The sequence below is a fragment of the Tetrao urogallus genome, assembly GCF_951394365.1.
Source record: "Tetrao urogallus genome assembly, chromosome: 26".
NCBI lineage: Eukaryota > Metazoa > Chordata > Aves > Galliformes > Phasianidae > Tetrao > Tetrao urogallus.
This window is the reverse complement of record NC_136839.1, coordinates 2,938,566-3,078,667: the sequence shown is the minus strand read 5'-3', so window position 1 is coordinate 3,078,667 and position 140,102 is coordinate 2,938,566. Positions and strand designations below refer to the sequence as shown.

The 140,102-nt window shown below is 47.6% G+C and overlaps 4 protein-coding genes across 8 annotated transcripts; 3 read left to right on the top strand and 1 right to left on the bottom strand.

The window, feature by feature from the left end:
• Positions 1-41,288: 41,288 nt before the first annotated feature.
• RPRML (reprimo like) lies at positions 41,289-41,624 on the bottom strand (the record flags this gene model as incomplete). Its single annotated transcript, XM_079546959.1, has 1 exon — positions 41,289-41,624. The coding sequence occupies one exon, from the start codon at positions 41,622-41,624 to the stop codon at positions 41,289-41,291; it is 336 nt and encodes a 111-aa protein (XP_079403085.1).
• Positions 41,625-45,530: 3,906 nt separating this feature from the next.
• Positions 45,531-61,366, top strand: ITGB3 (integrin subunit beta 3; the record flags this gene model as incomplete). The annotated part of the gene is made up of 15 exons (XM_079547332.1): positions 45,531-45,592; positions 48,850-48,931; positions 52,460-52,652; positions 54,358-54,610; positions 54,973-55,135; positions 55,617-55,778; positions 55,914-56,009; positions 56,194-56,283; positions 56,739-56,873; positions 57,309-57,738; positions 59,164-59,386; positions 59,554-59,654; positions 59,767-59,886; positions 60,482-60,648; positions 61,298-61,366. The coding sequence occupies 15 exons, from the start codon at positions 45,531-45,533 to the stop codon at positions 61,364-61,366; spliced, it is 2,346 nt and encodes a 781-aa protein (XP_079403458.1).
• A 13,221-nt stretch (positions 61,367-74,587) lies between these two features.
• Positions 74,588-86,647, top strand: METTL2A (methyltransferase 2A, tRNA N3-cytidine; the record flags this gene model as incomplete). The annotated part of the gene is made up of 9 exons (XM_079547225.1): positions 74,588-74,679; positions 76,337-76,428; positions 79,641-79,993; positions 81,338-81,387; positions 81,840-81,900; positions 82,709-82,848; positions 84,679-84,785; positions 84,992-85,057; positions 86,496-86,647. The coding sequence occupies 9 exons, from the start codon at positions 74,588-74,590 to the stop codon at positions 86,645-86,647; spliced, it is 1,113 nt and encodes a 370-aa protein (XP_079403351.1).
• Positions 86,648-99,606: 12,959 nt separating this feature from the next.
• On the top strand, positions 99,607-138,775 carry TLK2 (tousled like kinase 2; the record flags this gene model as incomplete). 5 transcript variants are annotated; one of them, XM_079547298.1, is made up of 22 exons in its annotated part: positions 99,607-99,687; positions 101,426-101,491; positions 108,504-108,575; positions 110,783-110,852; positions 111,963-112,006; positions 113,042-113,137; positions 115,849-116,016; positions 116,565-116,660; positions 119,536-119,628; positions 120,996-121,106; positions 122,452-122,588; positions 124,034-124,186; positions 127,742-127,808; positions 130,641-130,738; positions 131,051-131,132; positions 132,766-132,857; positions 133,757-133,846; positions 134,324-134,493; positions 135,965-136,103; positions 136,971-137,082; positions 138,101-138,208; positions 138,602-138,775. In XM_079547298.1, the coding sequence occupies 22 exons, from the start codon at positions 99,607-99,609 to the stop codon at positions 138,773-138,775; spliced, it is 2,319 nt and encodes a 772-aa protein (XP_079403424.1). The 5 variants fall into 5 exon arrangements, with proteins under 5 accessions (XP_079403424.1, XP_079403426.1, XP_079403425.1 ...); XM_079547300.1 differs by lacking the exon at positions 101,426-101,491; XM_079547299.1 differs by lacking the exon at positions 101,426-101,491 and having other exon boundaries at positions 127,718-127,808.
• Positions 138,776-140,102: the final 1,327 nt, after the last annotated feature.

Sequence of the window (140,102 nt, the reverse complement as noted above, 5' to 3'; positions counted from 1 at the left end):
GAGCTTTTATTAATGGGAATTTTGGAGCTGGGCTGATGTTCTCCATGTCTGTCCCTAATACTCACAGCTCTGTGTGCTCTTCCCCCCTCCAGTCAATAGCCATCCCTGTTTCTGAAGAGATGCACTTTAAAAACCTCTGTAATGCTCACTTCACCCAGAGGAGTGGGTTTTTTTTCCAGCAGCTCGATAATATTCATGTACAATATAAATGCACACAATATCCTTTGATGCCCTGACCAGGCTTTCTGTCTTTTTTCCACCATTTCCTTCCTACAGCAAAGGCTCATAAAATCCTCAGTCCAAAACGTTGTTGTTTTTTGTTTTCTGTTTTTTTTTTTCTTGAGAAGCATTTGGGGATTTATGGCTGCTTTCTTCCTTAATAAAGTACCTATTTCTTTCTTGTTTTTCTCTCCCACTGGAAGATAAAAACCCCAAATGTTGTTTTATTGGCAAAGCTTTCTGCTTGCTGTTGCCGAAAACCTAAGATACTTTGGCCTGGAACCAAAATCATGGAAGCCTTTCCAAGAAACATTTTAAAAACCTCAGAACCGTTCATGGTTGTGTAGGTTTTCAGCTGAAATTTTCCAAGTGGAAGAGTCCTATTTTTAACAACCACTGGGACAGATGTGATCTGGGATGTGTCACACATCTGCCACCTCTGTGTTCAGGTTGAATCCTCCTCCGTGCTCCTGGTCACAGCAGGATTGGGGCTGAGGACCCCCAGCAGTGCCTTCCTGACCCTGATTCCTTCTGCACAATCCCTTCTGGGGGCAATTTATTGCTCCTACACGCAAGCAGAGAGCACAGGGTGGCACATACTGGCATGGCACCGTGTTGGGTAGCAGCAATGCCTCAGAGGAAGTGGCTTTCAACTTGGCATCTCTCTGCAACACCAGTGAAAAATAATCCCCAAAGAATAAAATGGGAAGAGAGAAATGCAGAGAGCTGAGGGTCTTCTGCCTTTCCCCCCATTCCTGAGGATGCTTCAAAGTCTTGGACCTCGTGGTCACATCTGGATCCTCTTTCTTTCTTCACCTCATTCATTCCTTCCTGAGAATGAATGCTACCTGCAGAGCTGCCCATTTCTCTTTGAAGAAAGATTCAATTCAAACAGTTTCTCCCCCAGACCCCCATCCCTGCAATTCTCCTCCTGCAACAAGAAGGCAATGATTGGAAACCAGATCTGTGGCACTGCCAGCACCTCAACACACACAGCACCTCCATGCACAGCACTGAGAGCTTGAATGCATCCAAATTGAAAACTAGTGACACCATCAATGTGCCTTTGCTGGAGATTTTCTGCTCATTTTGTGAAAATGAAAGGAGAGGAGAGGCGAGCTTTTCTTGCACATTCCTTGTTGAACTTGGAGTGCAAGGAACTTCTAAGAGCATTGCTTTCCATAAAGGAGTTCTCTCCTGTGCAGATGTGACCCCATTCCATTTTTTTGTTGTTGTTGTTTCTTTGTTTCTCTATTAAATTCCAATAAAATGTTTTCTTCTCATTCCATCTCCCCTTCCTACATGCTTGCTACAAACTCCCTTGGAGGTCTCCCTCCCTCTCCTTTTCATGCAGACACAAAGCCAGGTGCCCTCTGGGTGTCAGAACCCCACAGAGGGCTCAAAGTGACAGCAGAGAGACCGAGTGGCCGCACATGGACAGCTGGGCTCCTGCCAGCACAGTGAGACTGGCTCAATTCCTCCGAGCACTGCACAGATCGTCACATCTCAGCAAGCTCAGGCAGCTCCCAGAGCTTCTCCCCGTGGTTTGGAGTGAGAAGAGCAGCAGTACAGTGGGCTGATGGCTTTCCCTGCACTGCAATCCCATCCCACTGCAGGGATGGAGGAGACAGAAAGGAAATCTGCAGAGAGCTGGAGGTGGCATCAGATGGAAATCCCCACCAGGATTACAACCAGCCATGTTTTTATCCTGGTAGCTCATTAACTCCATGTGGAATAATCAGGTTTTCTAACCTGATTTCATTAACATGCAAAGTCAATCTCTATGAACTCTCTCCTGCTCTGCAGCAGGCTCCTGGGGGATCTGTGCTTGTACACCTGCAAGATTAAAGGCATGGTGTTAATTTAGCATCCCGAGTGCTGGGGGATGTGGATGCTTCCATCTGTGAGCAGCTTAGCACAGTGTAAAATCCTCCACGCAGCACAGCAGCATCAGAGCAGGCAATGGGGTGTGCTCCCACTGCTGGCCCTTGGAGGGCACCAATGACTCCAGGGATCCTGGTATGACCCTATGAAGGATGGGATGGGGACACAATTGGGACCCCACCACCCCAGGAATGGTTGTCACATGCGAATATGTCGAGGTTACACCAGCCTATCTTTTTCAACAGGAATAGCAGGGCTTTGGCAAGGAGGATTCTACACCCTGCAGGCTGAAGCTGCTGCATCACATCCCCAAGCTGTTGGACAAGCCCTGCAATGTTCCCTCGCAGTTTGGATTATCCACGAGTGCTGGATTCCAAGCACTGAGTGTGAATTGCACCTTTCTGCCAAGCCAGGGAACTGCTACATATTGCAATACCAAAACCAGAATCGTGTGCAGAGCCGTCCGTATCCCCCTGCACTGCCAGGGTGCTGGGGATTCTCTGGGATGCAGGGATGCAAGCAGTGAGAAGGAGAGAGAGATTGCCTTGTCACTCCATCAGTGATGGGTGCAGCAGGGGAACGGTGACAACTTTGCTGACAGCCTGGAGACATCACTGCTGCAGTCAGCTGTCCTGTTGTTTGCAGAGGGACAGCGTGATGTTGATTGTCAGGATTGTTCCTGTTGGCCTCTCCTCTTCCTAGCAGAAGGTTAAATGTGACAAAAGTGCAAAGATCTGCAAACCCAAACATGCCATTGCTCAGAATCTGTGAAATTCCCCTTAGAAATGTATGGTGTATAGGTATGTGGATACACAGGTGAACATGGCAGGGCACTAAAACACCTCCTGGACAGGTGATAAATAGGAGATGGAGTGGAAAGCCAGACTCTGCACCTGCAGCATCATCTTAAGGACATATTACTAGTAACTCTACCTTCCTTTGTAATTACTGAATATATTAGCTTATGACCCCTTCTCATTTTCAATTCCCCATTCTCCATTTCTTCCAGATTTAATTTACCTTTAAAACATTTCACACTGAGCTGTGCGGGCAGACTTTAACAAGGAAGGAGAAGCAGACACAGAGGCCATTGCAGTGCACCTCCCCATCACAAGAAATTGTTTAGACCCAACCAAGGCCTTTGTGTGACGTCCTTTTTATGGGTGTTTTGTCATCCTGGGTCCTTTGTTCACAGTCATTCATTTGTGAAGGGGGGGAAACCAAAATATGCTGAATGCAGTACATTTTTCTGCAGGTGATCAGCAGCAGCGCGTTGCAGAGATTCAATTTACCTTTACTATCAGTGTGCTTCACTGGACATGGTTAATTACTCTATAGCAATAATGGCTTCTACCTAATTTTTCCACTATTATCCATTTTTTTTTTCACTGGGACTAAAAAGAGCCCATCAGCTGCTAACAAATTGCATTAAATTGGAATCGATTCCAGAAGTGTAATCAGAGCTATGAGAAACTCCCAAGGGTTTTAAGAGGGATCCTGCAGCAGTATATACCCACCAGTTCGCAGTGTGTGGTTACACATACGAGCTATTGCCCTGCAAGTCCTGCAGTGCTTCTTAGGTGAAGCTCTCCAGTGCTGTCCCACTTGAATCACTACAGAGGCAGCTGCTGCTTCCCATTCTCATCACTCAAAATTGGTGTCATATTAGGGGTTTTTTGGACCTCAGGTCAAAGCTGATGCTTGCAGAGAGGTTAAGCCCAGGCTTATCTAGCAATAGCTGTGCCCCAGCAGTTTCTTGGTGTTAGGAAGGCCAGGAATGACCTGATGTCCACCAGGGCTTATGACAAGGAGCTTCACCTACATCTGCAGTGGTGGAACCCAGTGACCATGTGGAAGGGAAATTCGGAGAGTTATTACATAGAGAAAGCTACCTCTGTACACAGCGAGCTGGAAACCAAGAACACACCTTTATGTGTTCATCCTGCTCTTTCTCTAGCTCTCATTTTCGGTCTCCATCAACATGCAACATGGTGAGGAGCCCAAGTGTGACCCATTGGGGTGCTCTCAGGCCAGGCAGGAGCACAGCTGCTACATGGGGACCAGAGCTCATGGCTCAGTGTGAGCAGTAGCATGAGCTTGTTGGAGGAATGCCGTGCAGAAGGATCTCCAGCAGCCGTGTTTAGACTTGCAGATGATAGCAGCATCCTTCTCCTGGTCTTAACAGGCCTTCGGGCATCAGGGTGATAACTCTGGCAGACAGGATCAATCTTCTGTGGCTGGAAACGGTGGGGAGCAGGGACAGGAAGATCCCCAGCCTGTGTTTGGCATCAATCAAATATGTGTGAGAATAGTTCAGTGATGGTAACAAAGCCGCGGGGAGGAGGAGATGCTCATGAATCACAAGCCAAGCAATTCAGCTGTGTGATTAAGAAAAGCAGCCCAAAACCACTGCCCACTCCTCTCTGGAGGTGAGGGATACTGGTGACCCATGGAGTCAGTGCATTCTGCCCAGTGCTGCTCTGCCAGCCCAAACCTGAGTGCTGCTTGAGATGCCCAGAGGGAGGTACCATGCTAATGAGCAATAATTAGCTTCTCCTTCCGGCTGCCTAATGAGCTGTGTCTGAGCCACGCTGGACACCCTGAGAGAGCAAGCAGACACTGGGGATGAAGTGAATAAATGCAGCTGGCTCAACCCTGGAGCTCTCTGAGGATGCTCTGTATGAGGAGAACTCAGCAGAACCACCTTCAGCCCAGTTCTGCAGTTCTGGGACACAAGGGTGACTTCAGGAACTGCCCGAGGTGACACTGGAAACAAAGGCAGAAAAATGTTTTGTTTTGTTTTGTTTTTTTAATGAAAAGACAAGAAGAAATTGATATGCTCCAAATCCTCCTGCAATTGCCTGCTGGGTATGTTGCACTCAAAATAATGGTCTCTAAAAATGACTTGTCTGGCAAACGCATTATCACAGCCAGGAGGAGATGCACAGTTTGGCTAGAGAGATGTTTCCTGAAAGGTGTCAACAAATCCTGGCAGATGTTTGTCCAGAGCTTTCCCAGGCTTGTGTTGTGTGTGTCCTGGGGTGAGCGAGGCACTGAGGAGCCCACTGGTGACATAGGAGGGATTGCAGCTGTTTTCTCTCTAAACTGTGTTTTGTCCTTCCCTTGCAGGGAGCCAAGAGGTGAAGAGGCTCCAAACAAAGCCTGTATTGGAAGAAGGGAGAGGGTTTCCCCTTCAGCATGGAATCAGCCTCCATCTCACACCCCACTGCTGACTCTGCACCCATAGCCCCAAAACCAACCCCACTTCATTTCAGCTGCCCCCCTACTTCTTCCAACGAACACATCCCCTCTGATTCAGCAAAAGCTGCAAGACTTCTCCGAAATCTTGCTGCTGCAGGATCTTCAATCTCCATTTAAGAGTCATTCAGATGTAAACACCCTCCTGCGGACCCAGAGCTGCTTACAACAGACGGATGGATGATCGGCATTGAGCTCTTTATGCCATAAGGCTGTGTTTTATTTGCCTGCCTTGGCAATAAAGTCTGGAGGTTGTTCAGCAGCAGCAGTTCAGCAGCAGTTTCTCGTTAGAAGTGCAGCATTTGCCTTTCTTTCTTTTTTTTGCCTGTGCATTCCTCTTTGCAATCCTCTACCTTCACCGGGTTGCAGGCAATAAATCAGTGTTTCCCAGGATCTGTCAGTGGTGCGAGGCTGATTCTCATCAGCAATGGATCTGTCCTGTCCCGTGCATTTGGCCCCACTGCACAAAATACAAAAATATACCTCTGCTGAAGGACACAATTATCCAATCAAGGCGGAATTCGCTGGGAAAAGAGATTTTTGTGGTGTGCATCAAGAATAACTTCTCCAACTTCTCAGTGCAAGGGCACGCTGAAGGTGATCAAAAGAAAATTACAGCAGGGAGCTCTCCTATACATTTGATTGCAGAGATCTCTGCAGCCAGTTGCAGCAAAGGAGGGTACATCTAACAGGCATATTTCACTTCATTACAAAAAACCCACACGCTCAGAGTCAAAGTACCTCTTCACTACCAAACATGCTGATGCAATCAGCTCCTGAGCAATGCTGTGATTGTAAACCCTCATCTAGATTTCAGTGCTTCTGCACTGTCAGACAATAACCAGGATGAGTGGCCGGGGGGATCGCAGCCATTGCTGGCAGCATGGTGATGCCCAGCATCTGCAGAGCAGTGTTTGTTGGTAGTGCTGCAGCACAAGGGAAACGTTGGATGGGATCCTATGCAGTCACAGACAGGAGAAATGGGAAAGAGATGGGAAATTGCCCCTATTGCTTGTTTTTGGGGACAGGAGTACAAACTTTATTGAAGTTGGGGAACCTCCATAAATGTGTAGGCATAAAGGTGGATCACTGTATGTATGATGATGGTTTTGCACCAAGGCTGGGTACAGCAGAAATGCTAAGCCATGGCTTGAACCAGGGATTGAGCACCTGGTGAGAAGGCAGGGCCAACCCAGGGGAGCTCAGCTGCATGCAATACAATGCAATTCACCTGAGTGACTGGAAGGGCTGGAGCCAGGACCCACCCCTTGCCAAACCTCATTTAAGGGTTGGCAGTGGAGGCAAGGGATTTTAGTGGAGATCCCTGTGTGTCTGAGGGCTTCTGAAGGTAAGGAGCTTATTTCCTTTGTTTCTGTGCCTGTAGATGTTGCCTCTGAGCAAGTCTGCACTTGCTGCAGCCTAGGACTTTGATGGGCTGCTGTCGTTGCTGTGCTTTCCTTTGTGTTATAGTGTTAAACTTGGAAACAAATCTCTGTGTATGTCTAGGCACAAGGATGGGCAACTGTATGTACGGTGATGGCTTTTTGAAACCTCTGAGACTGGGAAACCTCCATAAAGGTGTAGGCACAAGGATGGATCACTGTATGTATAGGGATAGTTTTAGGTAACCGTGGAGACTAGGAAACCTTTGTAAGTGTACAGGCACAAGGATGGATCACGGTATGTGCAATTATGGTTTTAGGCTCTCTGTGTCTTCCAGTTTTCAGTTTTTCTCTTTTGGTGCCTGTGGGTCTCTTTCTGTCACTGGTGGATTGTTGGACCGTTTCCTGTTGTTGTAGAGGAGATCAGTGCACACAAACCCTTTCCCCACTCCACAGCTCAAACTTAAAGGCAGAAGTTGCTCCCAACAAGAAGGGTGAGGATCCCATGTCCACCTATTGCAACGAGTGGACTCCAGCCCCAACCACGCACTCCCATCGCTCTTCACATCCCTGCTTTCACACCAGGCTTTAAGGCAATCCCCAGTCCTGTTTCCATGCTGTGAAACAAGTGTCCTTTTAGATTCAGGGCCTTATACAACAGTGGAGCACAAATGCATATCTCTCCTTACTCTAGCTGATATCACCTAAGGTGTAGTCAGGATCTTAGTAGCACAAGCAAGCTGTGTGGGGGTAAGCCTTTAATGCCTCCTGAACCAAAGCTTATTCAATTATTTACAGGAAGGGGTTATAAAAACATACTGAAAACAACCAGAGATTAGGCAAGGCTTTCTTCAATCCTAAAGCCCCTCTTTCTCTGCCCCTATTGATTCCACAGTTGAAATACATGAGTGCAGAGTTTAAGAATGAAGTTTTTTTCCTCATCCTACCAGCTGTGCCATCCTGTGTCTGCAAGCCAGAAATATCCCACTCACAACCAGCCTGCTTCGCACTGGGACTGAGAAGTTCTCACTACCTGTGGCAGATTAACCAAGAGTGTGCTGCTGGATGCGTGGTGCTTTGCTCCCCTCCAGTGCACAGCTTTGATTTATTGGTGCTTCCTGACCCTGACAGCTGGTTCTGTTTTGTGCACAGCAGTCCTTGGATCATCACGGTGAGCTAAAAGCGTTGTGTGAAGCTCTGCCTGGAGCCAAAGGAAAGGTGATATGAGCAAGCAGCATGCCTCTGATCCTCAAAGTTTCAGTGCAGTGTCATTTTCCTCCCCTCCACCCACCCCCCCCATCCTATCACAGTAGATCTGTAGTGCTTTGTGCTGGGAGAGATTTCTCCGACACTCTTTAGAGAGGAGAAAAAATCCTGGGGAATGAGAGTACTTCACTAACTGGAAGTGCCCCACCTGCAGAGGGCCTGTGGGCACCTGGTTGCATATAGGGATGCCAGCAGGAGCAAGACGAATCCATCCCATGCAGAGCATTGGTAGCCACCCACCAGGAGTTTCCCTGAAAAATAGGGGTCTTTATGAAATCCATGCTGCCAGACAGGAGCTGTCTGCAGGCATCTAGAATAGCAGAATTACTCACTGTAATGATGGTCTGGCACAAGTTTCCTTGTTATGGTCAGACACTTAATACAGTAACAACGAGAAAATGCTCAGAGTTCAGGAAATACTGTATTTTGCTTGACTTTATTAGCAGCTGAGCAAAGTAAATTGCCCAGAGGGTCCCTCTGCCCCCAGTCCAGGCCAGCTCTGCTTGGGCTGAGTGACCTCCCACACCCCAGGAAGACCACAAGCTCAGGGCTGTGGGTTAAGGTACAGACCCAGCACATAACAAAGCTGTTATTGTACACTTGTCCCTGGGAGAGCTCGTCAGGTTCAGAGAGTGATGGCTCCATAAGCAGTGTTGTGTACAGAAGTGCTTTGGTTCCAGGCATTGTCATTTAGACAATTTAGTTGTCACTGAAGACAAAGAGGTGACTTGCATGCAGTGGATGAGCATCTGCAAAGGTGAAAATAGCAGAATATAGCACAATCTGAGAAGCTTTTCTCATCCTGTAGGGAGAAGGCATAGTGAGAAGCCAAATGCCTGGAAGTCATGCCTTGTAGCAGAGCTCGAAGGCATTATCACCAGAGGCTCACTGTGGCAATATAGAGACCTGCTGACCCCATGTTGCCCCAGGAGCTGTGCAAGAGTGAGTGAGGACCTGCTGTCACATCCTATTTTGCTGTTGTCCAGTGGAATTTAGTTGTAGCCCTGGCCATAGGTGAATGCCTTGTCCTAGGGACAAGCTCTGCTCCTTGCTCTGTGCTCATCACTGCATCAATAAGAAGAGCTGATGATCCCTTGTAAATGTGTAACAGCTGGGAGTACCTCGGTGGGATGAACGTTTTGCCAACCTTGAGGTTAGTTATCCGAAAACTCTTGCCAGAAGCAACAAACCTGGCACCTGCTGTGAGCACACCTGGTCCCAAACATCACAGCAGGGCACGGTGAGAAGAATCCCAAGATCCAGTCTGCCACTGCCACCCGTGTCCAGTCATCAGCCCAGCCCCTGAGATGGTGGATGTTGGTGTTTGAAATGGGTGGACGTGCCTTGGAATTTGAATAGGGAAGGCTGGAAACTGAAATGTGTGAGATTGAGTGCCTTGGCTTGTTTTTCTTCCCTGCTTTGCTTTGGCTTGCTGAACAACCCCATCTGGCTTTTCCGAACAGCAGTGTTACTCACCTTGCACTTTATGCTTTCCTGGGGATCAGTAATAAACATCCCTTCAGTCGATAATGAAACAGGAAGGAAAATTAGCGGCGCTTCTACCGCAAGCTCAAAGCCAATCAATCCCAGAGAAATGCCATGGCTCTCACATAGGGGTCAGATACCTGCTGGGATTGATGCCCGCCTCTCCCTTCTTCAGCTTTAAATACCTCCCTGTTTTTCCAACAAATGATATTTCTCTCCCTAAATTCAAACCTTTCCCAGGAGCAGACGGCTCTTCCATCTATTTCTGCCTTTAAGGTGACATTTGGCGAAGCTTTAAAATCATCCATATATTTGTTTTGAGGGTGAAACTTTCATTTAGAGCAGGAAAAAGCTTGGAGGGAGGTGAATGGAGCTGAGGAAAGGCAGACCCAGCTGGCTTTGGGGTGACTGCTTCAGGGAGACAATTGCAACCCATAAATATTGAACAATATTGGTGCCATGGAAGGAAATCTTTTGGTGGAGTAGGTGGGGCAGGGGGGAGGTGAAAACAGAGATGGGGTGATCCTGGCTGAGCACTAAAGAAAAATATCTGCCTGTGAATGTGGCTTTCTGAGTGCAGGCAAGGTGGAAGCTCCATCATTTGGGGATGCTTGGAATTGCACCAAACAAGGTCTGAACGAATTTCCTCCAGGGAGCAATCATGCACCAGCTGAGACAGATCTCTCCTTTTCTCACTATATTTTCTTGTATAACTGTGGGTATCACTAAGGAAATTATTAGACCCATTTCCCCAGTGGCTGTGTGCTGCCTCCATTCCGCTAGAGCTGCAGCGGCCCTGCCAGATTGGTTTTCCCAGGGCTGTTTGAACTCTGTGTGTAGGGAAGAGGGGTGCTCAGCCCCTGCATTGCAGTGGATTCCACAGCCATCATGCTGCCTTTAATGGCAACCAACCACAACCTCAGGATTCTGAGGACAACAAGCAAAGCAGTTTGGCATCACCCTTCCTGTGGCACTGCAGATGTTATCAGGGGGATGGATGATAGAAGAGAAAGAGCCAGAGTTCCTGGAGCAAGATGCCTGTTGGAAGCTGGAAAATAATCCAAAGCCTTTCTCAGAACACTCAAGGATTAAAGCATTCATCCTGAGGTGGGCAGCTTGCTGGCAGTGGTTGGACAGCACCAGATGTGAAAAAGCTTTGTGGAAGGAAAGCCTCAGTGCCCAGAGAGAGCTGAGCTCTTGACTGATGCGTCTGCAGCAAGCAGCAGAGGAGAAGGTGCCTTTGCTTTCACTGCCTTTCACTGCCAAGCTTTCCTTCATGAAGAGCAGCAGAAGGGAAGAAAGCATCGCTGCAATGCTGCTGAGATGGGCAGAGGTCACACTGCTCCCACGTTGCCCTGGGGTCAAAGTCTCCCTGTTCCCATGCTCCCTGGGGGTTGCTACAGGGCGTACTGTTGTGCGGGACAACATCTGGTGTGTGGCTTTGGGAGAGGTCACTGTCCTTATCCCCGTCATTTAGAGGAGGGATGGACATGCAGGAGAAGGGGCTAGCCTGGATTCACCCAGCTCTTCTCAAACAGAAACACAAAATCAGGCTTTCCAGCCCTGAGGAACAAACTGCAGATCCAATGGCTCGCTCTGTCTGCCAGCTCTCATGGTTTTTGTTTGCTCTTGTTTTCAGAGAGGCCAAATTATCCCTGCTTAGATTAGAGGTAGTATCATTTCTTCAGCCTTCACCATGGGGAAAATCAGCTGGAAAGGGCAAAGTGCCATCAGTTATCTCCAGGGCTTCGGACTGATTTGCTCTCCATGTTCTGGAATAGTTGGACTTCAGGGTGAGACCAAGTGGAGAGAAATCTTCATCCCAGAAATGGTTGTTATCTTTATAAAGGTATAAAGTTGTTGGAAATGAGATTTAAATTTGAAGTGACCATTTGCCATAACTGCAACTTTGCCAGAAATTTGCTGTAATGTGGAATGATTCAGAAATATAAAACTAAGGGAAAATCCTCTTCCTTTGTTCAAGGGAGAAAAAGAGATGTATCCTTCTCTAAAATAGAACTGAAAGCTCTGCAGCATTGGATCGTATTCAGAATAAAAACTGCAGAGGAAATAATCCTGAGGATCTGGTTCCAGTCCTAGCACTGCCACCCTATGAACTGGTCCTCTTATTCAGAACAGAGGGGTGTAAAATGCAGTGTGTAAATCAATAGGTCAGACAAATCTTCAGACAAATCAGGTCTGAAGATCACCTGCAGTGCTGTTATTTTCCTGCATTGATGGATGTTTCTAGCTGCCCCTTTTCCAGCCAGGCAGATGGGATGCCTGTGACAAGAGGAGTATATACATGGCTTGTTGTGTCCTGTGCAAGGAGGGCAGAGAGGTAAACCTCCAGTCTAAATGGGTCCTATGGAGCCAGCGGGATGCTGTCGGCCCAAACTGCTCCCAGCTGCTTTCCTATCCTTCTCCTTGAGCTAAACATGCCAGATGCTGTGACTATGTCCCCTCCTAGCAGCCAGGGCTGTGTACCCTTCTCCGTCACCTAAACATCATCCTCCAGCTCCAAGCTAAAGCTTGGGAATGGCCTGGCACACATGGCCCTCTCAGCCCAGCTCTCTCATGAAGATAAATGATCCCATTTGATGTGATGACAGAGAACAGCAGCTGGGGCAGCCTCCCAGCTGCTATAAGGGCAAATCAAAGCCCTGAGTTTGGTATGGAGAATAAGACATCATCAGCATCTGTAGGCAAGGAAGGAGACAGTTTGCCCAGCTAATTAGCTTTGGGTGCTAATGACACCTAGAGCAGAAGATCCCAACTCAATGAAGTGATGTCTCTGTGCTGATCTGAAGGAGCGTGAGCAGGATCGAGGCACAGGGAATTGCTTCCAAAAGGATGTCTGTGCTTTTGATTTGCACTTGGCTTGATGTGTATGAGCACAAAGGAGAGCCTGCTGTCCCTCTGAACCAGTGAGAGCAGAGGTGGCCTTTGGAGGACACCCAGAACTGGGAGTTGGACCTTATGACTGTGATATGATGCCAAGGCAGAGATGGGCAAAGCTCAGAGCTGAAAAGCAAGAAAGAATCTACCCAAAGAGCAACCCAAGATACCGGGATGCTTCTGCTCCTGGCGAGTGAAATCCTCACACAGAGAAGATTCGTTTCATTTGGCCAGAGCCTTCCATTCTGATTATAATCACAGCAGCTCATTCTGCCTCACCTTCTCCCTAGCAGTGATGGGGTCACCCTGCATACCTCAGCAGGAAATTTCTAAAGGAAATGTCTTTTACAACAAGTCTCTGTGATAAGAACATAGGCACCTTATCAAAACGCTTTGCTGTCTGTCATATTTTTTTAAAATAAAACCTGTGCCAAGCTTCTCCACCCAGCGTGCCTATGGCTCACCCCAACCTCATGAGGCCAGGAGACAAAGCTAGGAGATGAAGCCAGGTATTTGCTACCCTCTGCTGTTTTCTTCCTGCTATATCACCTTCCTCTAGTAGAACTCAGCACTACTTTCTGCTTTCCTTTATGACTCTGTGCTATCCGGCAGAGAGAAACCATTATCCTTCCCATCAGGAGATGCTGAGCCTGCTGCCCACTCCATCTCTCTGCTCCCCCAGCCTCCCCACCCCCTTCTCCCAAATATCATCAGCTCCACACACACAGCAGCTGAACTTCCCTCTGTCTCCCAGCCTGCTTTCCACCCTGCCCTTTCTTCTTCTCCCCCTGTCATTATGTTTGGGCCTTTCCTCCCTCTGCATTGCTCACAAATTAGGAAGAGCTCTGAGAAGAGCTGGGCTCTGACCTGCCAAAGCGCCAAAGCCCTTCTGCAAGTCTCAGGGAACAGTCTGGCATCACTGGGGTTAATTCAGAGGTAGCATCAGAGCAGCTCCTGCCTTTATTATCAACCCTTGACCCTTCACAGAACAAAACAAGCTAAGAGATAAATGCCAGCTGTGTTGCTTTGGTGCCCATGCTGAATATTTATCACCACAAACGCTATTAATCACAAGGAGAGGTATGGGCATAATTCCTTCCTAATGAGCCATGTTGAACTGATTCTAGATAGGGTCCAAAGTGCAGAGTTCCTTTCTCTCGTCACAGCTGCAGAGCTTTCCTCTGGGGAGATGTGCATTGCTGTATTTCAGAAACATCACAGGGAGATGGATGTGACCCTGCATTGCTAATGCAACTAATTGGCTACAATAATCAGGGTCACTGTATTTAGAAGACAGCATTCCTAGAGCAGAAGACTCACCAAAGCATGGGTTCTGGTCTGAAACCAAGGCACTAAATGAGCATCTATGGTGCCATGGCCAAGTGATGGTGTCATGGGGAGGTGATGGTGTCCAGGTGATGCTCTGGACCCCAAAGCATCTCTTCAGGAGGCAGCTCAAGAGATCCAGCTCTGGCTTCCATAGGCACTTAATGGCAGCTGAAAGATGCATGTTCCTTCTGAGTTCAATAGCACAGCAGAAGCTAGACAGCATCATAAAAATCTTGTTCACATCGTGGTTCCCTTGGGGAGTCCCCAAGGTACCAAGGCTTCTTCTCATGAAGGGCCACAGATGGTGGCAACTTCACCCAAAGTTAAAGCTTGTTATCTCTCTTTCTTTGTGGATCGAAGACTTAAATGTGCCCAGCCTTAGCCAGATTGGTTTGGAGAAACTTCTCCAAAAGAGTGGTGATGCATCAGCACAGGCTGCCCATGGAGGTGGAGGAGTCACCACCCCTGGAGGTGTTCAGGGAATGCGGAGATGTGGCACTAAGAAATGTGATTTGTGGGCATGGGGAGTGGGTTGGAGTTGGACCTGGGGATCTGAGAGGTCTTTTGCAACCTTCGTGATTCTATGATTATTCAGCATCAGCATTAACTCAGTTTTCTGGTAATCCAGGCCTCCCAAGCAAAGGTAATTGCAGGAGACCAGTTTGGGGACATACAGACTGTGAGGTCCTGACATCTGCCAGCAGGGTTAGAGAGGGACAGAGGAAAGGGTGGAGCATGATAGGATGCTCCTCCAGCTCTGGGCACTGCTGCAGTTCATGTAAACTAAAGGCGAATGGAATTTTGATACAAAATGCCCTCAAATCTCAGATCCTTTTCTTCCAGCCATGGAAGGATGCAGAAACTACTCAAAATGAACTTTTATTTTGGAGGGAGCAGTGGTTAATTCTAAGTCAGAACAATGCAGGGAATGGTCTTCCAAGGGCCCATGGATGCGGTTGTTGCACTCTCCACCAGATAAGTAAATGAATAACGAGTGCCACAAGACAGTGAGAATCAGTATTCATGGCATTTTTTTATGGCTGCCCAGGCTCAGCTTCATCCGCGAGCCTGAATTTTGCATTTCAAACAGAGAGAGGAGCACTGTGCTATGTAAGAAAGGTATCCCATCTCCTGATGCTGCTCTGATTGCTAAGCATGTTTCCTGAGAACTCACAAACACATCCTGCAGTGAGCTGAGGAATGCAAAAAAAAATAGGATCATTTCAGAAATGTCACACCTGCCTCAGATCAGACGTACTTTTAGCCTGGTTTCCTCAGGAAATGAGATCCATAGAGCAGTTCTGAGCCTGGCTTGGCTGCTTGCCCTCTTTCTAGCTGCTTCATAAGTGTCACTCCAGTGTGACACAGCGGAGGGCTCTCATGTGTTTGGATGAGATGTGATGGGGAGAGAAGTGCTATGCCTCAAGCCAGCCCAGTCAGGAGGGAGCAACGTGCATTGAGAAGCAGCTTCCCTCGTTTCATCTCACTGCTTGCACACGTATGTGGTTCTATCCCAAGTGATTCCATGCCAGGCTTTGTTTATTTCTGCTAAAATACTGTCAGAGAAACTGGAGCTCTAAGGCGTAGGGGGATTTCAATTTTTTTAAATTTTTGTTTAGAACCACTAAGGAGCCATTCATCTCATTACTCATCAGGGTGCAGATTTCTCCATTGGCACAGCCTGGAAATGAGCAGCTTCCATCTCTCAGCCCTGCCCTTCCCTTTGGCTCTGCTCTGGCCCCCACCCCTCAAACCACAGGGAGGGGAGGATGAGGATTTTCTCATGATTTCATCATTCAGGGAGGAAGATTGGAAGGAAGGGCTGCCTTTGCTTGTCATGTTTTTCCCCAAGAATAGTTATCAGTGCTCTCTGCTGCTTTTAAATTGAGGAGTGCTCCAAACTTCTATTGTGCCATAGCTGGAGTGGGAGGTCTGTGAAGTGGGTTTCTGATTTCTCTTATTTTTTTTAACTCGTGCTGTTTTCTCAAGCATAATATTTTTTCACACCACAGTAGGATAACTGAACATATTTCTTTCCAAAATCACTTATATATCTCCCCCACCCTTCACCCCCAGAAACCCTGGTACAAGTGAATAGGAGATTTCAGCCCTACTTTTCCCAAGTTTCCATCTGTCCATATTGTTTAACAGCTCATTTTAGTTCTCAGAGTACAATCATAGGAAATTAAATCTCATTTCCAAGACAAACAGGAACATTAAGGAAACACACCCCTTTTCAGACATTCAGTTCTGAACCAAGAGATTGCCTTGAGTTATAGCACAAATTCCGATCTAGGCTTTCTGGGTCATACTTGCTTCTTGTTCTTATAGGATTTCCACACACACACAAAAACAAACAAAAAAAAAAGCTTTGCATAGCACTCTCATCTTCTATCTCCTCTTTCTTTCCTCTGATCATCACTCTTGGCCACGTCCCTGCAAACCCACAGCCCTTCTTTTAGGATATTCCTAGCTGTACTCCTTCAGGTGTCGCCTGCCTACTGATGATCCCAAGAAGGTCCATGGTTCCCGTAGACCCCAATCACAAAGAATGGACCTAGGTGGGCAGGAGACTTGGCACTCGGCAGGAGGCCTCCTGCTGTCATACTCTGAACCATCACTAAGGTGATGGAGGATGCACTGGATTCCTCGTTGCCACGGTAACTGGATGCCCCGCACTGACAGCCAGGCAGGATGCTCTGTTCTCCATGCTTCTGGCCAGACCTTGGAGCACCTGGGCTGTTGGGGACCATGGGCATCCTGACCGTGGTCCTTTGGAGCTGCTCAGGTAAATGGATAGCACGGAGGTGGATTTATTCTGCTCTGACTCTTTGGAGAGGAGAACATAGTGAGGTGAGAACCCCCTGCACTGAGCACTGCCCCTCTGTTCACTCCTAGGACAGCCAGCATTCCTGTCTGAGGACCCGCCTGCCCACTCCAGCTGGGAGTACCACGGGGGTGAGATCCCCAAACCCTTCTGCAGAAATTCCCTGACCCATCCAGGGCTCCCCTTCCTGGGTTGAACAGCCACCCCTCCCAGCCCACGTCCAGACTTTTGATGAGAGCAGCCTCTCCCCACTGCCTACTCTGCCAACAACCCAGGTAGAGGATGTAGCAGCATCCCAAGTTGCAGTCAGCACCAGCAGAGTCATCCCAGTCTGATTCTATCTTCTCCATTAGCTCTGGCCTCACTTCTTGCCACTTATTCCTCCAGCTTCTGGTATTTAATTTGCTCTAACCCCACAAGCATCCTCAGGTCTCCCTCCAGTATGATCCTCCATGGAATTGGGTCCATTCAGATCTCCCACAGGTTCTCAAAGGATTTCAGATCCTCCTCTCTCCTCATTCCCATGTCTGTTTCTTCTCAATGCCCTGAAACATGCCCCAGTTCTCTTGCTTCTCTTTCTCTGGCTTAGGTGACGTCTTCATCCACATGGACAGCAGCCTGTATTCATTGCCCTGCAGCACAATTGAGCTGGAGGTGGCCAATCCCACCTACCAGTGGGTGCGGGACAGTCCAGGTAAGGTCCTCACTCCCCTCAGCCACAATGGGCTCTGCTACTGTGAGGCAAGAGAGGAGTATGAGGGGAAAGAGCTGTGCAAAGTTCTGTGGAGCAAATGAGAAGCAAGTAAGGGCTGGGACCTCATGAGAGTGCGTGTGTTGGGGGTCCTGACAGGTTTTGTTAGGAATATATTCAGGCTTTTGGATGGTTCTTTTGTAGACAGGGATATTTCTAGCAGAGGAGAGAGCACTGGTGAATCTTGATTTCTTCCTCCTTACTCTTCAACACCTCATCAGAGAAGGAAGGGAATGAACAGCTTTGGGAGTTCTTGTAGAGTCTTTGTTGTGGTTTGAGGAGGGCCACCCTAGGACAGCCCAGGAGAACATGGCACAGCCACCCAGGCACTGGGACAGCTCAGCACAGCTCCTGGACATCTCTCAACCCCTCAATTTCCTGCACTAGACCCCAAGCTGCTCTCAGTCACTGAAGAAGGACATCTCCTGTTCCAGAACTTCCAAGCAGCTGACAGTGGGAACTACTCCTGCACCATGTCCTACACAGAGCATGGGCTCCCTGTGTCCCAAACTTTCCACTACAGAGTGTTTGGTGAGTCCTATGCTAAAAAGCGTGAGGGCAGGAGGGGTGGAGGAGTCATGGAGGGAGAGGAGAGAGCTCAGCCCTTGTCAGCTCCCTCTAGACAAGGAGGAAGAATCAGACACATTTAGGGCTTTTTCCTATAGGCTACCATGTGCTTGGAGGCCTGGAGATTTTGCTGGTCTTCCATAGCAAGCTCTGTGAAAACGAGTGGACCAAGATGTTCCTGTGGGATTTACAGGAGAGGTTGAAGCAGCTGGAGGTTGAGCAGCGCTGCAAAATCCATCTCGAGACCACCGCCTGCTTCCCCTCCACCGACAATCCTTCAGATGAGTTTGTTGTCCAAGTACATCTAGAAGGTAAAAAATAAGCTCTTGGCTTCTGAAATTACAAATTCTTGCGAGATGGCTAAATGTTTGAGGTGTTCAGGGCTTTGCCAGCCTCCTACTGGAGCTGCAGCAGCCTGGGCTGTGTTGCTGACTCTCTGTACTCTAGCGTCCTTCTTCGGGCCCAATTGGGATGAACAGTGCAAACCCCAAGGTGTGGAGGTGGACACATACTGCTACCGCAAAACAGTCCAGCAGAGCCTCGATAAGGTGAGCCCTGGAACCACTGCAACTGCTGTAGTGTAGAGGACCTCTGCAGCAAGGGCTCAGCTCCTCTCTCGACCCCCTCCCCAGGTCCAGCAAGCCATTACCAAATTCTTCAAGGAGCACGTAACCTTCCACGTCACTGGGGATGATTTTTCCAGAATTGTCTTCACCACTGCGTTTGTTGGCTTCTTGGAGATCAAGAAGTGCAGCAAGGGCTACGGGCAGACCAAGCAGCTGCGAAGATGTCTCGAGTGTTGTAGTGAGCCAAGAGTCCACCACCCTTTTTGATTTTCCCTCTGCTTTCCAGCCCTGCTTGCCCCTTCCCCTCTCACGCAAATCTCTGTTCCTGGGTCTTTGCTGCTGTTTCTATGCACGCTGAGCCTGGGGAATGTGCTATAAGGGGTAAATCCAAGCCATAAATCACCAGGAATTGGTTTTTTTGACACTTGTTTGAGTGTATCTGTATGAAGCAGCTGGTGTTGCTGCTCAGAAATAACTTTCTTTGTGTTCTCTCCTCAGTTGTATGCCCACCAGGGACGTTCAGCCCTCCTACAAACAGACAGTGCTCACCATGCCCCATGGGAACCTACAGTATGATCTATGGGAGGGCATTTTGCACCCACTGCAAGGATGGCATGATCACCCGGGGGCTGGGTGCCAGATCCATGACTGACTGCATAAACGAGGAAAGGACCAAGCAGGGTACATCTATTTGCTGCTGGAGCAGGGCAGGGTGGGGACTGGGTGGCTCAGGGCAGGGCAGGCAATGTAGTGGGACCCCAGAGCAGATGCCCAGATATGTTGGCCATGGCAACTTCCACTGACCTTAAAGTTCCCTTTGGAAACAGGAAACTACTGTCTCTTCCATCATTATCCCTGAGGAGATCCCATCTTCCTCACTGCCCCTCTCACCAGGCACTGAGCAATCGGATCTCCCTTCACCTTGCTGTTCCCATCTTCCCTTTAAGCTCTGCTAACTTCACTGCTAGGAGTACTGTGGGTCCCATCATCTCTGGTACTTGGGGAGACTAACACCAGGGTTGTCCCCAGAGCTTGCACCAGTGGAACTTCTCCTTTTGGGGTAAATCAATCCATTTCTCTTTCTCTTCAGTTGACTCCATCATTCGCAAGATCCCGCTTCTGCTCCTCATCATCTTGCCACTAGTACTAGGCACCAACATGCTCTTCATCTTGTAAGTCTCAGCTCCTTCTCTCAATATGAGGTATTTTGTGTCATTCTGTTGGTTTTGGTCCCCCAGCTCTACATTCCTCTTTGCAACAGATGGAGCTCCTGAACCCATCGCTGTGACACCAGCAAAAGACAGCATGCTAATACAGGAGTGCAGAATACCTGTGGAGGGGATTACCATTGGCAACAGTTTACCTCATAAAATCATAGAACATTTTGGGTTGGAAGGGACTTTTAAGATCATCTAATTCCAACCCCCTGCTAAAGGAGGCTGTTGGATATGGCCCTGGGGAATCCTGGCCCTGAGAGTGGTGCTGGGTGGCTGCATGGTTCTGGTGCTGGTTCCTGGCATGGGGATCCCATTCTTCACTCTGGATCTCTGTCTTTTCGCAGTGCCTCTTGCTACTGGTACCGAGAGTACCGGCTGTCATCGCCAATGACTTCCAAGATGGCAGGAATCACCAAGGCAGTGAAGACAGTGACCGAGTTCTGTGGGATCTCCAGGCAGAGCCTCCAGGCTGGCTCTTCTGCTGCAGCTCTCAGCATCACCAGTGAAACTGACACATCTGAGGAGGGTGAAGAGGAGTCCTTGCATGGACAACTCACCCCTCCCAAGACCCCAAGCCTTGCTGCTGTGAGTGATGACACACCTGCTGTGCTGGAACTGGAGGACAAAACTTCAGTTTTTGAGATTCCCTCCACAAATGCAGGCCAGTAGTATTGAGGGAGAATATCCTTACACCTTTCTGTGTGTGCCTCCATCCCATCCACACAGGCTAACATATCCAGCAATGAAGAAGAGGGACACATTTCTCCCTGTCGAATTTGTCTTTGCAAATTGTTCTGATTACAACTATCCCCTTTGCTATAAATATTGGCTTTTATTCTTTATTCTTTTATTTTATCTCTCTTTGACACTGGATGTGCCTAACACAGAGAGACATGGAGGTTACAAGGGGGGAACCTAGCATACAGATTGAGGAACATTTTGTCTTTACTCCTATGAAGCATCCTTCCTCAGGCAGGGAGCCAGTCTTGTACCTTGCACTCAGCTTCCTTTCTTTACCCCTTGTAAAATCCAAATTATTTGCTGGGATCAAGGTTACATGGCTTAGGACAGGACAAAGCTCAGCCTCAGATCTCTTCATTTTCAAAGCCAACCTCAGCATGCAGATCCTTTGAAAGGATTCCCAACTTTGTGGCCTCAGAGAAGAGATCACTATTAGTTAAAACTTTCCTGAGCCTGGCAGCTGTTGGTACTCCAGGAGAGGGCAGCAATGCAGTGTGAGAGGCACTGCTCCAGCAATGGGTGGTTTTTAATAAAAATGAGCTCTGGATTCAAAAATCACACAAGAGAAGGGGTTGGCTCTGCTGCTTGGAGTAGAAGCAGCAGACTCAGAGCAGGAGCATTGGTTCCACTCCAGATCTTGTGTTTTGTACAGTAGTTTCAGGGCACTAAGCCATCCCAAGAAACTTCTTCAGCAGAAAATGTGCTGGGAAACTCTTGGCTGAGGTCCACAGCCAGCAGACCTGTTGGCCCAGCAGTACTTGGGATGGGATATCAGATACTGCCTTAGAGATGACAATGGGGAGAAGAGCCCAGTGGGGAAGTGGCTGAGTAGGGCTCAGGTGTGTGAGATGTCTGTGGGGCTGAGGCTGCCAGTGTTCAGCTGCGAGGTGCAGGCAGGAGGGCTGCTGGCCAGCTATAAAGCTCAGTAATATTCTCCTTTGGTCCTTTTCCAGCTCTTAGGATGCTCTATGAGACTGAATGCAGCTTGGGTGTCAGCATGCTGAAGGTAGGGAAAAAACAATGATGAGAACACTGGGTTGTGAGGCAGGGAGAGCAGCAACATGGAGTAAAGCTGGAGGAGGTGATGGGAACAGGCTGCTCTGCCAGGCTGGAGGTGCTGGGAAAGGCTGTGTGTGGCTGTCTGAGTCAAGGGATCTGGAGACCACTGAAGTTCTTAAAAGTATGGACACGTTCAGCTACCACAGTCACTCTCAGCTTCTTCTCTCTGCAAAACCCTAAAAGAATTTGCAGCCCTGTTTTGAATGAACCCGCAGGGCTGCAGTCCAAAACACAATCAAGTTAATGAGGCAACACTAATGCCCACTCACTGCTATGTACATGTCAGAGACATCCAGCAACATGAAAGGAGGCTGCTGCCTTGGCAGGGTCAGGGATGAGGAGGCAGCAGCTGTTGCTGCCCAACTTAGCTCTACAGCCCAGCTTGGAGGGAACAAATTCCTTCTGACCGATCTTGAGATGAGCACAATTAGCAGGTCTGTGTTGAGGGCTGAGGGTGGGAGTCACGGTTGTCTAAAGGCGGGGGGAGCTGCCTCTAGAGGTGAGCTGACCCCGCTATCAAGGGCAAGGAGCATGGGAGAAAAATTCCCTGTGCCAAGGTCTGGCTCCTCCAGCAAGGCTCAAAGAGTTCCCCATGGAGGGAGTTTGGGCTCAGCTGCAAGCACACGTGTATGATCTGGCCCACACACTCTGTCCTGGAGTTGGTCAAAAGCCCCTTCTGATGGATTTCTGCATTGTTTCAGTCTCATGTCCAACTAACTTCTTAGGACTGCTTCTCCATGGGAACAGTGCTGCTTCTGCACTACATTTAGGACAGAAGCGTGTTAGCACACATGGTATTCTCAAACACCTGAGGATGTTTGTGTCAGCATGTGTTTAACTGCTTCCCTGGGCTGGGAGTTAAGAGAGAGGTCATTGGGTTTCTGGAAAACCAAAGGGATTGTTGGCGTGGGGTGGTAAGGCAGTAAATGGCAGCAGTGTAATCATTTGTAATCATCAGCCTACACTGCTATTTGACCAGATTGTTATAACTAATTATGTTATGTTTGCAAGCAGTATCTTGAAAATATTCCTATTTGTAGTGGATCTCAGCTATGCAGTATCCTAAAAGGTCTTAAGTTAAATCAGGGTGATTCAGTGCATGTAAGGGAAGCTTTTCAGAAGTAAGTTGGGAATTGAAGTTTCATCTCTCAAAGTCCATCTTCAATTATTAATTTTTAAAGGAAAATATTCTGGTCAATAACTTATTTTCTGACAATCCTGAAGTTCAAGTAAAACACCAAATAGGAAATGTTGGCCAGAAAGAAAAGCAGAAAAGGTTTAAGATAAATAGAAACAGTGATTTCAAATGGGAAATCCGTATCATCTCCATGCCTCAGCTTTATGTCTGGGGAGACGTTTCTCCCTGGAAATGAGAGCCTGGTGAAGCCTGCATGTGTTGGTAACAGCTTCGGGAAGTCACAGCCCCAAAGGCAAAGCTTCAGCCTGCCTGTTGCTTTCACTTTTTGTTGATCTCACCCAACTGGAGGGGCAGGGATGAGCAGAGCAGGATCAGGCCCTTGGTTGCATATTGGTATCCATGACAACCTCTGGTTGCTGGCAGTGATTGCTGAAGTTCTTCTGCACCAGAGCACCCTCTGCTAGGATGGAGCCCTCACTGGGACCTGAGAGGACCAAGGGACCATGGTGTCCCCATGAGGACATGGGGATGATGTGGAAGCCCCACAGTGCAGCATTGATCCCTGCCATGAGCCCTCTGGGCAAGGCTGCTCTCCCAGCCCTGAGCTCTGCAGACCTAGGGGCTGGTGGGTTTTAATGAAATGAGGATATTTCCTCAGTGGCATCCTTTGAAGCCCAGCTCCCTTCTTCGGTCAGTGCCAGCAGGACCACTGCTGTGATGTCTCATTAGGTCGTTCTCCTGGATGTCTTGGAGATGCTGTTACGGCAGCTCCAGTAATGGGGCAGCTCTGAGCCAATCATTCGTGCTGGAGGAACCAATCCTGCTGAACAACATGAGAGCCCCCCAAACTGCTCACGGCCTCCACACCCTGGGATGGGATGTGTTTAAAGGCAGAAAAATGAAGCTCTGGCTTTTGGTTAGCATATGGTGCTGCTTGGAGAAGTGAAGGTGGGTGGGAGGGGAGAGCGGCACAGGTGAGGAGCTGGCTGCTCTCTTGCACTTGAGAAGGGATTTTTGCTGACCCTGCACACAGCTCCCAGTGGGCTGTGCTCTACTCATCCACCTCTGGGCAAAGTAGGAGCCCTTCCCAGCTCCTGTGGTGGAAGAGCTGTGCTGTAAGATGTGACACTATACCTTCTCCTCGTGCTTCATCCTTCTCCAGGTATCTTCCATCACATCCTCCCATCCCTCATCCACTTCCACCTCCCCTTTTCTCCTTGCTCCTCTCTCCAGGCTCTTCTCCCTTCAGCTGCTCAAGACCTGTTGTTCCTGCCTGTTCAATCATTGTTTTGGACACCTGTGTCTCGATGCTTCTCACATGTCACTTATCCACAGCAGTGTCTATTCCCTGCAGGCATCTCTGATTACATTAAGGTCGTAGCTAACTGCATTTTCACTCTTCTTCTCTCAAGTTTATTAACTAATAATCTTAAGTTACAGTTTCTTAAGACATTAAATAAGTTGGAATCATGCTGTTCTGGTTTAACTTTGTGATCTCATCTGTACTTGAGATCCACTGGCTCCTTATTTTCTTGATAACCACAAACTTGCTTTAGCTTAATCCATCTTAAGCCAGCAGTCAATTAAAATTATATTCTGATTCTGCAGACCCAGACTCCTGCTGTTATCACATATTGCTTCCAATCATGCATCACAGCATTAACTCGTGGCTTCCAGTGTTAGGTCCATCTCAATTCAATTATAGGATTATGCATTATTCTCCTCTCCAGGCTTAAAACACACATGGTTAAGCCACAAGTCTTCAAGCTTTTACCTGCTTAAGTACTGCTAGCACTTCTCTGGTCACTGTGTTTAAAGCTGGTTTATTTTATTCTCTCTGTGTATTTGTTTTGTGTGTCTGCCCACACACTTCAGATGACAGCACACTGCTGAATTGAACAGTGCTGTTATCAGGCTTGTACTGTTTATTTTGCTGTTGGCATGCTGTAAAATAAGCCATGCAGATTTACTTGACTGTTACATTGCCAAATTCTGGACTTGTATTTCCGTAATTCCAACGGGGAAGGATCAATAAAGCCAGTCCCCAAGCATATCTTATCACCCCTTGATGCTAGAGGCTTTTCTGTAGAACAAAATTCTAAGCAAATAACTGCTGTTTGTGACAGCCCCTAGTATTTGTTCTTCCTCTCTCAAGGTAAGTGCAAGTCCTTTCTAAACACCATTCCTCTCCCTGCAGGTGTAATCTCAGCCTTCAGCCAGCCCTGCTTTGGGAAGCTGGGATTTTCTTGTTAGAGCTGCCTGCTCTGATGGATGGATAGATGCCTTGGCATCAGTCTTGTGAATCCTGGTGTATCCTGGATCCAGCTGTTCACTGCACATGTGGCAAGCAGCCTACAGGCAAAGATGTAATTGGGTAATCATGCTATTTCTGCTGCTAATACGGTGCAAAATGGGCTTAATCACAACTCAAGTGAGGAGAGAGGTTTCCTATGCTTCATGCAACGTGCCCCATCCCAAAGCATGAAAGCTTAGCAAGCTGGAGCATCAATATAGAGAGAAGCCCCCAGATTCCCTATATTGAGCAACACTGGCACCTTTAGGCAGGAGCCACAGTGAGTCCTCCTTAGAGGTCAGAGTCCCCTGACAGCAGCCCCTGAGCTGGGGGGATGCAATCTTTGTAGAAATGAAGTGTAAAGCTTTCTCTCTACAGATGGTCGCTCATGGAAGTGATTCACTTTGAGCTGAGCCAGGAGCTGGATAAATATAGAGCCACTCTACCAACTCAGGTGGAGCACAGAGCAAACTAATTGTCTGAGTGCTGATGGGCAAAGGGACGTCTTGCCAGCCGCTGTCAGTGTAAGGCAATTAATTAAAAGCACTCCTGTGTAATTCTAAGTAGCATTTATTTCAAGCCCAAAATAAGACCATTGTCAACTTGGTCTGTTCCTTCTCCTCCAAACAGACATCCTTACTCTCATAGCCAAGATGCAGGAGATAATTAGAGTGCCTTGCACACTGCTGGCTGACGTGTGTCCACTTTGGAGCATCATGATTTAGAGGATAATAAATTAGAGAGGGCAGATGACAGCAGGCAGGGACATGTGGAAGGCCTGAACAGCTTCAGGAGAACAGAGTTGGAGTGTATGGAGGGAAGGGTGGGAGCAGGCTGCTGGTGTCTGGAATGGTGGTAAGAAATGGCTGTCCGTGCCCACAGAAAAACAAGTGAGCAAATCAGCATAATTTGCAGCCCAAAGGCTGTAGGCTGGATATGAAGCTCTCAAACGATGGGAATTAAGGCACTCAAAGTGATATGGTCGCTTTTGCTAGAAAGTAAACAGCCATCTGTTACTCCCAGACCCTCTTTTGGTGGGAGAAGAAACATCTGTGGGGTACAGAGCCCAGCTCTGGGGAAGGGCAGTGGTACAGCACCCACCCAAGGTTGTGATGCCCACCTGCAGGGTCAGGCAGTGGGATTATGGCTTGAAACAGATTTTCTGAGGGCTGCAGTTGTCCTGGGCACAAAAAGGCTTGGTTTCTTTGCATGCTTGCTTAAGGACTGATTGTTTTGGCACCATGCGGTTTTGCTTTGCGTTGCACAAAGCGTGGCTGGCCAGCATGGGGGTCTGCAGGGTGTGTGAACAGGCCAAAGCCATCAGCAGCCTTCCTGCTTGGCTGGTCCTTTGTGACTTCTCCAATTAGTGCTGCAAAGGCAGTTGCAATTAAAATAATACCTATTCAAGATGAAATTATAATTGCTGTGGGCTTATTATGTAAATTGTGCAAAGCATATAGGAGCTGAGCAGCAGCAGCTCCATATCTGCTGGTCTAAAGGCTGTTCTTAACTACCAGACTTCTATAGCTAAGCTCAATGCAATCTAATTCATCTTTATTTTTCTTCTTTTGTATTTTTCTCCCATTCTCTTGCCACCAGCAAATGGAAACAGCAATGGATCCAGCAAATGGATCCAATGTCTGGAGCAGGTGCTATGGACAGAAGGATGCTAGACCATCATTTCTTGTCCTGAGGGACAATCTGACTGGAGGATGCTGCTACAAACTAGGCAACTAGCTGCTTATTTGCTTATTTTGCATTGGCTTGACCACTTGCTTAGCAACATCTTCTGTGCTGAAAGGGCTGTACTGCGTTCTCCAGGTTCTGTGGTCGAGGCTCTGTGACCACAAGTGTTGATTTGTACTGGGAGAAGGGCAGCAGGTTTCTTACAGCCAGTAAGAATTAGGGAGCTCAAGCAGTGGGACAGGGTCACCCTGCCTTGCTCTGCAGGACAGATGGAGAAGGATGCAGCTGTGGGAGAGGACACTGAGGGTCACCTGAGCAGGACGCAGCTGTGCATCCTCCCTGCCCTTTCCTCTTCCTTCCAAGTGGAGAGATTTAGAGCTTGGAGGCAGGTGAGGAAATGGTGGCACTGAGAACCTGAAAGCCAATTTGCCACTCCATGCAGGAAAGCTGTGGCTCCCATCTGATGAGCAGAAAGGTGCATTCTGTAGGGGAAGGGAGCACAGATGAGGGTCTTCCAGCAGAAGGAAAGCAGCTGGAGCAGTGGGGGGCTCAGCCCTGGCTGCTGGAGACACACTCAGCTCTAGCAGAGGTTCCCAAAGTACTCCTTTAGGAACTGTTATAGCCTCTCAGTGTGGTTTGGACCCCTGGGAGGCATCAAGCTGAAACACAGCACTATAATTACCACCGACAGCTTAAACAATGTAAGGGAGCTGGAGGCTGGGAATGTGTCCTCCCTCCCACTGGGGCTGTGGGGGTGGGCAGGAAAGACAGACACTGCTGGGAATCTGTGGGACTCTTCCAACAGCTTTTGGTGTGAGCCCCAGCCCAAGGCAGGTGACCATAGGGCAGACATTGGCCGGTTCAGCACAGAGGTCTTGTTGTGGATATTTTCCCATTCCCTTGAGCAAAGCGTATTGGAATGAAGTGAGGTTTCTCTTCTTTTAATAGAGGCAAAAAGGCTTGATGGATGCAGCTTGGCTGTGCGTCCTGATGCTGGGATGAGCTTTCTGTGCTTCCCAATGCTTTTATGTTTGACTTCACTTCCCCTGTGACCTCAATGATGTTATATTTGACTTTACTTCCCCTGTGACTCCATAGCAGGCAAACAGCCGGCTAGGGCTGGGCTGCAGCTCCACCAGAAGCAAACCAACCTCATGTTGGCCATGCTCCACTTGGGCTCCTTCACACCTGGTTGATCACAGGCAACAGGAAGTCTGGTTACCACGAGCAGAGTCTTGGACTGTGAGAAAGGATTGGTTTGGCCTTGCAGATATGCAATGGTCAGGTCTACGTCCACCGCGAGGTTCTTTGTTCCTCCTCCATCCCATCACCTGACCGCTTGCAGATGCGTCTGTTTCCTTCACCCATTCCCACGAGGGAGGGGAGAATGCTGTGGCTGAGCCAACTGGTTGTATTTCACTTGGAAATAAGCAGATGGAGCAGACAGATGGGAGAGCAGAGCTATATATATATATTTTTATTGCACAGATACCTAATAACCAATAAAATGGGTCTGGGACCACAAAAATCTCTGGCATGGTTGCCATGGCAATATGCACACCATTCCAATGAGATGCAGGAAAGAAATATTTTGTGCTGTTGGAGAGCTTTCTAAAGTAAAAATAAATGAGATTTAAATGAGTGATTACAGCTGCCTCGAGGAGCACCTGCCAAAAATCCTGGGCCAGACCATCCACCAGAGCATGGTTTGTTCTGCTTACATTGCAGTGGTGGCACAGCCATCAGAGCCAAAGCTGGGAGACAAGAGGAGGGATGTGTGCGTGGGGACATCTTCTATACAAAGGGAGATGACTTGTGGAAGAATTTGTTGCAGGATGTGAGGGTGGCAGAAGTTTACATGAATCCAAAAGGAAACTGGACATTCCTGAAAGGAAAATCCAGAGAATTACTCAGTGAGATTGTATGAGTCTGGAAATGATCTGGGAAATGGGAAGCTATCAGAAGAAACTGTTGTTCTAGGCTATGCAGATATCTGCTTGTGAAAAGCAGTGCCCAGTGCTCAAATGACAGGGATTAAATGGCATCAAAAGAGATGTATGGAGATGCAGGTCACAGTGTGCCCTGCTGACACTGAGCAGGTCACTGCGAGCAGCTGAAATGCTCGGTGTTTCACAAATGGAGCCCTTAGAGGAGGCAATGGTTTGAATAATTCCACCTGAGGCTTGAGCATGGGGCTTGTAGGAATCTGTGTGCAGCTTTTTGAAATGGGACAGAATGTTCCATATCTCACCACTTGAGTCTGTCCTGGTGATGCTAATGTCTCATTGCCTCTGGGCTTGCTGAGTTTTTCATGTGTGTGCACCCCAAGTGGCCACTTCTCTCTTCCCTTTTCTCTGGGTCTTCCCATCTCATGTTATCAGTCCCCTGGAAGTGAGGGATTCATTTCCTTGAAAACCTCTTGTTCTCTATCATTACGTCTCCCTTGTAATGGAGCCCTGGCCTGAATCCTGAAAGCAGGAGGCAATCTGAACCTGCTTATGGGCTCTGTTACCTTTGAGATGTCACAGGAGAGCAGAGGTTCGCCCACTCTACCACCCCTGTGGTGTTCTGCTGACAGAGAACTTTCAGGAAACAGTTTTTCCACTGCAGGAGGGATTGGGTCACATCCCATAGGACAAAGGGCATCAGGGCACTGTTGGCTCTCTTAGCATCGAGGAGCCAGAAGGGAGTTGAGATTCTGCTCCAAAGAGCCACAGACAACCCGTGCTACTCACAACCAGCGTCTGGGTATGGCTTTGCACCAGGGTGATTCCCAGAGCAGGGCTGGGATCTGCCTGAGATCAGATCACCAGTTCAGTCATGGCCGCTGAACCCATCGGTGTTCCCACCAGGAGCATCCACCCCTTCCCACCCTGGCTGGAAGCAGAACCCAAAGGGTGAAGACAACAGTGTAGCATTTTTCCTTCCCTCAGTGGAAGGAAAAGCCATCATGACATTAATGATGTTCGTATCGCCCTGCTCCCAGATGCTGTTAACGGTTCGCCGTGCAAACTTGGTGCTACACAGGGATCCTTCCTTCCTCATCCTCCTTGGGGGACGGAGGTAACCTCTGCTGATCCTTCAGAGCAGGGCTGCCTGTGGACCCCCGGGTGCAGAGGGGCAGGCAGGGGAGCAGTGCTTATTCATGGCAAGGAAGCAAACTGCTGGCTGAGCTCTGCGTGGGAAGGGCCAGGAGCTGAGCAGTGTGACGCCTCAGGGGATGAATTCAGACAGGCTCCTAGAATAGAGCAGGCGGAGGTGATGGGAAATGGATCCCACCGGGATGTGCTGGCTGTCCCTTCTGGGCTGAGCTGCCAGGGGTTGGGACACAGCACCCACGCCAGTGCCTGGGTCTGATTTGTTTCCTCACTTGCGTGCTCTCTTATTCCTTTCATTTGCAGATGCTTGCAAAGCTACTACAGGAAGGAGCAGCCTGAGCAGCACTGAAGCTGGCTGCTGGGACCTTTGGTGTTGCTTTGATCTTCCAGTCCTTAACCAGACTTCTCCATTGTACTTGGAAGCATCATAGAATCATGGAATGGTTTGGGTTGGAAGGGACCTTTTTGGCTCTTGGTCATTGTGACATCTCTGGGGCTGGGACTTGCACATTTGCTGGCTGTAATGCTTTATCACACAATCATGTGTTACAGACTCAGAAAATCCTTTTGCAAGCTGCCATGTCCCAATGTGCACCAGCTAACAAGTTTGAATCACAGTTCCTTCATACTCTTTGTTTTCCAGAATGCGTGGGCCAGTGTTTAATGCACAACCTGGTTTATCTTTATGCAAGAAAATTTTGATTTAAAAAAAAAAAAAAACCAACAACTAAACTAAAAAACAGAGGGCTGGGGGGGAGTGCTCAGATTTTAGCTGGGTTTTGGCAGATGGGGAAAGCTATTCATGGAAACACTGTCCCAGAATAACTCAGAGCAGAGGCAGGTGGTGTCAGTCTGTCTGTCTGTCCCAGCTGTGGGGCAGAGCAGGGGATGAGACCCAAAAAGGATCACCTCAAAGGGAACGAGGCTTAGCAGCTGCAGTGCTGCTTCCTGAAGTATGCGAGCAATGGGGCAGGGGGACTCTTGATGTGACACACCTTGGTGGCACAGATGCAGCTGGGGGTGGGCAGATACCCAGCGTGTCTTGGTGTGGGAGCAGAAAGGATGCTGGCACCACAAATAGCAAGTTATTTCCATGGCAGTGCTCTGGGTGTGCGAGTGCAGACCTCTCCACCTCCTCCTTGCCTCTCCCTACCTTCTGCTTCTCCACTACAGAATTTACCTGGCATCACACCCACATTCTGCCCTACCCTGTGTCTGCCCACCACCCATCTCTTTTTGCTTTATTCTCCTGAACCATCACATCATGAGATGCGGGCTTGGAGGCAAGCTCCCCCTCCCAGGCCCTTGAATAGGGAGACTCTTCTTCCAGCCTATGGCTGAGCTGTTCTGGGTCTGTGCATCCATCGACACCTTCTTGTCTGCCTCTTTGCTGCCAAAGCAGAGGAGTGTGAGATCTCCAAGTAGAAAAACAGAGGGAGAAGGGGGAGAAGTGCCAAGCTCAACAAGGCAGGAGCAGGAGGCAGATGGGCACTGGGCCAAATGGAGATGTCAGTCACTCCTCCTGCACCAGGAGGGCTGCAAAAGGAGCTGGCGTCCCGGCTGTGTCCTCCTGCCATGGGAGCAGAGATGGTGGCATGAAGCTGCAGTCACTGCATAGGACAGAGGATACATCCATGTGTCCCCGTGTTGGACCACTCCAAGGTACAGTGAGCACAGTGTCACCAACTCCTCAGTATTCCCCTTCTCTCTCACAAATGTGCTGCATTTCCATGGTACGTGGAGAGATGTGGGGCTCCATCTCTCCCCAGCTCACTCTGTCTTGGATACTGACAACATTTGAGTCCCAAGAGGGGAGCTCAGAGCTCCCCTGCCTGGAGATGCAAAGTGACAGCACAAAGACAGTGGCAGATCAAGGAGCATCAGGAGTTGGCTTTTTTCAAAGCCTTGGCCAGTCTGGAGCCCTCTATGTGCAGTTAGTGACAGGTTTGTGAGAAGGAGAGCCAGGAGAAGGCACCAGCTGGCAGAGGGAGACCCTGGCCCACTTCCCATGGCATTTCAAGGCAAAACCCAACAGCCTGGGCCAGCAGGAAGACAGTGGGACCTGCGAAAGCAACTACCCCAAGCTCCAGTCCTATCCAAGCTCTGTCTTTGGCACAGATTCCTGCAGGAGGATGCCTTGCTGGAGGTCACAAAGCTGCGTTCTCAGTGCTGGTGCCAGCCGTGAGCCAGCAGCTCCCACCAGCCCCAAACACCACCTCCAGCACAGGAGACAGCAGAGGAGGAAACACGGAGGTGACATAAAAAACAGTGTTTGCTTGCTTGGCCATCTGCTGTGGTGTTACAGACGCCTTCCCAAACAGCTCAGCACTGGCTGGGGAAAACAGGGAGTTATTTTGGTTTTTCAGCATCCAGCACCCAGCGGAAGGATGCATCCTGTGGAGCAAGCAGGAGGGCGATGCTCAGCATCAGGACCACAGAGACAGGAAATCACACCCTCTGTGCCATGAGCCACCGGTGGTACAGGCATTGCAGGAGCTCCAGCAGCACCTTGACTGCGTCTCCTGTAAAACTGGTCAGCTCAGGACCTGATGTGTGCAAAGGGCTGTGCATGCTCAGAGCATCTCAGTTGGTTTCTGGTGGTTTGCAGGCAAAGCAGCAATGTGCAATCCCAGCTGCATGGACTCCCTGAATTTGCTTTTGGTGTAGCAGCCACTGTCTGCCCTTTGGGAGATGCTCTCCTCACTCCTTCTCTGCCTTTGCATTTCCCCAGTCACGAATCAGAGTCCCCAGAGCGGACCCAGAGCAAAGGCTGGCTGAGATTTGACAAGTTTTATAAGGTGCATTAATAGCACAAAACTGGAGGCTGTTCTGCTGGAGGGCTTTGGCAATTCATGACCCAGCTGAAATTATTCAAAAAAGTGCAGGAGATTCTCTTGTATTCAGCTTGAGATTTCAGAAGGAAATAGCTTGCAGGAGACCCACACAAAGCAAATCATGGCAGGGTGACTTAGAACTGTTTGCCTTTTGGATTATATTGAAGTGGAAGCATTTCCTTGGAACAGCCTGAGTTCATGGGGAGATTTTCCCAACTGGGCAGAGGGAGCACATGTAAAGGAAAGGGGGAAAAAATGGGGGAGGGACATGAAGAAAAGGTTGGGTGTTTTGACACAGCCAAGGTGACAACGTCTGCTTTGTAAGAAGCCCTTTTGATGTCGTGTTGCAGTAAATGGAGGCTGAAAGAAAGAAAAAAAAAAAAAAACAACTGTGAAATGGCAGTGACATGAGGCAGCTGGACTATGGCAAAGCAAGCTGAGCTTTATCACAGGATTTTAGTGTTTTGTCTCTGTGCTTATTTCCCAAGCTTCAAAACTACCCATCAGTGTGGGACCAAATGGAACTGAACCAGGAGACACCGGCGCACATGAAAACACTGCTGGCTTTAACCAAGGGCAATGGGGCAGGAGGCCAACCTGCCAGCACCCATCTAACCCCACTTTTTGGGGAGCTTGAGGAACACCTTTAACAATGCAACAGCTTTTCCCCCTTCCTCCTTGCAGTGGGGAGGATATATGCTGTGCTTTGGTGAAGCAAAGAACGAACTGACCAATGTGTAAATCTGTTTCTGTGGTTAATTGATGGTGTTTTCTCCAGGTTGCCTGCTGTGTTTCACAGCATGACTCCTCTGTGTCTGAAGTGGGGAAGCATGAATAGACAGCAAGGGGATGGGAGATGGGGATGCTCTGTGCTGCAGCTGCCATGAGCCTTACAGCTTTTGCTGAGCAGTGGCCACAGCTGGAGGGCTCAGAGGGGTGTCTGCCCTCTAACAAAGAGGGAGGCAGTGATGCTGAGCCTCATCATTGCTGTTCTTTGATTTCTCCATCCCAGCAGCCTTGGTGGATGAGTAGGGAGCTACAGCTGGGTGCATCCAGCTGCACCCCTTTGTGCTTTTGTGCCAGGTGTTCTCAGCTGTCTGTTAGAGGATCAGCAGGTACATTGCTGCAGTGGACAACAGAGCAGTTCTCCATCTGAAAGCCCTCCTGTAGGACACCTGTGGGCAGCAGGGCTGTGACAAATTCCTGAGCAGCACAGATTACTCCCAGGTTCTCAGCTGGTGCACCTAATGCCAACAAACCCTGGGATGGTTGTGGAGTGCTGGCACTCCAAGCACAGTCACTGTTTCCATTCAGTTGTGAAGCACGTAAGGGAGAAATTGGTTCTGTCCCCAAAGCAAAGAAAAACCCCCAGTGCTTCAACCTGGGCAGATGGAAGCATGGAAAATAAAAGCTGTGAACTGCAGGAATGGTGCAAATGTGATTAGTATCTCCCTCCTCCCCAGTGATTATTACACTGCTGCACAAGGAGATGACGAGCAGTCATTGCTGAGTGAAATGTGTGCATAATTCCTCACCCCCCCCCATGTCTCGTTTCCCAAGGCACTTTATAAACTCCATAATGAAATGCAGCCACCTGGCACGCAGCATGCTGCTAGCAGAGGGTGAGGAGTGGAACTTGAGCCAAGGCTGCAGAACGAGTCCAGCACTTTTCTAGGCATGATCCATCACATGCTGTGATGGAGGGAGTAGCTGTGCCTTTGTTTCGAGCTGTTCAGCTTCCCCAAGCCATCCCTGGATGCTGAGAAGACTCTGGCTGCACAGAATAGAATCATGAAGGTTGGAAAAGACCTCTAAGATCATCGAGGCCAACTCCAACCCTCCCCGCTATGCCCATAACCACGTCCCTCAGTGCTACATCTCCACTTGAACACCTCCAGGGATGGGAACTTCCCCACTGCCTGGGCAGCCTGTGCCAATGTATCACCCCATTGCAGCAGGGCAGTGAGTGGTTGTAGTCGTGTTCAGCTGCCAGGCTGGTGCTTGTGTGGGGACAGGAGTGTTGTGGCAGCTGGCAGAGCACACACCAAGCTGGCTGGCTAGCTGTCCCGGGAATTCATTGCAACCAATTAGTCCAATTTTCAATTATCTGAAAGAACGGAGTTAGCTAATTAAAGCCTAATTACATTTTGCTCGCTTCTTCTGCTGTCTTGTCCCATTAAACCTGCATTTTGGAACTGAGTGAGGCAAGAGGGGAGTGCTCACAGCTGCACAGAAACCTGTGATGTGAACACTTGTGGGTCCTGCCAGCAAGGATGGCTCTGGATTAAACCCTGTGTGCACGAAACCTGAGCTGTGCCAGGGCAGGAATCCAGCACCCAGCACAGCCAGGCAGCTGTCGTGGAAAGGGAAGCATGCTCTGAGCTTGAGTTCCTGGAAGGTGCCGTTCACCAACACCTGTATCCATCCCCACAGCTCCTCACCGGGATGGAAATCCCACCTGCAGTGATGGTGCCTTCAAAGCTCATCCCTGGGGACAGGAAGAACTCGTTCACAGAATCACAGAATGGCCAGAGTTGGAAGGGACCTCAAGGATCACGAAGCTCCAGCCCCCTGCCACACACAGGGCCACCAACCTCCACATTTCGTAGCAGCCCAGGCTGCCCAGGGCCTCATCCAACCTGGCCTTGAACACCTCCAGGGATGGATGGGGCATCCACAGCCTCTCTGGGCAGCTGTTCCAGCACCTCACCACTCTCATAGCAAAGAACTTCCCCCTGACATCCAACATCCATCTTCCCTCCCTCAACTTCAAACCATTTCCCCTTGTCCTGCTGTTGTCTCCCCTTTCAAAGATTTGATTCCCCTCCTGTTTGTAGGCTCCCTTTAGGTACTGATTCACCTGAGCAGCACTGTTCCCATTAGCTCAAGATGAGGAAACTCAATTTAATAGCTTCACCCCAACAGAGAACACTTTGCCATGGCCAGGGATTGTGGTCCTGAGTAGGTGGATGAGATTGCCTTGGACCCACAGCCAAACAGCCATGCAGCCTCACCTCTCTGCTTCTCGCCCTGCTGTGCTAAAATCTTTGTCATTACAAAAAAGCCCATGTTTTTGCTTTGTTGTTGATTAAGCCGCCATAAATTAACGATGCAAAAACGCCTTCCACGCTAACGAGCTTCTGGGAAGGATGAGAGCTGTAAAGGCATCTCTGAAGCAGGACTTCTGTTACACTTACAACCCGAACCACATGCAGAGCAGTGTTCTTCAGATCAGAGGCAGCCACTTTACATTTCCTCATGTCTTTGAGCACTGTCAGTGCCCCTTCTTCCTTCCAGCACTTTGATGGTGATATATCTTCGGGGATGTGCCAAACCGTACTGACTGTTGGCAGTATTCTGATCTTCTCTGAACTTCATTTTCTATCACTGTGTCCCTATGGAATAAACAAGTCCAAGAAGACGTCTGGTTGTAAAATCAGAGGAACACAAACTTGGCCACACTGCTGGGGAATGGCCTGGCTAAGCCACCTTAATGGGGGAACTGGTGGGAACCCAAAGGTTCATCCCACACCATGAAACAGGCAATTGTCAGAGATGCTGAGGCTGTTTTGTGCTTCTCTGGCTTCAGTGTTTGTCCAAACCCTGGAGTTTCCAACCCCTCATCCATACTTGGATTCAGAAAGCCAAAAAACTGCTTTGGAGATGCCTGCATTGGCATGTGGCCCCTGCAGACCCATCAAACCTAATGAGATCCTCACTCCTCGCAGGCAGCACTGTCCAAAGCAATATCCCTGAGAGCTCTGTGCTCTGTAACTGTTCTTTTGCCACTGCCCAGGGACTGTGTGGGTCAGAGCTGCTGATGTGGATCTGAACCACCCTCACAAGTTAATAGCATCATCAGCCAAGCCCCAGTGACCAGCAGTGAGCTGTAAGGTCCATGCTTTGCACTGAGGATTCTGAATGCTTGTGCAGTCCCAGAAGGGCTCGGCTTCAGCAAAGGGCAAGAGGGAGAAACCCCTTCCAAAGCCTTCACTGCAGTGAGGCTCCTCAATTTTATCATCATTTGATCTCAGTTCTCCCTTGGGCACAGATTGCTGTGGCATCAACTTGTCCCTTCATCAGAGCTAATGAACCACGGAGGCTTTGTCTGGGGGCTGATGGCTCTCTCATAGACATTGCAAAAGAACCACGCTGGGCAGCAGTGGGGATGCAGGGACAAATGTTCCTGAGTCATTACACTGTGTATTTCAGGCCATCTCCCTGCTAAGTAAACCCTGCACACTCTGCTTCAGCCTCTTTCATAAGAACAAGGCTCCCACAGCTGCTGGTTTGCCCAGGCTACGTTGAAATTCAATGCAAAGGGGCAGGACAAACCTGGAATACATTCCATGGAGTGGCAGCTTGGGGAGAGGAGGTGGAGGTGGCATTTGTTTGCTCACTGATAGGAGGGATGAGCACACAGATTTCCATTCCAGCTTGAAGGGTGCCTCTTCAGAGAGCCCACAGCACCTTGCCAGAGCTCAGGGAACACGTGCTTTCCTCTTAGATGTGCCTTTGGGAGGATGCTCTGCCACCTGTTGCCAGCCCCCATGTCCCATCTTGGAGATCTTCAGTGCAAGGATGCAGGCACCAGTACTTGAAGGGAAAGTATAAACAGGAGGGGGATTGGCTGTTTATGAGGGTGGATGGTGATAGGACAAGGGGGAATGGTTTTAAACTGAGACAGGGGAGGTTTAGGTTGGATATTAGGAGGAAGTTTTTCCCCCAGAGGGTGGTGAGGCACTGGAACAGGTTGCCCAAGGAGGCTGTGGATGCCCCATCCCTGCAGGCATTCAAGGCCAGGCTGGATGTGGCTCTGGGCAGCCTGGGCTGCTGGTTGGTGACCTGCACACAGCAGGGTGATGGAACCAGATGAGCACTGTGGTCCTTTTCAACCCAGACCATTCTGTGATGCTATGATTCTCCTGCAGGGAGATGGGACCACAGCATCCTTCTCTGGGCTTGGCTGGGATGGGGGCTTGTCACCTGGAGAGATGCTCGTGGACCTTCCATGTCTCTATGGGGAGACTCCTGAAGCCATGCCAGGGGCTGGGATGGAAACCAGGGGGTATCAAAGTATCCCAGACCCCCAGGGGAATGTCCCAGCCCAGCACCCAGCAGCATTCTGTTGGTGGAAATGCTCCAAGGCTTTTTTGGAAGCTGTGTAGCATCCTGGTTCCCTCCACCTACCTACAGAACAAGCCCAGAACTGTCAGACAAGAGACAGGAAACTGCTACTTATCCGATTTGATTTTATTTCACTTCTTTCTTTTGTTTTTTACTTTTTTGGGGGGGGCTGGGGGGGTCCTCTCAGAAAAGTGCTCCATCTGGATTGAGGCTACAACTTGAGTAATGCCTCCCTGCCTTAAAAAAAAAAAAAGAAAAAAAAAAAAGGTGGTTGCCATGCCAACCTGACTCTGCACTTCATTACCATGGCAATTGGCAGGAATTATTAAATACTGTGTATGTTTGGTGCACGCGCTCTGGTACATCTGGTGCCAGGTAGGGATCCTCCCTCCCCTTAATCTGTTTGTCTGTCTCATCTCGCTTAACTCTTTCGCTGCCCCCAAGCTGAGCTGCTGGGGCAGGGGCTGGGAGCTGCTTTGGGTTTCTTGCACCTGCAGGCAGGATGGGATGGCCAGGGCTGCTGGTTGTCACCAGTGGGTCAAGGCATCTCTTCATTTCTCCAATGGTGCAAACAGGTGGAGGCTTGCTGTTTGCAGGAGGAAATTCTCTCACACCTGCCTTCTTCTGATGGTTGTGTAGAAATAAGAAATTCCAGCTGGAACAGAGTCCCCAAGGTGGGGATTGATCCTGGAGGACCACGAAGGTCCAGAGCAGATTGCTTGAGGATGGTGCCATTAGCAGGACTGCTTAATCGCCCATGCACTGCCATTGTGGCTTTCCAGTACTTGAAGGGAGCATATAAACAGGAGAGGGAACAGCTATTTATGTGAGTGGATGGTGACAGGACAAGGGAGAATGGTTTTAAAGTGAGACAAGGGGGGTTTAGGTTGGATATTTGGAGGAAGTTTTTCCCCCAGAGGGTGGTGAGGCACTGGAACAGGTTGCCCAAGGAGGCTGTGGATGCCCCATCCCTGCAGGCATTCAAGGCCAGGCTGGATGTGGCTCTGGGCAGCCTGGGCTGCTGGTTGGTGACCTGCACACAGCAGGGGGTTGGAACCAGATGAGCATTGTGGTCCATTTCAACCCAGGCCATTCTGTGATTCTATGATAAAACCCAGACTGTTCTCATCGAAAAGATGGCAACCAGGAGAGCATGCGGCTCAGCTCTCCACTCCCACCGGTCAGTGTGGCTGTGGATTGTGTGGTAGCTTTATCACCACGAGATGAGCTTAAATGATTCCCAATGTCTGATCCTCACTCTGCCCCCAATGTGCTGGTCCCCTCTCTCTGCTCTCCCCTGCACAGTACAGCCAGCACTGTCTTTCAGTCCTACTTGCACAGCTCCTGGCAAACCAGTGACGTTCTGGCAGCTAATGAACTGTTAAAGAAAAAATAGCAAAATAATGTTAAAATGTTCCTCTCTCAAGCAGATATAAAAATAATTTAAAAAAAAAAAACTTGCTTAAAAATTTCGTGGGAGTCAATACCCACTCACAAGCTTCAGCTAAATGGGTGGGCAGGGGGTGGGATGAGGAAGAAGGGCTATTTGTGGGCTGCAGGAGCCACTGTGGGCTGCCATCCTTATGCAAGCCCTGGAGCAAGCACCTCACTGTCTGGGTGTCTCCTACCTTCTTGTTTTCTCAGTGCTGACAACAGTCTTCCAGAATCCCCAAATATTTCTTCCTCTTGATGGAGTGATCATCTCTGTATTGGGAATCTCAAGGAAGGGGATTTGCTCACAGATGCTTTCAACTCACCGTAAGCAAGACAGAACCTCAGCCACACTGTGGGGACACGTGCTGTGGGGTATGGCTGGACTTGGTGACCTCAGTGGTCTCTTCCAATCTTTCTGATTCTATGAGGATGGTAATGAGGATGGTGCCCAGCAGTGCTCCACTCTGCAGACCCTCTTCTGTTGGTTCCCACCACCTGGTTGTGTAGACATAGCCCTTATGGTCAAGAAAGAGCCATGAGGATGAATAAACCAACATAGATTTGGGCTCATCCCCTGGGATTCAAAGGGAAGGTCTCCCCTCTTGGTGGGGCTTTGCTCCTCCACCTCCTGCTCCTGTGACCCTACAAAATCTGGTCCTGCTGCCACATTGCCTCTGCACATTGAGAGCAATCAGCGACAGCACTGCGTTCATCTCGCTCTGTGCCCCACCAATACCCCATGGGAACCTTGAGGAAGGTGCTCAGCAAACACTGATTAATTACAAACCCTGCCATAATCCTGCTCCTGCAACTGGGAAAGGCAGAGAGTTGTCCTTCTGGATTCACATCCACGTCCATCAAATCAGCAGCTCCTGCTGGACCCAGGAGTGCTTTCCCACTACAGCTGCAGACCCAGCAGGGATCTTGTTGGCACAACAAAACTCACATTATTTCCATCTCACACCCACAGACAGGGCTGTAATTCCATCACAGAACAAAGGCTGGGAGTCTTCCTCCTCTCACACAATTTAGCTCTGGCAGCTCATCAGGATCAGAGGAGAAGGAGATTTCAATCAGAGTCAGAAATGATGCTTTGCAAGATGTGTTCGGCGCGTCCTTACGCATCTCTGTGTTTTGATGCCGTGCAGGTATTTGACAAACACACACAGAGCACATCGTTCCTGCCAAATTTATTTGCTCAGGAAAAGGATATTTGCCTTTGGAAAACAAAAAGCATGTTAGTTTCTGCTTGAAATAACAGCCTTTAATTGGAGTTCAGCTGGAAGGTGGGACAGCTATATTTAACCTCTGGAACTGGGGTTGAAATACCTGAGCTCTGCACACAGAAGGAAAGAAAATGAAGACAACACCAAATTCTTTTGAAACAGGTTCTTATTTTTTTTTTCTTTTTTTTTCCCTTTTTCTCCCTGGCTGTTCACCAGTTCTCAAAAAAAAAGCTACAAAAACCTCAAAGACCGTAACAACGCAGCACTTGGGGAGGAAAAAATAGCCATTACGTACAAAACAAACATGCTTTTTTGGGGAGGACGGAGTGGTTTTGGTGTTTATGGGGGTTTTCTTTTCTTCCTCTGGCACAGTGTGAAAGAGGAAATCTGCATTTTATTTGACAGGACAGTTCAGAAATCGAGGAGGAACATGCTCTCCCTGTTACAAAACCACCCAGCGGTGCATGCTTGAGGTCCAGAACACAACAGATTGACACGTTTCACAGCATGCAGACTTTGCTGTCCGACCCACACGGCCCTTCCCTTCCCCTACCCCATGGACAAAGATGTGCTCTATGCCATGCACTCCACTTCCCTCATCGTTTCTTTCCATTCCATAGTGAGTTTGCTTCTTTTTTTTTTCTCATTTTCTTCACTTTTTATTTTTTTTAGCCCTAAATCCCAAGAGGCGGTATCCAAGGTAACAGCAGGCAAGAGTCCAGATCTGCACATTATCACCGTTTCTGCAAGTTTCATGCAAAACTTAAGCCATTTCTGCATGCAACACGATGCTGGTCGTTGCGCTTCACACAGCGCAGGGGACATCTCCCCATTCACCACGATGGAGTTTGCTCACTGGGAAGCACTGATTTGCTTTCCCATGGACACAGACACACGAAAAGACATCATCCCCCCTTCCCCACTCCCCCCAGCCGCCCCGAACACATGGATACGTGCATCTCAGCACCAGCTCCAGCCACTTGCTTACACTTGCCCCACGGCATCAGTAGAGCCCCATGATCGCGGCTCCCACGTCCTTGGAAGGTCTTCGGTCCTTCACCAAAAAGTTAATCATGCTCTCCGACTTGATGAGCAAATTGCAGCCCAAAAAGAAGATGCCAAACACCACAGTCAAGGAGAGGACGCAGAGGACGGCGATCTGCACCACGCGTGTGATGTACAGACTGCGCTCGTCGGGGGCCAGCACCGAGGAGCCACCGTCGGGTGCCAGCACCGAGCCGGTCCCATTGCAGCAGGCCAGGAGCAGTCCCAAACCCCGGGTCCTGTTGGGGTATGCTCCTTGCTCCAGGAGGCTCTGGTTGAAGAAGGATCCATTCATGGTCTATGCGAGGTCCCAACCGCTGGAGGAAGGTGGGATGGAGCTGGCGGTCCCTCCTGCTGTGCTCACATCCCGTGGGTTCCTCCGTGCCACCTCCTGCCTGTCTGCTCCCGACGTCTGGGCTGGAAGGGAAGGAAAGGTGTGCAGAGAGGAGCGGCGGGCTGCCAGATGCCACCAGCAGCTCAGCACGGTCACCCGAGCACGGAGAGGGAAGGAGAAGGGGGCACGGGGCAGAGGAAGGCAGCAGGAGGCGGCCTCATGCTCCCTGCCCTGCTGCCACCCCGAAGCAATGGGGACCCTCAGCAGGAACAGAGAGCAGATGCCTGCTAGCTGGGAGCTCCACGGATGCAAGTTCCCAGCTCAAGTCTTCCCCGTGTTCAAAGAAAAACCAGCAACTCCACCCCCTTGCAGCCTCCCCCCAGGACCGCCTTCCTCCCCCCTCCAAGCTTACCCAGGCTGCCCACCCCTTCCCCATGCTGCTGCAGCCCCTCACCCTGCTATGGGGACCCACACCCTCATCTGTGCTACCCCCTGACTGTGCGCTGACCCCTGAGGTCCTGCCCTAACGCATCCTCTCCCCTAGACCTCCACCTGCTTCCCAGAGCAGCCCACCACATCAGTGTTGGGCCTGGGTCACCAGCAGCTCCCCTGTTCCCCCCATGCACCCTCCTGTGAGCCTCAGGTCCGTGCTGCTCTCACCGATCCCTGCTTGCTGCTCTGTGCCACCCACTCCTTCCTTAGAGCAGCGCTGGCCCAATCCAGCCCCGTCCACCCCCAGCTCTGCTCTGCTCTTCTGTCCTAAATTGACAACCAGATCATCATCCTCTGGCTGGGGGGTGTTTACAACCAGGCGCCTCCATCTCCCCCTTCCCGTGCTCCTTTATCCCCATCAGAAGGGAGCACAGTGATGCTGCACCCTGATCTCTGCATCCCACCCCCATTCCCAGCTCAGGGTCCTACAGCAGCAGCAGCCATGGTCCATGCATCGTGTGTGGGTGCAGATGTGTTTGGGTGGTGCAAGACAAGAGATATGACACAGGGATTCTGTGCTCTGATTGATCTGTGTACGTCTCAGCTCGCTTTGCTTGCACAGCCCCCAGAGGGGATTTTCATAAAACCAAATGAGAATTGATAAATTGCAGCTAAAGGCACGAGCAGCAGGCCGGCTGGCTGGGGCTGGAGGGTGGCTTGATAGGAAGATGCCAATGATTTCGCTATTAAACAAATGAGAGCTGAGTCCCTATTTTGCTTTTGTGGCTTTTAGGGGCACAAAGCAGCTTGCTTTGACTTTTACTTGTTGCTTTTTCCTCCTGGTGGCACTGCTCTCCCTGCTCCATAGGGGCATTTTGCAGCAGAAGGAATGAAGCAGGAAGCCTGGATTGGACAAGGGGACAGAACCCGCAGCATTCAACCCCAGAGCCAGGAAAAATCCCCCTGGGAGAGCAGAGCATCCCAGTGGCAGCTGCTGCCTCTGGGCTGGAGGAGTTTCTGCTCCCTCTGCTGGCTCCAGTTCCAGCTCCAACCTGTTCTGTACGCTGGAACTGGGCACTGCAGCATCACACTGGGATCACAGCCACCCCTGGGGACATAGGGGCATGGGGACACTTGGCTCTTGGCTGCTCTTCACCTTAATCCCAAGCAGGGCTTCACAACACAGAGCATCCCACAACTGATTCCCCCCAACTCAGTTTTTGTCCAGCTCTCCAGGCAGCACCCAACTCCCAGAAAGCAGCAATGAAAGCCCACGCTCTGTCCAGTGCCTCCCGTCCTCATGTGCCCCACATCCATCACAGCAGTGCTTGCAGGACAAGCAGAACCTTCCTGCACCAGCCAGGAAAGGGTTCAAGGAGTCAAATACAAAATTTTGTATCATTTTCCTTCTTTTTAGAAGAATCAGATCCCCATTTCTGAATTTTTGGAAGCACGAGCTGGAGTATACCACTCTCTTTGCTCAAAGGGACTCTCTGTGTCCCTTTGCTAGGCCAGGCACCCAGCTGCCTGGCAGGATGGGACACCAAGAACCATGGGGATGTAGCACTGAGGCACACAGTCAGTGGGCACACTGGGGATGGGTTAGGTTTGGGGATCTGAAAGGTCCATCCCAACTTTCATGATTCTGTGACCCTAAGAGAACCTGAGGGACTGACAACTTGGTCCACTGAAGCACAGATTCAGGTTGGGCAAAGAATGGCTTGAGAGCAGCCCTGAGGAGAAGGATTTGGGGTGTTGGTTGATGAAAGACTCGATATGAGCTGGCAATCTGTGCCTGCAGCCCAGAAGGCCAACCATGGGTTGTACCAAGATCAGTATGACCAGCAGGGTGAGGGAGGTGATTCTGCCCCTCTGCTCTGCTCTCATGAGACCCCACCTGAACTACTGCATCGTTTTAGAGCTCACAGCACAAGAAGGACACGTTGGAGTTACTGAAGCGGGTCCAGAGGAGGGCCACAAAGGTGATCAGAGGGCTGGAGCCTGTCCACTATGAGGACAACTGAGAGAGTTGGGGCTCTATGAGAAAGTTTTTGTCCAGCTCTCCAGGCAGCACCCAACCCCCAGAAAGCAGCAATGAAAGCCCACGCTCTGCCCAGTGCCTCCCATCCTCATGTGCCCCACATCCCCATCACAGCAGTGCTTGCAGGACAAGCAGAACCTTCCTGCACCAGCCAGGAAAGGGTTTATAGCCCTTCCAGTACCTGAGGGGAGCTGACGGGAAAGCTGGGTTGGGACCTTTTAGAAGGGCAGGTAGTGATGGGACAAGGGGAAGTGGTTTTAAGCTGGAAGAGGGGAGATTTAGACTAAATATTAGAAAGAAATCCTTTGCTGTGAGGGCAGTGAGACACTGGAACAGTGATGTTGTGGATGCCCCTCCCTGGAGGTGTTCAAGGCCAGGCTGGATGGGGCTGTGAGCAACGCAGTTTCAGTTGAAAAGCAGCACTTTGTCAACACGAGTGAGGGCCGATGGGCTTCTCTGGGCCCCTCCATAGCAAATCCACGTCAAGGAAGCAGAGGGGAGATCCCAGGAGAATTTCCCCATAGAGCAGAGCCCCGGCGGCCGCCGGAGGGCAGCAGCACCGCAGGGCGGGAGGAGGATTTCGGGGAGAGGGGGGGCGGAAGAGAAAACGTTGAGAAATTTCTTTTTTGGCCAAGAAAAGTGCTGCTCCTGTAGCAGAGAAAGCCTCGGTCCCTGTGTTACCTCCTTTGAGGGTCCGGGCAGATGCAATGAGCCCTGTGCACGCACAGCGGGGTGGGGTTGTGCGGATCTGTGCCTGCCGGCTGTGAGAGAAAACCAGCACAAGCAGCAGAGAATCAGCTCCAAATCACGCAGCCCAGTCTGAATTTCCCTTCTTTCGTGATGTCGGGTTTGTATCCGTCCTCCTGCACAGCTCCGGGACCGTTCCAGCAGCGATTTTCCCACCTGAAAGGCTGCTGAGAACCCTCACTGTCATTGCAATACGCATGTGCTCTGTTTCCCCTTAAATCCTCACGCTCTGAAGCAGCTCAGCCTCAGCAAGTTTAAAACCCGCGCGGCCGAAAGGGTTAACGAACGGAGGGAGTGAGCGAGGTTTCGCAAGCAGTTAAACCCAGCAGAAGAGCCTATGGGAACAAGCCTGTTACAGGGGGTCAGCAGCGCCCTGCACTTTGTGCCCAGGTTCCTTGAGTCCTTTTAGGAGCCGAGAGGGGGAATAAGCGGCAGGAGCTCCGGGGGGCAGGACGGGAGGAGGCACTGCCCGACTCCAATTCGAGTGACGAAGCAGCGTAGCGTAGCTTCCTCCGGCCGGCCCGCTCCGTGTGTATGTGTGTCACACACACCCAGCGCATGATTCATCCCTTGGACGGCTCAAAACCATCCCAAAATCGCACGGCGGGGCCATCCCACACCCCTACAGCCGGGGTTCGGAGGAGGAGATGGAGGAACTCCGCGTCGCTTTCAGCATCCTGGTGCTCTGCGCTGCTGGCAGCTGGGGTAGGTGCGGGGCTGGAATGCGGGGTTTGCCCTGACGTTTGCATGCAGTGCTTGGGTTGCATGCTGTCATCCCTAAACTCTGGGATTCTCTTCTTTCCCATGCTGTTGGGAAAGTCGCTCAGAGGGGCAGTGGGCAGAGGGCGACCTCAGCACAGCTCCCCTATTCTGAATTTTCCTAATTTTCGGGGCTCCCTGCTTTGTTCTCACTTTGGGCAGAGTGATCTCAGCCCCTCTGCCTATGCAGTGCTTGGCTGTGGTGCTGGTTTGTAGAGGGAGCCTTGGGGTGGGCTCTGCCAGCAGGCAGTAACGGCAGCACGCAGGGCCAGCAGTTCCATATCCATCTCATTTCGAGGGTCAGCATTGATGTATCACGTCCATTTTTTTCTCCTGTTCTTTTGGTGCTGGTCTTTCAAAGCCCCGATTTCTGGCACCAGAACAAACACAGTTTGCTTTGTTCAGAACTTTCCATGCGTTGTGAAGGAGCAGCCCAAGGAAGGGAATGTCCTCCCCAGGTGCGTTCCTGAGCTCAAAGCTTCCAGAAAAGCAAATCCTGCAGCAACAAAGGGGTGTTGTTCAGCTCCCGAGTTGTAAATCAGCCCCATTGTTTTAGAGACCCGACCCGAGGGGATTTGGGTCAATGTTATTTTGGTTAAAGAATGCTGGATTCGGTGAGTTCCCAGGAACAGCCCGAGGCTGGGATGTGCTGAGCCAGCTGTATGGATGCGCTCAGCCCTGGGGGAGTCTGAGTTTGTAGGGTTGCACTTTTGGGGCTGTGTATTTATCCCGTCCCGTAACCAGCCTGGGGCATCTCCTCTGCAGGATGATGCTGGTAAATGAGGAAATATTCCAAGAAATGACGTAGCCCTGGATGGAGTGAGCAGGAGCAGCCAAAAAAAGCCAAGCTCCCTATTGCTTAGTCAAGCAGAAAACCCAGAGATGATGTCAAAACAGCTTGTATCTTTACCAAGTTTTCTAAAGCATCCTTATCAAGATTTCTGCATATTAGCAGGGGGAAAAGCTGGCTCACACAGCACATGGGGTGTAGGCTGAGGTCTGAGTAATTTTTCCCAGTCAGGAAAGGGGGATGCTCAGCCACAGACGTGGGTTGAGGCATTCCAAGTGCATCACTTGGAGTGTGCTGTCTGAACACTCCTTGGCCCCGATGGTGCTTCCCATACTGCTCGTGTCAGCACCCCGTGTTCCATGTGTTGGGATTTTTATTTTACTTTATTTTTATTTGAAGGCCTGAGTAATTAGGAGCAGCTCATTATAGGAGGCCAGCTGTTTTCGTAGTAATGAAAACAAATAAATACAGCTTTTGTGCTTTGGTTGGTTCACTTTTATGGCTGGAAAAGAAAAAAGAAAAACAAAAAAAACACAAGACCTAAAAATGAATGGGAAAAAAAAATAAATCAGATGCACAGAGTTTATTACTTTAGGCTGTGCTGGAATCTTGTTAACCTGCTCACAGCCAGGCAGCACTGAGGGCTGAGAGCAGGCTGTGCTCAGCCTTCAGCATCTCCTGCTCTCCTCCAGCCCACTTTTGTGCCCACAACACCGCAGCATCTTTGCTCCTTGATGCATCCCACTGTGTCCAGCCATGCAAACAAAGCTGTAGATGACAAAATAGGGGTATTTCCCCAGGCAGGAAGTGAGGCTGGCCACAATCCCCTTCATGTTCACCTAGTGATAAGGGCCCTATGTTAAGCACTGCTGGCGCCCGGGGGGATTTGGGCTCCTCCCAGTGGGCCAGAGTTGCACCCAGTTGTGTGCTGAGCACATCGAGAATGGCTCAAAACAGTGCTGGAGGATGGGAAAAGTCCTGCATCATCAGACACGTACCCTGGTGATGGGGCAGAGCACCCAATTTGTGGTCCTGTATGCCAAAATCAGGCAGAAAATGGGATCGCCAGCATGGAGGAAGGGTCCTGGGCACCTCTCTTCCATCCCAACCAAGGGGACACAGTGATGTTGGTGAGGCACAGGGCTCCCCTGCGTTTTGCAGTTCAGAAGCTGCTCCCAGCTTTGGCTCCCACAGAGGCTTTCTCATTGTGATAAACTGCAGCTGGGGATTTTGGTGTATGCTGAGAGCTCCAGGTGTGGATACAAGCCCAAAGCTGAGCAAACATGAAATGCTGCAGGGCCATGTGTCTAAGCTTGGTGGCATTCTCTGTGTCCCAGCATTGTGCTCAGCTCCCTGTGCCACCATGTTCATGCAGGAACATGCATCCACACTGCACAACATGCTGCATACCAGAGGGCACAGACAGCTGTAGCTGTGGCTTTGCCCAAAGCCCAGATCTCACTGTTGTGCTGTTTCCTCTTTGTGTTTCACAATGTATTTCCTCCTACTTCTGCAGAAAACATTGTGGCTGCAAAAGGAGGGTCCTGGGCAGGGAATAGGGGAGCATGGGGGGATTGCAGCAACTCCACACTGGTACCAGGGGATCCCAGGACTGCAGTGGAGGGCACGCAGCTCCCATAGGGCCCACCTGCTCCAGGGATGCTGGGGACCACTGTGTCTCAAGAGAGAGGAAGAGCTGAATGTGATGACTTCATGGCCACATCCCCATCCCCTCATTGCATCAGCTGTTGGAACCAGAGAGCCATACAGTTCCCACCTCTGCCCTCCCTGCCCCAGTGGGTGCTGGTGGCTTTGGGGCCCCATGAATGGATGTGATGTCGTCCAACTGAGGCGTGTCTCCTCACTGCCAATTCCAGTTTTACCCACAGCAGTATCACAAGCAGCTATCAGCTTCATTTTGGACAGGAACCACTTCTTTCCCCTTCTTTCCCAAGACTGGGGCAGGTGGGACAATTTGCTGCACCTGGAGCTCAACACAGCCCCTAAATGCCCACAGAGAGGCACCAGAGATGATGTCTCCCAGGGCTGCAGGGTCAAGGGCACTGTAAGGAGCTGCCACTGGGCTGCCAGGTGGGAGATGTCAGCAGGATGGAGCCCAGCTGGTGCTGGGCTGGGGGAGGTGGCTATTAAAGGAGTAGGGAGGGAAAAATAGGATTTGGGGGCTGGGAAAGGGATGAGGGTGTGCAGGTGGGATGGAGCTTTGTTTGCATGGTGATGGTGATGGTGATGGTGATGGTGATGGTGATGGTGATGGTGATGGTGATGGTGATGGTGATGGTGATGGTGATGGTGATGGTGATGGTGATGGTGATGGTGATGGTGATGGTGATGGTGATGGTGATGGTGATGGTGATGGGTAGGCAGTGACAGCTCTCTGTTTTGGTGTTCCAAGGGAGTAACATCTGTACTACCCGAGGGGTGACCTCCTGCAAGCAGTGCCTGGCTGTCAGCCCACTCTGTGCATGGTGCTCTGCAGAGGTGAGTGCTGGGGCTGGGCTTTGGGATGGTGTGTTGCAGCTACATCCATTTCCATCTGTTCCCACTGTGTCTAAACACAGACCTCAGTGGCATCTGGTAGCGACAATAACAGTGTGCACAGTGGAGTTGTCTGAGTTCCTTCTTTGGTCTCCAAATCTGCCCCTTTTCTGTGTGGGAGCTCTGGGAGGTGCTGCTTTCTTCCACTGACAGCTCATTTTGTCTCAAACTATATGCTTGTGAAGTTGGTTCCCTTTTGGTTTGCTTCTTGAAGGGTCCTTGTGAAGTTCTGACTAAAAGGAATCTGATTCATGGAAAGGCTGGAAAGGGGATTTAGGAGAAGGAAAAATAATACTGATTAGAACTCGAGTTTGGGTTTAAATGCCTTTTTAACTGTGGGAAAATGGGGGATGGGAAGATGAGGTTCCTGTTCTAGGTTATGGAGTTAAAGGGGACGTGAGAGCAGAGCTGTGGCTCTGAAATCCAGTCTGGGTGTGGGTGAGATGTGGGAAGATGTGCCACTATGCTCTCCAAAAATGCTGCCCTTAGGGTTGGTCTATCAGGGATGTAAGAGGGGAAGTTCCCAGCAATGATGCATCTGGTGAGCTGCAGATAAAGGGGACTTAAGGCTGCAGGGCTCAGTGAGGCACTGCCGTAACAATGCACTCCTTGTGCCTTGCAAGGAAGCACTAAGAAAAGACTCGTCTTTGTCTTCTGCTTCTGCAAATGTGGAATTCTCATCCACAAGTGGAGAGAAGACCAGGAATTTTATCTGAGCTGTGGGATGATCCCCCAGTTGCTGCCCACCTGTAGGTCCCAGCAGATCCCATTGCACCTCCCAGCATCTTCCCATCGCAGGCTGCACAGGATGCTTGTGTGGATGAGCCCCGCTTGTCTCCTGCAAGGAGTGGCTGAATTTGTGCCGTGATAAGAACTCAATCCTCCATCTGCTCCTTCCCAGCCTGGGCTGCTGGTGTGTTAACGCTGCAGTGGGGGCTGCTATGGTTTTAGCTTTTAGTTGTGCCTTTTTTTCTTTTTTTTTTTTTTTTCCCCAGATCAGCAAAGGTTTCCAAAAAAGGCAATATTTCAGGCGCTGTTTGGGGTTGTGCTCATGGACAGACGTGACAGGCAGTGAAGGAACATCCCACTGCCAGCAGCCGGGCTGTGCGAGCTGCTCACAGCTCTGCCTCCAACATCTGGAGAGCGTTGTCTTAATTTAGCAAACAAGGGCTTTTTTCTGAGGGTTTGTTTAATATCCCTGGGGTGGGGGAGGTCTCCGATCCCCCTCCCTGTTTAAAGGGAGAGCGACCTTTCTTGTGCTCCTTCCTTCCCCACTCGGGGTTAACAGTTACTCCTGCTCCGTCCTGGCTTTGGACAAGAGGGGGATTTTGTTGCTGTTTCTTGTGATCACTGAGCACTGAAGAGAGGACAGCTGACTTTTCTTTATTTCTCCTGACCACCCCTAGCAGCTAATTGATGTGCCCACCCACTCACTTTCCCTTTTGGGAAAAGCCAGCTGAGCCTTAGAGCTCTGAAATCACTTTAGAGAGTGTCAGGGCAAATTTTCCAGGGGTCTCACCCACCCAAAATGTCATCTGCTCCATTCCCCTCAGAGAGCAGGGGGAGGCAGTGCTGGGCCAGGGCTTGGCTTGGAGAAACTCTGGAAGCTTTTAGCTGAATCCGCAGAGATGTCTATGCCTTGGGTCCTCCCACCAGCTCTCCTGCAGAGAATCTCTCCCTGTTTGTGGTTGCCTATGAGATGAAAACGGAGATGCCCTGGGGATGTGCAACATGCTGCGGTGGTGATGGGATGGGGCTGGCTCTGACAGCACCGTGCCTGGCCCTGTCTTTGCTTTTGGGGTTTAGAGGTGGAGATTGGGGTAAACTCATTGGGTACCCAGTCCCAGAGAGAGCTTGTGCAGGTGGGGGACTGAAACCCTGGTCAGAAAATGACAGAGTGGGTGAGGAGTTAGAAGAGGGACCTCTGGAAGTCACTGGTCCAGCTGCCCAGAAGGGATGTGAATTGGGGAGCATCTACCAGGGTCTGTGGGGGTGGTTTGTGATGGAGATGGCACCCCCTGCCCTGCAGCATCTCCTTCATGGGGAGCCCCTACTGGTGCCATCAGGGCTGTGCTGGTAGGTCTGAGCTGCCTCTGAGTCACTCCAACTGAAGTTACTGTGAGTGCCAAGTCAACAACCTTTAGGGAAAGGAGAGGGGTGTTGTTCTGGAGTGAAAGAGCTTCTGCATGGGTATCTCTCAATAGGAATTATACCACTGATCATGGAAGGTGATGGGTATCACCAAAGAGTCCAGAGTCATAGTTAAAAACCTTTCTGCCCATTCTGCCTCTCAACCTCATCTCTAGTGCTTTCCCTGCTCAGGACAGGAACGTGTGTAATTACTGATGGGTTCTTTCCTGAGTCCAAAGCACCTGGGAAAGCTCTTGGTGGCTATGGGGACATGGGGCTCCGGAGATCCAATGGCCTTGAGGGCTCTGTGCTCTGCAGTAGGAACCCATGGGGTGAGCTGGAGGGGTGCAAGGAGTTCATGTGGATGGATGACATGTCCTGTGCACTGCAGCATGCTGCGTGGAGAGGAGTGGGAGGCCACCAGGGAGGAACACGCCTGCTGATGTATTTTCTGGCTATTGCTTGGGCTGAGGGAGGAGAAAAAGGCAGACAAAGGCCACTGCTGCCAGGGAGGGCCTCCTGATGCTGTTTGCACTTTTCCCCTTGCTTGCATAAAGCACACAGATCAGTTCCTGGGTTCAGCCTACCTGGCTCTGGGGGAGCTGATACCCTGGGCAGGAGCTGCGGTGATGCTGGGGGGAGCAGATCTGATTCTCTCCCCTCCCAGGACTCCAAATGGAAAAAGCTCTGTGCTGTGGGAGGGAGCTGGGAGAGCCCCACTGAGGGGAAGGCAGCAGCAGAGGAATTCTTCCCTTATTAGTCTTGATGGGAAATGTCACCCATCTCTGGAACTGCCTGGACCCCTCTGCATACCCTGCAATAAGGGCAGGAAGCTTTCTAGGAAATTCGGGGGGGGGGTTGGAGCCCTGCTGTGACTTCACACTTTCCGTTTCCTGCATCTGACAGACCTTTGACTGCCTCTCCCACAGCCTGGTCGACTTTTTGCTCCTTCTCTCCTTATTTGGATCTCTTTCCCTCCTGCTGGGCTCCAGCAGGAAGCTGGGGAGCTGCTGATAAGCTGAACGGATAGGAGCACTGGGTTCTCCTGCAGCAGAACTGAGTTTGCTCACAGCAAAATTCTGACGATTGCATTGAGCACTGGGGAGAAGTTGGGTCATCTTTTCACAATGTTTAGAAAAGATAACAATAAAAAAAAACCCAAAAGATGTTCAGTTGCCTGTGCTTTTGCTCTGCTTCGCCCTCTTTGTGCACACACACAGTGAGAGTGATTTCCCTCTTAGCTTTGCCAAAACCCAAATACGAGGCTCCAGCTCCTGGATCTCAGCAGGGTTTTGGCTCGGAGGAGTTGTCCATCTCTCCTGACCGTGTCCTGTCCCACAGGTGATGGCACAGTCATCCCCACGTTGCGACCTGCTCACCAACCTCCTGCAGAATGGCTGTGGGAAGGACTTCATCGAGTTCCCCAGGAGCAGTGTTACAGTCCTGGAGGAGCGACCCCTCAGTGATAAGGGCTCAGGGGGGTCCACCACCACCCAAATGAGCCCCCAGAAGATCCAGCTGAACCTGCGGCCGGGTAAGAGTCTGTATGATGCTGTGGGAGAAACCCAGAGAGGTCAAATAATGGATGAACCATCACCATGGCCTTCCAGCTGAGGTTGTCTCACGACCATCGATGGCAATGCCAGACTGGAGCTGTGACAAACCCCCAGCAGTGTCCCCACTTGGGCAGTCTGGAGGCTGATGGGTGCCATTCATTCTCTTGTCTCAATCCTGCAGGGCCCCGGGGGGTAGGATGGGATGAGGCTTCAACATCTCGTGGACTTGTTTTATGAAGCTATTTAAACCTTAGCTACTGATTTCTTGGTGCCAAAAAGCTGACACAGAACTTTGACATAAGACCTACATAAAGGGGCTTTGAAATAAATGTTCATGTTTTACTCCCCCTGTTTGATGTCCCCTCTGGTGTCACCCACCAGGGGCTTGGGGAAAATGGAGAAAAATGGTGCCTTTGCTGTGACTGTGCTCTTCAACACACATAACCCAGCCCTGCCCTTATTATCCATCCACTCATGGATGTCCTAGCAAGAGCACGTTTTGGATCTGTGCGCTCATTCAAGCCCCAGGATCAGCTGTTAGTGGCAACGTCCTTAGTGTTGGCCAAGGGGGGATCCTGAAATGAGTGACAGCAGCTCTGATGTGTCCTCCCCACCCAGTGTGGATGTGTAGCTGCTGAGTGGCTGTTGCCGTCTTTAGGTCTAAAGGCATTTGGCATGAGATAATGTGCTGCTCTAGGGAGAAACAGCCTTCAGCTTGAGAGTGAAGACCAGATGCTGAGGGTTGTAACTGGGGCACATCCCACAACCTCAGTCCTCATAGTTTTAGCTCAGTGAGGAAGAATGGATGTTCTGTGGGGACGAAGTTGGGACTTCTGCCTGCATGGGGGTACAGACAGGTTGGGGCTGGGGTTTAGGCTCACCTTGATTTTGAAAGCACCTTTTCCATCCTGAAGATCAAAATCTCAGATGCGCAGATTGAGAAGGAAGGATGAAAAGAATAATTAAAGTTGATTAAAGCTTTTTTCTTGACATGAGAGGTGGTTTGAGAAGGCAGCAGCTGTGTCCCAGTTTACATTTCAAAGAAGCACTTTCGAAGAACAAGAAGGAAGCTTTGTCTCTTCTAAAAAGCAGAAAGAAAAGGCCAGCCCTAACTGTTTCCCCGTTTTTATTTTTATTTTTCAAAGTGTAGAAGTCATTGAAGCTGGCCTGTTCCCCAGAAAGTTCTGTGTAAGGAGGTTTTTGTTTCGATGGGAAATGCTTCATCAAAAACCTTGGTAGCAGGAGCTGGGAGGAGCTCAGGGGAGCAGGAAGGAACAGAAATAGAGGAGAACCCAGGAGATTCTTGGGGGCCTCAGGAGCTCAGAAGGTCTTGAAGCAGCCACGGGGTCCCCTGGATGTCCCTGTAAGTCTGTCTGCCTACGTGTAGGGTGTTTCACTCCATCCACTGTGTGTTGGCCACACTTGTCACAGAACAATCAGGGGACTCAGCTCTGAGCAGGAGAATCTTCTCAGACCTTCGTAATGGGAGGTGTGAAGAACAGGATCTGTGGGGCACTTTTCCTTCTCAAGGGGTGTGCAGCATGCCTCATGCACGAGCACCCTGCCCTGAGTTATTTACTCCTTTGTGTGCCCAGCTGTGATATTCTCCTCCCAACAGTTTTAGGCCATCTCCTTGGGCTCCTGGGGGACGATCTGTTACTTCTCTGCCCTGTCCCATTACAGATGACTCCCAAATATTCCGTGTCCAAGTGCGCCAAGTAGAAGACTATCCTGTGGACATCTACTACCTGATGGACCTGTCCAACTCCATGAAGGATGACCTGAGGAACATCCAGAACCTGGGTACCAAGCTGGCCAGCGAGATGCGCAAGCTCACCAGCAACCTTCGCATCGGCTTTGGGGCCTTTGTGGACAAACCCATTTCCCCCTACATGTACATCTCTCCTCCAGAAGCCATCAGGAACCCTTGTTACGAGTAAGTCTCAGGCTAAGGGAGATCTGTAAGGATGGGGCAGCACTGAACTGTGTTTGCACACCCATGGAAATGAATTTCAGCAGGGTGTTTGGTTTTGGGACCAGACAACATTTTTGTTGAGGATCTGAGAAAATTTCTCCTAAAACTCCCAGCAGGACAGAGGGTAGGAGATGATCTGAGTCCAGCTTCACTATAACGTGACAGATTTTCACAAGGTCTTTCACCCTCAGACTGCCAGGGTAGTCAGTTGGATCCCTCCATCACATCCAGATGAGGACCACAGGATATGAAATGGCTGCAGGGTGGAGATGGGAGCTGGAAGCACCCGTGAGACTCGTGCCCTGATAACTTTTTTCCCACAGGATCGGAGAAAGGTGCTTGCCCATGTTTGGATACAAACATGTCCTGTCGCTCACGGATGAGGTGATGCGCTTCAACGAGGAGGTGAAGAAGCAGAGCGTCTCAAGGAACAGGGATGCACCTGAAGGTGGCTTCGATGCCATCATCCAGGCCACCGTGTGTGATGTAAGGGTTAAAGAGGCCTGGCTGGGGCTGGAGAGGGTCATCAGGCTCAGTCTAGGGCTTGGCACAGAGCACCCGCTGTGCCAGGACAGAGACATAAGCAACTAGCCTGAGATCTAGACAGGGTGAACATTCAACATTCAAGGGGATTTCTAGGTCCTCAGCCAAGAAGAGGGAAGAGCAGAGCCTTTATGGGGTCCTGGGAGGTGAGAGGAGCAGAACAGGTGCTCTGGGGACTGTCATGTTGATCCCATGTCAGCCTTGTAGTAACCACCAAGAAGAACGTCTTCTTTGCCTGCACCTTGATTTTGCTGCAGATGGAGATATGCCCCTCAATTGCTAGCCACCATGATAACCACTCTAGCAAATCAAAGCTTGTCTTTCACCTTCCCAATCTATGACCTGAGATGGCAGCGAGGGCAGCAACGAGGTGCTGATGTAGGGCACTCACTGCTGCACCACTAGAAACTGCCTTTGGCTGCAGGAAAAAATTGGCTGGAGGAACGACGCATCCCACCTGCTTGTCTTCACCACGGATGCCAAGACGCACATCGCACTGGATGGCAGGCTGGCTGGCATCGTGCAGCCCAACGATGCCCGGTGCCACATTGACAAGGATAACTTCTACTCAGCCTCCACCACGCTGGTAAATCCCAACCCAAATGTGAGGTTGGGGGGCTCTCCTGTTGATGATAAGAGGGGTGGTCCATCTGTGCTTCGAGAGCTTGATGGGCTGGCTGGGATTGCACGTTCTCAGGGTAAGGTCTCTTCCTTTCTCCAGGACTATCCCTCTCTGGGCCTAATGACCGAGAAGCTCTCACAGAAGAACATCAATTTGATCTTTGCTGTGACCGATACGGTTGTTGGTCTCTACCAGGTAACAGAAACCTGCATAGGATCCTGAGGAGGACACTTTGCAGCTGACCACAGATGACTGGGCACAGCCTGGTTGTCCTCCATTCTCAGAGCACCCTGGGAAGCTTGCATGTGCATGGGAATGGGTTGATCCAACTGTGTTCACCTGTCATGAGCAGACCATCTTTCTTACGCTGTTTTTCCAGAACTACAGTGAGCTGATCCCAGGCACAACTGTGGGAACCTTGTCCAGAGATTCCAGCAATGTCCTGCAGCTCATCGTGGATGCCTACGGGGTGAGTGTGCAGTGCCACCACATCCCAATCCCGTGGGCAGCAACATGTAGGGGCTTCATCTTGAAAAGTGCAATCACCCTCACAGGGCACAGACCTTGCCCCGAGTTACTCAAAGGAGAGCTGTGCACCGTGACAATCCCAAAGAAGCTCTCTTCCTCCCCACATAACCACTACAAGCAGCCCACATGCTCTTAGCATCTCCCTAAGCCCTGGGCCAACTGTGAGCATTTGCCTCCACCCCCATGTCCTTGGGGACTGTGGGGATGGGAGATCACCTCTGTCCCTTCCCAACCTCTAAAGCATTCCCAGTGGGAAATGGCATGGGCTAGCTCTGGGAAGTCTTGGAGCGCTTGGCTCCTTTCTTGCATGCATAGGGACATCACTGCGGTGAGGAGGCTGCTGTGGGTGAGCCTCTGTCCAGCTGTCTTCTGCATCATTCCTCTCTGCTCTTCCAGAAAATCCGCTCCAAGGTGGAGCTGGAGGTGCGCGACCTTCCTGAAGAGCTGTCCCTGTCCTTCAATGCCACCTGCCTCAACAACGAGGTCATCACTGGGCTCAAGTCCTGCATGGGGCTCAAGATTGGGGACACGGTGAGGCTCCTGTCTGGGGAGTGCTTTTCTCTCTCTGCACAGTGGTACAGAGAGCTCACCTGATGCTGCACCTGCACTGCCTGCTCCCCTCCCACCTCCTGGAGGCAAAAGTTCTTGCAGGGGAAATTGTGATCTCTGCTTAGCAGAGAGAGGGTCCAGCTGGGTGAGAGCAAGGGGGAAAAATGTTTATATGAGTTCACTGGAATCAGAATCTGTGTCTTTCTGAACACTTATGGACTGATTTTTGCCTAGATACTGTAGTAGATAAGTGTCCTGCTCAGTGCCAGGACAGCTTTGAGAAGCCATAAGGGGCTTGGTTCTATTTCTGGGCTGGCTGGGCTTGGGCATGGAATAGGCTGCCACAGGAACCCCAACACTGCAATTGTTGGTACCCCATGGGGGTACAAACACCTGGACACACCTTTCTGCCCTCAGGTGAGCTTCAGCATTGAGGCCAAGGTACGAGGCTGCCCACAGGAGCATCAGAAATCCTTCACCATCAAACCCGTTGGCTTCAAGGACAGCCTGACCGTGATGGTGAACTTCGACTGCAACTGCTCCTGCGAGAGCCAGGCTGAGGCCAACAGCTCCTTCTGCAGCAAAGGCAATGGCAGCCTGGAGTGCGGGGTGTGCCGCTGCAACCCGGGGCGTCTGGGCTCGCACTGCGAGTGCTCAGAGGAGGAATACAACCCCTCACAGCAGGACAACTGCAGCCCGCAGCCAGGACAGCCCCTCTGCAGCCAGCGTGGCGAGTGCATCTGTGGGCAGTGCGTGTGCCACAGCAGTGACTTCGGCAAGGTGACGGGCAAGTACTGCGAGTGCGACGACTTCTCCTGCATCCGCTTCAAGGGTCAGATGTGCTCGGGTGAGTGCTGTGCTCAGGGGTGTGGGTTGTGCTGGTGAGGTGTTTTTGCTGCCCGGAGGCATGGAGAAATTTTGAGGGGCTTGTCACAAATGTTGTTCCTGTTGTTGGCTTTCTTAGCCCTGAATCAGCTCTGGGTGCGAAGCAGTGACTCCTGTTTTGGCAGCCTGTGCCTCAAAGCCTTGGCAAGGGGATGGGCTCAGAAGGATACAAGCAGACTTTATCCTTGGAGCCCCACCAGGGTGGCTGGGAGGCACCAAGGGAAGCGGCTTTGCAGTGTCAGCCCCTGCTTGAATCCCACCAGCCCTTCTGGGTCAGAGGTGTTCCTCCACAGGAAAAATCACCAGAGTGGAAGAGGGAGAGGGTGGGGAGAAGCATTGGGATGTGACATCCCTCCTGCTGCCACTCATGGTGCAGCATATTTGCACAGCATTACCCATATCAGGCACAGAGGGCAAAAGGATGCTGGTCGAGATGGGCAAGCTGTTAATTAACCCTCTGTTGTTTCCCAGCTCTGTGCCTGAGCCCTTCACCCACTTGGGCCAACCCTGGCTGTGTGCCCAGGGCTGGGAAGGAAATGAGATGGGGGAAAGGTGGCCAAGCCCTCCCCGGAGGAACTACCCACAAACCCCATTTTTGGCAGGCAATGCCCTGTCTGACCCCACTGCCATCAGTCACGTCACATTTCGCCATATCTGCCCAGCCTTCCCCCACATTTCCATGCACTGTCACACAGCGCAGCACTGTTTTCCTGTGACTCAGTTCCTCGTTAGCAGGGTTACACATTTATTTCTCATGCCAGTGCCCCCGAGGCCATGTGAATGGATGGTGCCCAGCCCTCCCCAGCTGAGAGCAGAGTGAGCTGAGAGCGCTCTGTGCTTGGGATGGGTCGGCGCGTGCCGGCTCTGTGGCATCTCTACCTCTTGCTGCGTCTGGTGCTGGAGTCAAAAATCAAACCACAGTCCAAATAGCTGCGGGCTCTGGCAGGGTTTGAGGACGTCGGTCTGTCTGTCTGTCTGACCGAGCCAGGCAAGCGTGCAAAGCTGGCTGGGATTTTCCCAGCAGTCAGCTTCCCATGTATGGTGGAGGGCTGGGAAATGACAGCAGGGGTTGACCAGATGTCCTGACTGAATCCCTAAAGCTTGCGTAGCTCAGATGGAGCTGATTGAGCATCTCCAGCTACTACCACAGGAGCTGAGAACTCAGCATGAGATTTGGCTGTTTCCTTGTTTTGGTGGGATAAGAGGAACACTGGGAACACAGCAAGCAGCAAAGTGATGGCAACAGCAGCGTCCCACCCTAAGGATGGTGGAATGAAGATGTTGCTCCACTTTCCTGCACCATGCACCAAGTGCAGGAGCATCCCATGGGGGTGATCCCCAGCAGGGATCCATTTGAGGGTCCTGATGTCCTCCTGGCTGTCCCCAGGGCACGGGAAGTGCAGCTGCGGGGACTGCCTGTGTGACTCAGACTGGACTGGTGACTACTGCAACTGCACCACACGCACCGACACATGCATGTCCAGCAATGGGCTGGTGTGCAGCGGCCACGGCACCTGCATCTGTGGCAAGTGTGACTGCACCCAGCCTGGCTCCTATGGGAACACCTGCGAGAAGTGTCCCACGTGCCCAGATGCCTGCACCATCAAAAAGTGAGTTGGGTTGGAAAGCTGGGATGGTTCCATCGGGCCTTGTGCCTGCAGCGTGGTCCCCACCCCGCTCCTGTGGGTTGGGGTTAAGGAGAGCAAAGAGTAAGAGGGTGCCCTGCCTTCTTGAGGATGTTTGATGCAGCTCATAGTACTTTTCCCCTCTTCTTCAGGGAATGCGTGGAGTGTAAGAAGTATGAGCGGGGCACGCTGGTGGAGCAGCAGTCCTGTGGCCGCGTGTGCCGTGATGAGATTGAGACAGTGCAGGAGCTGGGTAAGAGCTGGGATGGAGCACAGTGTACAGGTTTTTGCCTAAAGTGCGGGTATTTGAGGCTGTGCGCTCCCACCATGAGGGCTCTGACAGCTGCTCAACCCCCCCCCCCCAGGTGACAGGGGCAAGGATGCTGTGAACTGCACCTACAAGGATGAGAACGACTGCGTGGTGCGCTTCCAGTACTACGAGGACTCCAGTGGCAAATCTGTCCTCTATGTCATAGAGGAGCCAGGTAGGGCCTGGCTGGGGCTCTAATTGCAACTCGCTGTGGGGGGTCTGCACTAACCTGGGGGTTTTGTACCTCCCAGCCAGGCTCTGGCATGAGTAACAGTGCTGCTTTGTTCCTTTGCTCTGTGCACCCGGGCTGTGATTGCCTGCCTCTGTCTCACATTTCCCCACACTGCTAGGTTGTTTCACCCCCCTGCTGAGTTGCCAAGGACGAGCTCAGCCCTCCCGTCCCAGTTCTGACTCTAGGGGTCTCATTTTCTTGAGACTGAGCCAGCTCCAGTCAGCCATTCAAGAGTAACGCTGGGATTGCACCCATGGTTGGGGATTTGGCACTCCTTGCATGCAGCAAAGCTTCCAGCATCCTTGGAGGCTGCTTTCAGCCTGTGCAGGGGGCAGTGTGACTGCAGAGCCTTCAAACACAAAGGTTCTGAAAGGAACCCCAGGTCAACAACAATCCATCCCCTCCCCAGCACAGCAGTGTGTGGGGGGAACAGTGTGAATGCTCAAAGTTAGAGGTTCTAAAATGATGGAGAATCAAGCATTCGAGAGACCAGAGGAGCCCCTGTAGACCACAAAACCGAGCCCTTCTATCCCACCAGAGTGCCCGAAGGGGCCAGACATCCTGGTGGTGCTGCTCTCGGTGACGGGTGCCATCCTGCTCATCGGCCTGGCTGCCCTGCTCATCTGGAAACTCCTCATCACCATCCACGACCGCCGGGAGTTCGCCCGCTTCGAGGAGGAGAAGGCCAGGGCTAAGTGGGACACGGTGAGGGTCAAAGGGATGGGTGCACGAGGACATGAGTTCTTCATCCTCTGAGCTGAGTGAATCCAGATCCCAGATCTCCCAGCATAAGAGCCCAGTCTGTGATCCCCTCCTGCCCATGTTCCTTGCGGAACAGCTCATCTCTGAAGCGTGGCATGGTGGCACAGCAGGACCTGAAGTGGCACCAGCAGTCTGGGCACCTGTTGTTCCCAGGGACTGGGCGCAGGACACAGAAAATGTCCCAGCTGCTTTTCCCAGTCTATCTCGAGTGCTTTCCTCCAGCATGAGTCTCTTACTCACTGCCCACACCAGTGTTCCACCTCATGAGCAGATGGAACATTGCTGCCACGGGATGCTGGAAGGATTGAGGCACCCATAGTATGAGGGAGGGGGTGGAATGGCACCAGTGTCTGCCCAGCATCTCCCAGAGGGAGGGGATGGGGAGGTCCTTCCTGAGGCTCTTGCTGCCTTTCCTTCACAACAGCTTTCCCCTGTTCTCCCCATAAAGCCTCATGGGGAGCTGTTAAACTGCAGCACATTATACCTCCAAGGCTCTGCCCTCTGCATCCAACACCCAACAGTGCCTCAGTTTCCCCAAACGCAGCAAACACCAATGCCAACCAAATAGTGATGCTGTTTGCTTCTTTTCCAGGGCAACAACCCATTATACAAAGAGGCAACCTCAACCTTCACCAACATCACGTACCGTGGGAACATGTAGGATGCTGCACCCGGTGCTGGCTGCGGGATCAGCCCAGGACTGTGGGATCTCCTGGAGTCCAGTTTACAGAAAAGCTTGTGTGTGTGTCTGCGTGTAATTTAACAGCCCCTTGGCTGTCTCCAGCCCCACTGTCTGTCACCTCACTGTACTGCAGGGATGTGCTTCCACAGCAAACCTCTCATCCTTACCTCGGTGGGCCAGCGGCCCCTCCATACACTGAACGTGGTGACACGGGACAATTCTGCCTTGGAGAGACTGTGAACTGCAAGGTGCTCATTTGGCCGAGGGGATTTGGGTAGAACCCGAGGCTGTGAGCTGTGTTCTCCTGCATGGCCTGTGCTGGAGAAACACAATGAACAGCTGCAGCCCCTGTGTTGCCTGGTGGGCTGAAGACACTCAAGCAAACCGGACCACCCCCACCCTTCTGACATTGCTGTGGTCTGGGACAGTGCAAAGCAGTGTCTGAGTTCTGTGTGACCTCCTCCTTCCCTCTATGTGCCACCAGCAGCCATTTTCATGTAGCACCAGCTGTGCTGGTCCCAGCATCTCCCACCACCGTTTCCCTTCACAAACCACATGGATGCGTTGTATCCTTTGAGCCTGGTTCTCTGGGGAGCAACCTCCCAGCCTTTTTCTGTGCTGTTTGAGCTGTGTCATGGTACTGTGCTTGGTTTTCTGTGTGGCTCAGGGTCCAGAAGAGCTGGCAGGGGTCAGGTTGTATCCTGCTGCCTTCAGCTGTGCCTCTCCTATGGTTTTGTCCCCTGTGGAAAAAAATATCCTGGTGACAGAGTTGGGTCAGCTGTTGCTGTGCCTGCCCCATGAGGTCCTGGTGGCTCTGTTTCCCCTTGGTTCTACCAAAAAGCAATGGAGATCCTTTGCCCCATGCCCACCTCTAGTGCCCAAGACTAGCCTGCAGGTGGTGGCTGTGTCCCCTGCCTGTCCCTAGCAGAGAGGGAATGGGCCGCATAAGGGATGGTGCTGAGTGGCAGCTGGGGCTGAGCCCTTGGGTGGGCAGAGATTCACTGCCCCTGTGGGCACTTCCCAGGGCACCAAATAAAAAACTTCAAACACTCAATGGTGTCAGTATCTAGTGCTTGCCCAAGTCAGCATGGCTCAGCCTGGGGGAAGCGGATGGATGGATGGATGGATGGACGGATGGATGGACGGACGGATGGATGGATGGATGGATGGCTCTCTCCCTCTCTCCAGGAGGCTTTTTGGGTTACAGGGCAGCTCCAAGCCTACTAAAGCCTGGAGTTCTCCTGGCACTTTCCACTCTTCACTGCAAGGTGAACAACTCCCATACTTCTGCAGGTCTCTGAAAGTGCTTCAGTGTGCTGGAAAAGCCCCCGAAGGAGGGAAGCTGGGCTGAGACTTCTGCAGGATCACCGTGGGGGGCAGCTAGGGTGAAGTTCTGTAAGTTGGTAGGGGTGTGCTGCCTGGGCACCCACTCATCATTACTTCGCAAAGGGCTGCAGGGACACCTGGTGGCACCTTCCAAAGTAGCATTTTGTGAGTACACGAGATGCTGAAAAACACACTGAAGGGTGCACAGTTGGACTTGTGAGGATGCTGGGGCTGAGTCCTGTAGGATCATCTCAGTGGTCAGCCCCCAGCTGGGGCAGAAGAGTGAGTTCTGACAGCTCCCGTTTGCCATGTGGGATATGGGACACCCACATTCCACACAGTGGGGCCAAGGGAGGCTCTGGGGCTGCACTCAATGTCCCCAGCTGTGCTGGGTGGGAGTCAGGGCTGGGTCTTTCCAGCCAAGAGTGGCTGCATGGGGGCCTGATCCCACTGGGTGCTATGGGTATAGTGCAGGGCTCAGCAAGCAGCAGCTGGAGGGATGGACGTGCACATGTACTCAGGTCCTGAACGTTGTTCCCATCCCCGTGCCACTAATGAAGTTTTATGTTCCCCATTGGAACCCAGTGCTCACTGGCACAATGGAGCTGAGCCACGGAATGTCTAAGGCATTCTGTGACATCAGGCAGAATGGTGGCACCAGGCAGTGAGCTTAGTGACAGGTGCACACTGCCTGGGTATGCCTGAGGCTATCAGGGTAATCAATTGACCACTGGGTAAGCTGGTGGTGGGGTCGCTGGAAAGGGGTGACCTGGATGCCAGCAGAGCCCTGAAGTGCCTCTGTTCACACCAGGGTCAGCCAAGGAGGGGATGGAGCCCCACAAGCCACTGAAGTCTGACAGCCTTGTAGCCACCAAGCAGCAGCAGCCACCACAGCATGGCTTGGAGGAAGCTGTCAGCTCCAGAAATGTGGTGGCCCTCAAGAAGTCCTCCACACCAAGCAGGACCTCTGTGTCCAGTAGAGCCTCCAAATCCAGCAGGAGCTCTGTGTCCAGCAGGATTTCTGCATCCAGCAGAACTTCCACATCCAGCAGGACCTCCATTGCTAGCAGGACCTCCAAGTAAGTGAGGGGATGGATGGAGCCTGTGCCTGTCCATGTTATAGGGCTCCTTCACGCTCCCTGATGGGCTGGGAAGGGTGACAGAATGGTGCCCATCTGGCAGGAGATCTACCCAGCAGTGCATGATCCTGATGGCTGAGACGTACCCACCCAGGCAGGAGGTGCGCAGGATAGGCATGCCAAAAGTGGACAAAGCAATTCAGGTGAGGCTGGGCAAACCAGAAACCCGTCCCCTACAAATGTCCCACAATCCCAGGGGTGCATCTGGGCCAAGGGCTTGGCCTTGGGATGGCTATGGCAGCTGCTGAAGCCTCCTGTTCCTTTCTCTGGGATTTAATGCTATGGCTGTTTCCCACTTCAGACCCCCCGGTCCTTTGATGCATCACTCAACAAACGGCGCACTCGGCTCAAGAAGAAAATTAAAAGCAAAGACGTGAGCAGCAACCAAGATCAACCGCAAGCCTCAAGGCACAGCAATGCCATGGAGATCTTTCCCCAGGCAGAGGGGCACAGGACTCCCAGCCCCCCCGAGGTCACACCCCAGCACAGGTAATACAGCCTAGCTCTGCCCCTTGGGTGACCCAGGATCCCAAGGCTCAGGGACAGGAGCTCAATATGGGCATCTCCATCTGTAGGAGGAGCAAGGTCTCATCCAACACATGCGTGAACGCTGATGAGGAAGGATGGGAGGACCAGGCTGTGCTGGAGGTGGAAGGTAACCCCTGGTTTTCCTCACTCAGTTCAGCCAGATGCCAGGGAAGTGGTGGAGCCACTGTCCTGGAGGCATCCAAGGAACGTGTGGATGTGGCACTTAGGGACATGGTTAGTGGGCATGGTGGTGATGGGTTGACTGTAGGACTTGATGATCTTAGAGGTCTTTTCCAACCTTAATGATTCTGTGATTTTATAACTGTTGGTTTCAGTGTGCCCCTCTGAAATGAACCCAGCATCGTTTAGAAACAAGATTCAGGGGCTGTTTCAAATGGAAGAACTTAATGCTGGTGTTCATCCACCCTCACTTCTCCTTCACCCACAGGGTATGAGGCTGATGTTCACAGCCCAGGCACTGTCATGGGAGACAGCCAGGGGATCTGCCCTGCAGAGGAGGAGATGCAGAAGGGGCTGAAACACACTCAGGCTCACGGTGAGCATGGAGGCACTGCCCTAACCCAGACACACACGTGCATCAGCCTTGCCTTCCTTCTCTGATGTGTTTTAGGACACATGGAACACATGGTATCTCCCAGAGGTGAAGCTCTGGGCCCCTCAGCCTCCACGCTAGCTGCAGGCTCAGGCAGCTGTTCCACATCATCTTCATCTTGATCACAGTTTCAAAATCTTCAGCTTTAAATTTACAGTAGAAATTAGATACATATTTACAATGCTAATATTTGTCATTTGCCTCCAGGAGGTGTACCCAGGTCTGTACCCAGGCGATCCTGGCAGTTCTTAGCACAGGGCCTGGTGTTGTCCTATGGGTGTAACAAAAATGTGACCATGTTACTCTGTGGCCACAACCACCAGCACCCACTTCTCCTTTGGCCCCAAGTTCCAGTAGCCACGAGATGCTCCTCAGCTGCTGCTCCAGGCTGCAGCCCTCTGTTGTATCACCTGCAGGAAGGTGCTTTCATGAATCCTCCAACCCCAAACTTCTCTTTCCTTTCTAGAAGGCAGAGAGGTGAAACCAAGCCTGCTTCTGGAGGCTGACGGAAGCTTTCACAAGGAAGGTACACAGCAGAGAGCAGCCACCACCCACCCTGTGTGCCACAGCCAGGATCCCACACAGGGATGCACTGGGCCGAGCCCCTGTAATGCAGAAAATCTCAATTTCTCATTGAGCTGTGGCACGAGACAAGACCACGTTTAGCTAATCTCCCTGCTCTTTAATGCCAAAGAGAAGGGCTGCTGGCAGGATAGGGCCTAGCACCATGAGGACGAGCTGCTGTGACCCCAAAAACAGGGCCATGTGGCTGTGCTGGGTGCTCCTGGAGAAGGAGTGGGACTGGAGGTTGCTCACGGTTCCCCAGGAGAAGCCATTTCCGATGTGATAACAACTCCAACCCCGCTGAACCTGCACATTTGGGCTGTGTGGAGGCTGTTGGTGTTGGAGACCACTAGATGGGGATCTCTGTACACACTCAGGCAGATGCTTCCCACTTCTTAACGCTCATCATTGCAGCAAGCAGAAGCGTGTTGTCTTTTAATAAACCTAAAAATGAGCAAAGCGCCTTCTGATGCAGCTAGTCCAAGGTGTATCCTGTCCCATTCACAACCCAGAAGTGTGTTTTCCAGGTCTAGGAAGTTTCTGAAATGAAAAACATTTCCCTGTTGGTTGCAGGAAAGCAGGTCGATGTAGGAGAGCTGAAGCCTCACCCAGCCCCTATGGAAATGCGTTTACTGGACGTTGATCACCAGCAGGCGCTGCGGGGTGTGCGTGTGGATGGTGAGTGTGTCGGCACTTTGGGGTGTTCAGGATTTGGATTGTTTTCCAGGCAGAAAGCTTCAGAATTGGAGATAAAGAGGAGAAAGGAATTGACTTTTATAGTCAGCATAGTGACATTTCCCAAGGCACAAAATAATAGAACGGTGCAGCTCGGAAGGCACCTTGGGAAGTCTCTAGTGCCATCTCCTGCTCCAAGCTGGGTCAGCTGTGAGATCAGACCAGGTTGCTCTGGGATTTATCCTTTACAGTATCTCCAGGACTGTAATGAATCAGGGTTAGCTTGAAATGAGAATGCTGTGCTCTGGGGAAGCCTGGATCTCCAACCTAGACAACTATCTGGCCAAAAATTTGGAAATCTGTTTTGGGGCAAGACGCTCTAAAATCACCAAACCCTTTGTGGATGTGAGTGTTCTCAGTGTCGTCAACTTCCTTTTTTGTAGAAAAACTTAAAGCTACAGCCAAGAGCCTCCCTGAAAGCTCTTGTCTGTCTGTCAGCCCCTCCTTCCTCAGGAGTATTTCCCCTTTAGCCGTGCTCCATCTCCCCCTATGCCCCAGGGGACGCAGCCAGCAGTCAGGACCCCAACTCCGGTGTGGGCACTGGTGAGGTCATCTCAGCCAGAGAGGAGCTGCAGCAGATCATCAGACACACTGCAGGTGGGAACTGGTATCCTTCCTTGTTTTCTGCTTCTGCACAGCCCCTGCAGCCAGAAAACCAGACACCCAGGGAGGCTGCTGGGTGCCTGCAGATGGCCATGGTATAGGATATGCCTTGCACGCAGCAGAGGTGAAATCCTCCACGCTTCCCTTTAATCTTGTGTTAAATTTTTGCTTTGCATGATTTGGCACGAGTGGCTCTGTGTGTCCTGGCATGACACAGACACCATTCCTCAGTGTATCAAAGGAAATGGGGTTTTGTGTCTAGAGAGAGTTACGTACAGCGTAGTGCATGGAGGGAATCATTGGGTGATGAATGGCCATGGAAAGGGAATTTAGTCTTTCTTGGCCTCAGCATCTCACCCTGCCTGGAGGGGAGGGAGTTTCATTGCATTATTGTGGCTAAGGTCCTTTAGATCCTCAGATGGAAAGGGTAGGTGAAAGGCAAAGGAGTCTCTATTATTATTATTAATAATAATAATAATAACCTTTATTTTTTTGCCAAGTCTCTCTCCGCTGCCTGCCAGCATGGAGAGGAGGTTTCTAACACTTTCTTGTTACAGAGGACACAGATTTCAGGGATAGTCAGGGCTCTGACCCTGCAGAGGAGCTGGATCCTGCTGTGAATGGTGAGGGTCTCTGCCTTTCCTTCACTGCCACTGTCATTGCTCAGACATCCCCATAGAGCCAGTCACTGCTCCATTTAAACATTGCCCAGCATCTCTTGTAGGAGGTGAGGAAAACATTCCAGACCTTGATTTCATCCTGGACCCCACAGACAGCAAGGTTCACCTGAGGAGCCTGATGCATGAAGCCTTGAGACACATGGAAGGTAAGAGCAAGCTTTTGATGTCCTTTTCCTTTGCAGGAAGCCTAAAAATCTCTAGAAACCAACAGCTGAGTTTAAAGCACTCTGCATACATTCACTGGTGCTTATCAAGCAATGAGGATGTGATGTTAATGCAAGACATACAAGACAATTGATTGTATTACAATAATACAGAGTTCCTACTCTTGTGAAATACACATGGAGAAAAGTCTCTGTTAGAGAGGGATGTGACTGCTCCTCTACCACTACCATCCTGCTGCCCTCTTCCCAGTGCTTAACCCTCACCAACAACTCTATCATGCCTTCATTTAGAAGCAACAAATCTCCAACCAACATTATAGGAAAGCCCCTGGCTCATGCAGCAGCTGCCAGTGGTCCAGCACCTGTGCCCATAATTTCCACCAATTTATTCTTGTTGCTGTTATAGCCGTCTGTTACTTCCACTCTCCTCTCCCCAGGTGCTGTGAATATGAATCTGAGTAAATCTATGAAGGCGGTGAGGAAGGTCCAGCAAACACCCATGGGAGAAGGTGTGCAAGATCCCCATAACAAAATCTGCTGCCACATAACAACAAACAGGATCAGACAAGAGTCCTTCAAAAGAAAACTCTGTGGCCACATGTTTTAATGAGCTGCAAATCTGCTGGTAACGAAGCTGTACAGGGAGAGGCAGACAGACCAGCAGCTGCAGTGCATTTCCAATGGCATGCTGCTGCCCACAGCAAAGTCAGTGTTGTAACTCCTGAGCCACAAAGGTGGGAAAGCACAGATGTAGAGTGGGCTGCAAAGATTTACCTGACACTCTGGCCTCTGTTCCCCTTCTTGCTGCAACTCTCCTGTGCTGCACAGGCCTGGTTTATCTGTGAGCCACCTCATACACTCTGCTTCCCCCTCCTAGCAGTGATGGCAGGGCTTTTCTCCTCCCTGTGAGCAGGCAAGATTAATTTCACTAATGTGCTGAAAAGATTTTAAATTCTCTGGAGGACAGAGCTGGAGAAAGGCAAATGATATTAATAACATGGTTCTTATTTAACTCATCTCCCTCCATGCCCTGGGTGTGCACGGAAGGCAGCGGCACCTTCCTAATATGATTATGATGGTGTTAAAAATATCCATGCTTAAAAGGAAAACAGTGCTCAAGGAGGCGTTTTTTGGTTTGTTTTCATAGAGGACAATGATGATGTCAGTCGTGAGGGTTCCATCCTGGCTGCCCTGAGTGTCCACTCAACCCTGGAGGAGCTGAAAGAGGCACAAGTGGATGGTCAGTGAATCAGAAATACTGGTGACAGTTCCCTTTGTGACTTGTCAGCTCTGGCTACCACGAAGCTCGATGTACAAGAGGCAGAGAGAGGAAAAACAGACAAAATAGCTTCTACAGGTGTGGGGAGACACCAAGTTGTCCCACACAGTGACTGCTCTGAAGGGAAAGGCAAGGGGATGTAGGGGGTATAAGTCGTGCTCTGTACCCACTGTGGTGGGATAGGAAATCAAAGACTTAGGTGTCAAGAAGAAAGAATTCAGGTTAGGGAAGGTGTTGCAGCAGGGAACAGGGGATGCTGGGAGACATAGGATTTCCCTTGCTGGGTGTTCTGCTGCCCATGGCCAGAAGGACACAATGTGCTGCTGTAGCACAAAACAGGGAGAAGTGTCATCATGGGGTCCTTCCAGCTCTCCTTGGGATGTGAAGATGTGAATGCTGGTGAGAGGGAAGCCCATGAAACTCTGTTTATTTGTGTCTTTCCACATCCAGAGAAAGCTGCTCTTGCTCCTGGCCATGTTCCCCAAACCTGTGTAGCAACAGAGCTTCCACCAAAGAAGAAGGTGTTAAATCCCCTCGAAACAGATACAGCCAGGTGAGCATGAAGATGGAAAGAGGGAATATGCTGTTGCTTGTTGTACAATTGTGCTTCAGCTGCCACTCTGTCCATCTCTCTTTGTCATTCTGTGCATGGCAGCGAACTCACAGAGATCCCTCAGACAAGAGTTGAGAGTGAAGCAGTGCAGAACATGACAAAGAAACAGCAGAAAGGTAACGTTACCTCATTATGTGCTCCCCCCAGGAGACACATTGCCAGCACCAACAGGAGTGGTTGGACCTTTAGATGGGTCCTGCAGCACTGCATGATCTTCCTTACACAATAACCACACTGTGGGGTGCACAAAGGAAGGGACAATGCTGTGTCCCCTCGTATGTGGGAGCCCAGCAGCTGTGGATTGATGCAGAAAACCATCAATACACTTTCTGGAAGAGGGACAGCTGAATCTCAAGAGAACAGAGCTGAAACTAAACCAAGCACCTCACCCAGCCCCACACATTAAATACCACCTTACCCTTCCTCTCCCCAGATTCCCCAGCTCTCCTAAACTGTCAGCAGCCATTTAGAGGTAGATGCATTGGCACTGGCAGCAAGGAACAACCTGCTCAAATCCCTGTTGAATATAATTCATTGTATTGTTCAAAGAACATAAGACAGGTAGAGCCTTCCCCCCCAACCCTGTTTAACCTGCTGTCCTCTCCCTGCCTGCCTGCAGCATTCTCCGATGCTTTCAACTTCTTCCCCAAAGACCTGGATGGCAATATTAACCTTCAGAACCTGGAGGTGCTTGCTAAGCAGCTGGGAATTAGCTTTGATGGGCAAGAGGCACACAAGAAGCTGGTGTGTGCAGATGCTGATGGTGAGTGCATCAGAACATTCATGGATTGTACTGTGCATGTAAAGTGGCCCCTCTCCCTGTGCCTTGCCATACCTGGGCATTGCTATACTGAAATGTACTTTAAGGCAGAGGCTGTCCTGGAGTTGTTGTGCTTTAGCACTCACTAGTGACTCTATCCTTCATGAATGTGTGTTGCACTGCTGTTACAGACTCCCTCATGCATGCTCCGCAGCCCAGTTACATGTGAAAGCTTTAAAAGCTTTTACTCCTGCCCTTAGTTTTTAGTAAGCAAGTCATTCTGCAGTGCCAGCTCTGAGCTGCTCACCCTAACTTTTCATTCTGGCAAAAATCTGCTTTGCTAACACAGATGCCACTTGTTTGCAGGAGACAAAGCAATGAATTTCTCTGACTTTCTGACCTTCATTACTGACAAGAATTGTTTTATCCAGACAATATGTAAGTAAGAAATATCCTACCTAGGTACATGTTGCTTCCCTCCAGCAAAAATGGGGATGGATCCCCACTGAGCAGATCTTGCTGGGGTCTGCTGGGGTCTCCGCTCCCCCTGAACGTAAGGCAAGGCTCAGCTGTGGCTCTGACTGCTCTCCTCCTCTCCAGTCCCTGACAAAAACGACTCAGGCAACTTCGATCATGTCGATGCCAGAGGGATCCTCCTCCTCAAAGTCTTGCTGAAGCTGGTGGAGTTGGAAGCTCTGCCCCAGAGAACTCTATTTCAGATTTCCAGGTGAGCTTCCTTAGCGTTGTAAGTCAGAGAAGGAAGTTCTCCCTTTCGTTGTGATATTTACATGCTATCTAATTAGATAAACAGATAACAGGGGCCCAAGACTGCATTTCCTGAACTGTTCCATGTCTAGTTGGACATCCAAAAGCACCTGCATAGTTTCGGTACCTACCTTTCAAAGGTGGTGTTGTAAATACCATTTAAATATCTTTCCAGGTATGTCAGTGTGCAGCATCCCATGCTGAGCAGGCCTTGGGCTGTGCTTCACTGGTCAACGGTGCCCTCTTTTGTCTTTTAGTTACTACCAGCAGAAGTTTAGGGACTGCACTAGTGAGAAAGCCTGGACACATGCTGATTTCTTCGTGAGTCACAAAAAGAACAACAAAAACAGGAAAGTTCTGGTTTATCCTTTGTCTTCCTTTCTAAGTGCTGCCCGCATCTCACTGATGAAGGAAAGAGAGGCAACAGCTTATTTGGAACAACTCAGAGGTAAGGCTTGCATGCTGTCATTCAGCCCTATTCAGTTCTATTAGCAAAAGTTTCATAGAATCATTAAGGTTGGAAAAGACCTCTAAGATCACCAAGTCCAGCTGTCAATTCATCCCCACTATGCCCACTAACCATGTCCCTCAGTGTCACATCTCCATGGTTTTTGAACACCTCCAGGTATTACATATTGTTGTTACCTAGGAGAGGAAGCAGACCCCCACCTCATTGCATCCCTCTTTCTGGTAGTTGCAAGCTGATAAGGCCCTCTCCTGAGCTTCTCTTCTCCAGGCTCAACAGTCCCAGTTCCCTCAGCTGCTCCCCATAAGATTTGTGCTCACGCACCTCACAGCTCCGCTGCCCTACACTCTACACACTCCAGGGCCTCAATGTCCTTCTTGTAGTGAGGGGCCCAGAACTGAACACAGCAGTGAGATGTGGCCTCACCAGAGCTGATTACAGAAGAACAATCATCTCCTGCTCTGCTGGCTGTGCTATTACTGATACAAGCCAGTATGCTGTTGGCCTTGGCCACCAAGACACACTGCTGGCTCGTGTGCAGCCAGCTGTGAACTAATGCCTCAAAATCTTTCCTCCTTGCAGCTTTACAGCCACTGAGCCCCAAGCCTATAGTACTGCATGGGGTTGTCATGACCAAAGTGCAGAACCTGGCACTTGGTCTCTGAAGCTCATCCCAGTGGCCTCAGCCCAGAAATCCAGCCTGCCCACATCCCTCTGCAGGGCCTTCCTACCCTCAACACTTCCTCCCAGCTTGGTGTTATCTGAAAGCTTACTGAAGGTGCACTCAATCCCCTCATCTGGATTGTCAATAAATTTATTAATAGGGCTGGCACCAAGACTCTATGTTTCCTAAAGCCTAGGCAGTAATTTCTAAGAGGATCACAGCAGACAGCTGGAGCAAACCTTAGGAGTCCATCCATCCAGTAAGACTCACAGGGAAAGATGCAAAGTCAAACGCTTGGTGTTCTGCTCTACAGTCTCCTAGGGAGAAAGGAATTGTCCCCCAGAGGCATTTCTGGTGGTTGACTAGATTCGTGTTTCAGAAGTGTGAGAAATCTGGGACCTACCTAGCCCTTCCCTGGTCAGAGGAGCAAAACCAAGGGGCATCTGGCTGTGGCTACACTGTCAGTAACTCTTGTTCTTATTTTCCGTTGCCAGAAAAAGCGTCCAATTCAGAGAGCCCCTATGCTCAGGTACCTGTCTTCCCACTGATTTCTAAACAAGATGCAAAGACACTGGTGAAGCCAAAAAAAGACATGCACAAGCAGACAAAGCAGAGAAAGAAAGAGCCAGTACCTTCAAAGGAGACCCGCTTCAGCAGTAAGAAAAAACAGGTTCAGAAGGTGAGAGACATGGGCGGTGCTTCAGCTACATGCAACAGTACCAAAGGAAGCCTGAGGAGAAGCCTTAAAACCTATATTTTATTTGATCAGGCTGCAGCCAAGGCTTCTGCTCAGAGCAGCAAGAAGAAATGCTCCCCTGCCATCAACTCAGAGCACCCAAACAAACGACGTCACCCACCAACAGCCAGCAAGGGCAAAGCACAACCATGTGTGAGTGTGAAGTCCAGCCCCGTGCTCTGCGCTCACTCACTTCACATTTCCTCACCCTTCTCTGCTGTGGCATTCAGTTACACCCTGGTAGCAAAGATATGGAAATAGCTAGTAGAAATATGGAATGATACTTGGTAGCAACACTTACGTACAGTAGCAAGGAGGCGGGGACTGCAGATAGTATATAACTCAGAGCAGGGTGTTACCTTGGAAATGTGCGTAAAGCAGTTACTCCAGAATTGGACTCATGTAACCTATATACTAATAGACTGGCGAACACTTTAACTAGACGTGGGTAATAACAAGCAATTTTGTCCTAAGCACAAGGAAAAATGAAACCAGAGGTATAGTAATAGCTTGGTTTATTACAGTTAATCATCAGTGTGAATTAGTTACAACCTGCCTCCACTGCATTCTGGCATGGCACTGAAGTGCTTTCTAGCCTTGTATGCACACCTGTGTCATATGCCTGCGGTGGGGGCTGAGCTGCATAGTTCCTGCATTGGATTCTGCCCTCTAAATTCCTCTCCCCTCCATCAGGAGGCACAGGTGGCCCAACGCTACAGGCGCAGCCTGGCTCTCCGCAAGCAGGCCAGCCTGCTCAAGCTGTGGCAGAAGATCAACGGGGCTCAGATCGGACAGCAGACGGGCAGCAAGCGCTTCCACTACACTTTCTCCACGTACTCCTGGTCCTGGAACGCATGCAGAGAGCTGGTGACAGCCGAGGAGCTGCAGGCACAGGACGGCTGGCATTGCCACTTCCCGCCAGCCACCAGGCAGCCACCATGGAAGAAGTGGCTGTTTTAGGGCACTGGAGGCTGGTTTGGATCGGACTTGCTGTCACCCTTCCTCCTGGCGTTCAAAATGTGAAATAAAAGCTGGGAAAGGTGGGATTATTGTTGTTATCCTGTCCAGCACAGGGAGCTAGCTGGCCAAGGGAAGGGACTGCACTGTTCTGCGGCACAGCCTCACAATAAGCACCGGGCATAGGTTGCACACTTCACTTTAAGGACTCTAGGGAGTCCGGAGGAGGGCTTTAGAGACACGAAGGGGCTGAGCTCCGCGACAGCGACGGCGCCCGAGGGAACGGCATGGAGCTGTCAGGGGAGAGGAGCGGCTGGGGGTGAGGGAGGGCTCAGTCCCAGAGGGCTGTGGGCGCGGCCCCGACCCGCTGGAGCTCAGGGAGTGATGGAACACCGCTCTCAGCCACTGGGTTCGGGTAGTCGGACACCGATCCTCGCGGGTGCCTCTCTGTGTAGAATCTGTGATTCTACAGCGCCGAGGGAACCACCTCAGCTCAGCCCTCCCGGCTTCCCGCCGCTGCCGCCCCACGTGACACTCCCTTCCCGCCCAGTCCCCTCTCGGGTCGGACTCGGGGCGGGACTTCCGCTTCCGGCGGCACCCTATCCGTCATGGCGGCGCCCAGCGAGGCGCCGGAGCGGCGGCGGCCCTTCGGGAGGCGCTTCCTCACCGACCCCGCCCGCCTCTTCCAGCATAACGCCTGGTGAGGGCGGTCGCGGCCTCCCCGTCCCCGCGGGGTCCTCTCGTTCGCTTCCCTGCCTGCCCCGTGGTGCCTCTCTGCGTTCTACAGGGCTTGGTGCGCTGTCCGCGGCCTGCGCTCCCCAAGTATCGCTCCTTGCCGGCTCCTCTGCTCGGTTTAAGAGTTGTTCTTACTTCTCTCTCTGCGCCGAGCTGTCGGGACAGCCGTGGGGGTGGGGCTGTGAGGGGGTGGGAGCGCCCGGAGATGAGGAGGGGCCCGGCCCTGGGTAGCGCTCATCCCTTTGGTCCTGAACTTGGCTTGGTGGAGGCGGTCAGGATCCAGCAGGCGCCCTCCGTACGTCGGGATTCTCCTCATTGCTGCACTGCTTCGAGGCAATCGTTGCCCCATCCTTGGAGGCGTTCAAGGCCAGGTTGGATGGGGCCCTGGGCAGTCTGGTCTGGTATTAAATGTGGAGGTTGGTGGCCCTGCGTGTGGCTGGGGGTTGGAGATTCATGATCCTTGAGGTCCTTTCCAACCCTGGCCATTTTGCGATTCTGTTCTGTTGCTGTAGCTCTCAAAGGCTTACGACTCTTTAAGATCTGCATGCACGTGCAGCTAACGTATAAACTGAATGAAGATAAATTCACCCATTCACTGCCATGTGATGCTGTGAGGTCATGCCAGGTGTTAGGGTGGAGCAGGTGTTCGCTTGTAGTAAGCTGTATTTTTGAGAGATATAGGTGCCCAAATTCTTGAATTTCCTGGGAACTGAAGGTATTTTGCACTTCTAAAGTAAATATATCTACCTCAGGTCTCTGGTTGCTGTGTACTGTTGAAAATTGGCTGTGCTTAAGCTGTAATAAAGTAATGTGTGCATGCATCAGCTTGTCATTCATTTTGGGACTTACAGAGTGTCCTCAATGGTATTTCCCTGCAGAAATTCCTAATAATCAGACACAAAACTTAAGGCTTTGTTTTGCTAATTAACATCAAAAGGCCAGTTCTTTCTGAGGCCAGAGTAGTTCTTGATCCTTGTATTCTGTTTTTCATTCACTTGTTTTAAAGAAAAAAAAAAAAAAAAAAAAAAAAAAAAGTCAGGTGAATCATCTTAATGACTGCACAACTTGGTATGCACGTTTAAGTTATTAATAGGTTCTTAATGCTTATTTTTTGTGTAATTGGATTTAATATAATCACCTTCCAAATAACCCTAGCTGCTCTTTCCTTTTAACCTGAAAATAAGAGTGTAATTTTTGAAGATGGTTAAATGAAATGCACATTTTGCTGACCTGCTTGAGTAAAAGTAGTTGCCTGCATGGGATCAGTGTTTTGTTCTCCATATGGGAAAGGCAGCTCCTCTCCAAAGAGGCTTATTTGTGCTGAGTGGTTTTGCAGTAAGGATTTAGTTCTCCTAAACTTAGCTGACCATCAAACAGGTAAAATGGTTAGAAAACAGATTTGGTGTCTCTTAGGATCCCTTCCTGTTTTGCCTTTTCAATGCTGCAAGTGCAGCTCGTTCAGAACTGGCAGCTGCCCTCCCGTCTGGTAACTGTTACATTGCTGGAGTTGGAGATGGCAGAAAAGCCCCACAGCTGTCCATTTGGAGAGCTATCTAAAACTCTTCTTCTCTGTCTCTGCCTCACAATTCCCAGCTGAGAAGTTCGTTTAATTTTTACAACAGGGATAATGTGGAATGGTCAGAAGAGCAGGAAGCCACTGCCAGGAGTAAAGTTCAAGAGAACAGCTCACAGCTATTGCCACAAGATAAACAAGGTACTTTTAGATGTTACTGTAATGTGTACGTCTTGACTTGTGTGCACAGCAGCAGAAGAGTCTGGCCAGAGTTATGTTTGCATCTTCATTTATTCATTTTTCCTCCACTGTCTTCAGAATACATTATCTAGCACCTAGCAGGGGAAGAATGACAGAGGAGGAATCTTTCTGTCCTGTTTACCTTTTTGTGACTGTTGCACCTTCTGTTGAGGATCGTTCCACAGGAGTAAAGTGACTCCTTTGGTTGAGAGGAGTCATCTTGGCTTGAAATTCTTTGTTTATGTTGTGCACTCTGAAGCACTTGTTACTGTTTCCTGTCAACAAACTTCTTTCAATACAGTGCAACAGCTTCAGTTAGTGTTTCACTGTTCAAAGCTTAACATACAACAGTTAATCTTTTGTTTGTTTGCATGTTGCAAGCACTTTTTCTTTTAAGAGGATCTAATAAAGTAGTATTGGTATACAGCTCGACCAAGTTCACAAACAGCATGGTAATGATTAATTCTGAAGTGAAGGAGAATGATTTTATCCTGATTGGAGTGTTAATCGTCAGAAGTTACTTGGTAGTGAAGTTACTTGCTTGAAGCAGTTGTGGGGTTGGTTAATTTTGCATCTTTCCTCCACGCAGGTTAGATACATCAGGTCCTTCAGATGATGGTGAAATGATATCCTGTTCTTCAGTATGAAAAGATGCTTGTTTATGATAATCTTGTTATATTCTGCTGAGCTCTGGGATGGATCCACTCCTTTTGTTCACATTAAATTGACTGTGCCATCTGTAAGGCGATGCTGAACACTACTGGAGCTGTTCAGACACTTCCCATATAGCTTCCAGTTGTGTTCACAATAGCAAACTTAATTATACCAAGGAGCAGTCCTCCTCATTTCTTGGATTCCCAGAAGTATCCAGCCGTTTCTATTGTGATAACCATTGTGTTGAGTTCATTTTAAAATCTGGTTAACATTAAAGGGTGCTTTCTGTCATGCTTTGAGAACATATATACAAATATGAAATTGTGGAGAAATTTGATGTTAGAGCAGTTTGTCAGGTCTTCATGATGTATTTCCCAGGCTGAACAATGGGGGCCAGTCAAATTTTGATGGCTGCTATTCAGTAGGAAGCATGTGGAGACAATGGGAAGGCTGAAACATAGGGAAGTCAACTCAGCCAAACGTGCCTGAGGGGTCTGGTATTTTGAGAATCAGAAATGTCCAAGCAGGAGAACAAAGACGGGCTATTGGTCATTATGGCTGCATTATTCTTTGGACGACTTGAGCTGTCAGAATTTATTCTGAAGGAGAGAAGTTCTGCTGCTCTATAGAAGGTGTATCTGCTGTCTGGGAGCAGGGAAAGAAGAGGAAGTGTTGCTTGGTTTTCTTTTGAAGCTCCATAATTAGCCTCCGTGCGAATCAGAGGATCTGTAATTCTCTTCCTGACTTTTGAAAACAGTTTGTTTTGTTTACAAATCTTCTGCAATGTAAAAGGGTGAGTATGGGCTTGACTTTGGGGCTGTCCTTACACAACTGTGCAGAAAGGTCAGAAGTCCTTATCGAGTCTCTGGAGGAATCAGACTCACATGCCAGTGTCCTTATGAGCTAATACTACAAAAAGGATCTTGAAGCAAATATGTTGCAAACTGTTCTGGTGCGAGTTGTGCAGGAATTCAGACTGAAATGTTAATATGGTCATTTTTAATCCTGTTTCTTGCATATTCAGCTGGACCTTGAGTTCTTGTATTTATTTTGCTACCGATCCTCAATTCCAGTGCTTTGCAAATGAACTTCAAATAAAGCTTCCACACATGTTAGGTGGAAGATAGCAGCTCTTCAATAGCATCCAACAGAATTTCACAATAATTTAACATAGGATGAGGAAAAAATCTGGGTAATCTGAAGTGACTGGCTTGGAATATTGCCACAGTTTCTGAGGTAAACATCCTGTTTTCATCAGAGCCTGTCACGGCACCTTCAGGGATCAGCAGGAGTCAGGACTTCATCTCTTTGTTAGCTGAAAGGGTTTCCAACCCCAGCAGCCTCGTGTATCCCTTCTCCCAAAGGAACAAGTGACAGTTCAGGAGGGAGTGCACCAGAGACTGAATCAATAACCCTCATTCCTCTGTCATTAGTAGTCATTGACTGCCTTCTCTGCAAATGATGATCAGACCTGACCCCACTTACTTTGAGGTACAGTGAGATCATGACACAAACTTATGCTTTAGTCTACAGTTTTGTTCAGCTTGTTGTTTAAGGACAAAGCTGCTTAAAAGGAGAAAATGCTCATAGTCGAGGTGAAGAGATTATTTTTATAAATGGCTCTTTGTACTGCAGGGATAATTATACAGATGACTCTAATTTTGTTAGATCATGGCTTCATAAGTGTTCTGATTGTCTGTAATATTTATCTTGCTCCTGGATTGTATTTAGTAGGTGTGAAAATAATACTGCTCGCTGTTTGAAGTTAATTCTTACCCATTTTGGTCTATCCACCTTGGCTCTGTGCTGTTACTTTAGTGGTAGTAGTCACTTATTTGATTCCTCTCATTTGCTGTAATTTCATGTGATGCTCTAACCTGCACAGAACCATGGTGGAAAAAAAAGTGCTGCAGACTGGACTCCAAGAGTATTTGTTCAAAACATGATGTGCTGTAATCTTGGAGTGTTTGTAAATGCTAACTGGGCTTTATGCTGGGCCAGTAGAGTTGACCAAGTTTTGTGTTTCTCAGTCTGAAAATAGAAGTAACACGTCAGACTTCAGCTCCAGGCACTTGTCACAGAATTCCTTAGTAGATTTAAGTGTTTCACTTCGTGTCATCAGGCTCCAAATGAATTACTCCTTGAACTGAATAGGTTAGTGTTAGAAATGAAAGTAAAACATGGATATCTTCATTCCAGTCTACTTCAAAGAGGGCTTTTCTGTTGCCAGCTTTCTTTAAATCCTTCATTTAAACCCTACCAAGACCCCTCCTTTTCTATCTATTTTTGCTTTTTTTTTTTTTTTTTTTTAATTCCTAACAAAATGTCAGGAAGGAGGCAGGTTGAGAGTTCAGGTGAGAGGGTACAACTTAAATCAAGGTGATTTTCAGTCAATAATCATACTTATTAAAGCAGATGATTACTGAGTAGATGTCTGCAGTGATCCCTGACTGTCTGAGCTGATTAAACTGACACCTTTCTGATTTGACTGCTGGTGATGTTTTTGTTTGTGTTTACAGAGGAATATGAGGTGAATGCTAAGAGATACTGGGATGACTTTTATAAGATCCATGAAAATGGCTTCTTCAAGGACAGGCACTGGCTGTTCACTGAATTTCCTGAGCTGGCACCAAATAGGAACCAGAGTCAAAATGAGGATTCTCTGTGTGAATTTAGCTGCAAAGATGTACCCAAAAATGAAGGGCTGGGAAGCTGTGAAAATGGACATTGCACGGTAGAAACCAGAGCAGAGAATCAGTTAAACCTGTTAAAAAGCAGGTCTAGATTCTGTGCAGAAGAGCTGGCTCCACAGAAGCTGAAACAAAGTGATGAAGATTTCCCAGGATCTTCTGCTTCTTATCGTATATTAGAGGTAATAGCTATAAAACAATGGATCACACATTGAGTGGTGTCTTGTATGAATGTTTGTGTGACTGAGTGATGGATATAAAAATATGCATCATGGCAAACACGTGAGTGGGAAGATCAACTTACATCAGTAAAGAGAGAGGGCAGCTTAGAACTGCTGGGACTCTTGGTTTGGACTGTATACACAGAGCACAAGGACAAGTTTTCAAGTTTAAAATAAAAACTCTAATCTGATGTTGAAACAAGATTTTAAATGTCATCTTCTCTATAAGGGGCTGATTCTTTTATTTGTCTGTATAAATCTTGTATGGTTTTGATGTCTGTGCTGATTCTTTTTTGTCCTGGGAGGTGTGAAATGGAGTAATGAAACCAAGAATGTAGAGATGCTGTTTGTTCAGGACCTTATGTTCCATCTCATAACAGGAAATCTCGGATTAACGTAGGGTATCATGCTTGTCCAGGTCAGATTTCTAGTACTTACAAATATTAGTCCCCTGATTGCTCATGAAGACCTTTTGCTCTGCCACCTATAGTTTGTTCAGTGTAGATATCACCGTTTTTGTTGAGTGCTCCTGTTCTGTGGAAACTGTCCTTCTAGGGAGAATTAGTAGAAAGAGTCCTTCAGATCTGCCTTTAATCTGAGCCCTTGAGACTTCCTCAGACAAATGTTCTTGGGATTTGGTGGCTTTCCTGTCTGTCTTAATATTCTCACTGCCATATGTCACTCTGTGCCCTTTGTGTTTTTTTCTTCTCAGACTTTCAATTTTACTGATTTATGACGTTATTTAGACATAGAAGTATTCTAAACCCAGTTGTGTGAGACCTCAAATGGGTCTTCAGATGGGAGCAGGCATAAGAAGTAACAAAGTATAATCATTGTAGGCCTAATTTGTAAATTGACGGAGAGCCATCTAGTGAGGGTAACTCTGAAACAACAGATTATAGTTATAGCAAAGCAAACTTCTTTTTCTGTTGCTCTGATTTTTCTGGGGAAGGGAATGTAACTAATCTATGCTTTTTTTCTAGTGCTTCAGTGACTCATACATACTGGTTGCTATGCTTGGGATGCTAGCAATAACCATTTTCAGAAGAGTAGCACTGTACAGTTTGTTAGTAAGACTTCTAGAACTGAACTGGTTTCCCACAGTGCTTGTATGTAAGCCTGCTCCACAGTGCTGAGCATATTCAGATCCTGCAGTGATATTTGCAAATGGTCACTGCTGTGCTCATTTCTTACTTCTGAGATGCACTTTGTTTTGTGGCTGTAGAGAGTTGATTTGGAATCGGCTGCATGGGATGTGTTGAAGGAATAATTTTCATTCTGTGCACGTCTGCTTTGTTTGTGCAGGTTGGCTGTGGTGCTGGAAATACAGTTTTCCCAATTTTACAGACCAACAAGTAAGTAGTTCTCATGAAGTTTTTACCTGTGTGATAAAGCAGCCCCTGAGAAAGGATAGGAAAGCTTGCTTATTTTCTTAGACAGCCTCGTGTTGAAAGGCCAGATGTAACTGAGAAATTATACGAGTCTTCAAATAATTATGTTTTGAGCCTGCAAGTCTTTGGTCTTAAAATACAAACGTACGTGTCTCGTTCTAAAGCATTTTCATACAGGCTTTAGTATTTCTCCTTCTGAAGGAAAAGTAAGCAGTCAGTTCCATGTTAGAATAACTGAGGCATAAAAGAGCAAAGTGATGAACCAGATTTTGCACAGCAGATAAGAGACAGACAGACTGAGACTAAAGGCTAGGATTTCAGACTCTCAATGTTGTTCTCTGTGTGTTTGAGACACTTCTGTAGTTCCTGTGCAACACCTTTCTATACGTGATGACTGTGTCCTTTATTTATTGCAGTGATCCAGGCCTTTTTGTTTATTGCTGTGACTTTTCTACGACAGCCGTGGATCTCGTCCAGGTAAACTCAACGATGACTTATGAAGGTAGGAAGTACATGGTGCCAGTTGCACACTGACGTAAATATATCGTGGCAGCCATCAGCTGTGTAGCTGTTTTGGCAGCTTGCTATTTTAGCTAGCCCTGGTGCTGACCCTTGTACTGGTAAATCAAGAAAAAGAGCCATCAAAGACTGTAGAAATGAGGGAAGCAAGAATCCTCGCAACGTCCCATTGGCAGCAGACGAGTCAGCCAGATTTCCTTTCCCCTGTGGTTGGCAGCACTTTTTTTTTTAATGCAGTGGTCTTTTAGTTGAGTAACTGCTGAACCTTGAAAACGTTTCAGGCTATTTTTTAACAGCAACTGAAGTTGTGTTTGATTTGTGCATGTATTATTAGCACTGCAGTACTGCAAGTGGTAGGAGTGCTTCTGCACAGACAGCTGAGGACAGGTACTGTGAAGCAAAAGGCTGGGATTTAGACAAAGGACAAATACTGCTAACAAAATTCAGGTCAGAACAGAGCTGGGAATGAGTCTGTGAAGTATCAAATGTAATCAGTCATTTCGTGAGATGGAATGGGGGGCACAGCAGCAGATCCAGCGTGTCATTGTATCCTCAAAGCTGATAAAAGTACTTATAGGAATTACTACAATCCATAGCAACAGCTCTCAAAAATTAAATGGCTTCTAGAAATCTACTTGTGATTTTATGAGTGTAACTTTATGGTGCTGGGTCTGATGTTTGGGATATTGGAAGTCAACTTGCTTTTTGAAATGAAATGTAGACTACTAATGTCTGCTAATGCTGTAATATCTTCTCTTAAATACAGAGCAACGTGGAATATGATTCTTCTCGCTGCTTTGCATTTGTCCATGACCTCTGCAATGACCAAAGTCCCTTCCCAATGCCAGATGAAAGCCTTGACATTGTCATTCTCATCTTTGTCCTCTCAGCGATTCTCCCAGAGAAGTAAGTTAAAAATTCCTTCTGTGTCCAAATACACACAGAACTGGAGGTCTTTATTAGGCAAACATAAAAAGAGCAGAGATGAAGAAAAAACTTTAATTGTTGAAGCCTTGCTGATGCCAGGTGGGAAATACTTGTCATGCTGTTGTACCTTCTTCCATTTCATCCAGTTTAGCTAAGGCTTTTTAGTAATCTGTTGAAGTTATACCAACATAACCTACTTCAAAGACTTAAAATTCCCTGGTGCTCTCTCTCTAATCTTAATATGTCTCAAATTCTTCATCTCCACAGCTTTACTACTTCATCGATACAGTTTTACAGTCGTATCAAGGACTAAAACAGCCTGCATTACTGATGTATTTTGAAGGTTGCACCTCTGTTCTGTGCACCAGCGAGCAATGTCAGGAATATCAAGAAGACTCTTCTACTTCATTCACTTTTTGCCAAGTGATCCCATCCCAAAATTGAAAAAAAAAAAAAAAAAACAAACCAAAAAACAAAAAAAACCCTGAACTGACTGATAAATAACCTCACTGTACTCTTTAATGTTGCTGCATGAGATCTCCCTAGATCTTTAAGTTAAGGAGACTGGTAGCTTTCTACATAATGAATTATTTAGTTTCAGCACTTGCTTGATAATACAGTGATCTGCGTGCTGTGCCAATCCATATCTTTATGTAATCAACATATAAATAAGGAAATATTTAAGGATTTGACCAACTTTGTTATAAACATGGTGCAGAGAGACTGTTAGCTGTTGAATACCTGAGTTATTGTTAGTATGAACTCTGCAAGAGCAGGAAAGAAAGAGAATCTTGTTAAATGAAACGTGTCTACTTGCAGCAGAATATATAGATGTTTGGCAGGTAGTGATAGACAATGAATAATGGGAAAATACTCTTGAATTCTTAGCAGTACTTGAAGATTAGGCTGATGGAGCTGAACCTGCAGTGGAATGTATGGAGAAACTAGGAGAGTCAGTGCAGAAGTTGTCAGAAAGTTTTCGGGTGCTGATGTGTGTCACAGCTTTTCTAGTTACGTGTAAAGCTTCAAAGTAGATTCCTTTACATCAAGGAAAATTCAAGTTGGTTCTTTGACTGGTCCAGTTTTCCATCAAGCTCTGCAAGTGGAATTTGCAGGTTCTTTGTTCTGGCAAATTCAGTTACAGGGTAGGTATAGGTTTGAAGTGCTGAATGGCTGTAGTTGTGGTCTTGCTGCGGTCACAGTTGCTCCTCTGTTCTGAACAGCAGCCACACCACGCAGTCAGCACTCATTTTTGGGAGGTGCACTTCTGGACCGTTAGGTTCAGAGAGTAGATGAATTTCTCATACGTGAGGTGGTGAGAAGGGAGGGTTCAGAAAACAGTTTATAAAAGTAGTGATCCTAGTGTGACAGTGTGCTGTGACCTAGCAGAATGGATCGACAGAGGCAAATAAATAACTTTAAAAACTCCTGTTCTCCCTTCCTTATTCCCTTTGGCTTTATTTTGCAGCATTTTTTTTTCTTCAAATTCACTTTTTGTTTGCTTTACAGAAACCACTGGAGCTATTTTTGCAATTATTAGGAGAGAGCAATTAATCTGTGCTGTGTCAGGCTAAACTGAAGAAGGGGAGGAAAAAAAAAGGCAGAATTGGCAACTAAGATAAAAATGGTGACCAGATAAAAGTCAACCCACCCCAGTCTGACAGAGCTCAGAAAATTTCAAATGTTGGTAGCTTTTATATGAAGATGTAACAGATGTGAAACTTCATGCTTTCTTTTGGGAAAGTAGGCTAAACGAACAGGCTTGATTTTTGCAGACTGCTGAATACGGCCATTTTGTTCGTTCCTCAGGATGCAGCGTGTCATTAACAAACTGAGTCGCCTTCTGAAACCTGGAGGAGTGATTTTGTTACGAGATTATGGCCGTTACGACCTAGCCCAGCTTCGGTTCAAGAGAGGTATTTTCATTTCCCATGGGGAGCTTTTACAGCTCTCTAATAGATTATGCTTCTCTGGAGTAATGTCTGCCCTGTTTGGGAGGCAGCTCATTAATTCCCCTTAAGCACAGCGTGTGCTGGGAGGAGAAGTGCCTCTGTCTTTATATGCAGCAGTAGTTTGTTTTTAAATGATAGCTGGTAACTGTTTAAATCCCTCTTGCCCTCAGGTCAGTGTCTGTCTGCTAACTTCTATGTGAGAGGTGATGGCACCAGAGTCTATTTCTTCACCCAAGGTAGGAGGCTGGAAGACACATCCTCACCTCTTTTTGTCCCTGTGCACCCAAGTTTTGTTGCTAGCTCTTTCCAGCCAGTTTTTCTTGGAGCAGTGTGAAATGTGAAGTGTCTCCCAATCACACAGGGACCTCAGCCTGTCCATTGCTGATGTGAATATGCACAGTGAATTCCTAAGTGGAAAATCTTTTGAAATTAAGACTGGTGTGTGTGCTATGCTGAGAGGAATGGAAGTGGAGACATTCTCTTGAGTCTTGTTACCTGAGGAATAAGCAGTCAGGTGAACACAACTGGAGGGAACTTCTCTTAACTTTACTGTTTTCACACAATGGAACATGAGTAGCATGGTTCTATGCGGAGCTGGGGCTGGCTCCTTAGTTCCATCCAGTATTTAAAAGAAGGTTATAAACAGGAGGGGAATCAATTTTTTTACTCAGATAGGTAGTGTTAGGGGAAATGGTTATAAGCTTAAGGAGGGAGGGAGGGTTTAGATTGGATGTCAGGGGGAAGTTCTTCACAGAGAGAGTTGTGAGGTGCTGGAACAAGCTGCCAGTCTGTTTTAGAGCACTGGCACAGCTGCAATGAACAGTTCTGTTCTCCACTGCACAAGTCTCGTTTGTCTCAACAAAATTAACGCTCAACGTATGTTTGGCAAATGCTTCCCTATGTCAATCATCTGATAAAAGAGCACAAGCTAGGACCTGCCAGCTCTTTTCTACAGGAGCTCCATATCAATCACATGCTCCCAAGCTGCATGAATTGAATGCGCTCTGTGCTGCTCGGCAGGACTCAGACTGACTTTGCCCACGGCCACTGTGCTGGGGCACTATGAAACTGATTTGCTTGGTCAGGAATACTTACCAATTTAAGTGTTGCAGCCTTGAGGGCTCTTAGTGCTTTGATTGGGCCCCAACTGGGTGTGTTTTTTTTTAAGCATTTTTTTTTCCAAACATAACCGTAATGAATCCAGTTCCCCTCCAGCCCGTCCAGCAAAGATCTTATTGCCACCATTTTAAAAGCGTACGTCTGATATCTGATCTGGTTCTTTGCTCTTGGAGACTCTGAAATCTCAATGGAGAGGGAGGGGAGGGCTAAGGAATGGATCTGTCCCTACTCACTAGAAGGTTTAATTGGTTACTAGAGGCAATACCAATGTCTGAAACTGCTGTTGTTTTCATCAACTCTCTGTAACTCCAGTTGTCCTCATAATCCCTCTTTCCTTCTTTTGTAGAAGGTAAATTCAAAGGAAACTTATGAGACTGTAGTCTTATTTCCCCCATAAAACAGTAGTTAAGTTCTGTCTGATCTTTACATTTCCCTACCAGACAAAGACCGTGAGTTTCCTCTGGCCCATCTTTCAATTATGTTTAGCCCTCAGCACGAACAGATAACAGTTAAATGAAAGCTGTAGCATCCTTCTCTTCTTCTCTCTGCTTCCAGATGAATTAGATGATCTCTTCACAAGAGCTGGCCTGCAGAAAATACAGAATCTGGTTGATCGTCGACTGCAAGTGAACCGTGGGAAGCAAATGACAATGTATCGAGTTTGGATCCAGTGCAAATACCAAAAGCCTGCTGCCCCTCAGCTGTGAGGAAGCAGGGTCAGATTTTATCCTCTTGGTGGCCATGTGCAGTCTCACCCTGGTGAGATTCTTCGTTGAGGAAGTCAGCGTGCACAGAACCTCAGTGCCTTGTATAGCACCTAGCATCACTTCAAATGAGTTTTGCTAAGGACAGATGGTCCAGGAGGAGACCAACCAGTATTTAAGGTGTCTTGCTACTGGGCTGGATTTTTAAAGTTTATAATTTTTAACAACATAAGAAAGTCATGCTAAGAGCAGCTGAGCAAGTTGAGTAGCAAGCCTCTCTTCCTGTGGACTTCTGCATGAAACAAGATCTTCAACCTTGTCTCTGTGTTGTGTACTCTTGTTCTTTTGTTCCCAAGACACAGTTGGTAAATCAGATTTCCTTTGCAGCTGGTTACTAGGTACAATATGGATCCCTTTGTCAACTTATCTCATGCAGTTCTCTTCCAGTTCTTCAGATTTGTGCAGATCCACCAGTTAAAATACATTTATTGAGGACATGAACTGAGAGCATGCTTGTTTCTCTGTGCCACTTTCCTGGTGGGCAGATAACCTGTGGAGAACGCAGATTATTGCTCTTCCTGTCTTTGAGATTGTTTGTAGAGGAAGCAGCACACTGTAGCTCAGGTGCTGCGAATTCACATCGGATAGAGTTCAACCTTTCAGAAATGGGAGGTTGATGCCATTTCTGAAGCACCTCCAGAGTGCAGAGGGACAAAAGCAGCTTGTGGGACCAGAGTTTGCTCAGAATCCATTACCTGCTTTTTCTGCCTGAACAGTCAAGAAGTGTTCTTGCTTGTGACCTGGTTCTGCAGCCAGCTGCACTGCCCTGTCATGGTGATGTGCTCAACCAAAGAAGGCAAGGCACTTGTCTTTGATAAGAAATCTAAAGAATGTCTACCAACGTTTGATTTCTTAAAGGAAACCAAGTGTGGCTTTCTGAAGGTATTACCCCACTTTTGACAGCTAACAACTTTTATTCCATTTGGTTTATTTGGTTACTTTTAGGATGTGGGACAATGGATGTTAGAATAAATTCTGAGGTAACGTTTTTCATTGCTGGTTTGAGCAATAGAAATGAAGCTTCCACAGAAACTCACATGCCTGTAGGCACTTGATCTGAAGGATTTCAGCCACTGTTGGGTAACTACTGATTTTTTATTTATTTTTTCCTTGAAGAAACAACACCTACTAAGTGTGCACCATCAGCTGCAGAGCACTTTGTGCTGTGCATAGCATGCAGATTTTGTTATCTGGACACTAGTATTAATAGTTTACAGTTGCCTAAGAATAACTGTCGACTGTAAGGACACATAGATGATGAAATAAGTGCTCTCTTGAGATGGAGGAGAGAGTAAAAAGCTGACAAAATGCCATTGCTGTATTTGGAGGGTCTGCAGGAGTTTTCCAGGAGCATCCTTTTGGAAGGGGCATGCTCTTTGCTAGGCATGTGGTAGCACAATGGGTTCATAACTTCCACATCACTGTGTCACCCCACAGTGAATAGTTTGTCTTCTAATGCAGGCTTCCTGGGTCAGGCCATTTCAGCCCTTGCTGTGGAATCAAAGAGTTGGGAAGAGAATTCTTGTTCAATTGGTTATAGTGTATATTATGTGAAGGATTCTCTTCCCAGTTATTTTTTTTCTAAAATGCTAGCAGACTTTCCAGCATTTCCAAATGACATAAAAAATGAGGCTTGAAGCAGTTGTTTTTTGGGGTGGAGGGGGGCAGGGGAGGGGAAGACATAAAATGGTTTTGCTTCATAGCAATTTTGTGGCCTTTTATGCTTCTCCATTTCCTGCCTTTTTTAGTAGAGGAAACTCAAAAATCATACCTTGCTACTGTCCTGCCCTTGATGGATCTTCAGTAGGGTTCAGGAGTCAAAGCATGAATGTAGCAATGCTTGGGAGGAATTCCTTAACTCTCCAAATCTTGCCTGTAAGCCTATGGGCTTGAAATGCTGAAAGAAACAATATTAAAGGCAAGAGAAAATGCCAGTGAGATTCTGGATTCCCCTTCCATCCCTTCCACTTGCCTCTAACATATTTATCTTCTGTTGGCCACGTGTTTGACCCAACCCAGGAGTTATGCAGCCACTGTTATGTTTTTGTGCTAGGCCTACAAAGTCTGGTCCCCAGCAAGGCTGGGAACTCAAAGTCTAGGCAAACTGCTTTTCAAGGCCCCCAGGAGCTGAGCAATTTCATGTCTCCTCATTTTATTCAGGCAAAGAATCAGGCTTAGCAAAAGAAGTGCAGTGAGGGTTTGACATGATGTGATTCATGTAACCAGCTCTGTTGCTTGCTGTGAAACACTTCTGCATGTTACTGGTGCCTTGGGCAGTTCCCTGAGGTCCTTTCCCTCTTGGTCCCTGGAGGGGAGGCCACCTCCTGGGATTGCTTTAACCCCCTGGAAGAAAAATTGGGGTAAACAAGCAGCTTAATTAGTGTGAATTAAAGTAGTTTGAAAAATGCCTTATTAATTATCCGGGGGCTTATATGCAGCACAGGAAAATATGTTTTTAATTATGAACAGGATTTATTTAAAGTTGACGGACTCCCCTTTAAGTTCAAACTCCTGAAAGGGAAGAAATGAAGACTAGCAATTTATTTCTTTCTACTTTGAAGGCTACATCCCAGTTGTCTGCCTGGTTTTGACTTGGGCTTCATGCAAAAACTTGCAGCCCTGTGAGCCTGCAGCCATTCAAGTAGCTCTGCACCTTTCTCAACGTTCTTCATTCTGCTGTAATATTTAAGCAGTCATTGAACACAAACCACGCTGGGCCAACAGGCTTCTGCTTTCAGTCCTTATGGTGCTGTTCAGAGAGCAGCAAGTTAATGGCCTTGAGTTGAGCCAGGCCTCCTACAGACAGATGCCATCTGAGCTTCATGTATGAATGTCTGTCAACTCCCATTCTCTCTGTAGCTGCTACACTCCTGCAACTCCAGGCCTTGCCTCCCACACCACTCTGCTCAGGTACCTTGGTCCTGACTTGCAGCAGCTTCTGCCATTCCCACTTTGAGCCTGCTGAGCAGGCTGGGTTGCACAATGTGTTTCTAGTGCATGCAAAGATTTCTTGAGTTTACTTTCACTACATTTCACTGGTTGTTTTTTTTTTTTTTTTTTTAATCTTCTAAGCAGTGTGACATTAATTTTAAAGCAATTCTGAACACATCTGCTCAAGTTTTGTTCCCAGTGCTCCAGCCTTGTGGTCTGTAGCTGACAGGCATTGCCAGCATAGCTCGTCAAACCTCCCAGGCAGAAGAGATGATTTCATTGCTCTTCAGAGGCGCTGCCCCTGTGATTCTGGAGCCAGACATTGTTGTACTTCAGAAAATCTGGTCCTGGCTCTTGCCAGAGGATGGTGGGTTTCATTGGATGTTTGTAGATTGTTTTGGCTGGAAGGGAATCTTATCATCACCGATTCTGACCCTTTGCATAGCGCTTTCGTGTAGGGATTGTGGCGTTGCGCCCATGACTTGGGCTGAGCCTGAACAAATCCTTCAGAAGGGCTTTCAATCCAGCTGTGATGCTGAGAGTTCCAGCAAATAGCAAGGAACACTGCCTCCTCGGGTATGCATTTCCTCCCACAGCATCCAGATTTCACAGGTGAGCTCTGGAAGCTGGGAGGCAGAAGGGGAGCAAGACAAAGAGAGCAGGAATCTGAGAGTGCTTCTGATATCCTCACTTCAAAAATAAATACGCTGCAAATTCCAGTGAACGTTAGAGCTTCCCTGACAGCACAGGGATGCAGGAGACAGCAGTCACCCTTAAGGATTTTTATGGCTACAACAAGTAATCACCAAATGCTTCTGAAGCAGGCACCATCATCTTCCAAATGCTTTGGCTCCGCCATCTCAGGTTATGTCACCACCATTTCTGGTTGTGTAGTTACTTGCAGAGCTCCAGGATAAATGAAACCTGATTGTTTTCAATGAAAGAGGTGTGAGTAGAATTAACCTCTGTGCATGCCTGTGGCTTCTGTCACTGCGTCGTAACCAAAGCTGAGTGAGCTTTCTTTCTGTTGTCGGTGTTGGGAAGAGCCTTTGGCTGCTTTGCAGTGATTCCCTCCAGGAATCACAGAACCAAACAACTGCACAAATGAGATATGCACAGGTTCTAGTGCCTGGAAGTGAGATTGCTGATGGAGACGAGGCAGCAGGGTCACCTTGAGGGATTTGGTGAGCATCCCTCCATCTCTGTAAAGACGGATGGAGGGAAACTGAGTCATGCAGGGATGGGAAGAGATCTCTTCTTTGTTCTTGTCAGCCAACTGGACATTATTAGTCAGTCTGAGCAGTGCAACTGCTTTTGATTTGGTGCCATGTTACAGAAAAATCATTCTAGAAGAGAATAAGCATGTTTAGGTACTGGGAGAATGTGTTGAATGCCCAGGATCACTTTTGCAGTTGTAGCTATTCATCCTCCCAGACAGGGGTGTGTGCTTGGCACACATCTTTTTTTACAGCTATCTGTAGGGTTCTCACTTAGTGATGTTGTCACATACGCTTTCAGGGCATGATAGAAATTATTAGAAGTGCAGGGAGGAGGGATGAGTTTTTGGAGGAGGCTCCTGTGAAGCATGGTGCTCTAAAGGGAAAGGAATTGTCAATTCTGTGCTTAATCAGCAAAGCTCTGAAGTTTGTCCTCAACTCCTGCTGAAGGCAGTTAAGTTCCTGCGCTCAACTGCCTTGCAGAATGGGAGCTTGTGTTGCAGAGAAAGTGGGACACACGGCAGGAAATTATCTGTGCAGGCAACAGCAGTGCTAATTTGAATCAAGTGAAATACAGCTACCTTTGTTATGGAGAGCGCAAGCCCAGAAGTGAGGGGTGTGATTGGAGATGTCGTCCCTCAGAAGGCTTTTGCTTTTGAAAATGTGGGTTTTGACCCCTACACAGATGTGACAACAGTTGGATGAGTGGGACCTGGTTGTGGTTGGAAAGCAGCGATGGCAGAGATTGCTAGCACGTGCCTGGAGCTGCCAGCCTGTTGGCTCATGGTGTTTCCAGGAAGAAAGCCTAGTGAGATTTGGACCCTGCTACCCTGACTCATTCAATGCAGAAGCCCCAAAGTCTTCACTGCAAGCAGCAGCATGGAGCATGTGAGCAGCAGCTTGATTTGGGGGAGGAGAGCTAGCATGATTGCTGTATTCAGGTTGTTTTGATGTTTCGTAGTCCGAAGGACTCTTGTAGCTCTCAGGTTTTCAGTTTATTTGGGGGCTGAGGAGTATTGGGGCCAATTTGAAGCCAAACCTTTGGCTTGTGAAATGCTCTTTCAGCTGATGTGGAACGGAAAGCTGCTGTTTGCAGTCCTGGGTCGTGGGGGCCAGGCTCACACCCCTGTGCATGAGGCATACCAGGGCATCTTCTGCACAGCTGGAGGTGGAGAAGGTGCCACCCTTCTCTGGGGTTATTGGATGGGTTTCCTCATTTAGAGGAAAAAATGGCTGCTCTCCCCTCAGACTGCTGCTTTATCCAAGCACCAGGCACTGCTCTTGGTCCCGCTCCTCAAGACAGATCCACCTAGGCAGATGCACTTCACTACTTTAATTACACAGCTGTGCATTTTTCCTGTATTCATCACCAAGGGTGGACGTGAAGAAGTCGATCAAGGTTGCGTGGAAGACTAAATCTAACTCTTCCTTAACTTCTGTAGTGACTTCTTCCCTACTGAGACAACCCTCACTGTGAAGGTTGGTGTGTATTTACACATAGAGGCTGAATATACTGCCAAAAATATGCATGCAGTAACTCCAGCTTTACAATGGGATGTTGATTTAATTTTCCTCTTACACAAATCTGAGAGCAGTTTGTTTAATAGAGGCTTTCACAAAGCCCTGTAAGGTAGGGTGTTATTATGCCTGTTTTAAACAGGAGGAAGAGAAGCAGAGGACGAATCCTGCAGAGAATAATATTCTCTTGTATTCTAGGAAGTAGCAGTGAATGAGGATGGGGAAAGGTTTGCTGCACATAGAGGAAAATCACACCATTTCTGGAGCGTGCAGAACAAACAATGGATTTCACTGATGCCATGTGCTTTGGAGAAGTGAACGTGGTCACGGAGGTATTCGTATCCTACCTGTGAGTTTTGGCTGGGGTGCTTCCTCCAGGCAGGCAGGACACGCGCTGCCTTGGCTCAGGCACTGCTCTGAGGTTGTGCTCTGCTTGCTGCAAGCGTGGAGATTGTGTGAGCTGGATGCTTTCCTACTGGGTTCGGGTATCAGAGCCTCCCTAATGGGATACCTGAAGGTGTAGACAGAGGGAGGGGCAGGAAAAACCTCCTAGATAAACTCCATTGTGTGGGAGGGCGGAGGCTCCGAATGGCCTCAGGAAGGAGTCAGGTGATGGCATGTTATCTTGGAGCAGCTTTCTCCCCGTCTAATGAAAATGAGAAGAGACCCTTTTAACTTTCCTAGCGAGGGAAGGGCTGTGCTGGAGCCTTACTACATACTAGAGAATCCACGCAGGGGTGAGCTGTATTGAATGCCCTGTGTCTGACAAACTCTCCAGTTGCAGCGCGGTAGGACAGCCTGCTCTGCAGGCAGGGCTTGGCCTCTTCTGGATGTGATGCCTCGAGGTGAGATCATCCCCCAGTGCTAAATCCATAAGAAACCTGTTGAGTGAACTGATTTTGTTTTTTTCCATCTCAACAGCTGTAAAATTTCCAGATTTGAGATCACCGATGACAGCTTTCATGCCTTAAAGGTTGAGGCAATTTGGTGCTTTCCTCGGGTCCTGGATTGCTGCTAGCGCAGAGGGATCTCAGCTCTCCTTTTTCTGTGTGCTATGTTATGTCAGTGCATTCCTACACCTCACGGCTGTACAGAAACACGAGGAAAAATGCAGTTAGAATCTTTTACAAGCCTGGAAAGCAAAGGCAAAGCACTGATAACACACACACACACACAAAAAGAAAAAAAAAAAAAAAAGATAACAACCTTCAGATATTTTATCTTCAAAATTCATGACAAAGAACTTGTTAGACGCTGCGTTGCCTTATCTCTAAAATCTCAGCACATTTTTTGCCAAATCTAACGTTGGTTCAGAGCACAGCAGCGCTGTAAAGGTTTTGCTCTCCTTTTTGCTAAGCACGGTGCTGGCTGGAGGAAGCTCCAGTTGAATTCAGTGACAAAATGGCTGCGGCAGCCGAGTAGTTCTTCCAAACCGTGATAGAAGCGTAACATGCCAAAGATATTGCTGACATCCAGGGAGAGAAAACGGGAGTGCTGCCACGGGGGGATGCAGCGGGAAGCTTTGCTGCTGGCTGATGGCAGACCTGGAGAGCAGGATGCTGTATGGAGGGATCTGGCACAGATGAGGGTGTAGGAGGGCTGGCTTGCCCCCACGGATGAGATAATATTTGGTCAGCCCTGTACGTCCTGCATTGCTCATAGTCGCCCTGCCCGCCAGCTTTCAAAGCAGCTCCTCTAAAAGGATCGGTGTGTCGGAGCTGCAGCATCTCACGTGGAAATGGGGGAAAAGTGAGGAGTGTTTGTGTGCCGTGCAGGTTTACTGCGTGAAGAATGGAAGGTTTATTGCATGAGGATTCTTAGAGATCCAAATACTCCAAATCCACTGAATACTGCAGCTTGAGATAACCAGGCTTCATTTTCCAATTGTTTTATTATGTTTATATGTTCTTAAAAGTAGTATCTTCATGTTTGATGCTAGAGCTTCAGATTGAATTGGATATTTTCTTATACAACATGTTTAAATTCTTCCACATCCCAACCACTTTGAATCACCAAACCTTTCCCTGCTCAAACAAAGTCACAAACAGCTTTTCCACGCAAGGACATCTCATTACGTTCAGTTTTTCTTCTTTAGGAAACAGATTTTTGTCTAGAAAACAAAAACCAAACAAACAAACACCATGTCTCTGCTGAGTCTGAATCTGAGGTATTAAGTCCTACGGGAAAGAATGCCATAACCAAGACCCGAGCTGAACTGTGTCTTATCATCAACCATCAACAAATCCATTTTTACATTGGAGCCCATTGCTGTGCCAGGGCACACAGGCTTGTGCAATAGGAAAGGAAACACTGCATGGGGATGGTGCACCTCTGCTCCGAGTGGTGCTGTGATGGAATACAGCAGGAAAACTTCCAGGATCTCTGACTTAGAGGCTCTGTTGGGGAAAAGTCCCATCGCTGGCCTCTTGCAGAAACTAACTGGTGAGCTCGTCTGTCCCCCATACCTACCGGGCGCTTTGCTGACAGCACACGATGCTCTTAGAGGAAATCTCCAGAATTTCTGCCCACGGCCATAAATGCGGTTACCTGTTGATTCCTTTCCCCTCAACAGCACAGAAAGGCGAGCTGCCTCATCCTATGGGAGCTGGTTTGGTGTCTTGGAAAGGAGCTGTGGCTGCAGATGTTACATGGAAGATAATTTGGGGAGGACAGCATTTGGCTTTGCAGCAGAGATGGGGCTCTACGATGCATATCCCAACCCTTTTGGCAAGGCACAGGAGGGTGGTGTAACCTCAGCTTATTGCTGAAGTAACCACCCACGGCTCCGACTGTGTTGGAGAAAACGTTTGTGTTTGAAATACGTGCTCCAGGTATCCAGGAGCCTTCAGCCTCCCAGGGTCCCCGCCAAAATGACCCCCAGCTCCTCCAGCACACAGAGATGAGGCACAGAGCGGTGGATCCAGCGGTGCAGCATCTGGGTTCCTGTTCAGTGCTCTGAGATCACAAACTGCCCCGTTCAAAGCTCAGCCTGTAGGTGCAGCCGTGAGTGCTGGGATCCCTTCATGGGTCCAACAGCCCCCCAAAGCATCTCCCGCCTCCACCCAAAATCAAATGAAAACAAATGAAATGTATTCATCCTTTTGAACCATGCTAACTGCAAGTGGTACTAATTAGCGCTCCCCTAAATGGCTGTGATTAGTTTAGCAACTAGTTTAGAATATTTACCCTAAACTGTCTCCTCTTTTTTTTTTTAGGGGGGGGGAAGAGGGAAAGCAGGTCGTTTATTTATTTCTTTAACAAATTCCTACTGCTGGCCATGCTGAAAACGTGAATCACGCAGTAGGAGCTGAAGCTGGAGTGGCTCTTCTACAGAAAAAAGAAGAAAAAAAAAAAAGCAGATTAAAGTACAGGAAACCCAGCTCGTGAGATGAGGCAGGCGCCTCGGAAAGCCATTTGCAACACAAAGTTAACGAATAACGCCGGGCTCGGAGCACGATAAATGAACGAGTGCAAAATAACAGAGCTTCCCCCCCATGGTGCTGCAGGAACGGTGGTTTCCCCCCCCCCGAGGGCTGAAGCTCAGCAGTTCCCCTTCTCCCCCCTCCCGCTGTCGGATGGGCTTTGCTTTGGGTGCTCGGTTTTGGGCTCTGACACCCCAACCCAGTGCAGATCCCATCACTGATCCACGCCTGCCTCCCCTCGGACAGGCCTGGCCACTTCCCGACGTGCTGCTTTTTTTTTTTTCCTCTTTTTTAATTTTTTTTTTTTTTTTTTGGTCAATCCTCTTCCTTCTCGCTCGCTTTTCAGAAAGCTGATTCAGCCTTGCAGGCGAGCAGGTTGCACCGGCAGCCAAAGGGGCGACCGCGCTGCCACACCGCCTCTGGAAGAGCTTTTTGCATTTTGATTCTCTTCTTTCTCGTCTTCTCCCCCCCCCTCCCCCCTCCTTTTATTTTTTTTTTATTTTTTTTTTTTCCAATCGCATCGTCTTGGCCTTAGAAAGGCAGCAGCGAGCGCAGAACCGCCGGGCTGTGTCTGATGGCTCCGTCAGCCCCAAGGAAAGGGATGCGAGGGGCAGCCTGGATCCTGGGGGGGGGCTGCATTTAGGATTACATCACGATCCTGGGAGGCTGCGGGGGTGATGAAGGGGGGAGGGCAGGGCCGGGGGGCAGCGGCATGCCCTTAGCCCAGAGGATGGAGCTGCTCCTGGGAGCGGGGTCACTGCTTGACTGGGGAGGATGGGGACATACCCTCACAGACCCCCCCCTCCCCCCCAACTCTCTCTAAGGACACCCTTGGGAGGGGGGTTGGGGGGGTCAGGTCACCCCTAAAGAGGGACAAACGCCCCTAGGGCTGTCCTGACCCCCAGCCCCGCCCACCCCCCGCATTGAGCCTGCTGACCCCACAGCCGACCCTGACCCCCATAGGCCGCCCCCAGCCCCGCCCCGCCCCTCCCCCCACCCCTCCGTACCTGCTGCCCCCCCACCCCAGGCCCGGGCTGCGGCCCCTCCCTCTCCTTAAGCCCCGCCCCCGTCCCACTCGAGGCCACGCCCCCAGCTGACCTGCCCCCCCTCCCCCCCCCTTCCCCCCTCCCGCGCTGACCTGCCCTCCCCCCCCACCCCCCCCTCCGCCCTCTCGCCGCCGTGCAAATCTCGCGAGACGCCGCGCGCTTTCACCACTGTGTGTGCACCAATCGATCCGGGCCGGGCCGGGCCGAACGCCGCGGGAGGGGGAGGGGTGGGAGGGGGAGCACCGGCCCCGCACCTGCCCGCACCGCGCCGCCCCCGCCGAGCGAAGGGTCTCCGCCGCCACCCCCTCCCCCCCCCCCCCCCCCCCCCACCGAACCCCCCCCGCCACCTGCCCGGGCGCCGCACCCGCCGAGCCCTCCCTCGGGCCTTTGTCCTGCCGCGAGGCCTCGCCACCTCTGCCGGCCTTCGCGCGCCGCCCTCGGCCGAGGCTTCTACGCGAGGCCGGGGATCCGCGGCCTAGCTCCGTCCCCGCTCCGCCACCCGAACCGAGGTTCGCCCCCGCCTTCCACCCCCCTTCCCCCCACGCCCCGTTCCGCCGCCGTTCCCTTCCCCTCCGCCCTTCTCCCCCGGGCACCCGCAGCGGCGGCTCACGAGAGGCCGCGGAGCCGCCCCTGGCCTCCCCCTCCCGCCCGTGCCTCTGCCGCCGCCGCAGCAGCAGGTTCCCTCCCTCCCTCCCTCTTCCTCCTCCTCCTCCTCCTCCTCCTCCTCCTGCCCCCGGCGGCGGGATCCGAGCGGTGCCCGGGGAGCGCCGGGCCCGGGCGGGAGGGGAGAGGAGCGGCGGGGCGGCGGCACGAGCAGCAGCGCCAGGTGAGAGAAGCCTGGGGAAGGAGGAGGAGGGAGGAGGAGGAGGAGGAAGAAGAGAGGGGGGGCGGTGGGGATCCCCCACCTTCCGTGGGCCGTGGGGGCGGAGGGGGCGGCGGGCAGCGACCACCGGGGGGAGGGAGGGCGGGGTGGCGGCGGAGCGCTGGCCGCTGCTGGCCGCGGCGGGGCCGGGCCGGGGTCAGGCGGAAGGGCCGCGGCCTGTGCGTGCCCCGAGGCGGCGGAGCGAGGCCTGGGCCGCGGGTGTTCGGATCGACGCGAGGCCCCGGTGGGGTGTTGGGGTGTATATGGGGAAGGGAGGTGGGGGGGGGAAGGGTAAGAACGGGGACGGCCCCGGGGGAGCGCGGTGAGGAGGTGAAGAGGTGGGCACGGCCTTTAGATCTCCGGCCTGGCAGCGAGGCGGTGACGGGAGGCGGCAGGCCGAGGCGGTGCAGCGGCTGGGCAGGCTGCTCGAACAACGCGTGCCCGTGTTTGGAGAGAGGGGCCGCGCGTCGCCCCTAAGAGCCGTCGGGAGGAGGGCAGGGAGGGGATGCCATCCGCTGCCACCAGGGATGGATGGATGGGTGGGTGGGTGGACGAGGGCTTTCCCCAGACCCCTGCGGGCAGAGGGGCTCAGGGCTGGGGGCGGTTTGGTGCGACCCCTTCCCAGCCGGGCTGCCCCTTCCCCAGCCCGGCATCCCCGCTGTTCCATCCCCATAAAGGAGAACAGAGCTCTTGAACACCTTTAGGGCTCGCCTGTCATTTTCCTCACTGCACAGATTTCCTGTTTTGAAAACTAGGCTGATAGCTTTGTTGGAGCAAATAGTAGAAATGGGGTTCTGTGGTGACTGCGTTTGGTTGTTGAGGCTCGTTGCCGGTTGGGGTGAGCGCTTGTGAATGATTGATTCACTCAGCCCTCTGTAACTTAGAGCTGCAGCATTTGGAGGAAACAGCAGGGACAAAATGGACAGTTAATAAAAGGAACAACTGTATGCTGCCTGATCTAGAGGGCACTTGCTGCCCTTCAGGAACTTTCCTCCTCACATGCGCTTCTTTATACAGCAAATCTTTATCTTCTGTCCCTTTTTTTTTTTCCCCTTACCTTCGTCTGGGAAATGAAACTGGAACAGACATTTCTGGAAATGATGGACTTGATTGGTGCATCTGGGAAGATGCAATTCGCAGTCAAAATGAAAATTGAAATTCGTCCCTTTTTTTTTTTCTTTTTTTTTTTCTTTTTTTTCCATAGTTCAGTATCTGCATTTTACGTTTTATGATTCTTCACCTCTTCACACAGCTGTGCTTGTTTGGTCGGTTGTTTCTGAACCTCTCAAGTGATGGCATCCATGGCATCAGATTGCTGAGAGGTACCCCGGGTACATCCAGTGTAGAGATGCAGCTGGGGGTATCCAGCACTTCGTAACAGAGAGACGTAAACATGCATTATTTTCCTCTGCCAATCCCTTTCCGTGCTTGGAAGAAGCAGAGCTGTTGTCAGTGAAATCTGGAGTTTTGGGAGACCTTCTGTTTTAGGGGTTGGCCAAAAATAAATTCTGGGATGAGGATCTTTGCTTTTTTCTCCCAGTCATGCAGGATGGATGGGAAGCTGTGAAGCCTTTAGTCATAACGCTCTGGTCCTGTGTTTTCCTTTTAATAAAGCATCCAGTGGGAGAATGTGACATAATTGGTTTCTTGGATTAAGAGATCTTGAAATGGCTGGTGCTACAGAGAGAAGATGAACCTCTCCATCAGGGTTGTGGTTTACATACAGTGATATGGTGACAAAATCATGCTGTTATTGCATGGCGATCTCGTATTTCTCTTGCAAGAAAATGCTCTCTACGTGGTTATGAAAACAGGCACTTTTGAGTCTTGTCAGTGGCACGGGATCTTAAATCTCTCCTTTCCTTGCATTGCATAATCTGAACGTTATTCTCCCACAGCAGCAGAAATGATGGAAGAATTGCATAGCCTGGACCCACGAAGGCAGGAACTACTGGAGGCCAGGTTTACTGGAGTTGGTGTTGCTAAGGTGAGTACAGATACCTTCAGTGAAAGGCATGACACCCTGCACTGCATTCTTTTCTTCCTCCCCCCTTGCTAATTTTGCTTTGCTAGCAGGATGCGTTTGTATCCATAGCTCTGTTTTGACTGCTGATTTGTCTGAAGTATGTTGAAGAGGAATGAAAATGGGATCTCTATGAGCAGATGCAGTGTTATACGGAAGATTTGGGGTTCCAAATAAGTTCTCAGGAGTTGCTCCATCTTAAGGCAGCTTGCACTCCACTAAAAAAAAGGACGGCTTTGTCTTTGGGAATCTTACCTGTCTCTTCCTTTCTCCAAGTATGCATTTGGGAATTGGATTTGGCCCCTTGTTAGATACAGTTTCAAGTTGATTGTGTTTAATACAACATGTAACCAGGCTGAATATTTTCAGGAGTTTGTACACGCAGTTCTTTCTGGGTACAACGTGTTGAAATTGTCTACTTTCTTGGTTGCATGAAACACACCCAAAAGTACTTGAAGGTAAACTTTCCCCTATCAGTGATCCGCAGCCTGCTGGTAAATCCCATCTTTGTCCTCACGTACAACTTCAGAACTACCCAGTAGCTGGTTTTCTTAAGTGAGACACCTAACAACAACATTGTGTGGCTGCTGGACGTGCTAGCATTAAGTTATTAGCTCTCCAGATGTTGTTGGTAGTGCTAAATTGATTTCCTCTCTGAGCAATGAAATGGTGGCAGAACTCATTTTAAACTAGGTCAGTGATAAGGAGTTTATTTTTCATGAAGGTGCTGAGTTTTGAACGGCGGAAAGGTGGAAGGTAAAACAGCATCTTTGCAGTGGAACTTTTGGAAGCTTCTTAGCATTGTTTTGGAAAGAAACTTTGTAGATCTGCATTAGAAAAAACTGATAGTAAATCAGAGCTTTAAATTGGTTTAGTTTGAGTGCATACTTTTTCTTTATGTACTTCAGCCAGAACTCAGACAAGGTTAAGTCTTGGAAGAGAGCATGAAGAAGTAAAAGATCCAGTTTTGAAGCAGTGTAGTGAGGGTGATTAACACTGAAGTCATTAACGAGAAACTTTCAGTTACTGAAGTAGGAATGTGGGCTTTTTTGATCTTTTTCCCACTCTTAAGACTTCTGATCTCAGGGCTTTTACAAGTTTATGCTCTGTAATGTAGTTATGATCTTGAAAGATGTTTTATACAACGTTACAACTTTTAATGTACTTTCTCATCTGTTCTTGCTTCTTCCTCCCAGTGTAGGTAGAGTATAAATAAAGTCAAACAACTTTCTTAAGACTTAAAATCACAGAGACTGCCTTTGTTTAAAAGAGTGCCAACATACTCAGTGCTCTTGAAAAACGTTAGGAACTGCTCCTTTTAAAGGAATAACCTTTAAAGGATATAGGAAAGCAAGGCTAAAGTATTTTCTGTGTGTCTAGTCTGGAAGCAGTGTGCACCCTTACTTTGTTCAGGTGAATATTAACAAATCATTCTGTTACTAAAACAAATCTGAGTGATAAGTCCTCATTTCTTGGAGAGCACGCTTTAAGCAAAGCTCTTCGCTGGGTGTTTTGCCCTGTTACTGTGCAGTGTTACCTCGTGTTGGTCAGTAAACTGTTAAAGTGCATTACACAATATATATTGATATACTTGCTAATTTGCAATAGACCAGCCAACCGTTGATATGAATTAGCATGACTCTACTATGTTGCAGCAAGTCTTGGTTGCAATATTAATCTCAGATACTACATTCCCTCCCAGGTTGGTGCTTCAAATTCCCTCCCTACCCCCCCAAGTCTCCGTCCGTCATGCTCCGCACTGGCATTGGTAGGTCACTGTCTTCAAGGGAATGTGTTGGGAAAGCTGTGATACAATTTGTGTGATTCAACTGAGATTTGTAGCCCTCTCCAATTAAATGTTGAAGGAAAGCTACCTAGAGTAAATTAGTGCCACCTAGTGGGACTGGGACTGGCGCATCCTCCTGGGATAGAGGTATTCTGTTGCTGTTTATTGCATAAAAGGAAGAAATGTCCTCTTAGATGCTCTCCTATTGGGTAAATGCAGCAGGCAGTTGCAGCTCTGAGCTTCCTGCCTTCCATGGCCTTGTTGTGCTGCTCAGTGTGCTCAGTTACGTTTCTTTAATGTTGAAAAGTACAGGGTATGTTTTGAGCCTGCATAAAACTGGCGTGCTAGTTGGCATCTTTCATGGAACAGCAGCATTGAAGACTGTTTTTCCTTCTTGTTTGCAATCAAAGAAATATCTGCATGCAATTCTAAGTAAACTGATCAAGAATAAGTTTTTGGTCTAGAAACTAGGAAAAAAAAATGCTCCTAGCCATCAGGGTCACAGGATTCTGTGAGTGCCTTCCAGTAACAGTAGTAGAGCACAGAAATCCTAAACTGTTCTGGAAGCAGCTGTGGGCTGTCACCTCCCGTGGTGGCTGAAGGCACAACCCAATGGCTGAGGTCGTTTGCAGTCCTAAATGCCACAAAATTCTGTTGCAAGATCGTGATGAATTTTCTTAGTAGTTGGAGAATATACTTCTCTAGAAGCTTGGAGTTAACACATGGAATTTATGAGCAAGGGATGTTTCTAGGCAACTGTGATAGTCCTTGTGGTGCATCCAGGTCACCAGATATCTAAAGCATCGCCAGCTTTCTGAAGCTCTCTATTCCTGCCATATGGTGAAGTGCCATTCTCCCCCAGATTCACAGAGCAGGTCCTTGAATTAACATGTGACTGTCTGACATCTGCAAGTATTCTTGTTTATCTGGCTCTAGTTTGTGTTTATGTACATAGGGGAAATTTAAACATGTTCACTTGAGATATTATTCTGGCTAGTCATCTTGGGCATCTTCCTTGGGTCAGGAGGTCTAGAAGGCAAAAGAGTTTGTTTCTGGAGATGGCATCCTTTGGTTTTGTCTGTTAAGGTACCAGATGGGTTAGCTCACAAGGATGGGTGTCATTTTCAGAGGCTTCTGCTGGATGAGGGTTGGAATGGGTAGTTGTGATGGGTGAATTCGTGTGCATAGTTTGCTTCAGGCTTAGCCAGGCTGGATCATGTCTGCATTGTGGGTGTTTGCTGCAAGTCGATAGTTAAATGGTCTTTAAACTGTGTGCAGCACTTTGCTGTAACAAACACAGAAAGGCTCAGTATTTCTAGAGGGTGACTGGCTCTGTTTTTGTGTAAGACAAGCATTGGTCTTGGTGGCAGCTACTGCTCCCTTTCCTCTCTCTTTGAGGTATCACAAAGAGGAAAATGAAAATAACCTGAAGAGTGTCACTGACATTGCAGAACATCTGCCTCCAAAAAGAGAACAGCTCAGAAAAAAGAACAGCTTTTTTTTTTTTTTTTTGTGGCTTGTTTTTATCCTTTCTCTGATGCTGCAGGATAGAAAGTCTCAATCAGTTCAATAACTAGCAGTTGTGTAGTCTGCTTAGCAATGTTTTTAGCAACACAAGTTACCAAGCTGAGAATTAACACACGAGCGGAATTGTTTTCTTTGGAGGGAAGCAGAGCTGCACACTGGTAGTCCCTGACAGGTGTCACATGCCACCAGAGGAACTAATTAATAAGAGTTTTGAACCTTTGATATAAATTTATCAGCTACTGCAGAAAGTGCCAGGAGTTGGTGCCAGATAGCTGAAAACTGTTTGGATGTTTCTTTGGGCAGTGTTCTTTATTTCTAATGCGTTGTCTAGCTGCTGGAGTTCAAAAACAGTTATCAGATCTCAGTTCTGCTCCTGCCCCTGAATTGAGGTTCGGGTTGAGTTGTGTGATGTTTCTGTCCAACTTGCTGTCAGTAAAATAATAATCTTTTTTTCTAAGAGAACTCTTGAGGCATAATGGGGCTCAAGCAAATCCTGTTACAAATTTGTTTACCTATCATATGCAAGGCAGGGTAGCTGTGCATGGCCAATGGTAGCTTAACTTCTCATGGCAAAAAGGAAAACCTGTGGCATATAGGTGATATGGGGACTTCGTTATTGGCCATAATGTTGGTTAACATTGAGCTTTTCTAGAAGCGGGCTTTAATTCTCACACTTTAGAGATTCTCAAAATGAGATGAAAATGTTTCCTAAACCTGGCCCATGGATTAGAGTGACTGGAAAACTGGAAAAACATTTCTCTTTGGTGTAAGCCTGTGGAGTCAGCAGTAACTCGTAGTGGGACAAAGGACTGACTTTTTCCCTTTGAAATCTCTTGATTTGCTGCAGAATTCAGAATAATTTGGGCTGCATTGGCCTGAGGTAGTGAAGCAGATCTCCGCCACTGAGTTAGCAAGAGAGTTTTGCAACGCGCGTAACTCCACATGTGAGACTCCAGCTAGGCAGCTTGGATTCCTAGAGCTCTCTTCCAGTATGAGGAGTTGCAGAACACAAAATGGAGGCTGCCCAACGGAAGAGGCGCAGACGAGCCTGGAGCATCGTGTCTGGGAGCTCGGAGAGGCTGGGGAGTCATGCGAGGCAGTGTGTAGGCTTGAACAGGAGGTAGGTAAGGGAGGCCTGAGTCAGACTAACTGTGTTACAGGAGATGCAATGGGATCTATTATCAGGCTGAGTTGTTCCTATTGAAACTTCAGCCACTGTGCCTCGTTTGTGGCATTCCCAGGGCTCTTGCAAAGGGAGAAATGACTAACTGAGTAGCTTGTATAAGTGGACAGGTTTTCAATTCTCGCCTTTGAGTGGGAGTCTTGAAAGGGACTGCTGCTCCTGCATCCAGTTCTCAACATGGAGGTTTTATTGTGCACAGGTAGGCCACTTAGAGCAGTTGAAAGGTGAATCACAAGGGAAAAGAGCATGCCAGCTTATCTCAGAAAAATTCCTCACTGAGGAGGAAGTGCGTGCTGTTCTTTTGCTTGTCATTTGGGTACACACCATAAGAACTGTTAGCTTCTTTCAGATGACCCACGTATTTCAGATGTTTGCTGAGCCCCATCGCCATTTCCCTTGCTGGGGTATGGTGGGTGAGTGGGCTGAAAGTGAGAGCAGAGCAGTGCACTGTTATCCCAAAGCAGACTGCTAGAAAAGCCTGATGCCACTGCAGGTGATTCGAGAAACAAAACTCATAAGCCCTTCCAGTGTGAACTTGTGCAAGTTTACTTTCTCCTACTGCTTTCCGAGCTTTATTCTGGTGTTAGTACTCTTTGCCATTGCTTACTTACTTTTTCCCAAAATTCAGGTTCATTCCTTTAATTCTTTTTGTGTCATGACCACTTAAAATGGAACGCTAAATTAAGTACTGAACATTTATCCAGTGTCAGATGCTGAGTTAAATATAAACAGCCAGGAATGATAAAACATAAATTTGAAGATTTTTTTTAGTGTGCACACGCGCTCCCTCACTGTTAACTAAAGGGCAGACACTCAGATGTATAGTTTCTCATATCCATTGCCTAAACCTGTTGCTTTACGTAGTTGATAACATGAGGTTGTGTGTGAAAGTAGGTATGTAGCTGGAGGATCATGGAAACTGTCTTCTTCCTCTTGCATAAGTATGAGAGAAGAGCAGTAGCAGTGAGTGCTCCTTAAACATCCCAGGTAGTGCATCTTCATTGCTGCAAGTGCAACACAGCCTAACGAGCACTCTGTGTTTTTGTAGTCTGAATACCTCAGAACAAGTGGTTTTTTTTGCTAAGTTTGACGTGAACAAGATGCTTTAGCTTCTTGCCTGTAAGACAGGCCTGATGCTTTGCTGTAAAAGAAATAGAAGCTGTAGGCCTACTTGAAGGCAGTCAAGGGAAGCAAAAACTCATTCGGTGGAATTAGGTCAAAAATTGTCTGCAAAGGATTTTGCATTTGTTCACAAAATCAGTAAACATGGCAGTGAACTTGCAGATACAAACAGCTCTCAAACTTTGCTTTCCTGATTCTGTAATAAAGTACTCAGTTCCTTTTCACCATTTGTGTTCCTTTGTTGAATTCAATTTTATGATGCTGTCAGTGTAGTTTCTAGGAGATGTTCTACAGTAATGGGAGAATCTGTGATCAGAATGGAATTGCTCTTCTGTTGATGTTCTGTTGTGTTCTGTTGAACACAAAAAAGTGTTTCATTCCAGCTCCTCTAGAGCAGTAGGTTGCACATGTGAAATAGTACAGATAGCTGTCCTCTGGAGGGGGAAAACCATTAGAGATTTTGTATTAGGCATTTCTGGAGGCTGCTTGCATTCCAGATCTTAATATTCCATTGGGAGGGTGGATGGGGATAGGACAAGGGGGAATGGTTTTAAACTGAGGCTGGGGAGGTTTGGGTTGGATGTTAGGAGGAAGTTTTCCCCCCAGAGGGTGGCGAGGCACTGGAACAGGTTGCCCAAGGAGGCTGTGGATGCCCCATCCCTGCAGGCATTCAAGGCCAGGCTGGATGTGGCTCTGGGCAGCCTGGGCTGCTGGTTGGTGACCTGCACACAGCAGGGGGTTGGAACCAGATGAGCACTGTGCTCCTTTTCAACCCAGGCCATTCTGTGATTCTATGATTGCATGAGTTTCAACCTGGATTTCTGAAAAATCTTGGGATTGTTTCTCACTACGGATGCCTTCATCAGCTTATTATTACAGGTTAGAGTGCAGTGCAGCCCGGCCCCATGGAGAGCATCCGTTCAACCGCAGTGTTCTTGAAAAGCTCAAATGTGGCATTTTGGGAGCAGCTGTTCTTGTCATTTGCTATCCATGTGCAAAATGGAGACAAGGAAATTGAAGCAAATGTGGGAACAACTTTCACTTTCATCTTCATGATGTCACAGCCCCAACCTGTCCGTCTGAGACCAGCGAGTGCTAATAGGCTGAGATGCTTCTGTTCTTATCAAGCTTTCATGCTCGCACGGAAGGTTGACGTTTCAGCCATGCTGCTCAGGTTTGATTTCATGAGAGGAAGTGAAGCGTTGTAGAGGGACAGCATTTGTGTAGTTTGTAAACAATGTTTTTACATGGGTGAGAAGGCTAGCTTTCTATCACGTTTGCCATAAGATGTTACTTATTATCACTGAGAGCACAGATGTGCTTAAGGTTAGTGTTGGCACTTCTGTTAAGTCCTGTTGGCCAAGAAGTAAATGGCCAGGACAGCCAAGAGTTCTAACAGTAAGATCCATGCCCCGTAACAGTGGGAAGGATTGGGGATGGGGCAGTGTGGAAAGCTTGGTTGTTAGTATAGGGCACAATGAAACGGTAAGCTTTGTATCAGTGAGGACACAAGGTGAAATGTTCTTTGTGCTAATTGCAAAGTCTTGAGCTAATTGGACAATAAGTTGAAGGGAGTAGGTTCCTGTGCAGCCTAATGTACAGGTCTTCTTTTAGCAGGAGGTTAGGCTAGATGATCTCCAGGGGCCCCCATCCAACCCCCTTAAAGAATATCATCTGCCGTGCTCCTAAGTAATTTGATTCTGAACAAGATTCCTGAACATGGAGCTTCTTGAGTTGTTCAAGTGTAGGTTGCTTGGGTTTGTTTTTTTCATTTCTATTTTTCGTTGTTTCCTCGGAGCAACTAAGCATGTCCTTTAAGGAGAAACAGATTCGCTAGTTAACATTCACAGTGTCACACAGAAAGTAAACAGAACTGTTGCTTTGTGTGGATGCCTGCTTGGAAAAGGGATTCGTAATAGCTAGGTTGTGTCACAAGCTTCATTGTATGGAGGTTGTCTTTCTTATAAGTGGGGAAGAGAGAATTGCTACCCTCAAAAGTAATCTATTGTGGGATCCTTCTGTGGTGCTCAGGCTTCTGCACTAACCCTCCCCTAAGTCTTCTGTTCAAGCATGTAATGAGAAGCGGCTTTGCCTTGAGGAAGGGTTGGTTGGTGGGAAGTGCTTACTGCAAAAATAAGAATGCCAAAATAGAATGAATCTTTGGGAAAAGATGCTCCCAAGTTATTAATGGAGAGATGGCTTTATCGTGTCATTCTTCCTGTTAATGCGTTCCATCAGTAATTGTGGATTTTGTTTTTATATCTTTGTCAAATTTGTCTACATTTCTTGAGTTCGGGCTGTGGGAGGACACTTTTGTGTCAGAGCAATAGGCTAAAACAGTGACTTTGCATGATTCACTTCTCTTTCTTTCTTAAAAACAATTTTGATAGCGATTTTTTAGAAAATAACTTTCCAAAATGCTTGGATACCTAAAGCTGTAGGTGTGTATCCAGCAGAGCCTGCAGAGATGCAGTCAGACTCCTGTAGGTATCTGGATACTGTTTTGATAAAGCTATTCCAGCCTCTTGGGTTTGTGCATCAGCTTGCTGGGAGCGACTGCTCTTCTGGCAGTTCAGCTGTGGGCCCATAAAATAGCCTGGTGAGAGGGATTGTCGTGTGGGTGACAGTTTTACTGCTGTTAACACAACTTGTTCACTTTCTTAGTGGAAAAAAATATACATTTAAAAAAAAATGAAAGAAAATTTGGTGGTGCTGCCAGCATCTGATACCAGTAATGTATGCCTTGCCTCTAAAGTTGTAGCCGAGGCCAAGCAGATGCTTGCCTAAAGACCTGTGCTTTGAACTAATGCTGCTCAACAGATCAGAAGTTTTGTTTCTCAAGCCAGTTAGCTGTCTTAGACCTTTTGAATGCTGCCTTGACTGCTTTGTGACTGTGGTTAAATAGGAATTAAACTGATGCAGAAATAGACATAATTGCAAAAGCCAAATCAGAACACTGAGAAAAAGCTGCCTGGCTTCAGTCTTGTTCCTCATGACTTGTGCAGTTTTTAGTGCGCTACCATGTGTATAGATATTTGACCCATGTTGCTGCTGTATCCATGTGGCTTAGTGCAGCATAGTTTGCCCAGAGATGCAATGTGTGATAGAGTGTATCTGCCTTGTAGGGAAACTTTCTAACTATATTTGCTTGTTTTCCACTAGGGTCCATTAAATAGCGAGTCTTCCAACCAGAGCTTATGCAGCGTGGGTTCTCTCAGTGATAAAGAACTGGAGGTAAGCAGGCACAAACCCAAACAGTCATCCAGTTTGAGTTAAACACGATTGGATTGAAAGTGTAGAAGGAATTTTATGGGAACAAGCACAGCCTTTAGACCACGCTGTGAAACAACCCTTCTTGAAGCTTCCCACTGCAACACATTTTACCCAACCCCCCCCAAAAAAACACAACATTCATAAAACTCAGCTTATGAAATTGTTTTCAGCTGCATTGTGATTTGTTTGTGGGTTTTGGATAAAGTTTTGGCCAAACAAAAAGCCAGAGAGCATTAATGGAAAAGTTTGCCTTACCTATCAAAAATGTGGATTTGCAAAAGTCTCTGCAGAGCTGAGTGTTCTCATGAACCACTCTGTAGAATTGTGGGGAGGTGAAAATTGATCCTTTGTCCCCATTTAAACTCACTGCTTTAGTGTCAGCTATTTCTAAACACTTGCTAAAGCAGCAGTAAAATGAACTGCAGAGTTAATTTTTTTTGTTTTAAAATCACACGTTCAAATAACAGTGTCTCAAATTAAAGGCCATTTTCTTATGGCTTTAAAGCTCTTTCCACCCAATTACCAGGTAAGTTGTGGGCCATATTTCCTTCTATTATGTGGCATTACTGATGTGAGGTGTCTGGTGAAGCTAAGTCATTCAAGAACAAAGTATCTGCAAGTACAGCAGAGAGTGAAAGATTGAGCATTATGTCTTATTTTACTTGATTTTTGATCAGCCTGTGTGGAGTGATTTAAATTGACCAAGCTTACATAATCAAATCTTCCATTCCTGGCTTTTCAGTCTATAAAAGATAATGTTGTGTGTAATTTTGGTTATATAAATGTACTTGAGTGGAAGAACAACTGAAACTGACTCTCATTAATATGCCTAGAATTCCACGGAGGCTGTAATGTGGGGCTGGTGTTGTTACAGTCACTCCAGCATGAGTTGCTCTTCGCTCAGCACTGAGGAGGCTTTTTCATTCACTGGTACACATGCTGGAGCTGGTGCAGCAACTCTCTCGATTGTTACAGAGGTTTTTTTAGCCTCTCAGTTTTAAAAAGTGCTTTGCAGTCGCAGTGGTCACCCCAGTCTTAACAACCCTTCCATCATCTTACCAAGATAACATGACAGCGATGGCCTGGTTGGTGAGGTGGGACCAAAGGTGTCCAGCATCTGCTGGGGACGCAGCCAGGTTTGGGTTCTGGCTGTGTCAGCTTTATCCTTTTCATCCTATTAAAGGAGGTAGATTGATTTCTGTGCTTACTGTGAGCAAGTCTTTTGGCAGAGGTCTTAAACAGGGTACTTTGGACTTTGGTTTCCAAAGAGCACGAAGCTTAGGTTTACCACAAACTTTCTGCCCATGCCTTTCCCTCCCCCAGTGTTGTTTTGCACGCTGTGGTTTTCCTCTTGCCCCTGGGCTGCAGCTTTGCAGTGACTGAAGCGATTGCAAAGCCTATAGCTTGGAAATCATTTGGGACTCTTTAGGATGGGTAAGAGATTCTTTTGCTAATGACACGGTGATGGAAATGACAAGACATCTCTCTTTCCAGCAGCCTCGGTGAGCTGTTTCCAGTGCTGTGTTTCCTCATGATCTCAGCAGGGTTGGCCACATATGTGACTCTGGTGACACAGAATGCACCATGCCAGGGTCCCTTTTGCTCTCACCTTAATGAGAACAGATGCAAAACAAACCGAATCCAGATGAAGTGCTGCATCTGTGGCAGCTTTCTCCTGGCTGCCATCTCAGGGAACTCTGCCTTTATTTGTGCAAGGTTGCAGACGTGCACCAATGGATGGCACAGTTCTGACAGCTGTGTGCAAACAGCTTCAGGAAGATGAACTGTCCTGTCCTCAGTCACCCTGCGCCCCTTGTGCCAGTTCTGCAGTCATCCTCAAATGGTTTACACAGATTGTTTTATTTTTACCTTTTTTATGTGAACTTGTTCTGCTAACTGTGAGGCTGGCATATTGCAACTAAAAAGAGGGAGGAGGGGAGAGGAAATTAACCTAATTTCTAACCGAGTTCTGTCCATTTTGCAGTGCTTGTATCCAAAGGTAGCAGCTCTTTGAGAGCTATTGTTTCTTTAAGTACCAGCAGTAGAAGCAAATGCACCAGAGAAATGAAATGGCCACTGGGGATGTGGAGCAGATTATTGTGTTTTGGCATTTTCTTTAAACTTTGGAATAACTGCAGAAATGTTAATTTTCAAGTATTGTTTAACAGACTCCTGAGAAAAAACAGAATGACCAGCGGAATAGAAAAAGGAAAGCAGAAGCGTATGAGACCAGTCAAGGTAATCCATTTTCCTGACCCAGCTGTAGGATTTCTGGATGGTTGGTGATTTGTGTGCGTTTGGCACAGTCAGTGTCTGAGGAAACTAATGGCTCTTCTCAAGGGTGTGTGTCAGGCAGCTTGTTGTGAACTGCTCCGTGATGGTGCAGTTCTCTTCTGGGAACCTTGTTGTCCCTATTGGCAGGAAAACACTCATCTTCAGCTTATTTACCCAAATGATTAGAGTTTTTGGGACAGACTGCCCAAAGGCTTAATATGGCATCTCTGCAGTGTCGTTCTGGTCCCATGTCACTATGCATACTGCAGCCAGGCTTCAAAATACAGGATGTACTCTCTGTTGCCTATTTGAGACGTATGCCTGCTTTGTTAAAGGAGGTTCTCACCATAACAAATAGGGAACAAACTGTACTTGAGTATAAAGCAGACAGTGCTGACTCAAAGTACTGAGAAGAACCAGAGTGTTTTGGTCCAAGTTTGGATTTCCTATGGGGCACAGGGGCAGATTTATTTCTTTTATTCTTCAAAAGAAAGTACTGAGGATTGCGTTGACAGAATGGCTTTGATAACACTACAGTAAGAGAGAAGGGCTAATTTTGAATGAGGTGCTATTAAGCCACTGCTAGTTTTTTCTCTAACTTTTACAGGGATGCTTGTGAGAAATCTAATGTGCAGTAATTTATGTGAAGGTGATGGAGTAAAGTAGAGGTAAAAGTACCCTTTGCTCTGCCCTCATCTTGAAGGAAAGTTTGGAGAACTGTGGAGTGTCCAGCGAGGTTTCGTGTTTTTTTTAAGTCCTTCAGCAAGTACAAATGATGTTTGATTAGATTTGACGTGTTTGGAATTGAGAGTTAATTGAATTGTCAACTCTAAACCCTCCCAACAGCCACACAGAGCTGTAACCCTGGGGCAGTCTTTTGTTCTTTAGAAGCTTCTGTTATGGTCAGTGTTGCACCTAAAGAAGTACAGGGAAAGGAGTGTTGAAGTACAGGAGTAGTTTTCAGAGCACTATTTCATAATTTCTGTTCTTAATGTGTGTGTGTGTGTGTGTGTATATACATATATATATACATATATAAACTCTTTTATTTTCATTCTTCATTTTTCCTTGTAGGAAAAGGCACTCCTAGAGGACATAAAATTAGTGACTATTTTGAGGTAAGTATCTTTACATAGATTGAGGAATCTGATTGAATTCGTGTTGTGCATAATTGGCAGATGGAGGTCTGTAACGTGACTGCTGTTACTGATCTGTCCTATTAAATAATAGTTTGGAGTCATTGATTGATAATGTTAACCTGATACATCCAACTGTGGTTGTGTGGGGGGATGTGAGATTTTTTGGAAGCTGGTTTTTAAATTCTCTTTGAACAACTGATGAAGCAGTTTTGGTTTTTATTTTAAAGAGTGGTCGTGTAAATGTAGGCCTGGCACCTGGATCTTGGATGAGGATATTTGTGCTCTTAGCATGCAATCCTACTTTAATACAAGGTCCTGTGCAAAGGAATCTACCTGCCTCCTCCCACACCCCCACCTCCCCCCAGCCCCAGAATTTTCTTCTTTATTTTACTCGTTAGCTTGGAGTCAGAAATCAACTGTTTATTAGTGCTCATTTCTTTCCTGGTTTAAGTTTTTGATAAATGATTGGTGGTTGGTGGCCCTGCCTATGGCAGAGGGGTTGGAACTTGATGATCCTTGGGGTGCCTTCCAACCCAAGCCATTCTGTGATTCCATGATTGTGCAGTGCAGAACAATTCCTGTACCAACTAGACCAGTTGCCCAGCTGCTTATGTATCTCATCTTCCACAGCAGCTGGCACGAATGCTTCCATGGTGCACAGTTAGACACACCTCCTCAGTTCAGAGAATTGAATTCCTAATTCCGCACAGCAAATAATTAGTGTACAGCCAAGCATTAGCGACGAGCTGGCTTGTATCTTTTGTCTTAAAATGAGAAATGTACCCAGTGCAAATGTAAATGTTTGTCTGAAGTACGAACTTTCGCTGTTATTTTTGACAACAACGCATGAAATTTTAAAGTTTTCCTCCCAGCTTATCTTCGGTTTGTTTAAATGAGTCCCAGGAGCCTGCGTGGCTTCATCTTTAATATCACATTGCTTCTTTCTCTGTTAAATGTACTGAAGTACAGTATCTCTGTGGAATGACTGATGATCAAATCTGTTGCTTTGGTCAGTTTGCTGGGGGAAGCGGCCCAGGAACCAGTCCTGGTAGAAGTGTGCCACCAGTTGCCAGATCATCACCGCAGCATTCCTTATCCAACCCCTTACCAGTAAGTGTTCTCCTGGGGATGGTGTGGGTGGCACATTGCTTCTGTTGGTGGCCGTGCTTCAGGCAGGTGATGATAAAATGTTCTGAACAGGAAGGAAGGGTCTCTCGGTAAGTGGTTTCACTTGGTCTTTAATCACTTCTCTTTGTGGTTTTTTTTTTGTTGGTTGGTTTTGTATTGTGTTGTTGTGCTTTGTTTTGTTTTTTCTATAGCTGAAACTGGGTTTGGGCAGCAAAGCTGAATGTTTAGGATCCTGCAGCAGTTGTTAGTCCAGTTGCAAATGATGTCACTATCTGAGCTTAAAGCATCACAATCTGTATTTTTACGTGCTGTGTGGATACAGATGGCTTGCTGTCCTTAAGAAAAGAAGGAACTGGTTTAATTGCTGTTACCTTGCACTCTAGTGTGGCTCATGAACTTCTACATGAAGTTGGGAGTATCATGTATGCTTATGTAGCACCAGTACAGTGATATTTCTGATCTTGATTTCACTCTTTGGGTCTAAGGAAAGATGTACACACCATCGTAATATTGGGAAAATCTTTTCCTTCTGTCTGTGCATGTGATTTGTGAGGAGCATTCGCGAAAGCTTGCAAAGAGATGTGTGTACAAGCACATCTGTTGGTGTTTTTTGTTTAAATAATTCAATTTTGCTGTCTGAGCATTTCTGCACAATCTGAACATGAAGGAATAACCAGTATTTTAAGCTGTTTTTGCACAAGCTAAAGAAATTTCTTTCAACTAGCAAAGCAGCATTCAGAGGCTGCGGTATTTGATCTCTAGTTTTGAACGTTGCCATCACCCCTCTTTAAAATGTTTCAGTATTTATTGAGTGTCACAGAAGCACAGAGCACTATGGGAAAGGTTCGTACCCCGAAAACCAAATGCAAAGACTTCACTGGTTACATTATTCTGCACATTTCATGAATGTGTACTGAGCTAAATCCCAGCACTGAATTCAATACATGTTACTAGATACTGAAACTCTGCAGTGCTGCTTTAAGGGTGAGCTTCAGCTGTGCTTCTAGATGTCTTGAATGACTATAAGTACAAAATATATCTATGATTGATCATCCTTGTCTTATTAATTCACTAATACTCCTCCTTAAAAAGGAATTAATGAAAGAAAGAATACCTCCAAAAGTAGGGAGAGCTCTTTGTTCCAACCTACAGGTGTTTGTAATGGGACTACGTGAGTCTTCCTTTGCTTTTCTTCTTCTCTGCTTGTGTATATTGAGTAGGTAAAAGGTTGAACAAAACATTTCTCATGTGGTGAAGGCTGATGGTACAGTTAGTTTGGGCTAGGTCAGTTTGTCTCTCTGCTTGAGCAGGTGCTCTTTGTGTTTCTTATCTTCTCTTCTTTACTCTTGCAGCTAAACTTGCAATGTTTGCATATTCATAACAAACTATTATGTGCATTTGCAAGATCTATCATCTTCTTACAAACTGAATACCAACAGCTTGAGCTAAGCCCTAAAAGTGGGGGGATGAGTGGAAACTGGAGGAGATGGAATATCTTATCCATTGCAGATGTCAGTGTGGTCTAGGAAGAGAGCGGAGTGTTAAAATGTCTTTCACAGGGAGACAAACCTGTGAGTTAATGTATGCTGTTCTGGAAATTTTTTGCAGTGAGGACTTGCACAGGAATTGTAATGGCATCAGGTTGTTGCTTCTTGTCTTCAAATCTCTTGACTGCTTTAAATTGCCTTGCTTCTCCTTTGAGCAGAAGAATGATGTGCAGGTCTTCAGCCTCTTGCAAGGTCGCTCTCATATGCAGATGTTCCACTGAGGGAAGAAAAGCTCTTGACATCTGTAATGTTAGGCAGAAAACATGCTGCAGGTTGCACTTTGGGTTTTAAGAGAAACTAGAGCCTGACCTGACTTCTTGCTTTCTCTGTGCTGTATGCCTGGCCTGGAGTTATGGCTTGTAATGACTTAGATGAGTGCTACCCAGGCTGCCAAGTCTCAGTGGTCACGGGCTGGCTTTTGAAGTCTGAGTGCTGTAATCAACGTGGCTCAGATAACTCTTGTTCTTACTGAACCCCATTTCTGGATCACCTTTGGAAAACGAGTCCACTGTATGAGAAGGAAGCTGGCCCTTACAGATGCTCTGCATCTTTGTGAAGAACTTTAGGAATATGTTAGTGCTTTGCTTATCTCACAAGTGGTTTATCCCTGCCTTAATGACAGAAACGAGGCTACTTGATATCTGGATCTTGGATGTGGTTAGGTCGCTGCATTTAGCAGTTATGACTTGGCTTACTTCACTGGGGCAACCAATTTATGATGACAACTGACTGTGTTAAAATGAGTCCTTAATAAACAAAGTATTGTAACTTCAAGCAGAGTTACACTGTACTGTGACTTCTGCATCTCTGACCTATATTACCCCACTGGCTCCAAAATATTTTCAAAGGAAGGGGGTGTGTCAACTGACAAGGGATTCTGTCCTGTGTGTCCATTTGTTATTTTGTTAAATTGCTAACTTCATCTCCTTTTTGATGTCTGACATTGGAACAAACATTCTGGGAATCCAGTTGGAACGATGAGAACCTCACCGTGCTGCCTGCCCATTGCTGAGCAGCTGCTTCACTGACAACAGTTTTGGCAGAGTCAGAGAATCAGTTTTAAAAAAAAAAAAAAAAATTTAAATTAAAAAGGAAAAAAAAAAAAAGGAAAAAAAGTTTATTGTCTCTTTTTTGACTGTGTTACAGCGGCGAGTGGAGCAGCCGCTGTATGGGGTAGACGGCAGCACAGCAAAGGAACCGCAGGAGGATCACTCTGCTCTGCCAACGCTGATGTCGGTGATGCTGGCGAAACAGCGGCTAGAGAATGAGCAGCTGGCACAGAGGGGAGGTGGCCTCTGCTTTACTTTTGTCTCGGTGAGCAGCTCTGAAAGGACTTGAATGCCAGGGGATGTTTCTAGTTAAGGGATGGGGCATTTGAAGGAGCTCAAGTGCAGCCTGGTTTGTTGATGACCAAGTCTACCATCTTCTGGTAAGTTCTTCTTCCTTGTGAAGAGTTCTAGGTCCCAGGCTTTACTTGTTAATAAAATGAGTTGAGTTTTAAGTTAACAATTTAAAAGTCTTACGTAGATGGAAACAGCAGTGCGAGTGCCTGCTTGACTGTGAAAATCGAAAAGAATGGAGTACAGCCTTGCTTTTAGAAGTGTAAATTTTGGGCTAGCTTAATCTCAGCTGACATGAGTTACACTAGGTTTTTTAAAAGCTTTGTCTTTTAGCAGGTTGGGCCAGACTTCTTCAGAGCAGCTGATTCTCTTGTGTTAATGAACTAGAGCATTCTTAAACCTTAACATAAAAGTATGGTACCCAGGCCAGATTACACCTCCCATGTAAAGATAAGTGTATCTGCATGGGCACCAGCAGTCATGTTGAGGAGCATATAACAATACCCTGACTTTCTTTTGCAGGCCCAGCAAGGCAGCCCATCTTCTACGGGATCAGGGAACACTGAGCATTCCTGCACTTCCCAAAAACAGATTTCCATCCAGCACAAACAGTCACAGGTATAGCTTACCAGATGATACATCTCTTGGATACGAGATTTAAACTTGGTGTAGCTTGTCTTCTACACCACTTGAAATAGACTCAATGTCAAAAGAACTGGTAGAACCGACTTAGTCTTTAACTGTACTGATTAAAGGTGAATCACACTGAACTTTGTTCTTTATCCTGTAAAAGGATACTTCTCAGCTGTTGCTACTGGAGTTTGCTTGATATGTTCCTGAGGCTTTTCTGTGTCAGTATTGTGGCCAGTTTTTCAACTGCATGAGAACACGCTCAGGAGAGGAATAGCTGTGTCTTGCCCTGTCTGTTTCAGTTGTGTTGTATCTTCAGTGTTCTTCCTCTCCTTATTAGTGAATACATGAAGTAAATTGTACTTACGGATACCTCTATTTGAGTGCTGTCAATCATGGGTGCATCCACACTGATTACACAAATACCCACAGCCTAGCTGCAAGTTCTTTGTCCTCTGCAGTTGTTGAGTACACCTGTGACCTAGTTTGCCCTGAGAAGGTGAGACGTGATGTCTTCTTGAAGGTGCTTCTCAGCAAGTTCAATGAGCTGGAGTCAAGAAGAGGAATAGCTGTTTTATTTGTGCCAGTCTTGTGATTCCTTTTATAATCTGTTAAGATTCTTCTTGTGGCGTTGCAGCAAGATTTACTTCTAGCTGTGTCATCTTCCTCTGTTGCATAGCAGGACGTTAAGTTTTACCTACAGTGCATCTTGCTCGTTTGTTCTTCATGCCTTCTCTTAATCTTTTGATTTTCATCTCTGATTACTCCACGAGTGACCCTTCCCTCCAGTGATTTCTAAGCAGTCAGTTTTGTGTCAGTCATTTTCACACATCAGTTTGTATCAGATAGTTTCACTGCTGGGGCAAGTTCATTCTCCATTTCCCCAGCAGGTGGTACAAGTTCTTTGTGCATGAAGAATTACTGGGGATGCTAACTAGCTAACATCTCTGAGACCTGTCGTGTCGCTGGGGTCAGCTCTGTTGTCTGTATTGTTAAAATGCTGGTCTGTGAAGATCCCTGCGTCTTGCTTGTGATAGAATGATGCCAAGGCTCAAGTACCTGCCAGGGAGGCTTTTCAGATGTCAGCCTCTGCTATCCCAACATCGCTGCCTGAAATAGTGGTACCAGCTGCAGCGAGCAAGATATTCTTATCTCCTGTGCTCAACAAGCCTGCAGCATCCATCTTCCCTAAGAAGGGAGATGTGTTAGCTTAGTATGCTTTGTGCCAGCACTCAGCTTCCTTGTATTTTCCAGAGATGCAGATGTAGTAGATGCTTAAGGCAAAAAATCTGTAAAGATGCTTGCCTGTGCGATGAGAATATTGTACATTTTTATGTTTTCTCAAACTATTTGAGGTTGATAGATGGGGAATATAAAACACTCAGAGATTTCCAGCTTGAATTTCTTGGCAATGCCAAAAGCAAGGGAGTATGAGCATAATTTCCCAAGCATTTTCCATCAGTGCAAGGGCTTCCAAGTTCTCTGAGGCAAGGTGAGTTGTGGTGAAATAAATCACTGTGCATGTAGAAGCATACATCCTGAAGCATGACATCATCTGACACGGTGCAAGCATGTATGTGCATCTGACGAGTGGATGTAACAGTTACTGAAGAGACTTTTGCTGCTTGGCTGAGTGGATACAGTCTTGAGTTCTCAACAGCCACAGAAGTTTTAGCCTTGCGTGCCTCCTGCAGGCTGTCAGGCAGCATCAATGAAGTGAAGGCAGCAGTGAGGTGACCTGCCCGAGCCTTCTCTTTATCTTGTGGGATTTAGGCTCATCTTGCTTGAGATGCAGTGCTGGCAGGTGTTCATTTTGATCTTTCCCATACTGGATAGAGAAGTAATAGTGTTCAGTCTACCAAGTTTGTCTCTTGCTTCATGGTGTTAGCTTCCAGGCAAGCCTGGAATTTGGAGAACAGTTATTAAGAACTCTGCAGGTAAGTCTCTGCTAACTCTTCTCAGAATCAGGATAGTGGCTTTCTAGCTGTAAATGTGAAATCTGTGTTTGCAGACAAGGAACAAGATTCCCTTGAGCTCTTGTTTGTTTGGTTTTTTTAGATGTTATGTTCATGTGCATACTGACTTCTTCCCTACCAATTAATTGGAATCCTGAGTTTGAAATATTCTTGTTGCTGCAAAATATAGCATGTCTTTTGTATTTTGTTTATGGACGTAACATATCATTGGGTGAAGGTGTTTGATATATGCTGCACTTGGTACAATTTTCCCAACAGATTTCACTCAAAAACAGTAAAGGTTGGGACCCTTCTGGGCAAAAACACATCAGTTTGTTGGAAGGAAAAGCTTGTGCCTAATTACATAAATAATGTCAATCTGTTACATTTTAAAATAAGCACCTGCAGTTTTGGCCAAGACTGAAAAAAAGCCCAAACACGTAGATATTGTCTTTTGTCTAGCCAGTGGTTGTTCATGGCCATCGATTTGGTATTCCAGCTGAGGGGTGACTTTTAGTGGGTTGGTTTCCATTTTTACCTTGTGCAGGTTGTGTTGCAGTGCAGGAAAGGGTGCTGAGTGTTAGAGACCACTGTGGGCTGGGCAAAATTCAGCTATTAAAACAAAACTGACAGTATGTGGAGGTGGTGGTAGCTTGTTGTGTCTGCATTCTCCGGAGCAGAGCATTAGGCCTTTGTGCTGACTGTCCAAGCCTCCTATGTTGAAACAGCCCATCATGCAATAAGAGGATGAAGAGTGGAGGACATCCCCTAGCCTGGGAAATGGGAGGGGATTTTGTTCATTCTTAAATCTGTTCGGCTTCAAGAGGGTTATTCTGTGATGCAATGTGCTAACTGTGAAATATCTGCTGTTCTTATTAAATGTGGTTTATGGTGGTTTTCCTCTACAGTCGGACCTCACAATGGAAAAAATATCTGCACTAGAAAACAGTAAGAACTCTGACTTGGAGAAGAAGGAAGGGAGGATAGATGACTTACTAAGAGTAAGTATTTGAAATGGGACAACTCTTCTGAAACCTGTTATTTAAAGATCCCAAGAACACCTGTGCCAGCTGGGCTGCAGTGCAGCATTTTGTGTACTGACCACTTGCAGAGCCAGCACTCACAAGGGTTAAACGAATCAGTCACCTCTTACTCTCAAAATAATTATCTGGTTTGCACTCTGCTTGGGCCTGCTTGAATCCACAACCAGGGCAGCTGTAACAGCGTGGGTCTGTAGTGCAGAACCATTGGAGCTAAGCTCAGGTTTTTGTCTCAGCAGGGTTGGTCTTTCTTTGATCTTTTGCTCCCTTGTTGTGAGTTTTGTTAGCTAACTTAACATATTTCTCTTCAGAATTATCCCCTTCTAAATGCTGGGGTGCTGCCTGCCTCTTGCTTAGTAGCATGTTCTGCAACCTCTCAGTAGGGAGTTCATTCTGAAATGTTGGCTTATGAATCAGCGAGACAAACAGAGATGAAGAGCACATATTTTGGTCAAACCTAAAGAGTAAAGCTGCTCTGTATCATTAGTGCTCTTCAGTAAAAGATGAGATCCTTGATTTAAAGGTATTTTTCTTAATGGAGGAGTTGTAGTTGATCTGCCTTTCATCAGCTGGAGGGGCATCTCTTGTGAAGTGCTGAAAAGGATTAGAAAATGCACTAAAAGGAGAAGAGCAAAGACCGTGTGTGTATCTGGTCTCAGTACCTAAAAACTAAGGCATGGTGTTAGAGATGCACATGAAAGCACACATGGCTTTGTGGGAAAACAATCCACGGAGCAGGATTTTTACTATCAGAAGATCAGTTAAAATCAGAAGCCATTGGTTGGAAAAGGAAGAGTTAAATTTAACTTTTTATCAGTGAAAATAGTAGCACATCAGATACCACTGTGCACTGTGGCAGTGTTACTGGGAGAAGTCTATAGCAGGGCTGATGGACAGTAGCTCAGAGGAGAATTTAATTGAAAATGTGAAGTCTGTCCTTTTACTCTGCCAGTATTGTGGCTGAAATGGAGAGGATACTCTAGGGTTGACTAAGCTGTTCTGAGATAGCTGTGACAAGGTCTCAATTGCTTTAAAAATAAATAATAAAGTCCTCGTGCTTAGTTTCTTTGTACCTTAGTTTTTCACGTGTAAAAGAATGATAACACTTTTATAGGGTGCTAAGGTCTGAATGGGTTAAAAATACAAGAGCTTTGCTTGGATGTTTAGAGAAGAGAAACATGGCCTTTTTGCATTTTTTCTTTTTCTCCTTTATCCTGCCTGCTTTGCTCTCCTTTATCTGATGCCTCAAGCTAGCTTTCTTTCTAGGTGGTGCTCAGCTTGGCTCTCACTGAGTGACTTAAAGGCTTGTCTTCTCTGTTCTCTTTTAGGCCAACTGCGATTTGAGACGGCAGATAGATGAACAACAAAAGATGCTGGAGAAGTACAAGGAGAGGTTGAATAGATGTGTAACGATGAGCAAGAAGCTCCTTATAGAAAAGGTGAGCAGCAGGCTGCAGTCACAGCTGGTGCATTTGAAAGCTTCTCTATCTTTCTTGGCAGTGAAAATCTGCTCCTATTGCTCTGGTGATAAGAGACAACTGGAATTTTGTCTTGAATTGTTTCTCTGCAAATAGGAATGTAATCTGAAGACTGAAAGCATTCAGAATGTTTGGTTATTTTTGAGTCTCAGAGATCTCCCTTGCTGAAGTGAAATAGTCTGAGCTCTAAATGCAGCAGGCATTACTTGCTTTGACACTCGTGTATCTGAAAAGCGCCTTTGTCCAGCACTTGCTGTACAGGAGCAATGTCCCATTGTGAAGTGAAATTGCCAGATCTGCTCTGTGACACGGGCAAGTGATTTAAAACTTTCTTCTTTCAAATGACGGAGCTGGAGATCATTGCTTTGTACAGTACTTAAAATAACATGAAAAAGACTCTGAGAAAGTGCCAAGCTGTTGTTTACAGGCATCCAGCTTGCTTCGCTGTTGAAAGATTTGCAGATTTCCTTTTAGTTCAACAATGTGGGGTTTTGATTCTCTTTCACCTGTTGGCCAATAACACCAATTGTTCGTGGGCACTGGATGAGCACAAATACCTGGGTGCTGGCCAGTGTGGGCAGTCTGTTTGGTTTGCTTTTGTCACTGAGCTGATTATCCTTGGCTGAATGGGACTCCGTTTTCTGGGAGGATTTGTAACTCTGGGCTGTGTTACGTAGACCTGGTGTTCAGATAAGCAGTGTGTAGCTCCACTGAGGAGCTGTGCTGGTTCATCTTTAATCTTAATTGACTGAATCTTTGCTGTTCTCACCTCCAGGCCTTAGAAACTTTCTTTCACTTACTGGAAATACTTTGTGACGGAGACCACCACCGCTTTTTTTCTGTTGGAGTCTTAATTGAGGCTGTCTCTTCTGGGAGTGCTGTTTGGCTAGGATTGAGTTGGCTTATCACTGTATCTTAGTCTTAATGTTGATTTGGGGTGTGTTTTCCTCCTTCACCTCCTATTAGAGTGAATAAGGGCCTGATGAGAGACGTATCTGAAGTCCAGCTAAGCTACTGATGCAGAGATAGTTTTAATCCTACTGTTAAATTGAGTTTCAACTGATGATAGAATGGGTGAGCAGCCCAAGCAGTAACGGGAAAGAAAATAGAAAGCTGAAATGCCAGAAAAGAAGCTGTCAGACTGCAGAAGCACCATCAGTAATTTCACCAATAAAGTTCAGCTGGTTTCAAGTAAGCAGTACTGGAACACAGCAAAAGGTGTCAGGGATTGGAAGTGAGTTTAGACAAGGCCTAACTCTTAGCTGCTAATCTGAGGGTTTTATTTTAACACGTGTTTTGTTTTCAGTCAAAACAGGAGAAGATGGCGTGCAGAGATAAGAGCATGCAGGATCGATTGAGGCTGGGCCACTTCACCACGGTGCGGCACGGGGCGTCCTTCACTGAGCAGTGGACAGATGGCTATGCCTTCCAGAACCTCATCAAGTGAGGACAGTTTTCTTTACCTACAGGGACAGAAAAGGAGAAACTGAGCAGTTGTGTGTGATGTCTTGCATGTCAGAATGGGAGAACGGTGTGACTGATGCATGAAAGGATCAGACAGGGACTCGGCTACAGACAGCGAGGAACCTTTTAGTGAGAAATATGCTTCCACTTAACTCCAGAGACTTAAAACTGGAGTCAAATTGTTTGAGTTGGCCTCTGGATTGGAAAGAAGCAGGCTGCCCTGTTAGGTGTTCTCAGTGCACCTGTCTGGCTGTGCAATGCATAGAGTGTGGGGGGAGGGAGGCCAGACTCTCATGTGTATCCAGAGTCAATCAATTTGGTTTGCATATCTGCTTATATTCCTCCAGGAAAGTTGCTTATCTTCCCCCCTTCCCCTCCCCCTTTTCTACCTTCTAACTTTAAAAGGAAAAAAAAAAAAAGCTTTAAAAAAAAAAAATCCATGCTATTTAACTTTTTTTGCCTTTTGGTAACTGTGATCAAAGTAGCTGCAGAAATCTGGAAACGAAGATCAGACACCCTTTTATGCAGGATATTAATGGAAATATCCAGTAAATTCCCACCTGGCCTCGACCTTTAAGTAGGACTCGGCAAATTAATTGCACAGAGAGAGCTGTGTGTAATCCATTAAAACCATCTAATTTTTCTGTGGTCTGATAGAAGGTGCACATGTTGTTGGGTGCAGATTGTGAGCTTGCTAATATTCTCCTTAGTTTGTGCTGTAAGACATGAAGAAATACTTCTGGAATCCTTACCTGCAATCTCAGTCTGTTTTAAACTGTGAATTAAGCATCTGAGTTCACAAGCCATTTAGTTTGTAATTCCACAAATGCTTTTATCACTGTAAAATTACAAGGCAGCTTTATGATAGTCTCCCCTCTGAAACAGAAGGACTCTTTTCTTCGTGAAATTGGGGATGGTGTTAATTATGCTTCAGAAAACTGAGGATAGCTGAACTGTACCCTTAAAGCATAGGGATACTTTCTCAGACAGTGCCAGACTTCAGGAACAGTTCAAACAGGAAAGTCTAGGATTTAGAACAGAGTATTCTAGGAAAAAAGTGTGTGGAAACTTAGTGACTTACCATAGATCCCTGGGTTTTCCATGAGGTTAGCAGCTCCTTGGTTTTGGATATCCTCTGCATGAATAAAACCTTTCACTGACTGAAAGGTTTCTGTGGGGCCGGGAAAAGAATCCACTTCTATGTGAAAAATACCTTGGAAAAAAAAAAAAAAAAATCTGAGTCAATGTTTGGCACATCCTCCCTTTCTGAACAAGAGTATTTTGTTGGTAATCTAAGAGTACAGCTGATTGGAATTCATTGCTCAAGTCTGCTAAAAGCAGATGCTGAGGACGACTGAGTACATTCCATTAGTTATCTGCTTTGTGTTTTGTTTGTTTTTTTTTTTCTGCCCTCATCTTTCCAGGCAACAGGAAAGGATAAATTCCCAGCGAGAAGAAATAGAAAGGCAACGAAAAATGTTAGCAAAACGGAAGCCACCTGCCATGGGCCAAACCCCCCCAGCAAGCAATGAGCAGAAGCAGCGCAAGAACAAAACCAACGGAGCAGAAAATGAAACGTAGGTTCTGTGGCCTTCTTTGTGCCTTGCAAAGCTGCATGCTTTGATTAGAGCACAAAATATCCACTGGGAAATGGAATCTTGCCCTTGCCTCTAGGCTTCACTACACGCACAAATGAATAGTGTGGAATTAGCCTGGCATTCAGAAACATCTGGCTGCAGTTCTAAATAGTTTTCATTGGAGTAAAACATGGATCATTGCTGAGTCCGGAATTTTTGTGAGCTTAATTTCTTTTGAATGCAGTAAGTTTTCAAACTTGATGCAGCAAGAGAGCTGAAAAATGCGATGTGCAAAAGAAGTAAAAGACTTCACCCTTAGTTTTGGTAACACTGTACACTTTGCTTAAAAAAACAAAACATATTCAGGAGCTTTTATGTCTGTGTACCTTCTGGTGAGGCTGTTCAAAGAATGGGTTTGGAATGCTGAGGAAAAAGGTGCTCTATAAAGACAGTGCATAATAGGTTGAACTGTATCTCAAAAGCAGTTCTTTCCAGATATTTGAATGAGGGAAATGGAAGCATTATTTAAGTACTGCTGTCTCATCTCACAGGAGCCCTGCTTCTCTTTTTGAGGTTGTTGATACTTTGGGAATGCTGGTGCTCTTAGAGAGCAAAGCTTCTCACAAGAACTTTTAGTTGTTGCTCTTACTTCTTTAAAAGTGTTTGCTACTTGCAAATTGAAGCCAAACCCTGAGCAGCTTGTTTCTTGTTGGAAATCACATTAAGTAACCTTCTTGTAAATAAAACTGACTCTCAATGTGCTGCTGAGGCACATGACCTAGTTTTCCTTTCTTCTTTTTCTCCCCACTCTGGGCAGTCAGTACTTCCCTGTAGCTTCTACAAGTCTACTTTTCAGCCATCATTTTATTGCTGTTGGCTAATACCATAATTCTCAATGACACTTCTCTTTTTGCACTGTTAAATCTCCTTGTTATGGCCTTACTTAGAGGTTGTGGAGCCCTTTGTATTCTTGCACTTTGCACTTTGAAAAGTGCATATTAAGCAAAAGCTCCCACTCTTGTTTTCCACCTGCAGCAAAGGTGGCACATGGTTGGGTTAGCTGTGTGTTTGAAATGCTCTCTTATGCCAAAGTGGTGCCCCAGGTAAGGATGCTGAGACTGGTCAGGTCTGTGTAGGAGTGCAGTATATGCTTCCTGCAAATACGTAGCTTGAATGGAGATCTTGACCCCTCACTGTGGCCAAGAGGGCTTAAAAACAACTGAATATGCTTTAAAAGCTGAGTTTTTTTAATGGCAGTTGGATTTTGGAGAAGTAAATTGCACGTGGTCACCCATCTGAGCAACAACGTAATGCTTTCCAATTTGTGTAGTGATGGTTTTGCCTAACAGAAGAGTGCAGCTGCACTGAGGCTTATGCTGTTGGCATGGCAATGTGGGTCTTGATATAGCCTGGCAATCACGATGTTTATCTGTGATATCCAGTGAGTTTCTACCTGTAGAGAGCCTGCTGTGAGGTGATTTCCACTCTACCTGGTTGTGCTGGTGAGCCTTTTTCTGCTACCCAGTCATTTTCTTAGTGTTTCTTGCTGCTCTGTCATTCTTCGCCACTGTATTTTAAGGTTTTATCTTTGTGGTTTAGAAGAGTTGCTTGTGGTGTTCTTAATTAAAACTGCTCAGCTGTTCACTTGGAGTGTTGCAGCTTATGATGAATACACTGGTTTTGTAATCAGCTCAGTGACTGCTTGCACACAGATGCAGTTGTTGTACCTGAATCACATCAGTCCAACATCTTCCTGATGTTGGAGGGAGGTTTTACATTTTGTGGAATTCTTACAGTGGTTTCTGTGCAAACTGAACGTAAATGCTTGTGAAACTTGAATGAAGAGTGGTTGGCCAAATAATTTCACTTGATTTTTGTTTCCTCTTAAGTTCATGGCTGTTGCTGTGCCTTAGAAAGAAGGGGAAGGTTTCATTACATAGGTTCAGAGGTACCCTGCCCCAACATCACTCTCCTGAAGAAAGTGAATGAAGCACATGTTGTCATTCACAGACAATATCTGCTGGATTAACCTTGAGGTTTGTTGAACACTTGGGCAGTTTTAGAGCCTCAGCTGTACCAGAAGTAGTGCATTTCAGGCCGTGTTTCTGAAACAGGACAGTGTTTGTCTTTGAGCCTCCTTGGTTTTTGTAATGCTTGCTGCAAATGTGGCTTTTTTTGGGCAGTGCTAGCCTGCTACTCGTTACATCTCTTGCTTTATGAGTAGATTGTTGGTGTTTAGCTCTGCATTTCTCTTGTGCACAAGAAGCTGTGGAAAGCTTGTTGCTGGTTTATTCAGTTGTCTTTTTATTCTTTGCACAGCAACATCAACCAAGGACCTAAACATCTGGGAAAGCCTTTTAGATAAGCTAAATCCAATCCAAGTTCAAACTGTTGTATTTTTCTTGTGGAATAGCACACTTTCATATGAAATGAGGCATCACATAAACATTTGCCATACCAGGTGTTTTTTGTATGTATCTTCAGTTTGTAACAAGCACTTCCTTACGGTTGAAATCCTTTTAAAGGGAGCGTTGTGAATTTTGTGCTAGATTTACCTGCTTAAAAACTGCTGTAGAAGTTGTTTCAGCTGTGCAGCCCCTCTGCACTGTAAGCAGGGGAGGGAAGTAGTGGCATTTCAAGACCAGCACTGAACCAACTGCATCCAGCATTGTCTCAGTTGGCTGTAAGGTGAGCTGAGGGAGCACAGCCCAGCAGACAGAGGGCTCCATCTCCTCTTGAAACTGAGTGTGATACTGATGCTGTGGAGAACTCAGTACAGAAGTCAGCATAGGTGTGACACAGAGCATAACTGCTGCAACAGGGATCCTCTTGAGGCGTGGTTTGGACTTAATTTTAGGTTCAGAAGGGTTATTTGTATGTTCTCACATGTGATCTTGTTCACAAAGTGAACAGATGCGATTGATGTGGACTTCATAACCTTATGTTCACATGCATGATGCCTTTACCCATGTTGGCAGCAGTGAGAGAATCAGTGTAATGATTGGTTTTGAAACTTCACAGATCTCAGTGCAGCGTTACATTTCACTAGGGATGGACCCTATCACTGTTTTAGTGTAAGGCTGAATTTTGCCTCATCTTAGAATGGAAACATTGCATGTTATTTACCATCAGTAAAATGGCAATTGTTTCCTTATCCCACTGTAGCTGCTTGCAGGGTTAAAGTTGTGGAAAAGTGAAGTAAACTTCCATGATTTCCCTGGAACCACCTGACAGCCTGAAACAAAAGTTCAGAATCCCAGTTCGTGGCTCCATTTGCAGTGTTGCTGTAGCCAGGTGTGGTGTTACAATCCTCACACCGTCCTAAATAACTGTTACTAGGAACCTGAATTTGAAATTGATTTGTGCTTTATTGAAGTTCAGCTTTTGGTCTCTTACTTGATTGGCAGATTGTGGAGCTAACAAAAAAAAAAAAGGTTGCTGGATGTTGACACACTCTGTGCAGTTACTGCTTCCATAGGAGAAGGTGCATACTGCAAGTCATGTACTTCAACACACATTGAAATTCAACAGCTTGGATCTGTCTCTTCCATGCAGGTTAACGCTAGCAGAGTACCATGAACAGGAAGAAATCTTCAAGCTCCGACTGGGTCATCTGAAAAAGGTAAGAACTGCAGAGAAGGCTTTTAGGTGGGTTTCTGACTCCGTGTTCTCCAAACTGGATCGTTTCACTGCAGAGATCACTCCCACTACTTTGCTAAGTAAGAGGGCTCTTGTTACTTGGAAAGGATGCTCAGGATGTTGTACTCGTATTTTCCAGGGCAGTAGTGTTGCTCTTTACTTCAGCACATAAATGGTGTCCTCACAGTTAGGATTTCATGATGGGAGTTCTGCTGTTTCAGTGCCAATGGAGCCTGCCTGCTTTGTATGTGCTTAGCATGAGGGAACATGAACGAAGGGACCAAGGGAAAGAAATGACAAGAACAAAGCAGAAAATGCAAGCAACAATGGCTTTCCCATTTCTTTGTCATGCACTATCTGTAACAGATCTGTAAAGTTTTTTGAGTAATAGCTGTGTTTAGATAGTTATAAGGCATTATTGTTTTCACATACGTTGGTTTCAATAGGAGTGATACCTGCAAGTGAGCTTATATTTCAATAAGCTGCTGATTACTTTCAACATGATTGCAAAAATGTAAAAATGAAACTTCTGGGACACTTAGCAGATGGAGTGAGAATAAAATAAAGGCTTTCTGCCACTTTCCTGGCTAGCTGTGTGATCTGCAAGGCCAAAGAGTTTTTTCCTGAGTGAAGCAGGAAAAGTGGAAGCGCAGCACGCTGCCAGCCTTCCATCTTTGCTTAGGTGTTTGTGTACGACCTCTGCACTGAGGTTTTTTTGCTGTGACCTCGGCACTGAATGCAAGGCTTCATTAATGCTTCTGTACCTCGTTATTTTCAGCGGTGAGGGAAAGTTAAAGCACATATGGAATCTGCTGGCACGCTGCCCGTTACATTTTATTGTCCAGTGAGTGCAGATATGTGATATGAGCAGGAGCATGCTGCAGGCATACTGCTCGATAGCTTCCGCATTGCTGGAGTGGATTAATTGCAGGTTGTCTGGCATGTAGCGTGGCACCCCGGGACAGAGGAATCCCATTTGGAAATGGATCTTAATGGAAAATGAAGTAATGTTCTGGGATCGTGGCATTGTCTGAAGCTGTTCTTATCCTTGTCCACTTTTGGAAACTGGCTCATTTTTTGTGCCTAAAAATAGAACCTGTTGAGAAGGGAAGGAGCAGTCACAAGACGAATGGGTTACTGCGTCCCTTGAGTCATGTGCACCAAATAATGCTGCTCAAGGCGCATGTTTTCATTGAGGTTTGCAACCCTGTCCTCATCAGTGCGAATTCAAGTCTTGTATTTGAGGGCAGTGGACCTTCCAGCCCTATGGACTGTGCATAAAACTTTGACGTGGCTCCTTTCTTCTCAAGGAAAGGGGCAGGACCAGCAGTGCTGCACATCACAGAGGTGAAGTTGTACAGGCCATGTTCCTACAGGAGGCAGAGCCTCTCAGCACTTCCTCGCTTGGTTTCTAGACCCAATGTTCTCTGGAACAGAAGCTGTCTTTAAGAGCTGTGAAATCTCTGTGATCCAGATAAAAATTCTTTGGTCTTTGCTAAGTGAGTAACAGCTGAAGGTTCTTTCAGGTCGTGTGTTGGCTTATCAGTCACTCCTGCCCTATGATAAAGAAATCAGTCTCAGTTGAAAGTAAAGAGCTTTTGGGGCTCCCTGCTTGCAGGGTGAGGTGGTGGCTGTTGGCCTGGCGTTAAAGAGAAACAAGAACCCACCCAGAGACTAAAGAGTCCATGAAACTTACACTAAGATGTTCTGCCGACCACTGAAATGTGTGTTAAGGTATTCCTGCTTCTCAACTTCAGACTGCACATGTGGTTCAGTGTGGTGTCAGGGCTGTTACTCCCATGTGAACAAGCCTTTTCTTGCCTTGCCCTTGTTAACTGGAGCACGCTGTCCATTCAAATGATGTCTTAGTACAGAAGCTGTTTGCTGTAACTTCCATTTCTGAGTTAGGCAGTTTTTATGTTTCTTGGGTAGAAAACACAATACCCTGAGATGTGTTGGAAGATTATTGTAAGGTTTATGTGCTGTGGTAGTTTTCACACTGATAGTCTATAAGAGGTGAGCACGGAATCTGGTACTGGAAATCTCCGTTTCCATAACGTTAAGTTAGAACCATGCACGTGTAATGTGTAAAGTGTCAGGCAGGCCACATCATCCTGCATCCTTCAAACATTCCCTTTTTATGGCTTCTCAAATTCCAAAGTCTGTACTTCAGAAAAATCTCAGTTGCTTTTGTTATCTACGTGTCAAAGCCCAGGATGCCAGTCTCTGTATTTATAGCATGTCTTTCATTAAGCGTCACGTCCCAGTTTTTGAAGATGCAATCTTAAAAGATTTATCACACAGCTAGCCTGCAGAAGGGGAGAGGGGTTTGGAGGATGAATGGCTGCCATTTTAAACAAAGTTACCTGGTCTGTTTGCCCAAGGAGGCTGTGGATGCCCCATCCCTGCAGGCATTCAAAGCCAGGCTGGATGTGGCTCTGGGCAGCCTGGGCTGCTGGTTGGCGACCTGCACATAGCAGGGGTTGGAACCATATGAGTACTGTGGTCCTTTTCAACCCAGGCCATTCTGTGTTTCTATGATTCCTTTCACCTTCTACCTGACTCTTTAAATGGAGATTGGTGGCCCTGCATGCAGCAGCAGGGTTGAAGCTTGATGATCCTTGAGGTCCCTTCCAATCCAAGCCATGCTATGGTTTTGTGATACCATGGCTGTGAGCAGCTTTTTCATCTCCCAGACACATTATTTGCCAATGATCTGTTTACACGTGGAGTTATGTTTGTGGCTCCGGGTAGAAATGCTGGCTATAATATTTGAAACAATGTCGTGTTTTCTTTTTGGTTTTCTCTTGCACAGGAAGAAGCAGAGATCCAGGCAGAGCTGGAACGGCTAGAGAGGGTTAGAAATCTACATATCAGGGAATTGAAAAGGATACACAATGAAGATAACTCACAGTAAGCCCATGGGAGTCATAGAGGGTGTATTGCTGTTATGAAGGGGACAAATCAGATTTGCAAATACTGTATCTTTTCTTCAATCAGTGTTTCACCTTAATGTGTCATTAGCCTAGGGGGCAGGGCAAAGGCTTCTGAGCACATCAAAGTATCGTTATATAACCTTGTATCAATAGAAAATGATTAAATAGTGTCAAATCTGCCAGTTCTGATATTTTTAGTCTCAATATAAAAAATGTTTCTAAATTGTAGAAGAGCTGTAATCTGTTATAGTTCATTGTCAGTGTTGTTAAACTGTGTCTTTCTTGCCAGATTTAAAGACCATCCAACGCTAAACGATAGGTATTTGTTGCTACATCTTCTGGGTCGAGGAGGCTTCAGTGAAGTATATAAGGTAAATTCGAGGTGCCAATCTGATGCAGTGTGAATCTGCAATGAAATCCCACAGTAAGCAGAACCTCGCAATCATTTTCACAATGGAGCGTGTGGTTGTGGAAGGAAGAACAGAACACATGTTACATCTGGCTTGTATTAGACAGCAGGCTTGAAATTTTTAGGTTCTGCTCACGTCCTCAGAGGTCAAATTTCCTGCAAATGGATGTTTTAAGAAAGCACTGCACTAAATCTGCAGGTTTCACCAGGACAGAAGCCTAGCATTCAAGTGCTGTACACAAATACCTTAACGTGGCTAAGTTTTACTGAGGATGGCATAGCAAGTCTGAGCTTTGCTGTAAATAAAAGAGAAAATAAATAGGAGCAAAGCCTTTATTTCCTGGGGGTAAAAGGCTTTTTTCTTCGTTTTATGGTCTGAAGTAGCAGACTGGGTGTGTGTGCAGTCCTTGGAACTGAGGAGTGCTTGTCTGTCAGTACTCTTTGCATGGCCAAGACTTATGATACTTTGGAGGTTCTTGTTTGATTATTACACTTAAATCCTCTCCAGTGCTAAATATTCTCCACTTATACCCAGTAGTCTTTAATTCATGTTGAATTTGGGTAGAATTAACGTCACTATTCCGATTCAAATGTTGGGAACATCAGGATGATTTATTATTTTGATGCAGTATAACGACAGGTACCCAAACCAGAGGGGCCTACTGTTCAGGTAGCCAAGAAGGAGTGCTGCCTGCAAGTACTCCCAGTTTCTCTTTGGAGTCTCTGATGACTCAGTAGAAATGCAGAGCTCCACAGGCGAAAGGTGAAAGCAAGGGCATAGGAATGCTTCATACCTGACTGTGCATAAGGGTTATAATTACATTACTAAAACAAAGAGATGCTTATTTCTCTTCTCCACGGTCCATGCTGATCTGTTAAGCATTAGGAGTTCAGTATACAGCTTTTCAGCTGGATGTGGATTATCCTTGTTTGCTTACAATAGGATTTTACCCAGTCCTGTAAATTATTAGATGTTTCTGCTCTCAGACAAAGTAACAGACTTCTTCATTTCCCCAAGAACACAATTCCAGTGATCTATTCTTTAAAGGCTGCCTAAATAGCAAGATATTGGACATGCAGCACCAGCGTTACACAGTTCAGCCCTTGAATTGTCTGGCTTCTAAACAAGCTGAGACATTTTGCTTCAAGATGGAGAGCTGAGCTACCAGAAACAAAGTATTAAAGATCTGCTGTGTGATTTTCATTTTTGTTTTCAACTTAGTGTAGAAAAATAAGCGAGCTGGTTGGGGGAATAGTGACAAAGTCTTTCCCAGAGTGATTGAGTGGCTGTATTTCAGTAATTTGGCCGTTGTGATCCCCATTGTAGCACTGGTAGTAAAATGTCAGAATAAATGCAGCATTAGTTGAATCCCATAGGGAAGGGTCAGATCAAAGCACAGAATATTCAATTGTTTTCAGAGTTGCTTGGTTTCATTAGTGAAACTAATTACATCAAAATGTGGGTTTGCTCTTCGCTCAGTCTGTTGTAATGCTGATTTCCTGGGTGGGGAGATTGATTTGTTAGATCTTGTCTGCTTCTGCAGCGTGAAGTTGAGGCTGTGATTCCTACTGATGCTCAGATCTTCTCTTTGCAGGCATTTGATTTAACAGAACAGAGATACGTAGCTGTGAAAATACACCAGTTAAATAAAAACTGGAGAGATGAGAAGAAAGAAAACTATCACAAGTAAGCAAGGCTGTAAAACAGACACGTCCCCAAGTTGTGTTTAGTTCTTCACTGTCTGTGAACAGGCAGCCATTTTTTCCTATGTTTTGCCACATTTCAAAAGCCACTCTGTCCCAACATGTACTTGTAAAATTTATATTCATGTTAGAAATGTCTTCAATATGTGCACACACCCCCAGTTTTGTATAAACACGAGGCTTTAAAGCGCCAGTGGTGCTGTAGAAAGAAAGCACTAAAGTGGCTTCTCTTCAAAATGTGTAAGATCTTGCAGAAAAAAGTGCTCATGCCCATCTTGCAGGCACACACCTGCATGTTGAAAGACTACTTTTTGTTTCCTAGAATACTTGAGCTTTCCACAGGTGATAGGAATAACTTGTCACAGCCTAGAAGAGGGCTGCAAGAAGCCTGTTAAGCATTGGTAACACTTGCTTCCTCATGCCATGGATTAGATAAGTGCTGCAGAATCACAGCCAAAATTTTTTCACAGAACTTCAAAGACAAAACTGTGATCTTGCTTCCTCAACGTGTCAGTGGCATAAGCTAAGCTGGAGTTGAAGCTTGGACTGTCGAACATCCTGGAATTTTTCTAGAACTTGCTGATTTGTGCGTTCAGCTCTCTTGGATCCCATAGCGATTTATTATGAGATAATTCTGTTTTGGCGAGCAGTACCATTAATCAGGATTAAGTTATTTTGTAGTGCTGCCAGCATTTGGGAATCTGATACACTTGGATTCTGTGGTTCTCAAAAACTATTCTGAGCAGCTCCTCGTTTGCCTGCCTTTTCTTAAGCTGTGTGATGTGCAGTTTGTGACTGAACTTGGACTGTCTGGGTGCTCCTTCTGCAGAACTTAGAGTTATGTCACTTGTATGACTAATGCTCCCACTTTCCTATTTTCAGACATGCGTGTAGGGAGTACAGAATTCACAAAGAACTGGATCATCCTCGAATAGTTAAGCTATATGACTACTTTTCACTGGACACTGACTCGTAAGTTGCGTCGCTGTGTGCTTTGACTCGGTTTGACCCATCCACCACAAAGTTTTTGATCTCAAAATCTTACAGCAGAGTCCAGGGTGTATCCGTGCCTTGCAGAGGTGCTGCAGAGATGTCTGCTGTCTGAGGCAGTTCCAGCATGCACAGATTTTCTAGAGATGCTGTCTCGTATGCCCTGTTATGTCAGATGTGATGCTCTGCTTGTAAATCTTGCTTTTTGTTGACCTGGGCACATGCCCCAGCCAAAACTGCTTTCCATTTCTGCTCTGGTGCTAAATGGAATGTATCTGACCTTTGTACTATTGAGCATTGACTATTGTGCTCTTGGTGCCCTAATTTTGGAAGGAGATTAATTGGCTGGAGGACTCTTAATGTATTGATCGAATGGATGAGACTTGCAGACAGACAACAGCAAAGTGGTCTGGTTTCTGTCAGATGCCTTAATTACAACTGCTGCTGTTTTGCCCTCAGGTTTTGTACAGTGTTAGAATACTGTGAGGGAAACGATCTGGACTTCTACCTGAAGCAGCACAAGTTAATGTCGGAGAAGGAGGCGCGATCCATTATCATGCAGATTGTGAATGCTTTAAAATACTTAAATGAAATCAAACCTCCCATCATACACTATGACCTTAAACCAGGTATGCTGTGCTGGTAGCTGACGTGCTTGAGGATGCTAACTGAAAGTAATGGGCTGTAATTGAAGCGGGGGTGTTTGTTTTGGTCAGGCAGCAAAAAGGAGACGGTCCTGCCTGGGAAAACACACTTGCAGTAAGAAAAAGCTATAATGCATAGAACATTCTGTGAAAAGGGTATTGTCTCCCAGAATTGCAACATAAACAAGGAAGTAACATTCCAGAAAGAGTAGCCTCTTTATTCAAAATGAGCTCTTGAACCACCAAGTGTGTGTGTTTGGTTTCTCAATGTCCTGCTTGTGTTCTGCTGTTGAGAGCTTCTGTTATTGCTTCATAAAGGTTCCCATAATTACTAGTGTGTTTTATGTTCCCATTCTTCTGGCTTATTCTTTCTGTAATCATCTGCCTGAAATCTTGGGGGCAGAAGCTGGGAAGTGTTCAGGTTTTTGGTTGGTTTGGTTTTTATGACGTGGCAGCTCACAAAGCAGAGGACATGCACGCTCCAGTCCTCCTTTGCATTCATTAGCATCTACCAAGCAGAAGGGCCTTTGAAAGATGTTTTTGCAGGGCTCTGTGTAGCACTGGATAGAGTAGTGAAGGCAGAAATGGAAGTGCTCTCTTTTGGGATGTTGGCTACGTTGCTTTTTCCTAGTCCAGTAAAATTCAACCACCTCTTCAGACAGTTGTCTCTGGTTTGCCTTCCTTTACTGGTGGCACCTCGTGGGTATTGTGTAACTCTGTGATGTGGTTTATTGCATCAGCAAGAGGAATCTGTACAGGAGGTGGTGCTGTTGCACTGTTCTAGTGACCGTATTCCTTCCCCCAGCTGTTGGCTGTTCTTGCTGTGTCTGAACATGCAGCAGAGCTCTGCCTGCAGTTGTCTAAAGCTGTGATTCATCTGCTGCCACCACACACAATTCTGCTGTTTTATTGTATGCTTTGAGAAAAACAGTGATGATCTGAATTCTTGATCCTTGATGGATTTATGAAAGACTCTTGCTTAAGCAGTAATTGTCTTTCTGAGCTTAGAAAGCCACTGGGGAGCACTGCCAGGAAGGGAGAGAGTTTCTGGCTGTTGAGAGACTGGGGCAAGTCAGGACTTCTGGACAGAATGAGTCATGACTGTGTATGTTTGCTTCTTTGCTTAGTCTTTCTTTTTGACCTGCCCTTCTAGCAGGACCTTTGGGAGGGGTCAAAACAGCACGGGCATCAAGCTGATTTGGAGAATAGGGCTCGTAATCCAAAGGCTCCAAGTAATGTTAGGCAACTGAGCCTTTTGAGGATGGATAAATCACATCTAGCAGTCAGAGGGAGCTGAGTTGTCTCTGAATTTAAAACACCTACCCCAGGCAGCTGCAGCTGGCTGTGCTTTGTAGGATGCTTGCTTTCTTGTCGAGAGCCAGACTTCAGTGCAATTTTATTCCTGCTTTTCCCTGCTAAATGTATTTCTAAGAGACTGCTTCCTTCCTCTGTTTAGGTAACATTCTTCTAGTCAATGGTACTGCATGCGGAGAGATAAAAATCACAGATTTTGGGCTTTCCAAAATCATGGATGATGACAGCTACAACTCTGTTGATGGCATGGAGCTGACGTCGCAGGGGGCTGGTACTTACTGGTAAGCATCACCTGTGGGGCACTTGCAGCTTAAAGATCAAGAAGAGTTTCCAGGTCTCTTTGCATCTGTGTTAGCTCTGCATGTGCTGCCATTGCCAGCTTGAGATGGTAGAGACCCTGTAAATCAGGGAAGGAGAATACTATGCAGGTACGTGAGGGAGAAGGAAAGAGCATTCCACTGAAGAGAGGTGAAAATCCATAGAGTTAGCTCTTACAACTTACATAAATCTCATAGCACTGTTTGTAGCCACAGCTTCACTTCCAAGTGCCATATGAAAGATATTTGCAGCAATACTTGACTCCCAGTGCCAGATGTCATCGCTGCAAGTGATGCAGCTGAGAGCAAGACCTGCATTAAGTACCACAGGATGTAATTATTAGATGTTACCCAAAGTGCAGTGTGTCCCTGTGGGCAGCATTTGTACACAAACATTTGTTAAAGCCTTCCATATTGTGTGAACAAACTTTTAGGCCTGTTCTTTTCCAAAAGTAAAACTAGCTGCAGTTTGAGCAAAGCTTTCTCTGTGAGCTGCCAACTAGGCTTGAATTTCTAGAAATACATATTTTTGGCTGTGGATTTCTATTGTGAAATTGTTGGCCAAGCCCTTTTGACAACAAATACCAGTTTTGAAGATGAAAGAAAACAAGGTTATTTTATGTGCTTCTGTTGAAAGGAAACTGACTGTGCTGAGTAATTCAGACCATCAGTGTCTGGAGAGCCCTTGGGTCTGTGGTCTTCACGAAAAGCAGTGGTGATCTTAGATGCACAGGATCAAAACTGGCCAGATTATGTCGTCTTTTCTAAACAAAATGGCTGTAAGTATTAGAAGATAATACTCATAACTTGTTGTCCATTCTTTTTAATCAGGTATTTGCCACCAGAATGTTTCGTGGTTGGGAAAGAACCTCCAAAGATTTCAAATAAGGTTGATGTCTGGTCAGTAGGGGTCATCTTCTATCAGTGTCTCTATGGCAGAAAGGTAAGAGAGCATGTAACCTCTTTCCAAGCAGCGATTCCCAAACCTTTGGGAGGCAGCCCTGGCTTCTGCTCCCTTCACCTTGCCAGACTAGGAGGTGCTTTTGCCTTGTCTCCTTGCCACCAGTTCTGAGACAGAGCCCATATTAATGGAGAGAGGATAATTTGTTAGGTTGTGTTTTGCTCCACATGGCAATACTTTCAGGAGCAACATTCTTCAGAACATCTTTCCTGATGGTCGTATTTCCAGTGAGATGATGATGGGCAAAATGAGTGTGTCATTCGGGGCCAGGCACCTGGCATTCTTGCTTTGGCATTGTTTTATCATGCTTTCAATGTTCTGATGTTATTCTTTGAATGCAGAGTCTTTGTCAGGCCCAATATTGCTCAACAGCTGCAAGTGTTTTAAAATAAAATAGATACAAAGACTAAATGTTTTTAGAATGCCTTTTGGAAGGGAAGAGTCTATTTCAGGAAGAGGTGATTTGTTCTGAGAAAAGACAATCTTTTCTTTTTTTAATGACATCAGAAGGAGTTGGTTGGGCAGGAAAAGGATTCCATAAGCTCTCGTGTTTACAAGTCTTTGGTAACCAGGAATTGGGAAAGCCTGGGCTGATAGAAACATTGTGGTGTCAGTCAGACAAACAGTGGAACCAGCCAAGCAGGGGTTGAAGGAGGTGAATCTCCTGGCTGCTCAGATGGATGAGGGTCCTCTCTGATGTGACAAAGCTGACCTATGAGGTCTGCAAGCACATGGAGGTGCTTCCTGCCTGAGCTGGAGACACCCCGGACATGTTCCAGCTTGGTGTCCCTTTAGTTCAGTTCAGAAACAGAGCAGTGTGTCGGATGTTCATCTGGCTGGAATCTGCAAGCACCTTCACAGTGTTCATGGGCTTCTTGCCTGGAAAAATGCTGATGTCAAATGATGATTAACAGGAGCACTATGGGATTTTTTTTGTAAGGCCTGTCATCAGTCTTTAACTACTATTGTTTTGGGGTTGTTTTTTTTATTTTTTTGGTAGCCCTTTGGCCACAACCAGTCACAACAAGATATTCTCCAGGAGAACACGATTCTGAAAGCTACCGAGGTGCAGTTCCCTCCAAAGCCAGTAGTCACACCAGAAGCAAAGGTGAGTCCTCAGCAGCGTTTGGTCACATTGCATTGCCCTTCAGAGCCAACACCAGTGGTTCCTTCCTTTTGGCTTTCCTTCAGGAAAAGGCTTTCCTTCAGTTTACTAGCAAGGAGTTTGTGTTCAGCTCTCGCCTCCTGCAGAGCGGTCTGTTGCATCGTTGTTGTTGTCAGCCTCAGGGTCGAATGGAGTACAGCACGTCTCTCTACCCGTGCTTTCTCCTGCTAAAAGATGTGCTTCTGGCACAGCAGCTGTCTGTGCAATCACTGGGGAAGGAATTTCAGCGCTGGGTTGTCAGATTGGCCCAGCTCCCAAAGAGTTAGATCTATCAAAGCGAGCTTCCTGTTCCTGTCAGTCTGCTAATTCTTGTTTTGCCTTGGGGGGTATCTGCAGGCATTTATCAGGCGTTGTTTGGCCTACCGAAAGGAGGATCGGATAGATGTCCAGCAGCTGGCCTGTGACCCATACTTGCTGCCTCACATCCGCAAATCTGTATCCACAAGCAGCCCAGCTGGAGCTGCGATTGCATCAACCTCTGGATCGTCCAATAACAGCTCTTCAAACTGACACAGAGTAATAGGCCAAAAACTGCTTGAGAAACCGGCAAAAAGACTTTCAGAAACGGCTTTGGAGTAGAGGAATCCGCAAGGGTCTTGAGAAACCTGTACCAGGTGCTTTTTTTCTCTTGCTTTTTTCCATCCATAGAGCATGACAACATCTAATCTCATCAAGAAAACCTTCGGCATCTAGGCCAAGCCATGTGGATAGGAGGTGGCTTGAGGTTTGTCCAGCAAATGACCACAAAGTGTGGCTGCTCTGAACAAGGAGGGGAAACTCAAGAAAATATAACAAAACAAAACAAAAAGACGTGGTTCCACGTACTGTGAACTTCTGAACATGCAGCCTTGGGGAATCCAGGACGCCGTGTGTGCTTCATATGAAGAATGTGGACTTTGGAAAAAAAAAAAAGACTGGTCGAGTCCAGTGTTGATATTTAAACATTGTTCTTTTTCTTTTAATAAAGTTTAGGTAACATCTCCTGAAAAGCTCGAAGCACCAAGGTTCAGCTGGGGATGGTATATGACTCTTTGCCCTTTGGAGGGGAAAAAAGTTGATCCTGCCTGTTCATGGCACTAGCGTTAGTGTTTTACCCCTAATTAATTTCAGTTTTTTAAAAATAACAATTTTTTGGAAGAAAACAGTTTTCTGGTCTCTAAGTGAAACCCGTATTAACAAGCTGATGGCATTCTGCAGATGGCGCAGCTTTCTGCTCCCTTGGGGTGGCCTCTGACAAATCATTCACCTTCTCAGGAGGGCGGTGAAGCTCACAGGCAGGCCTGCATGGATCTCCTGTGCTCAGAGTGGATTGCAGTCCAGACTGCCACCAGGTTTTCAGCTGCTGCTTCATCGCTCTCTCAACGGTTGCACCTTTGTAATTTATTTGAAGTGCTGTTCTTTTTGAAAACACCCCCTGCTCATAATCTGCTCTCTGCTCTTGTGAGCATGATATCTGGTGACTGCTGAGGAGGCAGGCAGCGAACAGGAAAGAATTGGAGCTCAGCTCAGTCGATCACAGGTGTAATCTGTGCTCACACAGTGCTGTGCATATCTCACTCATGTTACAGAAATCCAAAGCTGAAGAAAGAAGGCTTGTCTTGTTCTTCTCACTTAGGTGACTTGGCAGGAAAGCTTCCTCTCTCCCTTAGCATTTTCCTTTTAAAACTTGCTGACTTTTCTAACTTGCTGCCATCGCAGCACCAGATCGCGAGTAGAAGGGAAGGAGGTAATGTTCTAGAAGGGAACAAATCTCCTCGTTATTTCTGTCGCCCTTCTGTAAGCTGCCTGGAGGGGGCTTGCACCTCCAGCTGGAATCTGCCTGCTGGCAAACATCAGC